At 30.8% G+C, this 119,511-nt stretch overlaps 9 protein-coding genes and 1 long non-coding RNA gene across 17 annotated transcripts; 6 read left to right on the plus strand and 4 right to left on the minus strand.

Annotated features, from left to right (window-relative positions):
- The first annotated feature begins 12,136 nt into the window (after positions 1-12,136).
- On the plus strand, positions 12,137-15,763 carry LOC114377498. Its single transcript, XR_003659088.1, has 4 exons — positions 12,137-13,130; positions 13,470-13,566; positions 14,112-14,904; positions 15,027-15,763. It is a non-coding gene; the product is annotated as an uncharacterized LOC114377498 (long non-coding RNA).
- Positions 15,764-17,182: 1,419 nt separating this feature from the next.
- LOC114377503 (60S ribosomal protein L7a-1-like) lies at positions 17,183-19,645 on the plus strand. The gene is made up of 6 exons (XM_028336048.1): positions 17,183-17,328; positions 17,418-17,673; positions 17,811-17,980; positions 18,857-18,985; positions 19,079-19,171; positions 19,268-19,645. Exons 1-6 carry the CDS (start codon positions 17,326-17,328, stop codon positions 19,397-19,399), a joined length of 783 nt encoding a protein of 260 aa, XP_028191849.1. The 5' UTR covers positions 17,183-17,325; the 3' UTR covers positions 19,400-19,645.
- A 1,365-nt stretch (positions 19,646-21,010) lies between these two features.
- On the minus strand, positions 21,011-27,411 carry LOC114377512 (probable methyltransferase PMT3). Of its 2 annotated transcripts, none has more exons than XM_028336055.1 (8): positions 27,248-27,411; positions 25,788-26,323; positions 25,008-25,172; positions 24,714-24,896; positions 23,870-24,464; positions 22,911-23,023; positions 22,555-22,775; positions 21,011-21,741 (listed from the first exon to the last, which is right to left on the minus strand). In XM_028336055.1, the coding sequence occupies exons 2-8, from the start codon at positions 26,064-26,066 to the stop codon at positions 21,420-21,422; spliced, it is 1,878 nt and encodes a 625-aa protein (XP_028191856.1). In that variant the 5' UTR covers positions 26,067-26,323; positions 27,248-27,411; the 3' UTR covers positions 21,011-21,419. The 2 variants fall into 2 exon arrangements, with proteins under 2 accessions (XP_028191856.1, XP_028191864.1); XM_028336063.1 differs by having other exon boundaries at positions 27,199-27,411.
- Positions 27,412-32,712: 5,301 nt separating this feature from the next.
- LOC114377524 lies at positions 32,713-36,370 on the plus strand. 2 transcript variants are annotated; one of them, XM_028336083.1, is made up of 5 exons: positions 32,713-32,939; positions 33,338-33,415; positions 33,968-34,021; positions 35,646-36,113; positions 36,173-36,370. In XM_028336083.1, exons 1-4 carry the CDS (start codon positions 32,920-32,922, stop codon positions 36,109-36,111), a joined length of 618 nt encoding a protein of 205 aa, XP_028191884.1. In that variant the 5' UTR covers positions 32,713-32,919; the 3' UTR covers positions 36,112-36,113; positions 36,173-36,370. The 2 variants fall into 2 exon arrangements, with proteins under 2 accessions (XP_028191884.1, XP_028191877.1); XM_028336076.1 differs by having other exon boundaries at positions 32,714-32,939; positions 35,646-36,370.
- A 925-nt stretch (positions 36,371-37,295) lies between these two features.
- Positions 37,296-45,515, minus strand: LOC114377539 (nucleolar protein 14-like). Its single transcript, XM_028336095.1, has 13 exons — positions 45,040-45,515; positions 44,179-44,317; positions 43,836-43,906; positions 43,542-43,601; positions 43,243-43,455; positions 43,026-43,154; positions 41,977-42,663; positions 40,296-40,488; positions 39,990-40,183; positions 39,584-39,688; positions 38,743-38,882; positions 38,134-38,412; positions 37,296-38,024 (listed from the first exon to the last, which is right to left on the minus strand). The coding sequence occupies exons 1-13, from the start codon at positions 45,406-45,408 to the stop codon at positions 37,760-37,762; spliced, it is 2,844 nt and encodes a 947-aa protein (XP_028191896.1). The 5' UTR covers positions 45,409-45,515; the 3' UTR covers positions 37,296-37,759.
- A 1,774-nt stretch (positions 45,516-47,289) lies between these two features.
- Positions 47,290-63,230, plus strand: LOC114377546 (serine/threonine-protein kinase tricorner-like). Of its 3 annotated transcripts, XM_028336107.1 has the most exons (14): positions 47,292-47,489; positions 49,176-49,553; positions 49,866-50,040; positions 52,579-52,662; positions 52,733-52,974; positions 53,117-53,336; positions 54,914-54,993; positions 55,132-55,216; positions 56,120-56,251; positions 56,344-56,457; positions 56,556-56,603; positions 59,819-59,903; positions 60,544-60,600; positions 62,688-63,230. In XM_028336107.1, exons 2-14 carry the CDS (start codon positions 49,333-49,335, stop codon positions 62,786-62,788), a joined length of 1,644 nt encoding a protein of 547 aa, XP_028191908.1. In that variant the 5' UTR covers positions 47,292-47,489; positions 49,176-49,332; the 3' UTR covers positions 62,789-63,230. The 3 variants fall into 3 exon arrangements, 2 of the variants coding, with proteins under 2 accessions (XP_028191917.1, XP_028191908.1); XR_003659105.1 differs by lacking the exons at positions 60,544-60,600; positions 62,688-63,230 and having other exon boundaries at positions 47,290-47,489; positions 56,120-56,259; XM_028336116.1 differs by lacking the exons at positions 59,819-59,903; positions 60,544-60,600; positions 62,688-63,230 and adding an exon at positions 57,875-58,447 and having other exon boundaries at positions 47,290-47,489.
- A 5,504-nt stretch (positions 63,231-68,734) lies between these two features.
- LOC114377560 (NADH dehydrogenase [ubiquinone] flavoprotein 1, mitochondrial-like) lies at positions 68,735-73,876 on the plus strand. Its single transcript, XM_028336132.1, has 3 exons — positions 68,735-68,889; positions 69,585-71,056; positions 73,337-73,876. The coding sequence occupies exon 2, from the start codon at positions 69,596-69,598 to the stop codon at positions 71,042-71,044; it is 1,449 nt and encodes a 482-aa protein (XP_028191933.1). The 5' UTR covers positions 68,735-68,889; positions 69,585-69,595; the 3' UTR covers positions 71,045-71,056; positions 73,337-73,876.
- A 5,385-nt stretch (positions 73,877-79,261) lies between these two features.
- LOC114377569 (protein NRT1/ PTR FAMILY 5.2-like) lies at positions 79,262-86,898 on the minus strand. Its single transcript, XM_028336144.1, has 4 exons — positions 86,673-86,898; positions 82,560-82,777; positions 81,160-81,725; positions 79,262-80,485 (listed from the first exon to the last, which is right to left on the minus strand). Exons 1-4 carry the CDS (start codon positions 86,785-86,787, stop codon positions 79,612-79,614), a joined length of 1,773 nt encoding a protein of 590 aa, XP_028191945.1. The 5' UTR covers positions 86,788-86,898; the 3' UTR covers positions 79,262-79,611.
- A 1,427-nt stretch (positions 86,899-88,325) lies between these two features.
- LOC114377576 (uncharacterized CRM domain-containing protein At3g25440, chloroplastic-like) lies at positions 88,326-92,662 on the minus strand. Of its 2 annotated transcripts, none has more exons than XM_028336166.1 (4): positions 92,412-92,662; positions 91,735-92,025; positions 89,345-89,752; positions 88,326-89,015 (listed from the first exon to the last, which is right to left on the minus strand). In XM_028336166.1, the coding sequence occupies exons 2-4, from the start codon at positions 91,996-91,998 to the stop codon at positions 88,476-88,478; spliced, it is 1,212 nt and encodes a 403-aa protein (XP_028191967.1). In that variant the 5' UTR covers positions 91,999-92,025; positions 92,412-92,662; the 3' UTR covers positions 88,326-88,475. The 2 variants fall into 2 exon arrangements, with proteins under 2 accessions (XP_028191967.1, XP_028191958.1); XM_028336157.1 differs by having other exon boundaries at positions 91,735-92,041.
- A 3,352-nt stretch (positions 92,663-96,014) lies between these two features.
- On the plus strand, positions 96,015-99,800 carry LOC114377588 (splicing factor U2AF 65 kDa subunit-like). Of its 3 annotated transcripts, none has more exons than XM_028336178.1 (4): positions 96,015-96,155; positions 97,227-97,334; positions 97,447-97,539; positions 98,411-98,509. In XM_028336178.1, the coding sequence occupies exons 1-4, from the start codon at positions 96,072-96,074 to the stop codon at positions 98,492-98,494; spliced, it is 369 nt and encodes a 122-aa protein (XP_028191979.1). In that variant the 5' UTR covers positions 96,015-96,071; the 3' UTR covers positions 98,495-98,509. The 3 variants fall into 3 exon arrangements, with proteins under 3 accessions (XP_028191979.1, XP_028191988.1, XP_028191995.1); XM_028336187.1 differs by lacking the exon at positions 98,411-98,509 and adding an exon at positions 97,710-98,337 and having other exon boundaries at positions 96,017-96,155; XM_028336194.1 differs by lacking the exon at positions 98,411-98,509 and adding an exon at positions 98,592-99,800 and having other exon boundaries at positions 96,025-96,155.
- Positions 99,801-119,511: the final 19,711 nt, after the last annotated feature.

Below are 119,511 nucleotides of genomic sequence, written 5' to 3' on the forward strand. Positions count from 1 at the left end.
AAGCACAATGGATCTTGAAATAATGAATGAATTACATTGAGTCTCGGAATCCTTAACAATGCCTAAGGCCTATCCACTTTAACATTACAGAAGAAAAAACAAGCATAAAAAACATACAAATCCATGTTAGTTAAATTAATCAAAGGAAATAAACATATAATGGGCACCTTGACATAGCTATATGCAAACTTAGATTTACAGAAATTAAACAAAGGAGATAAGAATTACTCATTAATTAGCTAGATCACTTTGTGGGGATTATACAAACAAGCAAACAAAATCCTAGTGACTAAAAAATAAGCAAAAACGTCAACAAAGAGTGATATAATTAGTAGACATATGGGTCTCTTAAGCATATTAATCAAGATTTGGTTCTTGATCATATGTACAAAAATCTGTGGGAGAGGTAAAGCCCACGATATTTGTCTTTATATTGTGAAAGGAATTTGTTTTTAACTGTCAACAGAAAATATCTTGATACATATATAAAAAAATACGCATAAATACATAAACACTACCAGAGTTTAATAAAAAGGATTAAGATTTTTCTTTTTTCATGCAGCCAACAACTAGGTGAAGGCTACCACATGATCTGATCTTTTCCTAATAAAAGAGAAAAGTTAAGATCAGGCTGGCAGCTTCAACCAGTAGTGGTCCATGATAACCAAAGAGTAAGAACTAGAAGTGCAAACATTATTATGGGCATAGAGAAGTGGAAGAAGTTTAATTGCTATAGTTTGGGTGGATGAAAAGAGACTAGTAGTGACCACTATTATATATAGCAACTCTTTGAAAATTGGAGGTGCTTTTCTCCCTTTTCCTTTAGTATATATGTTACTTTAGAATATTAGGAGACTTCACTCTCTTTGGTACATAGAAATATTAGGGGACTAGAGAAGCAATTGGAGAAATTACTGAAACGAAAACAAACTTGAAGAGCTAGCTAGGTAAAAGTGGTCCCATGTGATGCAAATTGAATATTGTCACCCCAACAATACACCATGCATTTCGTGGACAGGATACAGTGAGTGTTTTCTGTGTACATATATTGCAAAGAGCATTAATAGCTTTTGGGTTGGGGTGCTACGAAGGTGGGGGGACCCTTAATTTACATTCTCTTTCTTCCTGTGTTGAAGGAAAGCAATGAGCATGAACAACAAGAAGAGAGGAACATATATGCATGGGGGGGACCATTTTGCATGGCTTGGCTGCATAGGCATATATGCATTACTAGACACGCGCAGTACTCTCCATCTATGTATATAACTATCTGCTAGACATGTAGCATCATACACATCCCATAAGTTAAGGATCTTCTTGTGTACATTTATACATGGCCGTTCATGTAAAAATTCCATTTGTTAGGATGTGTTTGGGTGAGTTTTTATAAAGTTGATTTTGAATGAAATTGATTTTTGATTAAAATTGTTTTTAATGTGATATGATTTATGTTCAAATGTTTTTAATTCTAAAAGTAAGTTAATAATAAAACTTAAAATAATTTTTTTATCCAACACAAAAATTATTCAAACTAAAATCAACGGTGTACCCATCAAAATCAATTTTTTTAATGTAAAATCAAACAAATATAAAATCAAATTAACAATTAATGTATCAACTTGATGAAGGATAATCCAAATTGAATATAGTGCATGTTTGGATTCATGTTAAATTTTTTTAGAATGACATTGAAATACTAGTTAACGTGATTTCAAAAAGATTTTCAAGTAGTTTCATATTGATAAATTGATTTGAGTTGAAATACATGACATGACATAATTGGTAAGCAATAGATAATCTTGTCTCTTAAGTATGTGTTGGAAGGAGTTTGATTCTTATTAATACGTATGAAAAAAATATTTGTTTAAAAAGATTAATCTCTTAAGATATATCTCAGTACTTTATGAGATTAGTCATTCACTCTTAATTGAGGAATACACATGTTCACAAAAAATTCCCTTCAAAATCAATTTGGCTAAAATATGATAATGATCTCTAATAAATACTTGAATTTTGTGTTTGTTTTTTAATAAATTTTTTCTTCGTAAAACAAAATTGGTGTTTTATTAAAGAATAGATGTAAATTATTTTTATCAACAAACAAATACAAAATTTAAATATTTATTAAGGATCGAAAATATTTTTTAATCAAATAATTATTCAAATTAAATTAATTTTATTTAAAATCAATTTGACCAAAGTTCATCAAAATATACACTTTGGATCGCTTTTGTGTTATATAAAAAAATTATACAGAGTTCTACTTTTATAATAAAACATTCAAATATAAAATAAATTACTTTAAAATCAATTTTAACCAAAATTATTTTTACTGATGCTTATTTAAACATAAACTAAACACATGCTTATTTGGGACAGTGTGATTGGCTGAAGAACACAGGCTGGCTGAAACCCAGAGGTATTCAGCTAAGCTAGTGGTGAAAGTTTGGTTAAGTTGGTTCAGTGTCTTTTTGATGACAATGTTAGAAAAACTACCAAGCGCGGCAGAGGGTAGAAGAATGGGAAAAGGAATCTCTGCTGCATCTAAAGCTAAATAACACATTTCCATTCTTCATTGGATCCTTCAGTCACATGTGCAAGTCTTTAAGACCCCCTGCCACTCTACATGTAAGCAGCAAGTACAAGTCATTTTTCATTAGTAGCTAGCTGTCACGTGATTTTTTAGGAGTTACACATATTTTATATTTAAGTTCTATTTCAATTTAATATATTAAATTTTTATAATCAAGTAATTTCGACCTCTTATTTCTCGTAATTCATTTAATTATTCAAATTAAATATGAAAAAATATTTATTTTGAATAACTTCTTTAAGTCTTATTAACAATATTTTATAAAAGAGCTAATTTTTTTAATATAGTTAAATATTTTAATAGGATATTAATTTTTTTGTTAGTATTTCTTATAATTGATTCCATTTTAAAAAAAAGTTAAAGTTATATTAAATTAATGCTCACTAAAAACTTAAATTTTTTAAGACAAATTACCATTTTTTTCAATTCATTTTCTTTTAAAAAATTTAAATATCAGAATTCGAATAAACATTTAAAATTGATTTCAAATTTTAAAATTCATTCAAATAAGCTATGAATAAAAGAAATAAATTAATTTGAGATATATACAAAATAATCAAAACCTAAAGACTTTTTTTAGAAGAAACAAAAGAATGAATCTTTAATCTAAATGGATGTGTAATCTCATTACTATCATTTTCATCAAAAAGTTGTTTTTTATGATCATACTTCTATGATGAAATTTAATCTCTATATTCATTTTAATGCATTATTTTCGTTTGAGTTCAAGGTAAATGTAAATTATTTTTTCCTATAACATTTTAAATAAGAAATAAAACTCCTTAAAATAATCTAAATAATATCTCTCTATGCATACATATTTTAAATTGCATAATTTTAATAAATAATTAATTATAAATAATAGTATAATATGATTTATTAAATAATTAATAATTTAAATGAAAATTCTCTTTAAGAATATAAAAAAGTTAGAAACTTGAATGAAGCCTAAGGTAGCTTACTTTTTTTTTTTTGAAAAAATGTAAATTATATTAAACCCAAAAGATTACAGTGTAAATGTGGCATACCCCACAGTAAACAAAACAATAGGCACCCTAACACATGAAGGGCATATGCCTAAAACCCCATGAGCATGATCCTAATAAAGATGCAATAGGTGTGCATGTCTATGAACAAGGAATTTGATCTTGTTAATTACATCAATTACAGAAAAAGGTGAATTCTTAAAAAGCAAAAGGTTTCGAGACATCCAGGTGCAGTGTCTGTAATAGCCAAAGCCAAGTACCGAAATTTGCCCCAACTACCAAAGGTGGCTCTACCCCGAATGAGGGAATTGATAGTGCGCTGTAATGAAATCATTTGTCTGTACTTATTGGTGACAACTAAGGGTGTTGTATGAGTCACTCACGAGTCTAGACTGACACAAACCAATCTAAACATGTTTGGGTGGATATTTTTTTTGTATTTGGGTTAAAGTCGATCCAACTCATTCAAGTGCATTGAATTTTGGATTGAATCACGAATTTTAATATCTGAATCTTTGATTCAGTGATCTGACCCGTTAACCCGTTAAGTTGTATTAAATTATTATTATTTTACATATAACATATATAATATATATTTTTAAAAAATCAATTATTATTATGCTTTAAATTTTGTGCTTCAAATATTAGTTGTAGAACATCTATTTTGTTTTTTTAATTTGTTTCAAATTATTTTAGATTTAGTTAAAGTTTCAATTTTACACCACTCGTTCGATTATTTGAGAATATTGAAATTTTCAAACTATATTGTAATAGTCTTAATTTTTGAGTTTTTTTTTTTGCTTTGTGTGTGTGACGCTTATTTATTATATTTTAATTTTTAAGTCATGTTTAATACAATATGTTGACATATGTGATGATGATGATAATAATGTGATTCATTCCCTAAATTTTTTTTCATTATTTGATTACACGAAACAATTATAAATAATGTATTCGATATTTTATTTAATACATACTTTAACTTATAAAAAAGATGAGGGATTGACTTATTTCAAAAAAAGTTACTCTTCATCTTAACCGTTCATTTTCTTAGAATACAATGAATAATATTATTTATTTATTAATCATTAGATTTCAAGATTTTGAATAGTGAGAATAAAGAATAATTTAAAAAAAAATAGTTTTGAAATAAATTGATTCTCCCTCTCCTCTGTAATAAACCGTTGTGCGTGCCCATGATCACGTGAATCTCCTTGCCTCCTATAAGGGGAGTGTGAGTTCATTGGATCGAGCTGCATCAAAATCAATCAAAGGATGTTTACGAAAAAGGAACATGGTAGTGGGATTGCATAAACCCGCTTGTTGTTGCGTAAAGTGAACCCCAAGAAAAAGAGTTGAACTTGAACAACTCAGGAAGAGACTCCCCTAGAATGACACTACTTTTCTAAAATTAACATAGCATTTTCTGGGTCATATATAATTATTTCAAAATATTCATTATTTTATAAAATTCAAAAATATTAATTTTTTTTAGTAATGTTCTTATTTATTGATAATTTACATGAATATTTAAATAAATTTACAATTACATGTGTATTGCTTATTTAAATATAAAAATATAATATGAATATATAAAAATATATTTAATTTTTTTTTACCAAATTATAACTTATTATAAATAATTCATTGTAAATAGAATTTTTAGATATTATGTGTATTTTTTATATTAGAATTAACTATGTTAACTGTCAGTTTTTGTTTATGAGGTTATGATTAAAAGATAGAGTATATAAATGTTTTCATTAAAGTAATTTATTAACACGTCCTTATGTACTATAAATCTCATATTTGTCAACATTAAAAAGAAGACAAAAAAAGATTAACCTATGTCTATAATTATTGAAGTTACGAGCCTAGCTTTAATTTCATTTACGCGAGTGATTTCATATTCATATGATCAATATTATGAAAAAAAATGCATGGTGAAACATTTATTTTCTATTTTTTGTTCATGGGTATTTTAATAAAAATAATAAACTAAAATATATACTCAATAAACAAATAATATGTTTTTTTGAATAATTACATGCTGACTAGTTTAAAATTAAAGTTATGTTACTTAGATTATACACCATAATTCAATTTAATTAATTTTATATGAAATTGAGAATAAAAAATATTAAAAAAATAAAGAAAATGCATTATAGAATATATCTCATATATACTAACATTTTAAAAAGAGAACAAACTAATTAACCCGTGCATCTCTATAAGTATTGAACTTATACATGAGTCTAGTTGTATAATATATAATCATAATAATGTTGATGTTGTGAGTGATTTGACATTCACATAATCAATATGAAAAAAAAAATACATTACCTAACATTTCTATTTTATTTTTGTTGTCTATGAGTGTTTTAATATGAAAAAATGTAATAAATAAAATTATATACTCAATAATAAATAATAATTAGAAATGTTCACCGGTTTAAAATTTAAGTTATTTTACTTTGTTTATATATCATAATTAAATTTTAATTAATTTTATATAAAGTTGAGATGAAAGAATATTAAATAATTTTACTTTTTAACAATATTTTTATTTTTATCAATTGTGATAATTTAGATTCGAGATATGATCAATTTTAGTGGAGGCGGAAGGTTATTGTATTACCACTTTATAGGGTAAAGCAAAATTGAAAGCATTTGTTTGTTTTAAAATCCTACACATTGCAAGTGCTATATATATACCAAATGTAAGACACACTTGGTCACTCTTATAGAATCATGGCATAGATGAGAGAAGCAGTACCCATAAGTTTTTGAGATGTATACATGTAGAGGGCCCTTTAGGTTAATGAATGTCTAACCTAATATACATATAAGATTGGTAAAATGATTGTGATACAGAACAAAAGTCTCAAATTTTGTTACTTGCTGAATTCTCCTTATTATTTTTCATACGTCTACCACTCTTTATCGTTTTAACACTCCCGCCTTTTCCTCACTGTATCTGTGCTTACCTCTCACAAAGGTATGTAAACTTCTTAATCAACCCCTCTTGCGTTAACCTCGATATTCTGTTAATCTTCAATTTTATTTGTGTATACTATCAGGTTATCTACGTAAAATCTCGAAATTGACGCGGTATAATTGATATCTAATTAACGTGCTATGTAACATAGGCAGGGAAAGATGTTAATTGGTAATTTAAGCAGTGTTTTGGTTGGGCCACTAATTACGTAAAACCTTGCATTTTTTTTTTTATTATTGATTTGATGTAATTTCTTTTTGCAATGTTGGCACATGTTGTGTTATGATTGATTCTTTGTAAAATTGTCTTTACCTATGTTAAATAATTGCTAATGTGCTCTATACTTTGCTATAATAGATAATGTACTCATATTTTATTATCTTCTTGCAAAGGAGGATGTATGTTGCTGTTTTTTTTTCTTCTTCAATTTCATCTCGAGGAACAATTATGAAAGAAGAGCTTTGAATGGAAGAACTTTAGCTAGGTATAAGAAGCAAGTTGATGATGAGGGTTGACTACAACATGATAATCCACCTCCATCTAGCGAAAATACTTCTGCAAGGGCCACCACCTAAACGCCAACGCATTGCTCAATTAGCTACCCGGTTTATTGAAAGTTTCAACGACAAAATGGATGCGCTGATGACCCATTTTGGAAAGATTGCTGACAAATGCCAGATTATTCACAGTTGGATCCTTCAAAAAGGGATTTGGTTGGAGAGGTTAACAAATTAGGATTAACTGAAGAACAGGAAATTGAATTGGCTTTAAAGTTTTCTGAAAACCCAGAATATGTAAGTATTTTTGGGAGTTCCAGGGTCGGCAAAGAATGACTTATGTGAAGAAGTTAATAGGAATGCGACAATGAAGGAGAGAACTTGAGGATGTTATTTAGAAAGGTTGTATGACGATAAAAAGTTATAATTTGTGTTCATTGTTAGGTTTTATAGTTTGGATATTAACATTAAACTCCTTCTTTGTTTTTAGTTCATTCTTCAATTTCTTTTTGTAGTCTGAGTTCTCAGTTTGCTTCCCCTGAGTGCTGACTATCATGAAGTCTGCAAAGTATTTCACATTATATAAAACATTAATTAGTTCTTTAATTTTTGAGTTTTTCTCTGCCAAGGTTATGTATATTTGAATGTAGCAGATTTTAGGGTCCTTGTGTGAGTATCTGCATCCCATTTTTGGTTACTGAGAGTCTCAATGAGTGGATCTGTCAGCTGGGCAAAAGACTAGTTGAAAGTCTACACACAACCTTATATGAGGCTTATATGTCATTATAAACAAAACAACATACTGTGTTAGCAATAAATTCTCTTTTCATCATTATAGCTAGCTTGGGAGATTGATGCAGCAACATGATGCGCTAAAAGTCTTTGAATATATCGTGCAATTATAGGACACTTGTGCTACACTCACTGTCAATCTATTCATTAATATAATTTAGTTTTTCCTTTTCTTAAAAAAGTGCAGTCTTTTTTTAATTGTTCACTAATAGAAATAACCTTTTATGAATTGTGAGGAGTAAAATACTTGGAATAGACATTCATGAGCTCACTAAAATACTAAAGGCTCCTTAGTTTATTTGATATTCAGGCAGAACTGATGTGATTTCACTCTTTGTATAAGGTAAAGAAAACTTGGAAGAAAGCACACAAAAAAGAGAAAGAAATTAAATAGATAGAAACATGATATTTTATTGCATAAAACATGTGTTTGGATCACAGTACACTGAAAACTAGTCTTTTGATTCCCCCTTTCCCAAATTTATATGACACCATAATATCCAATTACACAATTAAAAATATCCTATTTGTAAATCTATATCGGTTCCACCAAAACTGTTGAAGATGTTCCTCTTCACATGGCTTTCCTCTCCTGCTACCTGTGTAGCTTCTTCCCTTTTATATAATATTCCAGAGATGCTACAATTAACTGACGAGGTATTGCCTCTCAAGATACTTGGGCGCTTAACTCCAAGAGATATTGCATCAGTTGGTTTTGTTTGTAGACACTGTGCATGGTACAAGGACACTTGGATAAGACTATTGAAGCAGTAGCACGGAGGAAATTGGCTGTTGAAGGTGTTTTGAACCTTCACACTTTAATTTTTGTGCTTCTGCACTTGGTAATGATGAATGACTCAACAATAGCCAGTATGTGTAACCTGTCATTCATATAACAATATTAATAAGTAATTTGTATATAGAAAAGCTAACTAGCTAAGTTTGATAATCAGAATGTCCTTTTTTTTAAAGCCAAAGAATGAATTTTATTGATAAGACCATTGGCTAGGCATAGTTAGTGTCAGTTTGGCCTCGTTCATTGAATATAGAACCCTGATGCAATAAAGGAACGATAAAAATATAAAGACTTGCCAAAACAGCAACATATATAATTCTGAGATTTTCACAATTGTGGCATGTTCCAACCAAGTTTCATTTGGTGTTAATAGAACAAGTCAGCTAGAGTGACAGTAGACTGATTTACAGAACATGTCACAATCTAGAACTAGAATGTATGGAGAATTACTCATCACGGAAGAGACACGAAGCTGCAAGATTATTATGTAAGATGGGAAAGCATTACATTTGTTGTGTTGGTAAAGCAAATTTTGTATATACAGTTTGGCAGATAAAAGAAAAGTTTAGTCATACAAGAGGACATTCAATGCTCCAGCCTTGAAATAGTGGGGATGAGAAGGCTTTTCCTCACGAGAAACATAAACAAAGAGAGGGATTTTGACATTATCTGCATCATCAATGATAGTTTCTTGCATCACCTGCAAAAATAAGATTAATTAATCAAATTGCTTAAATGAATTGTTTCTCATGGCAGTGAATTAGCACCTAAGTCTTCTTTGAGCTACTACTAGTGTTCTCGACAAATAATGAATTTTCTGAGAAAATTTGTTTCTATTGTCAATCTCACGTAGGAAAAGCAGAAGTTGTCCTTATTTATTTGAAAAGCAATTGATATTTTACATGAAAAGCAATCTCATGTAGGAAAAGCAGATATAAGGTTGATTTGGTGATAAAGGGTGAAGAGAGGGAGTGATAGGATGAGGGTTTGAATCCCACCACTAACAAAAAAAATAACAAATTAACAACTAATATTTACCTATAAAAAAAATGTAAGAAAAGCAGAACTTGTCTTTGACTGAGCTCAATGTTTCCAGACTGGATGCCATTGTTAAAATTCTGAAAGATACTTCACATTATCATTATGGTAAATTTGCAGACTCTGATGTAACCTTGTTACTGAATCTACTTCGATCATGGCCTATCGCAATGGCAAAGATTGAAGTGTACAGAAGAAAGAGAAATTTAACAGCTCTATTATCTTAATCAAATAAAACTTAAAATTTGCTAAACTAAATTCTGAGATTTTGGACTGTTAAATTAGCTAAAGACTCAGATTGTTTATCCATTCAAACAGAGAATAATTGAAACCAATTTATGTTGGCCTTGATCCACAGCCATGATTTGAAATTGAGTATCCAATAAGCCTTCAAATGACAGGTCTCCATTGTTGAACAAGCCAGCCAGACCTAAGAAAGAGCATAGACAAAACAAATTTGTGATCATGTCTGCTTCAGTTGATTATTGGATGCTTGCACCTAGAAGGAACATGTACAATATAAGTGACACGTAGCCCATATCAACAGAATGTTAATTATAGCGGTAAAATTAATCTCTCGCTAGCAACAATTGCTAATTGACGTCCAATTGTTTATTCATATTTATTTGACACCACACAGGTAAGTAAAGCAGTGTCAGTTAGTATATTTAATTATGTGTGAAACATTAAGAAATCCTTAGCTAGAAAATATGAGACACTACTCAAGTCTAGAAGTTTTTTTTATCCCTCTTTGAAAAGATATCAGAAAAGTGAAGTACTTAATTATAGATACAAGTCTCATTATTAATTCAATAATAAATCATACACATGATTTTATAAATTTTAATCAATAAAAAAATACATAAAAAGAAATATGCTGGTAAATTGTGTTTTATTTTATTTTATTTTTAAATACTATATTATATTTATAATATTTGATTTCCACTTTTTATTTTATATTTTCAAAATATGATGAAAAGACAAACAAGTTGTTGATTGAAGCGGTCTTAGCTCTATCTTCATAAGTAAAATTTCAAATTGTAAATAAAATTGCACTAAAAAAATCATTGTCATGGTGGTGGAAAGTGATGCTGTGTTGGCCACACCACCCCACTGTTTCAACAAACAAACAAGTCACGCGCCGCTCATTCATTCTCTCTTATCACTTGTGCACATTTTTATTGTTATGTTCGCTCAATTTGCTTCAATTCGTACATTACATGTATATAATCAAACACTCCCTCTTTATCGTCAAAATGTTTCTGGGTGTTTATGCTTCTCTATATTGTTTCGTTTTCTCATACTTATTATCTTTTTCAAAAATAATTGGCAAAATACCCATTGCTTGTGTTAAGAGTTAACTTAATTTTTTTAGTGTTATAATGCAGAAGAAAGAATTTATTAAAAAAAGAGCGGTTTTCATTCTCCCTTGTAATTCTACTGCTTTGTTGTTCATAAACCTTGTGGAAGGACACAGAAATTTAGAGTAAGCGTATTGTGTTGTGTTAGGAGTAGAGCACATATGGTATACAACAAGTTATGCAATTCCTGAAACTTGCTCGCCTTCTTATGCCATACGTGAGGAGGCTACATCTTCATTCGGAGCCATTGCCATCACAAAGCACCTGCAAATTTAACAGTATTGATGATGCTGTGGCTTTGTTTCACCACATGGTCGGTATTCATCCCCTGCCATCAATTGTAGAATTCACCAAAATCTTGGGAACCATTGGGAAGATGAGATACTATGCCACAGCTATTGATCTTTATACCCTAATGGAATATAAGGGTGTTGTGCCGTTTATAGTTACTTTTAACATCGTGATCAACTGTTTCTGCCACGTGGGTCGGATGGATTTTGCTTTCTCTGTAATGAGTATGATTCTTAAGTGGGGTTGTCGACCAAATGTTGTGACTTTTACTACGCTGGTGAAGGGGTTCTGTGTGATAAAATGCTGGATGCACTATACATTTACGATGAAATGGTTGCACGAAGGATTCGGTTTGATGATGTTCTGTATGGAACCTTAATCAATGGGCTGTGTAAGAGTAAGAAGGGGAAAACAAGAGCTGTCGTTCAACTGCTTCAAAAAATGCAGGAGGGACAGTTGGTTAAGCCCAATCTTGTAATATACAATACAGTTGTCCATGGTTTGTGCAAAGTGGACATGTAAATGAGACACGTGTTTTGTGTTCTAAAATATTGTTCAGGGAATTTTCCCTGACATTTTCACTTATAGTTCATTAATCTATGGTTTGTGTCATGTAGGCCAACAAAAAGAAGTTACATCATTGCTGAATGGTTTTTTTTTTAAACAATAAAGTGGGTGAGGCAAGAGAATTATTTAATGTGATGATTGAGAGAGGTGAACAGCATGACATTATTAATTACAATATTTTGATGAATGGGTATTGTTTAAACAATAAAGTGGGTGAGGCAAGAACATTATTTCATATGATGATTGAAAGAGGTGAACAACCTTGACACTATTACTTACACTATTTTGATGCATGAATATTGTTTAATTGGTAAAGTGAATGAGGCAAGAAATTTATTTCATGGGATGATTGAAAGGGGTTTGGTGCCTGATGTTTGGAGCTATAACATCTTGATTAAAGGTTATTGCAAGTTTGAAAGAGTGGGTGAAGCTATGTATTTACTTGAAGATATTTTTCTTATGAATTTAGTTCCAAACATTATAACTTACAATTCTGTAGTTGACGGCTTATGCAAATCTGTCGGAATTTTGGATGCATGGAAGCTTGTTGATGAAATGCATTATTGTGGTCAACCACCTCCAGATGTAACCTCTTACAATAACTTGTTAGAGTCTTCATGTAGAATTGAGCGTGTTGAAAAGACAATTGCATTTTTTAAACACCTCATCTTTGAAAGAAGTTTTGCACCTAATGTTTGGAGTTACAACATCTTGATTAGTGGTTGTTGCAAGAATAGAAGATTGGATGAAGCCATTAATCTTTTTAATCATATGTGTTTCAAGATTTTGGTTCCAGATATTGTAACATACAATATGTTCTTAGATGCTTTATTCAACGGGCAGCAACTTGACAAGGCAATTGCATTATTAGTCCAAATTGTTGATCAAGGTATTAGCCCAAATTTGCAAACATACAATTTACTTCTTAATGGGTTGCACAAAGGTGGGAAGTCAAAGACTGCACAAAAGATTTCCTTGTATCTTTCCATGAGAGGTTACCATCCGGATGTCCAAACATATATAATCAATGAGCTTTGTAAAGGTGGATTGTGAGGATAAAGAAGGACCATGCTGTTAAAATAAATGGAAGGCATTTATTGCCTCCCTTCCATAAATTTTGAGTCAGTTATTCATCTCTGGAGAAACAAAGTTAGAATGGTGAAGCTGAGAAGCTTTTTTAAGAAATGTTCACCAGATGTGCAGAAAACAAGGTCAGAAGTTTTAGTTTCAATTTAATTAACTTTTATGGTTCTCAAAGGCTTGTTATGTTTGGGTCACATATGTTGGACTAGATAATGTTCTGTATTCTATTATCTCAAATCCCAATTCTATTTTCCTTTTCAAATACATAATAACTGTGCTCTTTTACTAAATTCATTGAAAGAACAACTTTTGGGGAACATGGAAAAGGAAAAAGATTCTTTGATGTATACTTCTTTGACTATTGCTAGACCTTCCTCCTTTGCAATATACATCTCCTTGCATTCACTGATTCTGATTTGTAAAAGTTTACTGAATGGAATCCCTTCTTGCATTTTTGCAAACACCAGAATTTACCTCAGCCAGTCACTAGGCACCCTTGTCCAGAGTCTCATCCATTTTCTCCTGCTCCCCTTTTTTTCCCACTATCTTCAATTTCAACTCCAGGTAATATTTAATTATTTATTGCTGATTTGGAGCTTTAAGTATATATGAATGTTATTTATAAATTTCACATGTTTTCTAAGTCAAATCTGAAATTGCTCTTTGTTGTCAATATTATTTTTCTGAGCCTGGATTTCAACCTAAAGCTCATTTTATACCTATGGTAGTGGCCTTTCAATTTTTTGAATAATAATGGATGTGGCTTATAATGGCTGGCATCATAATTTCCCTTTATTATTATAATTATTGTTAATTGGCTTTAGTTATGGGTCTGGCCTGAATATGGTGTTTTTCACTCAAAATTTTGGGTTAGGTGTATGAATTTTTGCTACAGTTGATTGTTTTGTTAAGCTTTAAAGATTAAATTCTTCATTGACCCTTTCAGAATTGGAACGTGAAGTCATTTGTTTATTACATATTATAATAGGTTCAAGAATCTGTTTGTTATACATGTTTTATATTTGTATTTTATGTATATGTATATTCCAGTTAACATGAATATAAAAGACTAATTTCTATTTCAACCTTCATTTTATATTTAATTGCAGGCAATAATAGTGTCATTGAGGTAACAGCTAGAGAAGTTGTTGTTGGTGCTGCTTTATTATTCACTGGTCCTGCAAGCCTTTTCATGGTGGTGCCGAAGAAAAGCCACAAGAATTTTTCTTTGATGTGCATGGTCAGTAGTCATAGTTTTTCAGCCTACGAAAAATGGTAAAGGCAGACCAAAAAATACATTGGAGGAAATTATTAAAAGGGTCATTGTGAATAATATCCCTAAGAATTTGGCTTTTTTATCAAGCCCAGTAGCTTCTTGTAATCTATGTAGCTGACCTTAAGGGTATGAGGCTATTGTTGTTGTGCATGGTGAGCTGTCATAGCTAAACGGTTAAATGCTACATTGTTTTAAGTCATTAATTGGGTGAAATTTGTTTTTTTACATCTATTTGCAGATGAAGAGGATCCTAAAGTACATCTTGGGCAGCTTGATGTTGATCATAGGTTCCTGCCAAATCTCTTTATTTCCTCTTTCCTCCTTATTCATGGTCTTTGTTTAAGAGAATTCTGATTAAAAAAAAAGGACCAAAGTTCTTCCTAATGGCATACACTCATTTTTTCATTTATCATTTTCTGGAAAATTTAACTTAGAATCTATGTCAAAGTATTTCCAAGAAGCAGAGAGGGTGCTTATGTTATTGCATCCAGATATTGATGCCACTTTTTCCTGATTTAGCTTATAATGAACTTCTTAGTAAGCTATTTGAGGAACTTGGTGTGGCTGTTGATGATGTGACAGAATTAATTGAGAGTTGGCACCAATTTTCTAGCAAATTTTACTATGTAAGTTCCATTATAATATGTCTTAATTAGTAGTTTGTAGATATAGAAAGAAACTAATGCATGGTAACATCTCTTTCTGGGTATAATATCAAATGTTATTGATTTGATTTGTTATCAAGCAGGGAGTAGATAGAGACAGGGAAAGAAAGACATTGTGCCTACTGGGAATTGGTTCTGAATGACATACAGGATACTTTTGAACTCCTGACCAATTTACAATGAAAAAGATGGGTAGATGATTATCTTCAGTAGTTTCCCCAAGCTTGCAAAAGATATGAAAGGGACAATTAAGGCAGTAAAATGGTTGGATGTCTAAATGTTTAGATTAATATTCCTATGATTAATGAATCCATCCCTTCTATAATGGAGGTAATTTATCTAGGGATAAGTGTAAATGTTTCTGTAAGTTTGTTAGGGGCATTCAAATGTCACAAAATTTCATCCCTGCAAGCTGCTACCGCAATATGCTCATTGTGTATTTGAATAGCTCATATGCTTCCTCCCTACTGGATGTGAAACAGATATTAATGTTTACTTGGATGGCCTTGAAGCTTATGGCATGTGCAGCAACTTTCTACATCATTAAAGTGTATACTGTACTTGACAAGAAACTTGAGCAAGTTGATTCTACTGTGGCTTTTTGGTCTCGGGAAAGATTTGAAGCTTTTTCATCTATTTTTATTTTGTAAGGGAGTGGAAAGAGCAGATTCATTCTTTTGTGCCTCTATTGATTTCAACCATACTAGACCTTTCAAAAATTCATGGACCATGTTTTCTTTCGAGAACAATTGATATTAAAGAAAGTATCAATATGCTGAGCTTCATTATAATGTCCTAATTTTAACATTATTGAGTTGAACTTGTATTGTGCAATGGTTGTCTTTGTTGTTGACTAAGTAAAGATAAGTATTTCATTCTCTATGGATCTGTTTTTTTATGAGCTGAGCTTACATTTTTCTGTTTTCTGGAACTGAGCAAATAGGAGTTGCTCTATATTAAAGTGCAAAGGTTACAATACTCAAATACCAAACAGTAGTGGCTCTATTTTGAATTACATATGCTATTTTGGACTTAATCTTGTGCTGCAGGATAGTGTAATGCTTAAACGATGTAGCTGGAGATGTAGACAATTGTGCAATTCATGATTGGACTGGAAAATGCAACTTGATAACTTATGAATCTAAACTGTTGCAAGACAATAAGTCCTCTATCCATCTATAGTTAAAATTCCCCCGAAGATGATTCTAATATTTTCGTTTGTTGCTGGAACGGGTGCAATAGCTTATTTTTACTACCACGTATGCATAAAATATTTAATATCTTATATTAGGTTAAGCTGCTTTAAGTGAAATCTGAAATAACTATCTGCTTTTTAATTTGCATTACAATTTAATGCTATTTTGTTGTATTTAGAGTTTTTTATGAATTAATTATACGTAATCTCTCTAGTCAGCTGCATAAAATCTCTAGTTTCTATATTTCAAAATAATTTTTGACTAGATTTTATTTATCTTTCCATCAAACTCAAGAAGACAAGTCAGGTCTCTTTTCTCGGATAAATTAGATGATTAAGACAATTATTTTTTACTTAACACCAATACATGAGTAATGAGTCTTTCTTAGCATAATAGTATCTTGTAGTGAAGACTTGGCTTGATGGGGCTGAAAGATGTTGTTTTTGATGGAAAATATTTATTGATTGAAATAAACACAGCTTTTCTGAACGCAAGGTGGAGGGAGAACCTAAATAGTTTAATAAAGAGGTAACATCATTATTTTTTGGATTTAAAAACCTTTTGGAAGAATTACAAGGTTGAAGAAATATGTAGAAGGCAACAAATATTGCTTATGGTGTTAGGTTTAAGATTTTTTATATTCCTCTTAAAATTATTTTAAAAGTCAAAACTTGTCAAACAAAACTCATTCAAAAAATTGTTCTAAAAAAATATTTTTAAAAACTTATTTGATTTAATTTTTATTTTTAACTTTTTAAGTTAATTTATTTTTAAATTTAAAAATACATATAAAAACTTACTATGCTAGATAGTAGATAGAACTGGTTAGATTTTATCAATGAAATACCTAAAGCAGCAAATTGAGCGAGGTTTGAATTGAATTTCCTCTAATGGCATCCCTTCAAAAAATGCAGCAGCAACAGTAATAATAATAATTCTTTAATCAAAATATTCTTCTGCTAAATTTCTTTCAGCTTCAGCTCCAGAAATTAGTTCCCCTAATTGTGATAATTTCCGTGAATTGGGCCAAATCATTACCCCGTAACATAGATGGGCCCGGCCCAAACCTGACCCGGCAACCCAATCTTTTAAATCGAGTTCCGAAGCCATATTCTCAGTCTCTAGGGTTTTTGATCGTTGTTGTTCTAAAGCACTCATCCACACATTCTCCGTCGCCACGACAACAATGGTGATTACCATTTCACAGCTTCTTCTTCTTCATTCGTCATATTTTTCACAGCTTCTTCGTTTTGATATTGATTTAACGTAACGTAACAGGCTCCAAAGAAAGGTGCGAAAGGTGGAGTTGTAGCAGCAAAGAAGAAGGTTCAGGAGAAGGTAACGAACCCTTTGTTCGAGAAGCGTCCGAAGCAGTTCGGGATCGGAGGCGCGCTGCCGCCGAAGCGGGACCTGACGCGCTTCGTGAAGTGGCCGAAGAACGTCCAAATCCAACGCAAGAAGCGCATCCTCAAGCAGAGGCTCAAGGTCCCTCCGGCTCTCAACCAGTTCACCAAAACCCTCGACAAAAATCTCGGTAAAATATGCTCCTTTTCCGTCAACATCTAAAAATATAATTTAAATATATAAAAATGTCTTCAGGAATACAAGAAAAATTGTGAAATTTACATTTAATTGTTGATTAATTAAGTTGTGTTTTCGTGAAACTCTCAGCAACAAATCTTTTTAAAATGCTGCTGAAGTACAGGCCGGAGGACAAGGCGGAGAAGAAGGAGAGGCTGTTGAAGAGGGCTCAGGCTGAGGCTGATGGGAAACCTGTTGAGGCCAAGAAGCCTATTGTTGTCAAATATGGTCTCAACCACGTTACCTACCTTATTGAGCAGGTCTTTTTTAATTGTTGTTGACGTGGTTTTTGTTGTCTTATTATTGTTAATTGTTAATAGTACTGCCAAGGTTTTAAATTGCGGTTGTGGCTGCCGTTATCCCTCATCATTGTGAGAGATTGTGGATGTTTTAAGTGTAATTCTGGCTGTAGAGAACTAAAAAATGTGACTGAATTTGTAGTTGTAGACTTTTTTTTTAAACATTGAGTATTGCTGTAAATATGCAATTTGCCTGTGAAATATATTAGTTGTGTTGTTTTTGTCGTTTGGAATTGTTGAGTTCCTAGCCTTTAGTGAATAATAATATAGGAGAATTTGGGTTTTTAATCGAGTTTATTCTGATGAGGATATTGATGTTTTTTGAATTGTGAAGCTTCCTGTGTTTGGATATTTGATAAAGAATGAAGTAAGAATATAATGGAGTGGAATGAATTTATCATTCTATTGCTGAGATTAGATATTCGTATGATGTAATGGAAAAACAGAGTGTTTGTCTTGAGCCCTTTGGAGGGAAGGAAAGAAAAAGAGGGTCATTGGTGGAAACAAAATGCATTTCCTCTCTTTTTGCCCCATTTTGTTCCAACTTACTTTAAACAATTCAAGCGATGGAGTCTGATGTCATTATTCTGTTCTGTTCCATTGCATCTCTTTTCATCAATCCAAAAAGTCTAACAAGTTCATCTTATTAGAAATCTGTCTGTGAGGAATTTCTTTCAGAGCAAAACAAAACAAGTTAAATTTTTTGAAAACTAAATAATATATTTTCTCTTATTATTGTTGTTATTTGATGCTTGGAAGGGAATGAATGAATATGCATAGACAAGTTAAGATTTTCTTGTGGTATTTGAGTAACATTTCTTTTATTTGTTTTGTCAGAACAAGGCACAACTGGTTGTGATTGCTCATGACGTGGACCCAATTGAGCTGGTAGTCTGGCTTCCAGCATTGTGCAGGAAGATGGAAATTCCATACTGCATTGTCAAGGGCAAAGCACGCTTGGGAACAGTAATTATATTGATTGACCAAAACAATGTTTTCAAAACTACTGATTTATGGTTAATTTGGTTATTCAGTTGATTCATATGCCGCTTTTGACAGATTGTCCACAAGAAAACTGCTTCAGTTTTGTGCTTGACAACTGTCAAGAATGAAGACAAGATGGAGTTCAGTAGAATCCTAGAAGCTATTAAGGTAGCTTAGATTGTATTTTGTTTGTTTGGTACCCCTCTAATGGATGAAATTAACTGAATCTGTTTGGTTTCTGACGTATACTTGTTTTCTTTTCAGGCCAACTTCAATGACAAGTACGATGAATACAGAAAGAAGTGGGGTGGTGGAATCATGGGTTCGAAGTCCCAAGCCAAGACCAGGGCCAAGGAGAAGCTCCTTGCCAAGGAAGCAGCCCAAAGAATGAACTAGATTAAGTTGCTTTTACATTATTAAGGTTGTCATTTTTCTATATCTTATATGGGAGCATATACAAGTTAAAATGTGAGGTTTTACTTCATTTTGGTAGCTGGTAATCCACAAGGACCGATTTTGATCGTTGATTTTTCGAAGTTATTTTAAACTTAGCATTGGAATGTTTTCCTTTTTCGGTTCAGGAGTTCCTATAATCAGTATTGAGATTTTGCAGCAATTCAGTAGTGTGGTGTTGCTTATTGATCGTGGACCCTTTTCAACATGTTGGGAGCGTATACGTCTAAAAATAAGGAAAAAGGGGGATTATAATTTCATAGTTTATGTGCTTCATGTGCTTAAACTTTATGATCGTATCAAGTCGTATTTGTGTTCTGCTTTTTCTTGTTGGAATATATTGTAGGCATATTTTAAAAAGAAAACGTGATACCTATTTTCACCAAGACATTAGAAATACAACATAACAAACTATCATTCAATTGTATTGGTGATTCTCATCTCATCCAATGATTCTTTAACTGTGTTTTGGGGTATTTTCACTGTCTATAAGTAAGAATACAATACTTTCTCCTTTCCATTTCTTTGATTCGATCATACTGTGGATGAATAATGATCATATTTAAACATGCATGCATAACATTAGATATTTTGTGCTAAGAAAATTGTATAACAATAACAGTATTATCAAATGAGGAATTTGACACAATTATTCGTAATAAATTTAAAAGTATATTTAAAAGGTACAATTTTGTCAATGATGTGTTTTTTTGTAACATTATTTTTTAATTTCGTAATTATTAGTTAAAAATATTATATGTATCCAAAAAAACAAAATATTATGAATAATTTAAAATTTAACCACATATTTGTAAAATTATTAGTTTTGAAATATATTTAACTTTTTATATTATTATTATAGTATTGTATGATATTTTAGTATTAATTTACATATCTATTTTTTTTATCATCTTTTAGTTTGAAATATATACTATATAATATCATCTTAAAACTATTATATAATAAATATTATTAATGTAATTAGTTAAATTTTTTATTAACTATACTCCTTCGGGTTTTAAATATAAAAAAAATTTAATTAATTTTATCTTATTTAATGTTATTAACTCTTAAATATTTTTCATTTAATTGAGGTACTAATTTTAATGATTATTTTTTATTTTGATATTTAGTTCCAATAAAGGATAAATTAAAAAAAATTAAGTGAAATTTATGTAATTAAATGTGACTAGTAACTTTCTTAATTAGTATGATATTTTTCTTCTTATATTTAGTAATTTGATACAATGTCTTCGATTACATTTATTAGACTTCCACATCATATGTAATATGTAAATATCTTATTATTATAAATTTTTCTCAAGGCTTATGATAACATATAATATTTTATTTTAATTAATAATTTGGTAGAATCTCTTCAATTATATTCATTAGACCTTACGTATCATATCTCATTCCAAAGATCAATTAAATATTTGAGTCTACTATTAGTGTTAATTTAATTTATTAATTCTTATAATCTTTGAATGGATGCATTGATTTTGGAAGTTACACTTTTCCCGATATAAATGATGACTTGGGCACTATAAACTGTAATATGAAAGCAAGAAACTTATAATATATTCCAAGCAGAAAAATGCCTGTATAAATATTACACTTTAGTGTGACAAGTCCTAGCCTTTAATCACGAAGACAAATCTACTATGTGTTGATTATTAAGTAGGTTACATTGTTACCCAAATGAAGGGCAAAATAATGAATAGCCCATAGAAGCATAATAATGCCTATGGCTTAGTAATAACTTGCATCATAATCACAAAAATTTAGAATGAAAATAATGGACTTTGATAAATATTATGTAATGTAATAATGCTACAGAAGGCAGTTGTTCACTGGGGGAGGGGGCATGCTTGGGATCCCTTGTAGCAGCAGAGAATAATATATAAGAAAGTGGAAACGAAAAAGCCATATAGTTGTTGTTGTCGTTATCGTCGTCTTTGTCCTATTCTGTATTCCTAAGGCTTTCAGTGGCGAGCCACAATTTCTTCTGGATGACAAAAATAACTTCATTGCCATCTTGGTCAGAGTCAGCACTAGCATCAGCAGTTGCAACTGCTTCCCAGTGCATTGCTGTTAGGTACTTCTTGACAAAATCAATCACATGCTGTTTATCTCTTATGATGATGAAACCTGTAGGCCTAAGCAAACGGTCCATCTCAATCAATAGATCCTCTTTACTGCACCCTCTTGTTTCAATGTCAGAAAACACAGTCCATGCATGGAGTAAATCGTAAGTCCGGGGGTATGTTGAATATGCTTCACACCTGTTAAAAGATATATTCCTTCAGTAAATATCACTTTTGTCAATCACATCCATCCATACCCAGATTTTGATTCTGAATAATACAAGGAGGAGCTACTAATAAATGGATTTGGTTCCTCTAAAGTGAGGAGAGGAAGTGCACTTTAGAGAATAAAATGTAGCTACAACCTGGAATGGTTGATTAATAAATCAACAATTGAGATTTGTGATAAAGTTAAGGGTAAGATGTGTTTAAGGTCTCTTAAGATCTGGTCAAACTTGATTTTAGTCAATATATTTTGAAAACAATAGTTTTGGTTCTCATATTTTCAAAATGGAGTGGATTTTGTCTCACTTCACCTATTCTTCATTGAGTTAGCTAGAGACAAAATTCCACCATTTTAAAAAATACAACGACCAAAACTACCATTTTTAAAATGTAGGGGCTAAAACCAAATTTGACCAAATCTTAAGGAACTTAAAACACATTTTACCCTAAAATTAAAAACATGTGTAACAAACTGTAAAATTAATTATAACTTCAACCACTGATTTTTTAATCAATAAATATCAGTGCACTTTAGAGGAACCAAATCCCTAATAAAAAATAACAAATTGAATCAAGGGTACACAACAAGTTCAAGCAATGAAGTAACAAATCTCAATGGCTTATTTAGTCAAATCACCAAGTTCTCTCACAAATCACCATCAGCCAAGTCATGGATCTTGAAATCAGATATCATCAAATGAGACTAAAAAGGTGAAGTGAGTCAAATGCATAGAAAGATATCAAAGATGCAATAAATTTATGCTTCAGGAAAACAGGTTTTAATACCAGTCATGGATAGACCCTATGAGGCCTCTGTCATATACAAGCTTAAGTGTGTTTGGCCCATCACGAGGTACTACATTCATCACCCAAACATCTTTTCCTTTAAGAGCAGCTGCAAATGAACCCATGTTTGCTTTCATGTCCATCACATTCCTCACTGTGTTCGACGAGATTTTTGGACCCAATAGATTCCAGTAATTCTCAACTCTTCCTTGCCATAGTTCCTGTACCACAGGACAAGAGTTAAGCCAATAGCCTATTTATCTAATGGTATCTTTGTTAGTTCAATAATTTATATACTCACAAGAACAAGAACCTAATTAAAACAAACCAGAGAATAAATTGCAAATTCCAATTACCGTATCCTTTTCAAACATTTCATTTGAATAGCCAAAGTCAGCTAATCTAGGAGGAGGAGTGGTCAATCTTGCAGGCCATGGAGCTAATCCACTACCCTTGGCTCTGTTGTCATCTGATAAGATCAACAAAAAAATTATCAGGTGGTGTCTTGGAATATAGGCTGCATGCACTCAAAGCAATTGCACAACTTCAATAAACAGTAGCCAAGAAGATGGAAAAAAAATTGAAGTATTTCAAATAATAGACATTAATTGTTTAGCTAGGAGCATTTAGTGTCAGCTCAGCACAGGTAATTCATGGATGATATAATACAAAATAACAGGATTGATTAATGAGTACTGTAAGTGCAATCAAGATGCATATGTTGGCCTAAGTAAATGTATTTCTCTTCAATAAAGGGGGGTACCACTGCTGGCTTACATGAACCTGTAATTTATTATTGTTCAGTAAATATTTATTACATTGCCATAATAGCATAGTGCCATAGTTTCTTCTTTGGTCATTCTCTAACAATAATCAGCCTTGTATTTCAATGTTTTCACTCTTTCCCTTCCTCTCTTTTCATAACAATCGTGTGCCAATCAAATAACCTTTTGGATTTTGAACATGGCATATTCCTCAACCTAATTAGAGGAGATGAAGATGGCAAAACTGACCTCAATGGCCATTCAGTGTTTATGACTAGTTATTAGTTCCCATAAATTATTATTACTCTACAAAGTGGCAGCTTATTGACAGAATCTGAGAAGGCTAGTAGCCCCTCACTTCTCAGGGACATTTCATTCATTTAGGAGATCAACTAATCCACAGAATAAATATACAATTGGCAGATACACACTAAAAAGAAGCAACAATATATTGCTAGTAAAAAAGAAATAACTAGAAATATACAAGGCATAGAAATAAAGTGCAAAAACCATCACATATTTTCAATACCACGTGAGAAAAAGGTACTCACGGTCAGAGTAAGGTGTTATGCAGGCTTCCATATTCACTCCAAAAACTGCATCTGGGTCATCATCAGACTGGCAAAGAGGAGGGCGAGTGCCGGGTTCTCTCTCCATATAGCATTCATTTGTCAGAGGTTTTTGCCAGATGACAGTTTGGTCCTTCTTTGCAGCAATTCTCCAACACATACGTCCCACAAGGGCACTCATTTCTCTCCAAATCCTTCGATCCTCTTCATCCTGAGCATATGCTTCTGGAGATGAGTATGCAAAGTAACCCCCTGGCCTAAGCAACCGGTCTAGCTCAAGGAGTAGTATTCCATCCCTTTGAAGCCAATCAATCCGGCAACGAGAACAGTGCGCAAGTTCAAAAGATCTGCTAGGGTAAGGGAGTCTCTTAGTTCCCAAGACACCAAGATATGCAGGAATTCCTCTTTCTAGAGCAAACTGAATTTGATTTTGATGCACATCATTGGGCGCCAAGGACATTGCGATGATATCAGATGAAAGAAGATAAGCTCCAAAACTCGCAACACCGCAGCCAACATCAAGAACCGTCCGCAGTCTTCCTTCATTATTGAGATTATGGTGTGAAAAATTGAGCATCTGCAATACAAACTCACTGTGAGGTCTATGAGATGAAAATGAATTTAAATAATCAGAATGCACCAAACAACCAACACTGTCAAACATGGTCTTGAAAAGACCTATTAACTGATAGTATACATCATATTTCCATCAATAAAATGAATGCATACTTCATAACACGGATAAAGTCCAATGATTCTATCAGTTGAAAAACAGAATGCATATAGCATTTCATTATGCTTTATAGAGATAACCAGTAAACCTTACATTTGCAATAGATGCAATGTACTTGTCAGCTCCGTAGTGAAAATGTGTCCCTCCTCCAGGAAACACTATCTTTTCACCTTTTACAATCATCCAGTTCTGGTCAGACTTCTCGTGTGCAAGGTGAGTGTGTGGAATATTTACTTTCCACACCTCATCTCTGCTCTGTGGCCACTTAATAGGGATCTGAAACACCATAGAAACAACAATTGTTTTAGCATTGACAAAATTATACAAATGTATTAATGAGGATATGTTGAAGTTGAAGATCACATCGAGTCTCGGCATATTCTTTACCTTGTATCCTGCCGGAGGAGGAATCAAACAATTAAATCTCCTTTCTGAAGGAGGACAATGTCTCTCATAGTGTTCCATCAAAGAAAGATCCAGCTTCAGTCTCATTTGATAGATAAGATGTCTGTCTAAGCAGGGAATCAACTCTGAATGACGATCATCACAAACCTTCAAAAACAGAAGCATTGCAAATTCCATTAGATTGATGATATTTCCAAAAGTAGAGCCTCATCTGTATGATATGCACCACCTTGAACTAGATAAGGGATCAAAAGATATTCACTCAGATATTTACACAGTACAGATGGTGAATCTATTTCAACCGAGCCTGAGGAGGAAGATAACCTGAATATGGTGATGAAAATAATGAAGAATTTAATTATCTTGCTTAGCTTTTCCTCCTTCACTATGGTGATGTTCTGGTCTCTTGTTTATTTATGAAACTTAAAATTATTTTATGCAATTAAGACTGTTGTTGCTTGACTTTGATATTAATTATGAATATGCTATTAGTTTTGTTCAAGTTTTCTATTATCAGATGGACATGCATTATTTATTAGTAACTTAATAAAGTGTGTAGTTACGTATATACTTATCAAAATATATAAATATTTTTTATAAACTGTATGCAATTAAATTAAAACAACTAATATATAGAACCAAAATAAATATTCATGAAATATAATAGCAGAGTCATAAAGTGCAAGCTTAGAACCAAAAAAAGAGTGTTCATGAAGAAATAGAGTGAAGTGTGTCTTGAGTTTTGCTTGCACATAAACTTACAGGGAAACTCTTTGGTACAATATCAGCCTCACCATCTCCCTGCATAATACTTGATGAAGATTCATCTTGCTTGCTATCAGCATCATCATCTGCACCCAAATATGATGCCCCAAGTCTTTTCAATGACTTGCTGCCATATTCAAGTGCAGACGAACCACTATTCTGAGAACCAATGATGGATCCATGGTACACATATAGAAAACCAAGAAAGATTGCCACACCACAAACGGAAGCAACTAAATGCTTCTTTTGCAATCCATCAGATCTTCCCCTCGTCATTTATCAGTTTAAAATAATGCAAATCCAAATATACCTTTCACTGCCTACTTATGGACTTTTCTTTTTTTGGTGAAAACCTACTTATGGACTAAAACTGATCACAACTCAGATCCTGTTTCACCAGACATGAAGCACCAAATTTACCATCCAAAAGAACACTTTAACTAGCAACCTCCAAATTTCAAACTAGATAGCATGATCCAGCTTCCTTATAAAGTTTGTAGAAATTGACACTGATAGGGGATTCAAAGAATGACCTGCAGGCAAGGAAGGGGACTGCAGTCAGTAAATAAATACAGATATTCATTACTAATTTGTCTTCTTGATTAAATCATAGAGCTAAACAGAACAAAAACAAAGAACAGATCCAAACACAGACACCAATTTAAAACTTGTTTCTTTTCAAGTCTGACCAGAGTTTGATGGGATGTAAGCAGGTATGAAGAAAGAAAATAGAAATAGAAGAAGATAACAATAATGGGTAACATAATCAAAAGCAATAGTGTACCCCCACCAATTAAAGCAATCCTAATAGAAGAAACAAATGGCCAAGGACAATTTACCACAATTGGAGAGTAACTCAAGCTAATTTAATTAAATCCAACTACTCCATCCACAAGATGCACTCGTAGTTTTCACTTTTCAGTCAAAATTGTGTGCACTAAACGGTCCACAGGGTGAAAACAATAAAGATTACGAAAAAATGAGGTGAAAGAAAGCAATGATGATCACAAATCCATTAACACCTAACCAATGAAAATGATGGATCCACAAAAACCACATGATTCTGATAATTGAATGCATGATATGCAATGGCAAATCTGATTCTGAAAAACATCATTGGATCGAAATCAAATGGTAATGAATGAAATTAATGATAAATATTAGCCAGGGAATTAAATGAAACTCCCAGATCTGGCACAATGCAAAACAGCATCAGCATCAAAAGGAGTAAGACTACTTCATAATTCAACCACCACTAGTGCAACAACACAACAACTAAATAAAAAAAAAAAAGTGGAATATGGGGTGCATTCAATATCAAAAGCAAACATTTCCATGAGCACTGAAAAGGCCAAACCAAACGAACCCAGATGGCAAAGTGATCCAGATCCAGCAAAAAAATGCAAACCTGATGCAAAATCAGCAGAGAATGTGAAGGGAGAGAAGAAAAAGCTTACTGGGATGGGATCAAATCTGAGGAAGTTAAGAACTCAGATTTAGAGAGAAGCTATATCATACGGAATGATTTCAGTGTTTGCTTTAGATTATCTAATTTGGGAAGTGCAACAGAGGAAAAAGGGAATATGTGTCACAGTGTCCCATAGTAGAGGTAGTTAATTTAAGGTACTTTCTCTCTGTCCCTACCATACTTGCATGAAACTACCCTTTTCATGATTCGGTTATAAATAGTTATAAAAAAATTTGTTAGTCAAATTTAATTTCTGTATAAAAAAATAGTTTAATGAATAACTATAGTCAGTTAAAATATTTTGTGCTAACTAATTAGAAATCAGACATTTTTTTACTGGAGAAATCAGACTTTTAGAGGATTATTATAAAAGTTTTTTTTTTAAGGAAGGATAATTATAAAAGATAAAGAAACTTATTATATATGATTTGTCATTGTTAATATATATATATGAGAGAAAGAAGAGGTTAAGTTACTTCCAAATGATTTTTTATTTTCATTATTCATTTTCTTAAAATTTATTAATTGTAATGAGTAGGAGACGAAAACAATATTAATCCAAATTCAAACACATATTTAAGTAAGAAAAATATTATTACTAGAATTTTTAAGATACTTATAATAAAAATTAACAATAAGATTAACAAACTTATTGTGCACAATAAATTATAATTAAATAAAAATTCTTTACATTCTCGAACCATTTATTCTAAAAACAAAACAATTTTCAGTTCAGTTGTTTCTTAAAAAAATAAAAAAACAACCCAGTTGTCAATTTTTTTTAACAATTCAAACTTCATTATAAGATAAAGTAATCACTTATTGTATTATGTGAATGGCCGACAAATCAAAGACCAACTAGATGGCTAAATATGTATCAACCTTTTTTCTCTTTTTTATTTGGATAGCACGCTTTTATTTGTCAAGTTACCATGTGATCTAACCCTAATGTAGATCAAGTTACAACATCATCAATTTGGAAATTTTGATAAAATTAAGAAAAAGAAAAATGATGAATTAAGATAAGAGGATGGGAAAATAATATCAAATTTGGAATGAATTGATGAGTTAACCTTGATCCATAAGAAAGAATGTAATTCTTTGATGGAAATCAAGGTTCCAAAGAAGAACTAAGTAAAAGTACTCTCAATTAGCAACAAGCTAAATTTTCATTTATTAAAAGGTGTCTCTTATACTAATATTAAATGAGAAGACTCATATAACTTATAAAAGACTCAACACATCATACTAGGTCTTAAGCAATTATTTAATGTACCTCACTTTTTAATATACCTTTTTTTATTCCTCTTCTTCCTCTCTCCCACCACCTTTTACCTGAACCTTAATTGTGTGTGACCACCACCACTCACCCCTTCTTCCCTCCTTCTCATGTCGCTACCTCTTTTTCTCATATTCGCTTGCGCCACTCAATCATGACACCATCAATCGCACTACCTAGATTTGTGCATACAACCGCCGCCACGTCCCTCCACTGTGCGTGCAAGCCCCATACATACCAAATTCACACTCAACTTCATCACATCACCTTTGATATATTTACAAATTGATCAATCTGCAATACATTTTTTTGTATTACAAATTGCTCAATCCGTAATACAAAAAAAATAAATTACAGATTAGTCAATCTGTAACATATTTGCAATAAGAATTAATCAATTCATAATGTATTTTTTTTTACAGCTGTAATACAAAAAAATGCATTATGGATTGACCAATCAATAATGAATTTGTATTACACATTGCATAGTTTGTCCATTTTCCAACACATTTTGGCATCATCTCTTTTTTGTTCTCGCCGCTGACACCCAAACTCATTTGCATCAAACCCACCAGACCCAAAAGCACCCCACAAGGCATCTAGGTTGCCCCTAAAAGAAAGAATCTTAACGTAAATTAGAACAAGCAGTAACTCTAAAGGAGAATCTGCGAAGGTTGTTGTGCAACATAGCGATTCGGCTATTGGGTGTCCAATCTGTGGTAACAAATCAAATGTCAAATGGTCTAACTTATTTTCATTCCTAACTATCACCATAAATCACCTATATGACAAAAGACAATACACCATTTAAGAGTTTATATTCTCAACATGTTAAATAATTCATATATTAAACTTTATAATACTTCAAGATGCAAGAGTAGAAGAAATAACCTATAAATTCAAGTTATTTTGACCATGAGCTACAGTACTTTCCTTCCATGTACTGTACAAGTACTAGACATGCAACTGAAAAATACAAGTTATAACATATTTATACAAATATTACTTTATATAAACACTTATGTATCGATTTGCATATATCTTGTGCATCTAAAATTAACTCGAAACACCCAAATAATTTCCTAGACTTATAATTTTTTTTTATCACAACTTTTTATCGAAAATTACTACCAAAAGATTTTAATTAGGAAATCTACTCATATATTAGACCTAATATTTAGAACCATACTTCATCTGTTCCGGATTATGTGAGAAGAAAAAAATTTGTTCTAAATTTTTTGTTGTTTTACAAAATTATAATACTGCATTAAATATATTTTTTCTAAGATTACCGTTAATTAATACTTAATAAGAATAATATATAAAAAGAATAAATGAGTCATTAATTGAATAAATAAATGATATATTAGAAACTTTCATGCATAATGTATTATTTGAAATTTAATAAATTAATTATATTTTTTATTATATTTATTACATATGTCAAAACTTTAAACTGTCACAAGTAATACATTTTTAAACTGGAGTGGTGCGAGACCCATGAAGCATGGGTCACAAGTAGTAGTACGTATAGGATACAATGTTCACTTAACAAGTATTTTTAAATCTTAAGGCAGGCATGGAACTTTATATCTTCCACAAACAATAACATTACCGTACTCAAGTCAAGTCCTTTTACACTGAGTCGTCAATCGTCATCTCAACACTTCACTTATTATTAGTATTATTTGTGTCTCACACCCTCTATCTCGACCAATCGTTAGTTTCTCTTTTGGGGTGCATTTAATCAAATAAAGAAACAAATTGTCATTCCAGAGAAGTTATGAGATTAATTTCTTGATGATTTTAATTTACGATAAATAGATATTTTTGTTCTTAAATGTGTAATTTTTTAACAAATTTGTTTCTAAAAGATTAAAATTTAAAATTTAATTCTTAAAAATGTAAAAAATGTGACAAATTTATCTGACCGTTAACTTTCATCCATTACTGTTAACAAAATAACCTACATGACATAGAGAGATGAATTTGTCACAAAATTAATTAGCAACATGGTCATGCTGAATAGATTGGACGAAAATGTTACTAAGTTACCATTATTAGACCTAAATATCAATAATATTTTATTGGACGAAAATGTTAATAATTTTTTTTAGGAAAATGCCATTCATTTCTTGTTGTATCAAAATATCATTAATATTTTTATTGAACGTAAATGTTAATAATTTTTTGTTGGACCTAAATATCAATATGTTTCTATTGGACTAAGTTGTTGTACCCCAAATTTTGTTTCATTTTTGGACAAATTTTTATTCTTTTTTATCATTACAAGCATAACATTACAATAATCACTTAAAAAATATTTTGGCAAGCATAATTTAAAAAAAAACATAATAATAACCACAATATTGATTAGTAATCATAATTTGTCTGTCACAATAAAAATTATTCAAAATAAACATTCTATCGATTTACCAAAATAAACATTGTAACAGTATATTAATCATTACAAATTTATCTAAATTATAATAATTAGTTACAATTTACTATAGTAAAGGGTGAAAATATATTTTTTTGAACTAGAGAGATCAAATTGAATAATTTAAATAAAAAATGAACTAAAAGAGTAATTTAACATCTTATTTATTAACTTTTCAACTAAGTAATGTATTATTTTTTACTATCTAGGTAAACTTAAATTTTCTTTTATACCTATTTAATATTTTATCTTATTAGATAACTCCTTCCTTTACGATCATTTTATTTTTATTTTTATATTTCAAGTATTCAATTTGTTGTCTGTCATGATTTTGTTAGGGTAATTAAAGTTTATTTTTATAATTAATTTTCAATTTTAATCATTATTTTAAAAATCATATTGGCCTAGTCAGTTCAACTAATTATACCAATAAAAGATGGTATGGTGATGGATTCATTAACTTTAAACATCTAAATCATCTCAGAACTCGTAAAAATTAGTCAGACCAACCCAAAACTAAAAAAGATAGGATATTTTTTAAAATAATATTGTTTTAATTTAATATAAAATGATTTTAAGATAAATAAAAAACACCTATTTAAATATCGTACAAGTATAAATTGTTTTGTCAATTATTATTCAACTTGTTCTCTCTATTTTTAAAATGTTTAACTTTGTCCTCTGATTTTAAAAAGGAAAAAAATGTGTTTTTTTATCCTTAAACTAATAAACTTGATTTTGGTCCCTGTAATTTATTGCCCACAGTAAGATATCCTCTATATTTTTAGAATGTTTAACTTTGTCCAATAATCTTGAAAAGGAAAAAATAAGGAAAAAAATGTATTTTTTATTCCTAAACTTTTAGTCAAACTTGGTTTTTGTCCTGTGACTTTTTGCTAAGGTGTATTATCTTTAAGAAAGTCAGAAGTTATAAGACTAATTCTTCAAAAAAGTAAAATATATATTATCTTTGTTTCTAAATATAAGATTCTTTTTTTTTATTTTTATTTTATCCTTTTTATAAGATTCTTTTCAAATTGTCTTTTGCATTGGTTATTATTTTTTATCCTAATACCTTTAGTTACTTTATAATAAATGTTGTGTATTAAAATATAAATGAATTATCTTTCTTACAAAGATTGGATAAAAAGACTAGCTAGCACACATTAATTAATTAAGTGGAAAAATAATGCAAATTAACAAATTTAATGTTATCCTAAGTTATTAACCAATTTTCTTAAAGAGTAAGAATTAGTTAAAAGAGTATTTTATATTTAGTGACAAAATTGGAAAAAAATTAATGTGCTTATGTTCAATTTTATTAATGTTAGTGTCAATTTGAATGATTTTTTTTCTTAATCCTTCAATTCATCGAAGGAAATGAATCCTGGTTAATTCAGAGTTCTGTTAAGAGTAAGTAAAATATGAGTAAAAATTATTTCAACAAAGATCAAATTCGAATACTATTTAAATGATTTAATCTTAACTTCAACATATTAATTATTTGTATTTCATCACTTGAATTGAATGAAATGATAACATTGGATATTTTCTTAAAATTAAAAGACTAAGTTAAACATTTTAAAAATAGAAAGATCAGATTAAGTAATTTAAATAATAAAAAACCAAAGGAATAATTTAACCATCTTTACTTAATTTACAATATAAAAACTCATGGGGTCGTCTACTACTAGTCGTCTAGTAGTACAGTGTTCACTTGACTAGTTTCCACCTTCCACGATGTTACTAACACTTCAGTCTTGCTCAAGTCGTCTTCACTTACTGTGTGCTGTGCTCGAGTATCTCTCACTTTATCTCAACCAATCAATCCTTTTGCCAATAAATTAAACAAAGAAATTGAGCCTTTACTTTCAACATTATCGAGATATTCTTCTTCTTCTTCTTCAGGGACTCACCATTTCTTCTCCTTCAATTCTTCACCATGGATCGTGTCAGCCATAGGTAACATTACTACGCTTCGTCATTGATTTTTCCAGTTAATGATTCATTCTTAAATTATTAATTTTTTTGTTGCTCTCCAGTAAATTTTCGATGCATTATAAAGATTTCTATACTTTGAATTAATCAAACACCATCCTAAACATTACTTTTAAGATATTTATTACAAAATCAACTAATTTATCATACATCAACATATATTAATATTATTAATTAGAGTGAAATTAAGTTTAAATATGTTAAGTAAAGTCTCAAATTCTAGTAAATATTTTACATCGATAATATAATGATCCAAAATACATCTCGTATGATATAAAGTGAGAGTATTTTTTGGGTCATTATAATATTTCTTTAGGAGTTTATTACTTTACTTAACACACCATGGAGATCTTCTTCTTCAGGGGTTCACGGTTTCTTCTCGATGCGTCTCCGCTGTTAGAGTTCGAGTTCCAACCTACCATGGATCCTGTCATCAATTGGTAAGATTATGTTCTTGTCCTTGATTTCAAAAAATAATTTTTAAATAATTATATTCTTGTTCTGCGATGTAATTTTTAATGCCGCATGAAGATTTTTATACTTTGAATCACAATCCAAACCCATCGCAAGTATCATTTTAAACATATTTATTATAAGTATTTACTTGTTCCATGATTTTAAAAGATATTTTTTATTGGGTAAATTCTGCAAAAAAATAAAATATTATTTCGTAAATCTTGAATATTTTAAAAATGGCAGAAGCATATCGTTTTTTCTTTCTTTCTCTGAAAGAATTATATAAATAGAAGGTTAATTCTTGCAAATACACATTTGATCAAAATAGTTTTACTAATTTCAAGAATGTTTTTAACCTTGCTCAGATTAGATCCTTTCAAATTTTCTATTAAAAATATACTTAAGAAAAAGTTTTTCTAACGTATGAAAGTCTAAAAAATAATATTTCTTTAGGGCTCTCTTTACTTAACAATAACACTTGCCTACCAAAAAAAAAAACTTAACACTAACACTATTGAGAGCTTCTTCTTCTTCAGGGTTTCAAACTTTCTTCACAGTCTTCAGCATTGCATGGATCCTGTCATCAACTGGTAAGTTTATGCCCTTCTCGTTGATTTGAGTAAATGTTTTTTTTTTAAATCATTTTCTTGTAGCTCGAGTTAATTTGTCATGGAAGTTTTTGATACTTTGAATCAATCAAATATCATAGGAAATATCATCCATTTATTCTAAAAAGTAACAAACTTATCATACCATGTAAATGAGTGAGAGTGTAAAATCTTTATATAATTGTATTTTGATTAAGGTAATTATTATAAAAATTAACAAAATATTTATTGTTTGAATAAAAAATTGAATAAATAATTCATACATTATGTCTAACTACATAAAAGTTTTTTTATATTATTATTTAATCACAAACTATTATATTAGTAATAATTATAAGTTTGTTGATTTTTTTATGGTCAAGCTAGTTTAAAGAAGTTTTTTCATAAATACATATAGGAAAATGAAATAAGAAAACAAAACTAGTTTTTCTCATAAATTAAAATTAACTTATGCAGACGTTAAAATTATTTTTTAGAGAAATTAAATGAGTTTAACTTTTCCAAAAAAGATGATTTTAACTTATATGTATAAATTAATTTTAGTTTATGAATAAATATAATTGTTTTTTTATTTTTTTTCTTATAAGTATATATGAAGAGGTTTATCCAAAATAAAAATCTTTAAAAGTCATATAAAAAATTTTTTAACTGACTAACTAGTGTAAAACTTTTATAATCATACATTCTTATTAAATTCTATTTTTAAATTTACTATGACTATGTTTAACAAAAATTACTTGAAAAACTAACTGAAAATTGGAAAGTTAGTCAAAAGCTCAAAAATTAATCGAAAGTTAAAAATTTAGTTTATTAAATTATAAGTATTTAATAAAATTAGATATTGAAGTAACATATAAGTGTAAAATAACAGAAAAATAATAAGATTATAATTTATTTAAAAAAATAACTACGAAATTGAATAAATATATTCAAGATAAAAATCAAAAAAATATAAAAAGTTGAAAGTTAGCATTTTAAAAAATATTATTTCCAATAGCATTTCAAAAAATGCTTTTCCCCAACATAGTCTATGTGTTGTGCTTTAAGTAACATTTGAATGGGGAAGTTCACAGCAAAGGTTTAACTTGAGGAATCAAGCCATAGCCATACACAATTATAGTAGCTGCATACGGTTTTGAACAGAGATAGTAATTAGTTATAGATTTTTTTTGCAAATGTCAATGGTTTTGTCAATACACATTTTCTGCCGAAATTTTATATATATATTTATATAGACAACCACTATTATGCATAAAGATGTTTTTCTTCTTTCTTTGTTGTTTGCTGATGTTGTTGTACTAAAATAGTGCAATGATACAGGTCAAAGGAGGACCCTATTTGAGATCTTTGAACAAAACACTCAGTAATACCAACAAGGTTCAGTACAGCTAGTACTAGCAAATAGCTGAGTTTTTTAAGCATGTTGTCAAGGGTCAATTCTTGATCATGTGTACAATTAGTCTCCGACTGTGGGTTGAAAAATATCTTTAGGAACAAACAAAAACATAGAACAAAACATAGTACTATGTCAATAATATATTGTGGGTTAATCCATTAATCCAATTTTATATGATTCACTCAAACCAACTTGAATTCCATGTTTCAGGTTCATGTCCCTGATAAGTTGCTTAGCGGCAAAGATTAATCAAATACTTGAAAAATTCACTGGGCATCAATTTAACGTTAAGACTGACGCTTGTGATGAAATTTCATTGGGTGGAGAATGGTTGTTGTATGTTGCTATTGCTGTTGTTGTAGCACTGGCAGCTATTCCTGTTGTCTGGTTGCTTTGGAAGGTGGTTTTTGGTGTTGTTTGGTTGCTTTGGAAGCTGATTTCTGGTGTTGTTTTGTTGCTATGGAACGTGATTTCTACTTTTGTATTGGGTCTTTGGAACGTGATGAGGAAGATTTTCTGTTGTTGTTGTGAAAGAGGGAAGACAATGAAGGCTCCAGGGAGGAAAATTCGCATTTATAGAGATGACTTTGAACGTAGTCCTAAGAACTACTTCCGTAACTTGCGCAGAGACCAACGTAACTGGCGCAATAATCAACGTCATACGATTTTGGTTTGAAATCTCAAACGTGTAAATACACGTCAAACTAGAAGCACCTTTCAGTTGCTTCTGGTGAAATTCTCATGAAAAAATGAACGTCGTGCTGTTTTATTATATTAAAGCTTGCTTGTGTTTGTATATATGGTGCATGTTTGACGTGATTTCGGTAGATATGGTTTGAACAAATGGTTCCCAAGATTCTGTTATTTGTGTTGCACTACATGGATGAGATTGAAGTGTAGTTTGATTATGAATACAACAGTCTGTTATTTGATGAGATTGAAGTGTAGTTCGGTTATATACAAAAAAAAAAAAAAAACAATTTTTCAACCACTATATAAGAATCATTGGATAAAGTAGTGCTATGAAAACTAATTCGATCATTCATATGATCGAGAATGATCGAGACACTCGGTCAATGGAAATAGATCAAAGGTTCAACCAATGAATCACTTATTGACTTGATATATATATATATTTAATTTTTTTAAAAATATATATAATATACCTAACGTAATAATCAATTCATATTATTATCATTAAATTACTAAGGAAATTCTTATTTTTTAAGATTAAATACAAAATTTATTAAATGATCATAAACAAATACGTTGAAAATATATAAAACACATAAATATGGAATCAATATCATGATTAATACATGATTAATACGATGTTAATTAATTATTATATATTTTTATTAAGATAAAAAATACAAGACATATATGTCATTCAATAATTAATTATTAACACTTGAATATAGTATAAAAATTGGAAAAAAAAAAAAACTCAACCAAGGCCAACTCTGTCTAGGTCATCGGGTTTGACCAAGTCTAACCAAGTTAATCTGGGCCAAAGTGAATCGAATGTATTTCTAATCCTTTACCTTAACCAAACCATTCAAGATATCGAATCACAATCCAACTAATCATGTTAGTCCAATTTTTATAACTATGGGATAAACATATACATGTCTATTAGGTAGAATTAATAAAAACTTCAAATAAAATCAAAATAATTTCAACAAAAGTTGTTGTCTTTTTCTTATTATTTGTTTATATTCAAAAGTTTAGAGTTTAGATTAGTTAGATGCTAAGAATTTAGCATGATGAAGTTAGTAAAAGTTTGGAGTTATATATGCCTCAAAACTCAGTGCTTGTAGAGGTCATTACAAATTGCTTACTAACAAAATCCTTAGATCATCGGTGGAATTTGAATCCATATCATTGTCGAAGGGGAATTGAGTACAAATTAGATTGAAAATTCATTTGCAAAAATTTTATCTTGGTTCAACCAAGGTGGCTATGAATGTTTACAGAGAGAGAACTTAGATGAAGTTGCATACCCTTACAATTCTCCCAATCCTCATACGTGAATACAAGAGCAACGCATTCCTTTCCTTCCCAGAAGATTAAGTTGGGAAGGCAAGGACATTGTCAAAATAGATATCTTTATACATATCACACCACCATTTGCTTCAACTTTTAATAGTGAGTGGGGAAAGGAAGGCCTAGCTAATAGTGAACCACCATAAATATTCCAAGCATGTTCTTGATTTATCCACTCTTTAGGCTAGGCTGCGCAAAAATGACTCCTTGAGCTGATTAATATGAAGGTAAAGCCCTATGTGTTTCATCACAATGCAAGGGTAAAAATACACAAGTTTTTATCTCCTCCTTTTCCTCCCTTTTCCTAATTGTCCTGATTTAAAGGCATGTTCTTGCTCTTGAAGGAAAGCTTTAGCTCTTCCATACTTCTCTGCTCTATCTTTTTCCTGTAAAGACCTCTCTTTTTCCTTCACCTCCAGCAAGAAGTAGTTGTCTTTACGCAATTCTCGTGCAGCCCCTTTAGCTTCACGCTTCAACTGTTTCTTCAATTTTCTCAGTTCAGCTTGTTCACGATCAGGATCATAGTCTCTACCCTTGACATAGCTGCAGAACAAATATAACATATTAAGTGCTTAATTTGAATTCTTTTTCGGATTCACATGTCTAAGGAAACATATTATCAAATGTAAGCAAGGGAAACGGAGAGACTTACTTCTCCTCAAACTTGGGATTCAGTAATTTGATTGGTACAGGCTTTTGTTTCCGCATTTGAAGTGGTCGCCTCAAAGTGTGATGCTCATCCACTTTCAACTTAATGAGCTCAGCCACATCTTTAATTTTATCTCGTAATGCATTTGGCATATTTTTTTGTTCTGCTATCTCATTTAATAATTTAAAAATTGGTAGGAACATTTCAGGAAATGAACTTAAACCTTCATAGACGTTGATATATCCTTGTAAAGTTTCAAAAACTGCAACTAATACACTAGCCCTGTGATCAAAGAATCATAATTAGCCAAGATAAATGAAAACCATAAACCTTCAAAAAGGAAACAACAATCAAGATCTGAACATATATAGAAGTCTTCAATATTAGGAGCATCAGTATTAATTAACAAGCCTACAGCTATAACACAAAATCTAAACGACCAGGTTATGATATTGCAACTCAAGTACACATATCCCTGCACCCCTCCCTAACATTTTTTTCTGTTTAAAAAACATAAAGACCCCATTCAAAACCAAGAGAGTCAACATAAGAACCACATGGAGGTAGCCCTTTTTCTTTTTAGATATATGGTTGTAATAAATTATTGGTTACCTGAAACTAACAGAAGTGAAGAAAGAAGAGTCTTCTGGCATGTCTATTATTTTGAAGAAATTCAGAGGACTAATCTCATTCACTGTCTCGTGAATGCATAGGAGAGGTTTGAGAGCTTTCAGTTCCATAAGATGATATAACTGGCATAAAACAATATAGCCATTTCAGTGTTCAAACATGAAACTGTAATACAACCATGAAGTACAGCACCACATTCTCAATATTGTACCCCAAATGCACGGTCTAACTAGGTTATGGATTAACTCAAGTGCTAGCATATCATAACAATCCTCCATTAAATGTTCTTCAACTATCTATTTATGTTAAAAGTATAGTATTGAACTAATAAAAGAAAAAGAAAAATGACCCTTTTCCATATTTATTATTTATGGTCAAGAGTAATACAGTCACATAATTTAGCCTTAGGATTGTAGACTGGAAAAAGATAAAATGTTATGGTATAGGGCATCAGTAGAAAAGTCCAAGAAAATGTACAGCAACTGCTTGAATGCACTTGTTTTCTCATGTGGATTTTGCAGTACCAAAGAAATTGTTTACAAGGAAAGGAGGGTACAGTCTAAATGGAAAGGGTACAGTCTAAATGGAAAGAGTAGACAACAATATTAGCAATACTTTTGAGGACGGTGGTTTTCTACCAAAGAACTAAAATATCTAAAATTGTTTTCTCATTCAAAGAAGAGTGGAAGATGCTAATAACATTACACATATGATGATGTTAGTAGCCCCCATACATAAATAAAAACATAAAGACATACAAGCACACATTCACCCACCACATAATATGATTAAAAATACAGAGGACCAATGAAAGTAGTCATACCTGGGAATCTTCATCTGAAACATGTTTACTTTCAGTAGCTGCCAACAGCGAAGTTCGAAGAAATATTATCGCTTCAGGACAGAATTTTCGAGACTGTCTAAATACCTGTATTTTATATATTAGATACATGAGCAAGCAGCAAATGTAATAAGTGAAAAAGAAGGAAAATTGAAGTTCAGTAATACAGTAAATATCTTAGTAAGTAAATAATCCAAAAGCAAAATTCATTTCTGGAAACAGATACCACTAATGGGTTTTTTCATAAAGACTAGGTAAGTTGCCACCATTCCATGATAAAATCCAAATATAGTCTCCTTCAGAATTCATCATGGACAATACCATATGAAAAGTGTACAAGTTAGACAGAACAAACTCATTAAAGAATCTAGACTCAGGATATACTTACTGAGAGAAGCATAGAGCATAAGAAAGAGCCAATGGCAATATCACGACCAGATACTATTGGGCAACGCATCAGATATTCACACATCAACAATATCACAGGAGTCATAACTGGATGCCTAAAGTCAGAGCATGGAAATATCATGGACCACAAACGCAAGAGGCACAACGTTTTTGAAGAAGGCCAACTGCTACTTTCTGTGACAACAAAATGATTACAGAAGGGTGTTACCAAAACATCTAAAAATTCATAGTTCTCCACAATAGTTAACATAGAGAATGCAGATATTAGACAACATTTCTTTTCAACCTGATTGTTTGATACTCTCAATGAATTGTTTTCTGGTAGCTTCTATTCTGCGACGAGCACATATTGCAGCAAAGTATGGGATTTCCTTACTCATCTCTATCAACGGTTTCACCAGCATATTGAGTAACTCAACATTAAGTGGTTCCTTATTTGCCAAAACAGCAAAATATTGCAACAATACTCCATAGAATACCTGAAAAGAGAAGATATAAATGCCTCCCATATGGTTAGCCATATAATAATCACAAACCACAATATCCTGATAAACTATTTAGGAATACAATGTAATAGTGTGTCAAATGTTACATCCAAAAATAGTGCTAGTGTGATCTGGACTAGACTAAAAAAGAACTAGAAGTGAAGAACCATCAGGCATATGCTTTACATATTCTCTTATGCATCATACATGTACAAACTAGAAGTGAAGAACCATCAGGCATATGCTTTACATATTCTCTTATGCATCATACATGTACAAACTAAACCATGCTATATATGCCAACATAAATTACCTTTATTAACTATCTTTGGTGCAGGAACACTTTATGGAAAAAAGAGAGGAGGGGGGGAAGAGGATTGAGTTACAGTTCAGTGTTCATGCCATTGTACTTTATTGTGTAATTTTTGTACTTACAATCCATTCTATTGTAACATTCTTATTTGATATTTTATTTCAACCTTCCACTTTCTTTTTATCCAAGTTAATAAAGAAAACTAGGATTAGAACAATTCAAAAGGTTAGGATTTGTTTTAAATTAGGTTTCAATCCTATAGAAAGGGAATTGCTCAGGTTCTTCATTACAGCCACTTCAATTTTACTGATTGTTAACCAGCAGACTAACCCTTTGTTGGCTTGTACCATATCACTAAGCCAATTCTTCTCTAAACTTCTATTAAGTCTTAATTGATACAGATTTAATCCTAGGCTCCTTACCATAAACAAATTTCAAAAATAGAATTGGCTATGCATATCACCTATCCATCTCATCCCCATGGATGGAATTTCAAAACTGGACCTTCATGTTGAACTACTCAATATTCAATCACGGGATGTTACCAAGGGGAATAAAAACAGAGTGTACATCTTTGTGAATGGCTTTCAAGAGCAAAATCTTTAAATTTAAATTTAAATGAATGAACAATTGAAAGTTATAACAGAAGACAGACACAGGCACTTGCATACAGACAAAATACATATCAAAATCCATCATATGGCTTGTATTTTTGAACCTTTAGTTTGACCTAACTGATGGTACAAGATTCCTTCAATAAAGCATGGCATCATCTGAAACAAATCAGTTCAGAAAATGATTTCAATAACTAGTAGTCTGTCCCTTCTAGGCAGTAACTACAACACCGGTGAGAGTCAAATAATATTTTAAAATACATATAAGCATAGGTTTCATTCAAATAATGAAGTATGAAACCAGCAAGAACCAATATTTACCCAGTTGAGGGAAGTAATTTTAGTAATTGATATTCATTTAGATTTTCATTAATTGTCAATACAATTACAACATCAAAGTTAATGCCAAAAACACTATATTCAAGTTGAAAATGTCAAAGAGATAACACTTTTGCTAATAAAGCAATCATGGGTTCAGTACACATATATACAAGAAGCATGAAGAGAAGATCCGAGTCTTAGCAAAAAGTAAATAGAAAGGAACAGGTTTCATACTTGCATTTTCTTTCGATTTTCTGCTGCGAGTGGGATTGGATTACTTTTCCGAATCCGATTGATAATCAAAATAACGTTGTCATTTGAATGTTTATCCACCAGTGAACATAATTCTTCAAAGGTCTTCGGAGCTTGAATTATATAAGGAATGTCCAACTCTTTTGACTGTTTTCCTACAACATCTATCTTGGCATCTGAAGAATCCTTATCTTTTTTTACACTTTCAACAGAAGCATTTCTTTTTGCTTTTATATGAACTGCAGCATCCAATCCTTTTACCTCATCAAGGTCTTCTGCAGCTGTTTCTATATTCTCATCACTATCATCTTCATCTTCTAAATCTGCACCAATATCATCATCATCACTTTGTTCCCAATCTTTTAAAGAAAGATCCTTCTTGTGTTCATCAAGATCTTCATTTGATCCTTCATCAGCATCTTCAGAGCTTCCCAAATTGTCAGGATCTTCACCATCATCATCTTCACTAGAAGAATCTTCCTCATCTCTTCTTTCAAGAATCTCATCAACCCAACCCTTCTTGGTCATAATTTGTTCATTAACAGAAAAGGAATCACCAAGATCATCACCAGATATAGATCTTGGTTTCTGTTCAGATGGCTTTTCTGAGTCTTCATTGTCTTCATCACTTGAATCTTCAGCAGCAACCATCCTCTTCTGCCGCTCTTCCTTAATTATTATGGATAAAAGGATTTATTAGTTGACTCTCTAAAAATAAAGATGTATACAACTTTACCTCATGCAGATAGTCCATGATTAGAACCCACAACCACTGGCTTACAAGGCAGCAACCTTACTAAAATACAAAAATAAATCATGAATTTAGTTTACCAGTCCTGAGTTCATTCCCATCCCTCGAGTTCAGCCATAACAGTCTAAACCATCTTAAAATGTAGCTCGGCTATACAGCTAAGAACATAGCACAACTAATGCTCAAAATTGCGGGAAAATGCTTCTTTATATGTAAGGGTAATAATTTATTTATTAATCGTATAATAACAAGCTTATGGTTAAAAGTCACGTAACCATACCTCCAATTGCTCTAAACGTTCTTTTTCCTCCTGAGCAATCTCCTCTGGTGTCTTTGTCCTATCTGAAGGGCGAGCACGCATTTCCAACCCCATTTGTTTGACAAGTTTGTCATAATCATCAGGTTTTTCCTGCCAAAAATCGAAAGTTAGATATAGGATGTTCTTATAATAAGATGAAGTTATCAGGCCAAGAAGAACCCCCATGGATAAATAGTACCTGCACAGAATTATCCATTGTCCGAGTAGCAGACATGTGGTCCTTATTACTTTGATCATTTGAAATACTTTTGTTCACCAGAGCCTTCAAAGCATTCATCTTGTTGGGTTCAGTCAAAGATAACAAGGCTTCAGAGTGAATCAAGGAAGTGAAATCCTTATCCAATTCTTCCACCAAGTTTTCATTTTCTTCTTTATCCTTTGCCTTTTGAGCCTGGAAAATATTGGAATGAAAAAAAAAGTGAGCAAATATAGAGAACAAATAACTACCATAGCCTTGATTAAAGAAATATCCCACACCTTGTAAAACTTGCTTTTTGAGATAATTTCCTCCATCACTTCCTTCTTGCTTTTATGTCTCTGCAGAAGAAGTCACAAACTCACAATTAAGAACCAACTTCAAAGTATTTCAAAATCCAGTAACAATTGTAAAAGTTTATCAAAAATAGGATATTAACATTTTAGATAATCACCACATGAATCACTCGCAGATTACACAACCCATACATGATACATAACATCATGTACGCATATTAAGATTATAATAGGAAACAAAAATAACGGTACCAACATGTATAGCATAACAGGCCTTACATTTTCCTCCCCATCATCCGCACTGGTTTCCCCCGGAATCTGCATGCTCCGTTGAACCAAATCTAATTTCTCTGCAAAATCCAGCACTAAACATAAACCCAAGATACAAAAATAACAAGCAGCATACTTTTTTTTTTTGCTCAGCAAAAATAGATATATATTATTGTGAAATAGTACCAGAGGTACTAGAGATACAACTATTGATAGAAAATATGCATGTGGATCCTGTGAATACACAGACCCAATTGAAGCAGAATGTTGACAAATAAGCCGTCAATTCAGCAGTCACAAAACAAAGTACAATACAAAAAAGTCATCTAAGTATCACACAACATTGACATACCATCAGTCTCAGCATCAATATCATCAGGAAGCATCTCATCCTCGAAATCATCTCTCCCAAGAGAATCAATTCCCTCAAAGTCATTTTCCTCTCCATCAGACAAATGATACTTGCTTTTCTTGCTCAACTTCATGTTCAGCTAAAAACACCCAAAGAAAGAGAATTTACATCATCACTACATAGTCAGCAAACTTACAACGTATGGCAGTTTGTAATCAGATATTCGGATGGCATTCTAATACATCATCACTACATAGTGCATATATTATTTATTCTAAAATAAATTTACAAAAAAATAATTTAAATATACTGAAAACTATAAAACCTTTTAGAAATGCTAGCACACACTCTCCAACATATTCTTTTGAACACATTCTTCTTTATTCTTTATTGACTGAGATTTATTGAAAATCACAAAATTTAGTGAGTTTCACTTATTCAATAAGCTCCACACATTATTTTGTAATATCCAGTAAACTTTAACTAACAGTAGAGAGTGTGTTGCTACTTGCTAGCAGTAGCATTCCTCAAAACTTGTTTACACTGTCATCCAGTCATATGTATGCTAAAGGCAAATGTTAACAACAAAATCTCTAGTGCACTCTTTTAAACACATTTTTCTGTTATTGGTTGAAAATTCATTGAAAATCACAAATTTTTGTGAGTCTCTCACTTCTTATTTAACGAAACTCACTCGTGTGTGTTGCTAGCATTCCTCCATTGCTAAACTTATCAACTTTTACCATTTAAAAGTCAGTGATTACTAATTGGTTGAGAGTTTATACTGCGCAAAAACTAAACTAAAACCAAAACAAAACATCATAAATTTACAAAATAACAATAATAATGATGATGATGGACCTGGCGTTCGCGTTGGGAACGCAAGATGGCTTTTCCGAACTCGTCGAGCGCCTCGTCTTTCTCTCCGATTCGCTTGTCGACGAAGAGGGAGGACTTGGCGCTCTGGTGGTACTCCTTGAGGAGCGTGTTGTTGCGCTTCTGGATCGCCAGGGAGCGCGCCAGCCCCATGCGCCGCGCCTCGCCCTTCCGCTTCTGCCCTAGCACCTCGAATTTCCTCCGCGACCAAATTGACTCGAAGGGGTTGGAGGCAGTGGCGTTGTTGTTGGCTTTCACTTTCATGGCCACGCCTTCTGGACCGAACTTCTTGCTCTTCTTCTTCTTCTTGTCGGTGGTGCTGGTTCCGACGCTACGTTTTGATGATTTCGCCATGATTTTGCACCGAGAAATGCAGCACCTTGTGGAGGGTTTAGGGTTTATGTTAGGATTGTTGTGTCGTTAGCGCGCTAACTTCTTCTGTGACACACTGTTTTAGTTTGTGCACTGCAAGAAAAAAAAAATAGTGTGTAGGTTTTTTTTATATTTAAAATGATCCATTTGATAAGAGATTATTCTGATTCGTGATACTTGATTGACTACTTATCATTTACTCAAAAGAATTTTATACACAATTATAGACACAACTAACTTTGAAATTCAATCACAAATAATTTATAATTTATGAAATGCACCTCTAGAAAAAGTAAATAAGTATTTTTGGTATATACTTATAATTATTATTTATAGTATTTTTAATTAGAAAATTTTGAATTGAAAAAGTGACTAAATTAGAATATTTTCCTATTCTAAAATTAATGAAGTCATATGCTTTGAAAAGACAATAATATACATCATTTGCATGTTGGTGTGTTCTTTATAGTTTTATTAAAATGGAAATGTAAGATAATCTTTTATATAATATATGGAAGAAAATATTGAAGTAGAAAAATAAATGAAAATAATATGAGGCAATTACATAGGCTACTATTAGTAACTATTACAAATATCGGTCAAATTATAAATTTTTGATATCTAATCAACAGTTACAAGATGTATCTAATGTAATTTTTTGATTGATAAAAACTAAATAAAAATGATAGAAATGTGTATTATATATATCGACATGTTATTACCAGTGTTGTGTTTGTGTCATTATTCTTTAATACTTTTTAATTATTTTAATTATGTTTAATTATTTTTAAAATATTTCTTTTATACTGCGAGAAATAATTTTTTAACTTTAAGATAAATAGAGTCTAAATTTAATTGACACAGATCATTGCCCATTCCATTTGCGAGCAATGCAGTAACAATTTAAAAGATTTCCAAAGTATACTCATTCTAATTTTTTATTAAATAACATAATAGATAAAAAAAATGTTTTTATCTTCTAAATACGAACTTAGTTTTAATTTCAACCTTTAGATAAATTATTCAAGTTACTTGTGCATTACTAGAACAGTTCTTTTTGAAAAATATATATTTAATAGTAATTAAATATATAACATAATGATAATAATACACTTATTAATTGCAATTCTTATTTCCCACGAGATAGACATTTTCAATCATGATTGTAATAAAAAATCTTAACTACCATTATTCATTTATTATGAGTTGGGTTGAATATTTAACTAAATCCTATAAATTAAAATAAGGATTGTTTAAGATTTATAAACATCACTTAAGCCATATATCAATCGAAGTGACACTATACCCACCCCTCTCACCTATCCCAATGAAAATACATTACAGATTAAGACTCACAAATAGTGTTCGCAGTTAAGGTCCACTTGCCAACATATTTCTTAACTCTCATTTTCTTTATTTTGATGTTTAAATGCTGATAAAACTATTCAAAAAAGTTTTAAAATATAAAAACACTAGAATTAATAATTTTTTAGAGACTCAAACTGAATAAAATTATAATTATAAGATTAAAAATATATTTGAATCTTGTTGGGTCAAAGGAGGTATAATTAAATTGATTCAATATGATGAGTTATTATAAGTAAATCATTAATATTATTTTTTATTTTGATGGATAAAAAAAAAAGTCTTGGTTCATGGATCTTTTGATTCTTTGACATTGACATAAATAAATAATAATTAATCCATGTGTATATCTGGTAATAATGATGGAGCAAGCAAGAACCAAAGAAACGTATTTGTGTTGCCCGCAAGTTGGGTAAGGTGGAATAGAAAGAAAGACAGAACTCCGCGTCCAATATCTATCCATTAATAATCCCACATATATAGATATAAATATTATTTTAACAGTGCCTTACAACTTTCAACTATGAACTTTCAAGTCACAGAACAAAACAACAAAAATCTTAAAACCAGCAAATTGAATCGCTGCATCGCATTCACATCACTGTCACCATCATCAACCACAACACCTCCACCAACAACAACGCTAACTGCTTCTCTACGCTCCTTCTCCCTTCTCTCTCTCAACTTCCAGATTCAAGGTACCCTTTTTCCTGTTCTTTCAATCCGAATTTCTACTTGTACTACTAGTGTTGCTGCTTGATCAGTTTTGACTTTGATTCATAATTTTCATTTATTTTTCTTATTTTTTTTGGAGGGGGTCTGATTTTTCTTACTGGGTCAGTGAGAACATGTGGGGAAAGAGAAAAAAATCGTTTTTTTTTTTTGTGATTGTCCAAAAAGATTTCATTTTGACCATTTTCCTTGCTGCCCAGATGAGTTATTTAATATGCACTGTCAGATGTTGAATTGCAATGCGCTGGATTGGTGTTCTGGCTTTTGATTTCGTTGTTTTTGTATACATTTGTGTATGCGGTTTTGAAGAAACCTAGAAATTCTGAAAGTGTTGTTAATGTGGAAAACCAAAAGGTTTTTAAGATCAAAATACTTGTACTAGTGTTGCTTGACCAGTCTTGACTTTGATTCATAATTTTTATTTGTTTATTTACCTTCTTTTTTTTTGGAGGGGGTCTTAATTTTGGTACTGGATCAGTGAGAAAATGTGGGGAAAGGAAAAAAAATCGTTTTTTTTTTTGGTGATTGTCCAAAAAGATTGCATTTTGACCATTTTCCTTGCTGCCCAGAAGAGTTATTTTAATATGCACTGTGAATTGTTGAACTGCAATGCGCTGGATATGTGTTCTGGCTTTTGATTTTGTTATTTTTGTATACATTTGTGTGTGTGCGCGCTTTTGAAGAAACCTAGAAATTCTGAAAGTGTTGTTAATGTGGAAAACCAAAAAGTTTTTAAGGTTTGTTGTAAATTGAGGATCTTTGGCAATGCTTCCTGTTTTCTGAAATTGGTGGCTGATGGTTCCACTTTTGAAACGTTTTAAGCATGGTTGTCAAATACTTGAGTTAATCCGTAGACTCTTACAGGTTTATGATTCTAGGTAGAGAAAACAAGTTAAGTCGCCATCAAACTATTTTCTTGATAAACCCTGGTAAATTCGTATAAATTTGCACAAACTCTTGAGTCAAGAAGCAAGTCAACAAGCTTGAAATCAAATGTAACTTTTGCCCCACAGTGACAGTGTTTTCCCAGGGCTCAAATGATTTGAAGAGTGCAACTTTTTTTGAAATGTTTTCACTTTAGGAACTTATGTTTTTGTGAATTTATATGTGATTTGGTCATTTATGTAGTTTGAACTTATTTAGTACTTATGTGCTATCTTACTTTATTATTGTGGTTTACTACTTTGCTTTATTATGAAATTGAAATGTTTAATTATTGTTGTGTTCAGAGTATTAAGATACACATATATGTCATTAATAGGTGGTTTTAATTTGAATTTTTATATTAGGTAAGTAGACTTTTCTGAGATTACGAGTCAATTCTATGGAAGCTCCATATGTTTACTTAGACTCATTAGTTTGACATCCTTGGTTTTAGGTTTAGTTTTTACTCTCAGTACTGCAGTTGCTCTGATAGTTCCTCTACTTGAAGTTGGATTAGTTATGATCAACCTTTTTTTTTTTGTTTTGTTCTTGATTCACATAACAAATGAGCCCTTGAATTATTTTGTTTTGTTTTCTTTTAGTAGTGGTTCCTATTTAATGATTGTAGAATGCTTCATCTATACTTGAATGTGTGTATTTTTAATTCTGATATATGGAGGATGCTAAAGTTAGCTGATTTTTTGTTGTTTATTTTCCTGTTTGAACAGAAGTAGCAGTTACTGTGCCTTTGGTTCTTCTGGTGAACAGAAGTGCCTTGATTTTCATGAATGGTAAAATGGGATCCTTGTTTGGCAAAACTTTTGGTCTTTAGTGTTTGGTGAAGTAGAAATATAAAAACGGCAGCTTAAGAGGTGAAGAAATAAAATGGAAACTACAAGGCGGTGGTTTAGTAAGTTCAAGTCAAATGATAAAATGAATTCTGCAAAGGACAAAGAAACTACAGGCATGACAAAAGAAGGGTCAAAACCCCCAACAAGTGAAGAAGCACCTTCAAATGTAACCAAACAGAGGGTTGAAGCTGCAAAGCAGTATATAGAAAATCATTATAAGAAGCAGATGCAAAGCCTGCAGGAGAGGAAGGAAAGGTATCTTTACTTCAATTTATGTATTTTGGGTCTTGATGACAATCTAATATAATGTTATTAAAGATTTTTGTACCATATAAAGTAGTTTGTTTTAGCATGCTTATTGTCATCTCTGAGCTGATTGAAATAAGTGATTTCCTTATTACCCTTGCTTTTTTGTTGCCAAACAAGTTTTCTTCCACACTAGAATATAGTTTTGTATGACATTGTCTTTCTGTTATCTCAGATGTGATATATTATGTGCAAATACCTAATGGAAACAGAAATTGCTTCAAGTCTTTAATAAGACCTAAAGTCATTTCTTTTTGGCAGACGTAATATGCTAGAGAAGAAGTTGGCTGATGCCGAAGTCTCTGAGGAAGAGCAACACAACTTGCTTCAGCATTTGGAGAAAAAGGAGAGGGAAATCATGCGCCTTCAGAGACATAAGATGGGGGCTGATGACTTTGAGCCCCTGACTATGATTGGGAAGGGTGCATTTGGAGAGGTATACTTTATTTTTGTATGCATCTAAGTTAAACCGTCTTTATGCTTCTAAGTAAAACCATCTTTATGCATCCAAGTAAAACCATCTTTATGTTTGACCTTAATGAGTTTTATATTAACAGATCTTCGCAATAATGTTACTGTCTGTTGTTAAAATTGCGAGTTACCTTGTTGACTTGTATGATCCTCCGAGTTTTGGCCCCTGGAGCGAGCTAACTCGCAGCCTGAATTGGAGCCTGGTCAGATAGCTTCTGGATCACAATCTTGGTTGTTGAATTGCAGCCTTTCTGGGCTGAGGTGGGTTTCTGGGTCAGCTTGGACTGACCCAGTTTTGAAAACACGAACTGCCCTTCTTTTAGGGTTACAAAAACACAACATTTGTTTCTCACCTTTTGTCTCTACCCTTCTATTCTGCAAGTGCAACAAAGCCATGTCTCTCCTCTTTAGTCTCTCACCTTTTGTTTTCCAAGGTGGAGTAACTTGACTTGCTCAGCTTGCTAGAGAGAGCTGCTAGCTTTTATCCTCAAGCGTCGGTGTTGGAACCCAGCTTTGGCAGCTGCCATGGCAAAGATTGTGCTCATTCTCTGCTGTGGTCATCACCGTTAAGGTTGTTGTTGCCATTGCTTTCGGCATCATGGCTGCCAGGCTGTTTGTTGGCTTTGTTGTACTCAGTAGATGCAAAAGGCTGATTGATTGAATGTTGTGGGAGTGATATATGGATAAATTCATTTTAGAATTTTATTCCTTTTTTTTCCTCTCTTTATAGTTTTATTAGAATTGGGGAGATGGAGAGATGATGGCTGACGGCTGTTTCCTTTAGTGTAAAAAATGTAATAAAAACCTGAAAATGGCAATAATTGACCAGAAATGGGTACATACAACAAATGTAGTGCCTCGTGAATGAATTGCTGTTTTCTGATTTATGTTTCATAATTTACATTCCTTACTTTTTCTTTTCTTCTTTGCAAATGTAAATGTGCTGTTTTTATCAATTGAAAGGAAAAGATGGTTGATTTTTTTCGCATTTATCAGCCACTACATATTAATATTTATGATTATGATTTTCCAATTTCAGTTAGTTAGTTTAATGTTGTGATTTAGAGGTTATTTTCTGTATCTATATTATTTTTTATGTATATACATGTGTATATAAGTATAATTTTGCATATTAGGTAGGATCTTACGATCCGTGTTATGATCTTTTACCCTTCTTCCTGATCCTAGGTAGAATATCGAGTTTGGCAACATTGGTTACTGTTTCCTCCAGTGACTAAAAGGACTTGACTGATATGTATGTGTGGAGACTGGAGATGTTGATTGTCTTTAGAATTTGGTTTAAGTTCAACTCAACACTAAAAGCTAACTCATAGTGTGACAGTTGCCCACCACTTATATACATTATTCACTATTTAGGCACTATCTCTAGTTAATATGGGACTTGGTTTTTTCCCAATACTTCCCTCATACCCAATACTATTGGTCTTGGTGCATGGATAATATGGTATGTGGCCCCAAAACGAATCTAGGATTGGCTTTGATACTATTTTAGAATTTGGGTTTGGGCCTTTAATTCAACCCTAAAAGTTAGCTCATCAGTTGCCACTTACATACATTATTCAGGCACTGTTTCTAGTCAATGTAGGACTTGTTTTTTTACCAATAGATTGAAATTTGAAGCCACTAATGCTTCATAGCTTTCTCTGACATTCATATAATTTTTGTTCTTTTCTATTTTTCATTGTTCCAGATATTTAGAGGTGGAATTGCTAATCCTATTGAGTAATGACACCCATATTAATTATTTAACTGTGGTGTGTATTCTACAGGTTTCTATACATACGGTAGAAAACTGTAGATTAAGGATATAACTTAGGGTATGCCAGGGAGTAGTCCTTTAAAATTGTTGAATGCAGATTTGCAGTGGATCTTTATATTTCAAAATTAGTAGTGGTAATGGAGTTTTACCATCGGTATTTTGAGTCTTTGACCTCTGCTAGTTTAAATTGTTTATTACAACAATGAATTTTGTGAATTATTTTAGTTGAAAAGAAAACTCCAGTTTGTGTCATGTACTTATGCATATAGCTGTTTCCACCATTCAGTAGCCTGTGGAGTTTTATCAAGAAGTTGGCTTGGAGACAGTGTATATATTGCATAGTGTTGGAGTATTGTAAGAGAGCTGCAGTTATTCAACTGCAGTCTCAGGTAGTTTAGCTTAGTTAACTCTTAGTGAGTTAGTTACAGTTGAGTTAGTTATTGACAGATAATGACAGCTGTCATAACTAACAGTTTTCCCTATATAAACAGATGTGTACTCTTGAGTTAGTTGGGTTAATGAAACTAAAGTTTCTTCCTCTTTCATTTTCTGTTATCAAAATATCTTCTCTCAAGTTTCTATTACATAGCCTCTTTGGCTAGTAATGAGTTTTTTTCTTCTTCTTTTTCCAATATATATATATGTCTTGCTGCATAACCAGATTTCTCATAAAGATATTTATCAGATGATTTGTTACAATTTTGCAATTCTTTCTTTTCATAGGTTAGAATCTGCCGGGAGAAGGCCACTGGTCATGTATATGCTATGAAGAAGCTTAAGAAATCAGAGATGCTACGTAGAGGCCAGGTGAAATTATCACATTGTTAGAGACTTAGTGTATATATTGTTTTCTTATACTTATTGGATACACTTTCAGGTTGAACATGTCAAAGCTGAGAGAAATCTACTTGCTGAAGTTGACAGCAATTGCATTGTAAAACTTTATTGTTCCTTTCAAGATGAGGAGTTTTTATATCTCATAATGGAGTATCTACCTGGTGGAGATATGATGACATTGCTGATGCGGAAGGATATACTAACAGAAGATGAGGCCAGGTTCTATGTTGGGGAGACTGTCCTAGCCATAGAGTCAATTCATAAACATAATTATATCCACAGGTAAGCTCAAAGCTGTAAAAAAATAACGTCAAATGATGGTAAATTTTGGTATGCTTTTATGACACGGATCAATGATACTTATGGCGGTCTTCGTCTGGATCAATAAATATTTTTAATAATCTGATTTTTAAATGCATTCCAGAGATATCAAGCCTGACAACTTGCTGCTAGATAGAAATGGCCACATGAAATTATCAGATTTTGGATTATGTAAACCGCTAGACTGCAGTAATCTTCAAGAAAAGGACTTCTCTGTTGGAATTAACAGAAGTGGAGCCCTCCAAAGTGATGGACGTCCTGCAGCTCCTAATCGAACCCAACAGGAACAACTGCAGCATTGGCAGAAAAATCGACGAATGCTTGTAAGCCTTTCAATATTAGTATCCATAAACATTTATGTTTATTTATTCCTTGTTAATTTTCAGGTTGTATTTTTAAGGATAAAATAAACAATTAGTCCTTAATTACTTATAGTTTCATCTGAGTTAGATTTTTTATCCTTATGTTATATTTTTTGGAATAAATATACCATTTAGACCTTGAAAGATATTTCTTTTGTTGCTATGGTCCCGTAAGTTTCTCTATATGCAAATTGATCCTTGAACTTTTAACTTGATAACAAGTTCACCCTACCGAAATTGTCAACTTCCTAACAAGTTCATCTATTTGGAAACCAATTTATAAACAGAAACTTTTGGGAATCAAAGAACACATAATATCTCAGGGACCTAAATGTATATATATCCTGTCTTTTCTTTTTTGGGATGTTGATATATTTATTTCTATAGGCAGTTTTTGGGGGATATTGATAGATCCTCTCATTTGAATTTGTTCCCATTACCTTAATAATATGAAACTATAAGGCCAATCTTTCACAGAAAATAAGGACTGATATCTTAATGACTAGATATCAATTTATAGGGACTAAATCCAATCGTATAAATAGGGACCACACTCCAAAAAGGTTAAAATATAGGCACAGATCCAAAAACAAACTATAAAGGGCGACCAAGTACATGGGGCTCCCACTAAGTGAGGTTTGGGGAAGGTAGATGTGCACAGCTTTACACCCACAAGTGGAAACTGGAGAGGCTGTTTCCTGGATTTAAACCTGTGACCTCTAGGCCACAAAGCAGTAACTTTACCATTGTTCCAAGGCTCTCCCTCATACAAAGCCAATAAACTATAGGGACCAAAATACAAATCTAGTAGACTACAAGGACTAACTGTTTGGTTTAACCTTGCTATACATGATTGCCTGCCAATAAATTTTTTACAGGCTAATGGTCATTCCAGCCATCATCTCAAGTTATCTCTTTGGAAATACTCACCACTCTAACATTACATCCTTGAGTTGTTTTCCAGCTATATGTTTTATGGAGGCCATTTATATTTTTTGTTAGGTTCTGTTTTAAAGAGTTAGGATATATAGGATTGATATATGCTTAAAGCTTAGTTAGCTTTGGCTTGATGGGGCTATCAGAATATTTATAAAATATGTCAGTGGGAGAGAATGATGCATGCTAGATTTGGATAATTTATGTTATTTTAGGGATAATAGTGTTACTTATTTTTATAGATCTTTTCTTAGCAACCTTATCTTATTTTTACAGATTTTATCTTACCCTTTAAGTCATTTTTACCCTTATTTGATTAGGATTAGAAGTCTAGCACTCCAAGTCCTAGTATAAATAGGGTTTAGTGACCTTTCCTTCAGAAAATATCATTCACAGCATATATCAATCTGCTTTTTTGTAATTTGTAGTCTCTTTTCTCTCTTTTCTTCCTTCCCTACCTTAAACATAATAATTGTAACATATAAATTTGGTGACCACTAGTTTTTGCCTCAGTTTTGACAAGTTTTCTTTCCCCTTCTCGCCATACGATAACTATATAGATTGATGGCATTTTAAGCTTTTCTTTCTTTGCAATAATGCAGGCCTATTCTACAGTTGGAACACCTGATTATATTGCTCCAGAAGTTCTTCTGAAGAAAGGATATGGCGTGGAATGTGATTGGTAATATAGAATATGTTTTCTACTTTTCTGTTTCAAAAGTCTCCCTAAGGGCCACCCCCCTTCCCCCTTTTAAACTTATTGTGTCAATGCATTCTGATGTTGTGTCAATGCATTCTAATGTTGTGTCAATGCTTCCAGGTGGTCTCTTGGAGCTATAATGTATGAAATGCTTGTGGGGTATCCACCCTTTTATTCAGATGAACCAATGTTGACTTGTAGAAAGGTAGCATATGGACCCCCTGTTAATGAATTCCTTTCCAATGCATCATGCATTTGTATGAGTTGAACTACAATGTGTGGGACTTTGAGTCCATTGAATTCTTGTCATATTGGACTTTAGAAATAGCTAGGTAGAAATTACTGGTATTTCTTGACCACCTTGCTATTGATATTTTCCTGGATTTATTAGACCATATAATCCTTACCCTTGTTTGGAGGGGGTCCTATATTTTGAGCTTTAGTGTTTCTAATTGAGATTCATGGATATGTGCCTAACCAGGAAAGCAGGTTTCACTGTTTATTATGGCAATACTTAAATATTATACTTGTCAATAGAACAGAGGTGTGTAGTGTGTACCTGTGCTTCATAAGTGCCCATAATTGTTTGAACCTTATAATGTAATTATCATTTAAAACATTATCTGGTTAATGTCTTACAGAAAATGTCAAGAGGCTTGAAAAGCATGACCATAACTGAGAATGCTGCTCTGGGTTAAATGGGAAACTGTGATTGCATCTTTTTTAGATAAAAATAATCTAACAGATGGCATAAAGTTCAGAAAGGCTTAGAAATGTTGAGTATTGATTTATGAGGAACAAGTTTCAGAAAGAAAAACTGAGATGGTTTCTTGATGTACAAATTTTTTTCTTTCTTTTCTTATGATGCTGTTTACTTTTTCCCCCTTCTTATAGTTATTTGTTGCATGTAAATTATTCTGTATCATGCTTCTGTTGCCAGTTTTAGGATTTTATATTTTATAGTAATAGCAATAGTAATAGATGACATTTCATAGTTATCCAATATTTATAATGTGTCCATGTTGATTGCTTCAATGGATTCCTTTTATTGTATGGATTTTTGTCTTCATCAATTATGATCTTATTTTACTTCACCTTCAATACGCAGATAGTAACTTGGAGAACTACTTTAAAATTTCCAGAAGAAGCTAAACTTTCAGCAGAGGCAAAGGATCTCATTTGTAGACTCCTATGTAATGTGGAGCAGAGACTTGGAACCAAAGGAGCTGATGAAATAAAGGTGTTGTGGTGTGTTCTTTTCTAAGTTCTACAGTTTATACATGAATGCGCTAGTATAGTAACCAATAAGTGGTTGGTCATCTTTGTGTCCAGGCTCACCCATGGTTCAAAGGTGTTGAATGGGACAAATTGTACCAAATGCAGGCTGCTTTCATACCTGAGGTCAATGATGAATTAGATACTCAAAATTTTGAGAAGTTTGAGGAGGTATATTATATATCTTTATGTTCATGGATATAGAAGAGCTAATCATTTTTTCATTGTGAACTAGTGTCATGATATTTTGTTTTACTAATGATGTGTAGGGGGACAAGCAAACTGTACCTTCCTCAAAGGCAGGGCCGTGGAGAAAGGTTTGTTCTTGTTATTTAAATTTTGTATGTAGTTGGTCTACAAGAATTGCTGTAACTGTACCATTTGTTAATATCACATATGTAGATTGGGCCGTTGTTTAAGGTTCTTAATTTCACAATTAGTGTCTTTCATCTGGGATTATTTATTGTTGTTTTTATTTAGGGATCTTATTAGGGTGTTTGGATTATCTTATTCCATCTTAGAATAGAAATAGCTTATTAGGGTGTTTGGATATTGGGTCAATAAATAGATCTTTGGGATTCTTAGAATGTAGGTTTGGGTCTAACTCAATCCCAAAAGTTAGCTCATAAGGTGAGTGTTACCCCCTTTATAAACTCTATCTTGGTCTTTTTTTCTAGCCCATGGGAGACTTGGGTTTCACCCAATACACCCCCTCATGCCCAACACTTTTTGGGCTTTGTGCGTGAATGATATGGTGGGTAGCCTATTTAATGGAAATCTAGGATAGACTTTGATACCATCTTAGAATGTAGGTTTTCTTTTGTTAGAGAAATGGATTGTTTAATAGGTTGTGCCATAGAATAATTGCACTACATTAATCAGTTGTAATTGTTGAAACCAACTAAAATCCACATTCATTTTATATTATTTATTTAAACTATCAGTAAAGTACTATGGACCTAAGATATTATCAAAGAAACTTTACAAGGTTTGGACATGATTTTGGACCTGAAGCACAGTCGATGTAATCATTGGGGATAGTTTTGTCCAAGCATGGTCATATTTTGGCTAAACCATCAAATATGCATGCAAGATCTAGTTCAGCAGCCACTGGGTAATTGGATCTTGTATGTATATTTGATGATTTAATTGAAATGCGACTATGCTTGGGAAAACTATCCCTAATAACTTCATCGACTGTGTTTTAGGTCCATGGTCGTGTCCAAATCCTGTAAACTTTCTGTGATAATATTTTAGGTCCACGATAATTTACTGATAGCTTAAATAAATAATATAAAATGATTGTGGACTTTAGTTGGTTTCAACAATTACAAATGATTAATGTATTGCAATTATTCTATGGCACACCTTATTAAAGAATCCCTTTCAAAAGAAAACCTACATTCTAAGATGGTATCAGAGTCTATCTTAGATCCATTAAACGAGTTACCCCATCATATTATCTATACACGCCAAGCCCAAAAAGTTTACAATTCATGGTATATGACCATCTACCAACCTCTGGCCACCGCCATTGGCCGCTTCATCAGCTGGATATTAAAATGCATTCTTGCATGGTGAGTTGCAGGAAGAGGTTTACATGGATCAGCCTCCTGGTTTTACTACTTCTGGTGGCTCTCACCTTGTTTGCCATCACTGGTAATGACTTTGCTGGTATACGTCGGCTCAAATCCCACCTTCAGAGTCACTTTCAGATGAAAGACATGGGTCCACTCAAATATTTTCTGGGCATTGAGGTTGGTTCAATCTGCCTCTAGCATTGCCATTTCCCAGAGGAAACATGCTATGATACCATTTTAGAATGTGGGTTTGAGTCTAACCCAGCCCCAAAAGTTAGCTCATAAAGTGAGGTTTACTCCCACTTATATACTCTTTCTTGGCCTTATCTCTAGCTGATGTGAGACTTGGCTTTTTTCTAATAGGGATAAACATTTGATTTTGGCTGCTTTTGATTAATATTTGATAATGAATTTTGGATTTTCCTTCATTCAATGTGTACATATTTGAGGCTAGGTTTATTGGGAGTGTACCCTGCCAAGACGGCTACTCTTTGGTTGTCCATCAATCATAGGCCTCAGCTCCTCCTTTGAAGTTTAAATTATACACTTGGATTATTTTGGGTTATTTATCACAAGTATTATACACTCAGTTTAAATTATATAGGAGTATTCAACTCCATTGTATTGTTTTTACTTTTTCCTTTTCTGCTTTCATTAGTTAACTAACCTTTTAGGTTAGTTATTAGTCTGTTACTTAACTACACAACAGCTGTCATAGCTGTTGTTGGTTAAGATAGTTAGGCAGTTAGTCTAACTATATATACCTGAACCTGTATTGAATCATTTGGGTTTTTCTTTTCAATAACAGAAGCTCTTAACAGAGTTTTATCTCAACCTCAATTCTCTCTCTCTCTCTCTCTCTTCTACTCTAAGATTCATTTATGGTATCCAGAGCAAGGTTCAATCCTTAGCTTTTGTTCATGGCTTCCGCAACCGACAACATTTATTCCCCAGCTCCTCCCCCACTGCCACCTATGTTGACAGCAGTGACAGCTTCCGCTCCAACTCCAACAGCATTTTCGCCCAAAATCCTACTCCTAACAACACTCCTAAGCCTCAAACTTAACCCCAAAAGCTAGCTCATAGGGTTAGGATTGTCCCCACTTATATACTCTATCTTGGCACTATCTTAGCCAATGTTGGACTTGGGTTTTTTCCAATACACTCCCTCACGCGCACTTTTGGGCTTGGTGCATGGATAACATGGTGGGTGGTCCTTTTAATGGATCTAGGATAAGTTCTAATACCATCTTAGAATGTGGTTTTGGCCTAAACCAATTCCAAAAGTTAGCTCATAGGGTGAGGGTTGCCTCCACTTATATACTCTATCTTGATATTATCTCTAGCCAATGTGAGACTTGGGTTTTTCTCAATACACCCCCTCACGCCCAACACTTTTGGGCTTGGTGCATGGATAACATGGTGGACAACCCTTTTGATGGATCTAGGATAGGCTCTAATACTATCTTAGAATGGGTTTCGGCCTAACTCAATTCCAAAAGTTAGCTCATAGGATGAGGGTTGCCTCCGCTTATATACTCTATCTTGGCACTATCTCTAGCCAATGTGAGACTTGGGTTTTTCCCAATAGGAAAGCTGCTTTCATTAGTTCCTCTCTATATTTTTGTGTTTTATATATCTACCTATCCAGTAATCTATCTACCATTAATCTCCCATTGGTTTCTCTTGTGATGAAACACTAATCTTGGCCATTTGTTATTTAATTGAGAAAATAGGCTGCTATGAAGTTCGAATTGGTTTGAGTAATTTCCAGTAATAAAACTATTTGGTTTGCAAATGAAATTTTCTTTGGATGACTCTGGAATTTGACAAAAATTGTGTTAATGGGAACCCTGAGTACAATCGCCTCTTGATTTGAAAATCATGGATCATCTGCATTTACACGGAACGTTGTTGAAGTCTGGGTTTCTTAGTTGTGTCATTTGGTGCAGATGCTGCCATCTAAAGATATTAACTTCGTCGGATACACATACAAGAATTTTGAAATCGTGAATGATCATGAAATACCTGGAATTGGTACTTACATCTCTCTCTGTATATATATCTATATATATTATAATTGTTATATAGAATGCTTTCATCTCTTTTTCATCATTTTCTTTCCAGAACAAAAATATTCCTGTTTAACATATATTTTTATTGTGTACTTAAAGATTCTTTTGATCATTGAATGTAACACAATGTTTTATTCTCTTGCCAATTTAATTTGATTCCAAAATTGTTTAATTGAGATTTTGTGTTGCATGGTGGAACATGTCAATGGATTAACTCTTTGTTGAGATGTTTATTGCCATGCAATTAAAATCTTTCAAGTTGCTTCTAATTTTACAGTTTCCTTAAACAGATGCCAGTTTCTTTGAGCCCATTTTTATTGTGCCCTTTAAATTAACATGTCTTGGAGAAAAATGATGGATATTTCTTTCAAAAGGTTGTTATATGCAGTTTTGCTTATATGAGAAACAAATATTAATAACTAATTTTGGGTGCTGATGAATTGAGTAATTTTAATTTCAATATACCATAATTTTGCCAAAGATCATGCTGGTGAACCCGGCTAGTCTGAAAGAGAGCATTTCCTTTTTTATTTTTCATTTTTTAACCATCTCATTGATTCATCATTGCACTTCTCACGAGTAATTTCTGTGTACATTATCAGCTGAATTGAAGAAGAAGAACACAAAACCTAAAAGACCATCTATTAAGGCCCTATTTGGTAAGAATATCTTATTGTGTTCCTATTCTGAGATATTTGTCTTTCTATATATCCTGTGAAAGTATTGATGATATGTTTTAGATGCAAATGCAATAGTTCACTTCACTAAAGAGTAGTGCGTAGTGATACTGAATGATTCCATTCTGGAACTGCACATACTTCTTCCTTCTACTTGTGTCTCAGGGTAGCTTTTTGACATATTAGAAGATTATATTTTATTCATCTTAAAATGAAATAGATAAAAAAACAAGAAAAAAGAGGGGGGGAACCAAGCCACATTAGTACTCCACTCAACATCTCATAGTAAGACTTAGGCACCCCGTTAATACCCATGTTCCTAGCATAGCAATTAGCACCATCCTTGAGAGTTATAGAATTTCATGAATTGTGTCTTGGATGACCACACTAAGCCTTTATTTATAATGAGAATAATGATACAATTAAGGTAAGTAACCCCTAGTGTAATTAAGGTAAGATTATGCTATTCCCTATTTCCATATTTACTTAAAGATCTAATCATATCTTTTAACACTCCCCCTCAAGCTGGAGCATATATGTCATATGCACCAAGCTTGTTAGAAATATGGTAAACCCAATAGAAACAAAAGGCAATTCTAGTTGTGTGGTCATGCCGGATAAATGATGGCTCGGCAACAGCCAAAGGAGGTCTGCAGTTGCGATGGGTACTGTTCACCTGTGAAAAGAGCACACACTAAGATTGTGAGATGCAAGTGTGTGTGGCAGTAGACGGAGACGCAATTGCGGCATCAGGGTTGCCAGAGACAGGTGATGGTGGTAGGAACCGACAAAAGGGCATCAAGAAGGCAGCCAAACTAGGGCAGAGCAGTGACATGGTACTTTTCACTGTAAAGAGGGGCTGCAAGGACTGGGCTTTGTGCGCCTCTGTCCGGCGAGCCTGGCTCTGCAAACAATAGTCGGATCGGTGGCCATATGTGTCAGGAACAGGAACTGTTTGGCACAGCAAAAGGACGCGTGTGAGATCACATTGGTGGTTGTTTCAAGACACGGTCAATGGTGCGACGTAGATCGGCAGAAGGTGGTTCAGATCCGCAGGTTGTTTGCCAGAAAGGTCATTGAAAAAGCTTAAACAAGTTGCTGGACAGAGATGACGAGCGAAGGGCCCACTGGGGATAGTGGGTCCCTGGTGAGACACGATTTTTTTGATACCTCAACCAAGAATAACCAGCTCTGATACCATATAGAATTTCATGAATTGTGTGTCTTGGATGACCTCAATACGCCTTTATTTATAATGAGAATAATGATACAATTAAGGTAAGTGATCCCTAGTGTAATTAAGGTAAGATTATGCTATTCCCTATTTCCATATTTACTTAAAGATCTAATCATATCTTTTAACAAGAGTCAGTGCCTGATGACCACACTGTATATGACACTTCAATCAACCTGTTTGGTCAGCCCCTTTGTAAGCAGTCCTTTCTGAGACTCTTAACAGCTAGCTCTGATTGCAATTGGTAAGCACCTAAGCACTTGAGGAACTCCCCACTTAAGTACTTCACTGAGCACCCCATACTGGTTGATATGGGACTTAGACACTCCCTAATGCCCAAGTCCCTATCAAACTATCTCCTAATTCATATGGTGCTTTCATGTCATGGCTTGGACTTTTCCTCAGTGAGATTAGTATTTTGGACTTTTCCTTTATTAGCATTTTGGATACTAAAGGTCTCATGTCCAATGCCTTGCCTGCTATAAAGAATGGTTGTCAAGTGTGTATGGCCCTGTACTTAGATAGGCTTCGGTGTTATCTAAACATCATGGTTTTATGCCTGTCTTATGGAGTAGCATATGAACAGTAACACTAATAGCCCTTCAAAATGAGTTTATAAAACAAATGCCTAATCTTGCACTAGTATCCTGCTTTTTAGAACTGCCATACCCTCACTATCATTATGAAATTGGCATCAGAAATTCATTACTCATGAGAATTTCCTCATATGTAGTTGCCCTTACTTTTTGGCACTGAACATTGAAGCATATGTTGGTATATCTTCTGGTTTGGGTTGTTCCAGTCTTTAATGAATTAATTTTATTGTATGACACAGATGATGAATCAGCTACGGCTGCCAATCAACCTGTCAGAGGGAGCTTCTTAAACCTCTTACCTCCTCAAATGGAAGTTCCTGAAAAAAGTGAATCACAATGATTTACACCAATATTTTGCAGGATTTCTATATGGCCATGGTCACAACCAAATGTTGATGACTACTGATTGTTATACATTTTCTCACATTCTTTTGTTAGATGGGAGTTGATGGATTTGGAAGCCAGGTCCCTGAAATTTCTGGTTTTGGATGGCTGAATTTTTTGGCTGACTGGGATATTTTCCGTGTAGAAAAATCAATTAAGGTGTATATTCTTCAATCCACCTTCTATCAAACTGCAATGTGTTAAATATCATAGTTTTCTCTCTCTCCTGTAATTAAGTTACTGTTGAAGTTGAAATGCTGATAAGGATGTGCAATTCACATTTTTGTACAATATATAGAGATTGATTGGTTTGTAGGTTTACATTTTCTGTTGTGACATTAGGGCCGAAACTTTACAACTGAAATCCTTGCCTTTAAGTTTCAGTCTTTTTTTCTTTATCTTTCTTTAGTGACATACAAAATTGTGCAATCGGTTCCAGAGGCTTTTGTGCCTTTTATTTATTTACAAAATCTCTAGATTTTTATGCTTAGTTCTACCTGTTCTTTTTTTATAACAAGTGTATTTTACACTATAATTTGTTTTTTATTTAAAAAAAGACCAGAGGTAGTACTAGTTATAGTTTTTCTAACTTCACTTTTTCTAAACTCGATCCAACTTGATTTGTGTAGACTCCTATTTAAAATCTTTGGTTTAAAAAATTCTGAAAAAAAATCAAGATTATTTCTTATGACCTAAGAATTAAATTTAAAATGTGAATTATGCAAAAATCAAGGTTTGTCATCTCATTCTATATGATTTTAAGACTTAAATGTATTTTTAGTCTCCTAAATTAGGATCTATTTTTTAAAGTCTTCCAAATTAAAATGTTTTTTTTTAGTCTCTCAAATTTGAGAAATATATTTTTTTAGTCATATTTTCCAACAAACTGAATTCAAATTTATTGTTTGATGCACAATAAAAACATATATGAAGGACTAAAAAAATATTTTATGAATTTGAAGAACTAAATATCTTTTAATTTGGAAGACTAAAGTAGAGAGACTATTATATTTTGAGGACTAAAGATATATTTAAGTCTGGTTATATAAATCTAATTGCATGAATCAATTTGATTCATTGAACTTATAATCGGCCAAGAGAAATTTTTTTTATGAATCTAAGGTATTTTTTGATTGAGAGTCAAGGATTAACTTCTCCTATTACTAAGATATATTCTAGAGTTAGACTTATTCTAACAAATATTTTTCATATATACAAGCCTAGAGATTGAATCTGTGGCTTCATCAACATATTAGGGTGGGATTATTTGTGAATTTTATGTTTATACCATGTTGGTAGGTTAAGAGACTATTACCAGTAAGTATAACTTTGAAAATTGGTTAGTTTGAGAATGGGTAAAAAATGATTTTTTCAATGGCGAGTTAAAAATTTGTTGCCTGGTCATGAATTAGTAGATTTAGTGAAAATTACTCCTTTGAGTTATACCTCATATATGCAGATGATTTGGATATCTTTGAACCTTTTGAGTCATAATCCCAAACTTAAAAATCCTAACTCAATCTCACTAATTTTAATAGGCTATCAACTAATGTGGCAAGCCCGATTGATTACCGTAATCGATTGATTTTGAATTGGTTATCAACTAAAATAGTTAGTTGACTTGATTGTCAATCTTGATCAATTAGTCCAGCTATCGACTAAAGTGACTTATTACTAATTCTTTTTGTAATATAATAATAATTTATGTATAACTTGATATTTAATATTATTTTTTTTAATTATTTTGATACAATATTTTCTTAATATATGAAAATAAAATATTTATCCTAATATAAAACAAGGAAATATAATATATTATTTAAAACTTATTATTAATTACTACAACAAAAATCACATCAGTATGTCACAAGCTTATTATACAAGGAAGTAACATTATAAATCATATACTATCACCATTAATTATTTTTTTTGTGCTACAAGAGGCTAAAAGCCCAAACTAAAAGCCATGAAAAGCTGGTGATGCTATTTGAATGAGGAGAATCAAACACTTGAACACCAAGTTGAAGACTAGCTACATAATGCTAAATATCCATACTAGTTACGTAAGGCTAAATATCCTTCCAATAAAATCAATATAATTATAATATACGGTTTGATTTGATTTTTATAACAAGATCTAAAAAAAAGCTAAATTGGAAAAATATGTGATTTTTTTATATTTTTGGATTTTGCAAATTTTGGTTTAAATGATTTTTTATTTTTTTTTATCAGTTTGATGATTTACAAACAATTTAGTTCAATTTTAAATACCTCTAAAAAAATATGATCCTACAACTATTAAACTCAAGATTTTAAAAGCATGTCCATGCCCAAAATAAATTAACCCTATTAACCATCTCACTCAAAATTCAAAAGATCCCAAGAATTTTGTACTAATAGTTTTAACCTTCATTGCTACTTGGACATGCCCAAAATAAACTAACCCTATTAACCATCTCACTCAAAATTCAAAAGATCCGAAGAATTTTTGTACTAATAGTTTTAACCTTCATTGATACTCTTAACATTTATTAACTTCTTTGCAATTGTGTGTCTTCTTCTCAACTAAGCAAGGTTTACCATTTAGCTTTTGTAAGGTCTTGTTTGGAGTAGTTGTGAGTTATTTATTTTTAATTTTCAAATACAATTTTTAAAATAAAATGTGTTTGACAAAAATGGAGTTAAAATGATTTTTAAATCAATTTGAAATACTTTTACATTTATTTTCAAAACTTTTTTTTTTGAATTTCGTTTTGTTTTAAAAACACTCTCTCACTACTACTACCACCACCACCACCATTCTATCATTGTTGTTGTCACACCATTATTATTGTCATTATTATCACTACCATTATTCTACCATTGTCGTTAGCATCACCACCACTACCACCACTACCACCACCGTCGTTGTCGTCCCTGTTATCATCACTACCATTTTGCAACCGCAATTCCCATTACCATCACCACTGGCACCATCATTATTGTTGTTGTCACGGTTATCATCACCAGTACCACCACCACCACCATTAGTGCTATATATCTTTATTATTTTTGTTGTTATGTTTGTGTTATTTTATTATTTTTTATTCTTAATTATTTTTATGTGTCAATTTTTTTATATTTCATCATTTAATAGTGAAGTGATATAAGATAGGACGATTATTCATTTTATCCATCTTTAATTTGTGACAACTTCTTAAAAATTAAAGTTGAAACTTTTTTTTGGGTGAATAATATCTATTTTTAATCCCTAAATTCGCACATTAATATTTGTGTCACATTAATATTGGTGAATAATATTTGTGTAACCAAACCGTTCCAAAACTTAAAATTCACAAAGGAACAATATCATCACCGGAAGCAATATATATAATAGACAATTTATTAATTTAGAGATTACATCAGTTTAGAAGAATGTTTAAGTGTAATCCAAATATAATATATAGAATATGACTAATTCCTAAATTATTTTTATCATGAACCTTTAACAAATTCTTCAAGAAATGTGTCATGAATGATTTAAAGAGTGTTTTACTCACTTTTTAATTGAAATCTTTTCTAAGTTTTGGGAAATTTCACAACTTATCTTATTATTACAACACATTCCCATGTATACATTCTTTTTCATTATTTTTGTCTCCCTTTTTTTCTTGATTTTTCATCTCTCTTCACCTTCTTCCCCTAATTTTTTTCATTTTATCAACCAAGAATCCATAAAAAATTTTAAATCCAAATTGACCAATTGTTCTCGGGTAGCAACCCCTCCACTTGAAATTTCTCAAATTCAGAATATATCAAAATCTTGGATAGTAAAATACAGTGGTATGGTGTGTTTTCAAGATTGAATTTCATATTCCAATGAACCTTATAATAGTAAGAAAGTGAATTTTTTAACTATGGGTCCATCAAATGAAAAATTGAGATTGGATCCAATTTAGTAAGATCTCATCCCTTGATTCTTTTAATATTTATTTATACTAATTTCTAGCGACTAAATTATCTAATTATTTGGTTGTATTTTATCTTATCTTATAAAAATATATGGTAACCTTATCTTATGTATAAATTTAAGATAAAATTAATATGTTTAAAAATAGAAAATAAAATAAATATCCTATCTAATTTTGTTTTATCTAAATTATATATATGTTTCTATTCTTGTTAGATATTTTTCTAAAATAATTTTTTGTTGGGGATGTAGCATGTCAACAACAGAAATAATAATAGGATCAAGCACAGAAGAATAAATTGACATTTGTTGCGTAGCAAATAATTTATTAGCACAACATACAATAACATGATTCGAAGGAACCAATGCATATCATGTATGACAACCAAAAAGGATATTGACAAGCATTTAACATCAACAACATGAGACTCATCTCAAAACACTACAAGACTATTCAACAATAATAGAAGTAACAAGTTAACAGATCGTTCATACAAAATTCGAATTACCCTTTGAACTAGGGGTTAAGAGTTGTCATTGCTGTGACGGCAACTCCACCTATATGACATATAACATTCGTCTTCTCTTGTATAACTTTGACTATCTGATACAAAGTTGTTGCAAGAGTTTTCCACTCGCTTATTAGTTCTCCTAAATTTGCACACCACCAATAAAATATTAGGTCAATGAAGTTCAATATTTATGAGATTAGTATGTAACACTTATAGTTCTAACAAGTAATCCTATGCATCCATATTTATTTTTTTTTAAACAAATCCACTACCACAATCTGACCAAGGATCAATTTGCTTAATAATAAAGAAAAAAATTCTGAAACTAACAACTCAAAACTAAAACTAGTTTTTTTTTAAATAAAATTTTTAAAACTTAAAACAAAAAATCACCCAAATGAAACCTAAACTATATTTTTTTTAATTTTATTTCAAGCTTAATTTTTATTTAAGTTTCATTGTTCTTGCATTCCAAGATTTTCGAGCTTCTTCTTCTTAATGTTCATCTATCTTCTTATAGCATTTTTGAAATTGACTTTGGAGCAAAGTGATTTATATTTAATATTTTTATTATAAAAGCAAGTTAACAATGAAACTCAATATAAAAGATTTTATCTATTACAAAAAAATTATTCTAAATCAAGATTAATTCTATACTCAAAATCAATTTCCTAATATAGAATCAAATATGTGAATATTTATCTAAAATTATACTAGTAACTAGTTGCTACTTTAATGTGATTTTGTATAACCAAATGTGAATCCAAACATACAATTCGAAGTTCATTTATTTTTACATTTTAGTATCCCTTCTTCTCAGCATTCCTCGTATGATTTGAAGTTGAAGGTATTTCTAGAACCTGTTTTTGGAGTTTTTTTAAAACCGTTGTGTTGATCATTAAAAACTGATCACCGCATAACAATAATCATTAAATAATATCAAGAAAAAAATAATAAATATTAATTATTAAAATATATTCAACTGTAAAAATAAGATAAAATAGAGTTTAATGATTACGGACTAATAATTTAAAATTATTTTATATCATTATTCAATTATAAATTATCATTAATATGATTTTTAAAATGATTATAAACATAAACTATAATTAAATGATAATATAACCTTAGATAGCCTATTTTCTTAAAAAAGAAAAAAATTAGTACGAGAATCCACTTTAAAACATAAAACTCCTTTATAATTGTTTATTAAAATTTAAATAATTTTAGAGTTTATATATATAATAAACTATTATAAATAAAATTCATTTTTAAAATTCACCTCCATAGAAATCATAATTGTATCTTCATAACGAAAAAAATAAAATAAAAGCAAAGAGTTTGGTAGAATTTCGTTTTCGTCATAAAACTCATGCCTCTTTCTAGTTTGTACCATCATCAACCCTCTTTTTCAAAAAATGCAACGTGGCTAAACAAAAGCCCAAAATCTAACCCAACACCAAAAATAAAAATTAAAAACAAAAAACCAGAACAAGAGATAACCGAATAAACCCACAAAACAACACAAAGCAGCACAAGAAGGTGTTCCATTTTCAACACTCATCAGATCCCAGTCATCAATTGCGTTAACAACTCGTACGTTCTCTTACATTTTTTTTTTTCTCTCATTCATTTTCTTCCAAAACCCAACAATATCGTAGCTTTTCAAATCTGTGCCCTAGTTTTGTTTCTATCCGATTTCAGCTCCGAACACACTCGCGGTTTCGATTCGCGTGCAATGCAATCTGATTCTTGTTTCACTCTTCCCAGATTTTACTGATGCATGAGATCCATCTAGTTTATTAGTCTTTCTAGGGTTTCATCAATTTTCCCAAACGCCAATTTTTTTTTTATAATTTTTTTATGAAATTATTGTGCAGATATTATGATGAGCACAAAATTGAATTTTTCTTTGTGGGTTTCTTTTCTGATCAGAATTAGAGTTTTATCTTGACAATTGAGTAATAAAAGTTTGTATTAAAGGTCAACGTAGATTACCGAGGTAAAACTGCAATTCAGATTGGAGAACAACACTAAAAGTACAAAAGTACCTATGAAACTGTATCTAAGTTTTGTCCTTGTTTATATTTGATTTTATTGTGCTGAATAGGGTTTGATTATGACTTATTGTAATTGGTAACTTGAAATCATTCTCTCGAGTTCTGATTCATATGTTTTCATGTTATTGGCTAGCTCCAAAGTTAATAGCCAATTTTATTTGATGATGTATTGTTGTGGACAGTTTTGATTAACCCGAAATCATTTGTTCTAAAACTTGGAATTACTGTCAGGTAAGGCAACCATGAGGGGCATTCTTTCTGTAAGGACAGCCTTGGTTCAACATCGTAGTGAGAAATTGGGCCTTGGTTTCAGGCTATTTAGCACTCAGGGTGCTTCCACTGCTAGTACCCCACAGCCGCCGCCACCACCTCCACCACCAGAGAAAACCCATTTTGGTGGCCTTAAGGATGAGGACAGGATATTTACTAACTTATATGGGCTGCATGATCCTTTTCTCAAAGGTGCCATGAAACGAGGGGATTGGCATCGAACGAAAGATTTGGTACTTAAGGGTACTGATTGGATTGTGAGTGAAATGAAGAAGTCTGGCCTCCGTGGGCGTGGCGGTGCTGGTTTCCCTTCGGGCCTCAAATGGTCATTCATGCCAAAAGTATCCGATGGCCGCCCTTCATATCTTGTTGTTAATGCTGATGAAAGTGAACCTGGAACTTGCAAAGACAGGGAAATTATGCGGCATGACCCACATAAATTGTTAGAAGGTTGCTTGATTGCTGGAGTAGGAATGAGGGCTAGTGCTGCTTACATCTACATCAGGGGTGAATATGTGAACGAACGTAAGAATCTCGAAAAGGCTAGGCAAGAGGCTTATGCAGCTGGTTTGTTGGGTAAGAATGCTTGTGGATCAGGCTATGATTTTGATGTTCATATCCACTACGGTGCTGGAGCTTATATTTGTGGTGAGGAAACAGCCCTCTTGGAGAGTCTTGAAGGGAAACAAGGTAAACCAAGATTGAAGCCGCCCTTCCCAGCCAATGCTGGGTTGTATGGATGTCCTACCACTGTCACAAATGTGGAAACTGTTGCTGTTTCTCCAACCATTCTAAGGCGTGGGCCTGAATGGTTTGCCAGTTTTGGTAGGAAGAACAATGCTGGGACAAAGTTGTTTTGTGTGTCGGGGCATGTGAACAAGCCTTGCACTGTTGAGGAGGAAATGAGTATTCCACTGAAGGAGTTGATAGAGAGGCACTGTGGAGGTATTCGAGGAGGATGGGATAATTTACTTGCAGTGATTCCGGGAGGATCATCTGTTCCTCTGATTCCAAAGCATGTATGTGATGATATCTTTATGGATTATGATGCATTAAAGGCTGTTGGGACAGGGTTGGGGACTGCAGCTGTAATTGTAATGGATAAATCTACGGATGTTGTGGATGCTATTGCAAGGCTTTCCTACTTCTACAAGCACGAAAGTTGTGGGCAGTGCACACCATGCAGGGAGGGAACTGGTTGGCTTTGGACAATCATGGAAAGAATGAAAGTTGGGAATGCCAAGCTAGAAGAAATTGATATGCTTCAGGAGTTGACTAAACAAATTGAAGGGCATACAATTTGTGCCTTGGGTGATGCTGCTGCATGGCCAGTGCAGGGTCTTATCAAGCATTTCAGGCCTGAGCTTGAGAGAAGGATTAGAGAACATGCAGAAAGGGAGCTGCTGCAGGCCACTGGTTAGGCTTTCACTAAGGTTGTTTCTTAACAGAGTTACCCTTATTTTACCATTTCAATCATTTTACAAAAGTTTACATTTAAAAAAAGTTTATTTATTGGACTTTTCCTTATTTTTTGTTTAATCAAGCTTGAAAATGGTAGATAAACATAAGGGTTAGTAGATGAAAAAATATTTTTACTCTCAAATTGATATAGTGGACACCAATGTATTAGATTATTAGAGAGGTATGAGAGAGACATGATTAGACACAAGAGAATTGCGCATGCAAACTAGATTGTTTTGTTTATATGTTTTTATTTTCTGAATTAAACCTGAAAAAAAGGTTAGAACAGAGACCAGACAACAAAGGAAGAACACAGGACAAAGCCCCTCACAGAGAATAACCTCTCTCAATACACAATACACAGGCTTTTTCTGTGTCAAACACACTCCATACCAATTACCTACTGAATACTAAAACTGCCATGCCATGTACATATACTGCCACACAATTGCTAACTGCCTGAAGACACAAATACTATACAAACATAAATAATTCAGATACATAATATCCTAAACAACTGCCTAAAGACGCTTCACATAACTATTCAGAGCTAGTATGAACTAAAATGCATAACCAGGTGTCTGAAAGCTAAACTTTAGTAGTATGTTATTCCAACGAAATGGTGGATGCTGAATATTTAGGTATTGTTGAAACTGCTTTTAAGGATGTAGCTTATTAAATTAACTAGCTTAGAGAATGTTTAAGTGTCTCGCTAATGAATGCAGACTTTTTTGGTTAAAATAATATGATAAAAGCAAAAATTTGTCAAAAGGAGTGGAAAGTTGTGCCTGGAACTTTTTATTCCGAGTAACTTGCACTCCCATCCCTTGAGAGATAAATTTGTGCTATACTTTAGTTCATTTTAATTTAAGCAGGCTTATGGAATTTTTTTCTCTTTCTGTGGATATTGACATTATTGGGACTTTAGAAAATTTTAATGTAAGTAGGCTTATGGAAGATTTTGATGAATCTTTGGGACTTAAGAAGATGAAATGAAAATTCTGGGTAAAGTTTTAAAGCTGATAATGTAGGGATTTTCTAAAATGTCATCTCATTTATAAAGTCCTTAAATCAATAAAAGGATGTTCAACATTAGTTGACGATGACATTGAAAGTTGTAAAGAATGGAGAACTGTTTCTAGGAGGCCCATTTACTGTTGCTTTTCATTAAGTAGCCTGTTTACATTAAAATGGACTTAAATTCATCTCTTAGATTAGGGGAGTGTAATTAACCTTTTAAATTTTTTGCTTTGTTTATGGTTACCGCATATTATAACATGAAATTTCAATGAACCCATTTTTGATTCAGTGACACATTTCCTTTATTTAGAGGCTTGGATTTCTTATGACTTGCATGTGTAATCAAAGTATTTAAAGTAAAAAATATAAGCATTTGTGGATTGAATGCAAAAATTGTTATGGATTAAATTATAAAAAATAAATAAATAAAAAATGAATGTCATTTGAAAATGGGCAGTTCAAATAGAATCGAACTTTCGATTGATTCGGGTACTTGGAATCCTATGGATATGGATGAAGACATGGTTTCTCTGGATCCCATTGGATTTCATTCCGAAGAGGAACCTTATAAAGATCGTATTGATTTTTATCAATGATTTTGTTTTTCTTAGCTTTGATTTGCTAAAAGAATTATGTTAGTGTGGTATGCTTTAGTAGCAATATGAATTCTAATATTCATAGTTATTTGAGGATAGCATGTGTAGTACATTATGATGGATTTGCCTCATAATGTAAGAAAATATATAAAGTGAGAAATTAAAGTTTTATCTACCCTTAATTTGTATCAAAACACTTGTAAACTTAACCCACTTGGTATCAAGAGGGAACACTGAACACATACCTTTACTTTCTCACTTTGCACTTTTTGTCATAGAGACCAGCCTAATTCCATTACGATTTCTATTTTTTTTCTGTGCTAGAGTTCAATATAGGTGCTTTTTTTATGCTACTGTTTAAATTGTATAGTTTTTTACATGTGAGATTGAGCAACTTGTTGATATGCAAGGTTAACCTGAAAATAATGCTAGGTTCATATCTTCAAATGTTGACAAGCATCTTTGCCGTTGACTTTGCTTTAGATTGATTCCATCTAAATATATAAATATGAAAGAAAACTTATACTTATTCATTAACTATGCTGAAAATTTTCATCTTTACATATGAACTGTACTGGTTTTACTAACATGAAAATGTACAAATTTTCATCTACATTTTCATGTCTGATTGTGTAGGGGTGTGATTGTACTGCTGGATAGCAAGAGTGAGAATAAGACAGTGCCAGTCATTTTGGAAAGATAGGTGGCTCAGGTTACTGTAGCTTTATTGCTACTTCTATTTTCTTTTATGCTGTAGCAATTATGGCTGGATCATACCTGGGAAACCATTTGGGCGAGTTTAAACTGTACCTGCTTGTCATTTGGCACATTTTCATGTAATTTGTTAATAATATCTGTATACTGTTATTAGTTTTGAAACACAATTCATGATTATGCATGTTATCAGTGAATATGATGAGGGATGATGTCCACTGGATAACCTAACTTATTTGTGATTGAGTTATTCATTTGGAATAACTTTTTAGAAGAACATGTTATTGTTCAACAACGTCCTCAACTTGCTTGTATGAAGTCTGTTGATCCATGCATGGACTAAAACATGTCCATACATGATTTTCAGCTAGTTATAATCCTGGTACCAAGGTCGTTTGCATATTTCTTTTGCCATGCAAGAGACATATTTGCCTTTCAAGGAATTTTCTTGAGTGTTTCCAATTCCACTAGTATTTTCTCAGCCCTTCTCTGAATACTTAATCCAATTTGCTGTGTTGTGATTTTGCTACACTTTATTCTAATAGCAGTTAAAGTTCTACCTATCTTCAGGTGTTCTTGTTCTCATAGCATACACCTGGGCTAATACATGGTGTTAAACCAAAACAAGCGCAATGTTCACTTTAAACGTTTAGATTTTGTAGCAAACACAACTTTTGGAAAGCTATAATGTGAACTTTGTGTATTGATTTGTTTTAAGATTTGATACCCGAACTTGAAAATTTATCATCGAATTTCACTTACGCCAAACATATTTATAACTGAACTGATGGGCTATATACTAATTCAGAGGTTGATGAGAATGGAAATTTGAGAGAAATATTATGTATTGGTTTAGTTTACATTGAGAATAAATACAAGTTATTTTTACAAGGATACTAAAAATACTTCTATTATAGTATGTTTGTTACAGTTTAATGTCCAAGACGACTTTACAATTTCGTAAGATTACGAGTCAGAATAATTTTTCCATAATTTGCCAGTATAATTATTCCTTGTTATTTTCGAGTTCCAAAAATACTGTTGTTATATTTGTGCCTGAAATTTAAAACTAAAATTAGGTTAAGCTTGAACTTACCGCCATTTACGTAAGAGTTTAGACATAAAAATATGTAGTATTTATGGGTGAAAAGGTTCATAGGCAAAATAATTTTTCTTTCGCTTAATTAAGTTATCAGTCGAGAAAAGTTTTTATATTATAATTTTTAGTCTTTCAAATTTTTTGATAACTTTTAGTCCTTCATTAAATTTTCAGTAGCATTTTTAGTCACTCATTTATTTTTATTATTCAAAATTAGTCTCATAAAATAAATAAGGGACTAAAAATTGGTAAAAAAAGAATTAATTTTGAGCAATAAAAATATAAAAAAATGAAAATTTTTTAAATAGACTAACTGACTGAAAATTAATGGAGAACTAAAAATTGTAAAAAAAAAAATTGAGGAAGTAAAAATTGGAGTCTAGAAAAGTTAGGGACTAAACTTAATTAACTTTTTTTCTTCTGTCACTCTTACCATTCTCGCATTCTATTCATAGTGATAAATTGATTTGAATGATGTTTGACTGAATTCCTTAAGGCGGTGCTTCTTTTCCGGAATCATCTTGCATCCTTAGGAATATAAAGATGAGAATGCTTATTTTCATGTTTATTAACATGTTATCAGAAAATATTTTTGGGTATCTTTTATTCTGAGAAAAAGTTACATTCTCATGTTTATAGAGTTTTTATTCTCATCCTAATGAGGTGAGAAAGTTGCATGTGACAGCAACGTCCATTTTTACTTTTATTTTATATTTCTAGTGATGGTAAAAGTTAACCAAACATATTTTTATATATATGCCAAGAAATAATATTTTTAGCTACAATATTCTAGAGATGTGATTTCTGAGAATGCAAGATGATTTCTTGAAACAAACAGTCCCTTTAGTGATAGGAGATTAGGTATAGACATAGATGGAGCTACGCTGAATGGGTAGCCAATTCCAGTGTTACAGATAAGAGTAGTGAAATGTAGGCTTCTTCAGAAACTCTAGTTATATTGTGCTGCTACGTCCTGTTTACTGAGTAGTGAGTATACTCATACTTTTTAGCTTTTAGTTCTTTTTTTTGTATTTTTTAGCTTTTTATTCTCTAATATACTTTTTTTTATAGCTTTAATGTATGCACAAACAGATAACTTTTTCCATTCTCAGAACCTATAAAAGCCAGATTTGATACCAATTTAGTCCCAAAGCAAGTAGCATAACTGATTTAATTGTTTTTCTTACATGGAGCAGATGGAGAATACTAAACTTCTACACAGTAGTTGAAGATAAAAAGTTTCATGGACATATTCATTAAGCTATATTCCTTTCTCCAATTTTGTTTTTCTGTCAAATGTTCAATGTAGCATCTCTCCAATTGTGAACAATGTAAAGCAAAATGATCACAGTCTAAACAACTTAATGAGCTTAACCAAATCATCCCTGAGTTCTATATCAATTCTGACACTTAGAACAGTTACTATGTCCTCTTCCACATTACAATTTCTAATCAACTAGGGAAATATTTTGTGGACACTCCAAATCTCATCTACATCCAGAGAGAGATAGACATAGAAGAGCGAAAAGCGATAAATGTAATAGCTAGGGCTTTACAATATTAAGATGTCCATATATCAATGTTCAATCAACTAATCTCTTGAAACCGCTTAGTTTGACACATTAGCTGTCTTCTCCTTCAGTTCTTGTGCAAGTACATCAAAATGCGTAGTAGTAGTAGTAATCAAGATGAGAAGCATTCAGGTTGTTCAAAATCCATCCTTTGAGTGATGTGTGAAACTGTGGAGAGGAGAAAAGTGCTAATGAAACTCCCAATGCCACCTGTAGTAATGGAAGGCTATTCATGCTTTCTAGGGCTTGGTCTTAGTAGAACTCAATTATGAAAACCTCTAAGAAGGCTTAACCCAATCTCATAAGTATGAATTGAGTATGCTCAAAGGAATTGAACTTGTCCTCCATTTTCAACTAGCTCATGTTCTTTGGCCACTTTAAGTCTATATCTTTCGGTCAAAGATGCAATTGTCATAGTCATTCCTATGCCCATTCTTTGAAGAAGTGTGATCCCTCGGGGTTCTTAGTCAATCTCTGCATAACACAGACGAGCATGGGTGAAAGATGTAAAAGCAATCAAACTTGCAGGGGGAATGTTTTATTGGCCCAAACGTACTCTACTCTTTCATATTTTATTTTTTGTCTCACAATTGATTAGTAGTATATACTATATATCGTCAAGAGTTACATCATAAAAATGTCATAATTTTTATTAGAATAAATGATCACATTTGTCTAAAAATATAAAGCCATGAAAGTTTAATTCTTAAAAGAATAAAGATTCTAATTTAAATTAAAAATATGATAATTATGTGCTATTGTTAAGTTTTATAAAATCATTTTATCATTAAAGTGTAATGATCAATGACTAAGTTAACATTAAATAATAATTTTTAAAAACTATTTAATTAAGTTATTACATAACATAAATATTATACTTTTTACACAAAGATAAAATTAGAATTTTCTTTTTTTCAAAAAATTAAATTATTAGGACTTTACACCTTCAGAGATGAAAGTGAGTCATTTATCCTTTTGATTATTATAAAAAACAAAAAATATAAAAAATTATATTAAAATATACTAGTTTGTAATAAAATTATTTAATTTACTTTAATTAATTATAATATTTGATATATTTTATTTTTGTGCATAAACTCATTAAAAAAAATTGACAATATTGTTAATCTTTAGAAAAAAAATACACAATTGAAGTTGCAAAGACTTTTTTAAGAAAAAAAACATGAAAAAATCCTTTAAAAAAATTCTGAAACTATATTTTAGGTTTGAGAGTCGATTACATGTAGCAAATATATTGATACTTGTTGACTTTGTTATAAAAATGATTATTGTAATAAATGTTTTTTTTCTATTTTGTGATTAATAAACTATTTAAAAATAATTATGAGAGACAATTAAATTTAATTTCATGAAAAATTAATTAATAAATATGTATGATTTTTTAGTGAAGTTTTAGTACAAAATTTTACTTAAACTATGACTACGTTGTACGTTGACAAGGTATACATCGTAAAAATGAGAAAAAAATTAATTATAATTAGTCTCTACTAATTATATTTAGGTCTCCATTAAAACTTTTATTTTATTTTATTTTGACACTGTTGATTAAAATAATAATATTTTAATATGGTTCAAATGAATGCAAATTTGAGAGCTTTCAATAGTCAAAAAATACAATGTGACCCTCGAAATTATCCTTAGAAGTTTTAAATTAATATTAATGGACAATTGGTCATTAACTTTGATTTTGGTAGATGAAGGGAGAAGGGATCGACGAAAAAGGAATTGTGAGTTTAAATTTCTTTCACTAATAAAAACTAATAAATTAACGATTAATATTTGTTGATAAAAAAAATTTAGAATAACATTCATAATTTTGGCGAGTCAAAGAAAAATAAGATTTATTGTGAGGAGAAAATGTTTGTAATTTATTGAAACTTTTGAGTGTGAGAGTGAGTTCAAAGGGCAATATAATATTTCAGAAGAGTTTATGAAGTTTGTCAAGGAAACTTGTAATCTTACTAAAGAAGATGAGTATTTGTTAAAATGTTTTTGTGCACGTACCAGGTAAAAAATGTCAAACAATGTTAAATTTGCATCCTGTAATTTTTATGAGTAAAATACATTTTTACTCTTTTATGGTCTTAATTATATTCAATTTGATCCTTCAATTTATTCTTTTATGTTTCTATAAATTTGCATCCTGTAATTTTTATGAGTAAAATACATTTTTACTCTTTTATGGTCTTAATTATATTCAATTTGATCCTTCAATTTATTCTTTTATGTTTCTATAGTGAGTCAAAATGATTTTTCGAAATAATGATTAATTGTTTTTTATTTTAGGATACCATTTTGAATCATTTTTTACTAATTTGAAACATGAAACTTGTATCATTAAATTAACTTAGATAAAAACTATGGAATCAAACAAATATTCTGACCAAAAAGTGTCATAAACATAATGAAAATTGAGTAAAAAATAAGTCTCATAAGCAACAATTTGATATTAGAGTTTTCATTTTTTCGATTGGTTGTTAAATTTACTTTTCAAGTGATTTTCCTCATATTATAACGATTTTTATTTAAAAATTTGTATAATTTTCACAATAAAAGGTTTAAAATAAGTCTTTAAAAAATCATTATTTTAAAAGGATGATTTTGATTTACTTTAGAAACATAATAAAGAACTAAATTGACATAGGCTACTCGTGGAGAATGATGCTACTAGCTTTTTATGGAGGATCACAACTTAGGAATTAATTCCATACAATTTTAACGATCAAGGCACCTGGCCTGTTGCTTGCGGAGGGTTTGTGTGTATGATCATAGAGTGAGATGATTGATGATGAGGATGATGAATGAGTTAGAGCGTAGAGATCAGTGAAAAGTGATCTTTGAAGTTCGATATGTGCGTGTGGTGAGAGAAGAAAAATGGGAGTGTGGTGCTCAGGAGGAAGATGAGAGTATTAGTTAAAGGAAGAGAAACTGAGAGATATGATATTATATTTTCTCAAACTTGTTTTTAGTCTTGGACTTTTTTTCAATACAACTAGGTGAGATTATGTTGTACAACTATAGTTTAATATACGTGAGATTATAATAATAGTGTATAAAAAGAATAATAATAATTGTGTACAAAAAATATATAACAAAGAGAAAAAAAATATCTTTCAACAGTTTCCTAATAAAGTTTTCGAAAGAAAAAATTATTCATTTCTTAAAAGACACTAAAACAAATATCCACCAATAGGTATTACATAGGTATTTAAGCCTACAGGTTTACACATTGATTAAAAAATAATCAAATATTCACTTCTACTTTGTTCTTAATTTCCACAATGAACGTAACGTTTCTTGAAGAGTGAAGTCCAAATTATATCAGACATTAAAGACCATATCGCCCATGACATATGCTCCATTTAAATTTCTTCTAAATTGATTTTTTTTTTCGTGAATTCTTCTAAATTGGCTTGCAATTATCTAAACTATCCCAAACATCATGCATGTTCTGAAATTTTGGCTGATATAGATCATCTTCTACTTTCCAATATCCATTCATCTAACTAATCTCTTGGAATCACTTGGTTTGAGGTCTTTTCCTTCAGCTCTTCCTCAAGCACTTTTATGGAATCTGAAATTTCAGCTCTATACACATAGAACTTTGTCACAACCATGAAAAATATGAAGTTCAAAAAGTTTAGTATGGCCAAAAGGGCATAGTAGTAGTCAAGATGAGAAGCATTCAAGTTGTTCAAAACCCATCCTCGGTGGCCATGTTTCTTGGTGACATGTGAAATAGTTGTGAGAAGAAAAGTGCTTAGGAAATTCCCAATGCCTAAGGTTGTCATTGAATAGGAAGTGCCAAGGCTCTTCATGCTTTCTGGGGCTTGGTCATAAAAAAACTCGATTTTGGCAACCTCGACAAATGCATCAGCTGCTCCCATAAGAACATATTGAGGAAGCAAGATGAAAATGCTCAAAGGAACTTGCCCTCCATTTTCTACTAACCCATGTTCTTTGGCCACTCTAAGTCTATACCTTTCAGTAAGAGATGCAACTACCATAATCACTATGTGGATTATGAGGCCAATTCCAATCCTTTGGAGAAGGGTTATCCCTCTAGGGTTCTTGGTAAACCTTTGCATGATCTTGACAAAGAAACGGTCATAGAGCACCACACATACAAGCATGGATAGAGTCACAAATGTGGCTAAACTTGCTGGGGGGATATTGAAGCTGCCAATGCCTCTATCAAGTGTAATCCCTTGCTTCACAAAAAGGGTGCCTATCTGTGCAACCATTGCACTAGGAATCAATGTAGCAGCCAAGATGGGGATCATTCTTAGCATTTGTTTGGTCTCCTCTACATGGGTAACAGGGCTTAGCATCCATCCACTAGTAGTTGAATCGGTGTTGACACATGCCTTGTTGAGGAGCCTACAATATATGGAAGTAGAGCCAGAAAATATATATTAGGATTGCCAAAAATGCAAGTTCAATAAGCATTCAAAAGAATAATCACATAATAATATTAAAAAAATGGTCCTAATCTGTTAGTGTTTCACATTCATAATAATTTTAATGTAGACGGAAATCTTTTCTGAGGTAATCAATCGTATTTATCTTTTTGTCTATACCAAAAGTTTTTTAAAAATCGTAATTTTAGACTGATATTTTGCCTACAATATCATGCAGATATAAATTGAGCATATTGAGTATTTAGGTAAGCATAATATATGTTTAGGGGTAAATAGCGTAATTAAGGACAATTAAGCCATTTACACCTAAACATAAGCTATACTTTCCTAAATATGGGATATATATGGACTGCTTGTATGATTTATGGATATCACAATATCTTTGTAATATTGTAGGCAAGAGATCAGTCTAAAACTTGACTACTCCAGGCTATAATGTATGAATAATATTATTTGTACTATAAATTTTACAATAATGACAGAGAAAGAGATAAAAAAGGGAAAAAAATGAGATGTAATGAGTGATATGATAGAGAGACATAGAGATAAAAAGTTTTGTCGAATAAATTGTTGTGAGAATAATATAATTCACACATCAAGTTGATGATAAATTAAGGTATATAGAATTTAGACCTCAAGGTTGGAGTGGAATCAATTCTGACTCTCCCTTTCTTGGCATACTCTTCCAAATCAAGCTCATAAAGTTCTTTAGTGTCACTAGGAATATGCACTTTCCATTTCCTTATAGCAGCCACTATGACCTTGGCCATCTTAGTAAATGGACTCCCCGTGGGTAATTTGTGTCTATAAAAGGGTGTACCAGCCAAAAATATGATGATTGATATTGCAAGTCCAAGAGTTGGAAGAGCATACCCAAGAGTCCACCCCACATTGTCTTGTATATAGACCAGAACAGAATTTGCAAAGAGGGTCCCAATGAAGATGCTGAACATCCACCAATTGAAGAAGGAGAGCTTGAGCTTCTTCTCCTTGGAGTCAAAGTCATCAAATTGGTCAGCACCAATGGTGGAAATGTTGGGCTTGGTTCCACCGGTTCCTAGTGCTAAAGTGTAGAGTGCACCATAGAACACAGCTAGATGTAGTATGGAGGCTTTTTCACATTTTGTCACATCCAATTCATGGCACTCTGGTGGCTTTAGGCTTGGAAGGGACACTGATAGTGTAAGTAGAGACATACCCTGCCATTCCAAAATGCACATGAATCATTCAACGACACTAATGAAAGTTTAACAAGATAACTCATCCTAAACATTAATTAGCTAATATTATCACTTAAGTCACATGAGATTTTTAAAATTTAGACTAAAATGATCGACAGGTTACAATTTAAAGCACTTTTTTTTTAATTTTTTATCCTTTCAGAGACACTAATGTGATGGTGCTATATACTTTCATGGAACCGAATGGCATTATGCACTAAAGCCCCATTATTGTAGAAAGACTTCATCTAATTATCACCAAGCCAGACAGATACGTGAGCAAGGATACCGGTCAAACACTCAAACCAAAAAAAACTATGAAATATGAAATTTAGTATTGAAGAGTGCTAGTAAAACACTTTCTCTCTAATACTCTAATATATTTTTTCTAATTTTTTTATTGGTTAAAATTTATAAAATTGTGACTTCTAATTAATTTTAGATAATACTAATAGAGAGTACAATATATTTAGAAGAGATGTCTTAAAGTGTGTGTTAGTAATATTTTTCTTTAATAATTTATTAAACTACACTACAATGCACAGATATATTGATGAAATTGTGGAATTTGGGAGTTGTTAGTTGAACAGTGAATGCGTTATGGGCTGGGGAGTCCAGCTTAGATTGTCTGTCTCATTTGGCGGTTGAAGAATACAATGAAAATTTATTAGGGTTTTAATACATTAAAATTGTAAAATAAGAATAACATTCTTATATAACATGCTGATGATCTAGCTGTGTATCACAATATGATTCATATCATATAATTTTTTGTAAAGAATGTGAGAATTCAAAAGTGACAGAAAGTGGTACCATTAAATAGATGACTGAGGCGATGACAAAAGTCCAATAGCGACCAAGATGAGCATCGGCAACGTAGGCTCCTAAGATAGGAGTTATCCAAATGGTGCCAACCCAATTGGTGACGTTGTTGGAAGAGGTCACAGTGCCTTGGTGAAGCTTCCTTGTCAGATATAGTATCAAATTTGATGATATTCCATAATAAGCCATTCTTTCAAATATCTCGTACACTACATTACATATCAAATTAGTTTAATCAACAAAGCCAACACAAGTTAAATGGGTAGTAATATACTGTTTTACATGTTAGAGAAACATTAATAATGTTTTCTTTTTTCACTTTCTTTTTTTATTAAGTAAAATTTACATAAGTCTCATTTAATATGTAGGTCACATTCTCTTATTTAATATGTCTAATTTCCAAAATAATAGAACTCGTAAATTAAATTTTAATTAATAAAAAAATGTGCTAAAAATAAAAGTTTAATATTAATATATTGACAACATAAAATAATTTTATATCATCAACAAATCAAAATTATTATTTATATAAATTTTAAGATAATTATTATAAAAATCATTAAATTTATCATAGAAGATTTTGACATTGTACATAATATTTGTTTTAGGAGTGACAAAACAAGTTGGATTACCTCGTCCAACCTCTTTTGGCCCATTTTTTTGTGTGGACCTATTGAGGTTTTCAACTCACTTTGGCCTATTTCACTTTGACATGCTAAGAAAAGAATTAAAGGCAAGTTGAGGCAAGTCATCATTTTTTCATAAAATAATAATAATTAGTATTTATTTTTATATTTTGTACATATATTATATAATATTTATTTTATTTATTTATTCCTTAGTATATTATTATTCAAAATATAAGGTAATACATTTAATTTTTAATATTATTATTTTTATTTTTGACACGTCAATCTACCAACTTGATGATAAACGAGACAAGGTTAAATTTTCAATCCACTTTTCTTATGCCATACAGGTGAGACAACCTATGTGTTTGGCAGGTCAATAGGAGGTTGGGGTGGGTTGGCTGATTTTGCGACCTCTCCTACTTCTAAAAGAGCTTTAACCAATTATTAGCCAGGATGAAAGGTAAGTCTTTTAAGTTATGGGTTAGGATGATACCCAACGTAAAATGAAGATATCATATTAATTATAGAAATATTTAAATGTGTTTTTATCCTTATAAATTGTTTGGTCTTCTTAGAATGTGAGTTTAGACTTAACTCAATCCCGAAAGCTAACTCATGGGATAAAAGTTGTCCTCCACTTATATATTCATCTTTGCCTTGTCTCTAGCTAATGTAAGACTTTTGTTTTACCCAATACATTCCCTCACACCCAACACTTTCGAGCTTGGTGTATGGATAATATGGTGAGTGACCCGTTAATGGATTTAGGATAGACCCTGCTACCATCTTAAAATGTAGGTTTTGGTCTAACTCAACTCTAAAAGCTAGCTTGTAAGATGAGAGTTGTTACGTGTATAATATAAGGGATGTATTGAGAAAAATTCAAGTTACACATTAGTTAAAGATAATGCCAAGATAAAGTACAAAAGTAGGGGATAATCATCATCCTATGAGCTAGCTTTTAGGGTTAAGTTAGACTCAAACTAACATTCTAAGAGGTTCCTATAAAATTTCTTTTATTAGTTTTGATTTTTGTTATTTTGTTTTAGTCTTTCTAATATACTATTCCTATTTTAGTTACTCTTATTAAGGAAATTAGTTAACTTTATTAAATTATGTCAATTCCAATTTAAAAAAGAATTTTTTTCCTAGACTATTCTTCATTGAAACTTGATTTTTTCAAGTACAATTCTCTATTAAATGAAAGATATTTTAAAAATAGTCTTATTAAATAAGATAAAATTAGTTGAAATTTGCTTATCTTTCAAATCAAAATATACACATTTTTTTTGCATATATTAATTAAGACTAGAGAGTATCTATTTTTTTTTTCATTTTAGTCCCTATAATATGTTGATCATTTACCTTTAGTCTCTATCAAATATTTTTCTAATGAACTAATTCAAAATGAAAAAGAATATTGTGGAGATTAAAACAAAAAAAAAGAATAAAACAAAAAAAATCAAAACCAAAAAAGGGAATTTTGAAACAAAAGTCAAGCAAAAACTTTTAAGAGACCAAAAGCAAAGTAAAACTATATATTAAGGACAGAAACATATATATTTAAGTTTTATAAAACAAATATTAGGTGTAAACTCTTTTAGATAAAAATAAATAAATTATTAGTTAAAATTTATTAAAAATCATGAAATTCTGTGAGTTTTACATTTTATGTAATAAAACTCTCATCATTTTATAGTTATCATCAATAAATTCTACACAATAGTAAAAAAAAATATATATATTAAAAAGTGTGTTGTCCATAGTCGTATCCCTCTTAATTATATTCATACAATATGTATGTTAAAGAACATACCACATCCAAGGACATATATGCATGTCTTTATACGGTAGGCTACCACCTCCAACTACCTCTGCGACAATGAATTCACTCCTACATTTACTAGCTAGCTGGACGGAGGTCGTCATAAAGTAGATTATGAAATGAAACCTACTTCTCAACAACATGTTGAATATGCTCAACGGCTCAAGTAAAAACCTTCCAAAACTAAGAGAAGTATAGTTTTGAAAATATGTGCTATATAAGTTAATTTATTACAAATTGTGTGAGAACCGTAAATCTGGAATATATAAGTATATATAAATTATCTAAGATTTAAAAGATAAAAGATATAATATTTTGAGATATAATATGTTGAATATGATACACATACAATAATTTATACAATATTATTTTAAAATATAATATTTCTATAACAATTCATACTAACAATTTGTAGAACATTAGTTTTTGTGCTTATCTCTTCATTATTATTCCATGTAGTAAATGTTGTTAAGGAGAGAGAGAGAAAAAAAATATTGTTGTGCATATTGCTGCAGTATAAATTATTATTCCATATAAATTATTGTACAAATAACATTTTTTATTTTTTCTGTCTATTTATCTTTCTTTTCTTTTTTTAGGATAGTGCCTATTTTTCTCTTCACCATATTATTTTTACAGATTCAATTTTCTCTCTCTTTCTTTCTCTTGGTTATACACATTATTGTACAAGCATCATTTCTCTAAAAAAAAAAAACAATTAAGTGAGTATCTAACAATTAACTACTAGTAACTTTAAATTTCTAGTGTCCATGAGTATGGTTCATATTTATAGTGTGACGGCTTTATTTTTAAAATTATGTTTAATTCAATTTAGTGATTCAAACATTTTGGATTTGTACAGTCAAGCTTCCATACATATTGGATAAAATTATAAATCTTTTGCATTTTTTATACCAAGTAAAATAAGAGAACCTAATGTGTATAACAAAGCTAACAACACATGTTAAGAGAAAGGACATGTGATCAATTTTTACATAATAAAAAAATGACAAGAAATTCTAAGTGTGACTAAACTCTGAACTTAAAATTAATTATATAGTTTATCTAAAAGATCAAAACTTATAAAAATATCCCTAGATAAGAAACCAAAAATTTTAATTATAATGGTTAAAAATTCATGTAAATTAAAAATCAGTCACCTCATGTATCAAAACCTTGTCAATATTTTTTCTAACAAATGCTCGTGATACCATTAAGTTTTCATATTTTACGAAATATAAAGGACCACTTACTGCTTATTCATGAATACAAGTAAAAATAAAGTAACAAAAAATATTAAAAATACTCATTATAATAAAATGTACAAGTTTACAATATTTGTTACTTTTTAAAAACATTTAGAGTATATTTAACAGTTTCATGATAAAGGAAGCACACACATACTGACATACATATAAACATTACAAGAAGTGTATATAAGCATTACAAGAAGCAAACAAGACCAAGATTGAGGTCTCCCATGTTCTAGGAGACAAATACAACACAAAGAACAATGTCTCTCGGAGGAAAGGTTTTTGTTAGCAAAACATGATGAATTAGCTTCCAATGTTTTGGGAAATTGCTTTTGAAATTAATGTTTAAAACAATATGAAAATGACCATATATATAAAATGGAGAGAGAGATACCAACAACAAAGGAGCAAGCATTCCAACCACCACTTTTGGATTTGAGAATGGGTTTCCCTTTAAGATCCACAGTTCCATCTTGTGTGTACTCATTCACAACCCTGCCCTCTTCCATGGGTAAGTTTACTATTGAAGAGTAGCAACCTCACTCAATTGTTTCCCTTTTATTCTTTTTGAGGAAAAAGAAAAGAGAGGGAGAACCAACCGTGTGTGTTTTTCTCCACTTTGAAGTGACCATTTAGGCCAAACTACGTTGCATTTATTTAGAGTGCCTCACCTTCTCAATGCTCTAGCTGGGCCCATCATTATGACCACATGCTTAGCCGCCATTTTTGGAGAAAATAATTTATTTATGAGCGGAGAAAAGCATAAAAATAGTATAATTTCTAGAATAAATTAACTTGAGGTTTTTTTTTTTAGATTATACTACATAACTTTCTGTTTCTTTTAACGTATATAACAATTTTTCTTATATAAGTATTCGTGGTATTATTTTTTAAACAATTAAAAAAGTTAATATAATGCATAAGGAATGTCACTATAGTATTTTTCAAATACTTAAAGGGAGTTAGTATTATTATTTTACACTATGCATGTATTATATTTTCATAAAAAAGTTTTTTATCTTTAAATATGATTTATTATGAATTATTTATAAAATGATGAAGAGTGTACGGCGTTAAAGTGTTATATCAGATACTGTCATTTAATTCTGCCATTCAATTGGGATAAGGCCCCTTTACATATTGTTTGAGCTTTTGACATTAAATTCTGCCAAGCTAACCGCTTTGCATTTTTTATGTTTAGTTTTCGCCATGGCATATTTTTTTTCTGCTGCCTCCCTTCTTTTTTTATAGGTTACAAAAATTAATTTCATACTTATTAAGAAAATTAATTAATTTCATTAAATTATGTTTTTTTTAATTAAAAATAAATATTTTTTTAAAATTACTTTTCATTGGAATTTGATATTAACTATACATTTTTTATTAAATGAAGTGTATTTTGAATAATTTCAATAAAATAAAAATAGTCAAAATTTACTTATAAAAGAGAAAAAAAAATTGTGTATTTTTACTTATAAAAAAGAACGGATGGAGTACTAATCAGTAGTAGTAATTTACAAGGCCAGCATTAGGATTAAAATAATTTACTTTAGATCTTAAAAATATTATTAATTATTTTTCTCACAAAAACTAAAAGGAAATTATTATTTAGATAAATGATAATATTAAGTCTGTTGGTTCTAATTTCACGGCATCGTTGCTAGTAATTCATTGTCTGGGTTTGCAAGCATAAATAAAGTTTCTGATAATTCCTTCAAGACGAAGATTCAAGACTTGATGTAGGTAGAAATGTTATGACTTGTAATTCAATTAAAAAAAATAAAAATTATAACGAATGTTACCACTTTTTTTAACTTAGAAGTGATAATATGACTTGTCTGGATAATGATTCAAAAATGACACCCAATTAGTAATTAAAAAAAATAAAAATTACCCGCATCTATTTGTTTCCATCACAACATTAAATTTGTTGTGCAAATAATCTTTTCTTAAAAAAAAAAAATAATAGATGCCGGGAGAACTTTATTTCCCACCTCATTCATCTCAAATTAGTTATGATCTAATATAACTTTCAAATACCGAGGTATAAAAAAAAATAGTGTTACAATTAAATTTTTATCTATTGTGTTAAAAATGAGTCAAACACAATGTTACTTCATTGTTGTACATTGTAATTTCTCCCAAGCTACACTGTTTATATCCAATACAATGATTACACTTGTCTTTTGCAGATTTCTCATTTTATCTTTTTCTTTAAAAAGGAAGTAGCTTGCAGAAAAATCTTGTCAACTTCGTCCAACTTAGGTAAGTTATCGTCCTTTTCCATGTTTTTTGATTTCAGAGACATTTGTCGCAGATGCTCCTCAAAATCATTCATTTCTCCATCGCTTTGCTCTGGAAAATTATCAAACTCATCCAAGTAAAGAGGTTTCTCCTCCTTTATGAAATTCTCAGTATCTGAATCAGTCTCAAATATATCTGATAACTTATCCGAATCAGAATCCAATTCAGAGTTCATATCTGTCTCATCCTCTGTGCACCCAATGTTATCATTCATCCTTTCACGGTCTTTATATGAATTCTGTAGCTGGAAATTTGAGATACTCCCAGACTCAATACTCTCTATGCCACTGTTCTGGATTGCCTCAGCAGCATCTGTATTACTTTCAGCTGAACTTTTAAATTGAGCACGAAGAATTTCAAGCTCTTGTTCAAGCCTTGGAATATGTCTCCTCACAGCTCGGAGGGCATCCCTGTATTTGGATTTATCCAATGCCTGCAAAGATGAGAACACCCGCAGGAGGAACAGTGAGAACCAACCAGCACCAACAAGGCACTTACAAGTTTTGAAATAAAATTATGTAGTGTCAACTTTGAAAAAGAAAAAATAATTTATTGTGAAACAGACAAGTAGCGTGAACATGAAAGATTGCATACACACATTCAAGGACTACAAATGCAAAATTTCAGACACAACAGTGGTTTTGCAAGTGAAGCATTAGTAGGAGAAATTTTCCCAAAAAGATTATGGACAATTAAGGCCTAGAACTGTAGGAGAAATTTTAGAACACCACAACTAGTTAAATTGAATACACAATACAGTACCTTCTTTCTTGAAAGAGAGACTCGTGGAGACATGATCTCTGTTGGTGGTTGAGAGTAGTTTTTCCCTCTGTACATTATTATTGTGTTATCTTCATGAATGTCAAGCACTATACCTCCGCTCAATCTTGCCAGTTCAGCAGCAATCTCCTTAACCTCCTCTGCTGAAAATGTCTTCACCACCACTTTCAAAGTTTGATGTTTTTTCCAATGCAGATGCATGTTCAAAATTACACCTTGGTAAATTCCTCGTCTTCCAACTGGCACGTAATTTTTGCTTTTGAGACCCATCTTTAAGAAGAAAAAGTGCTCTTCTGGGGTTAATATCTCAGGATCATGGGTTGTTTCTGAAGATTCTGCGGGCTCAATCTTTTTCAGAGCTTCACAAAGTCTCTCTTCTTTTTTTCGAGCCTAGAATGATGGAGAAAGTATTGTATGTTCAATAATTGACACAACAGACATAAAGTGCAAACCAGTAAACCATCTTTAGTTCAAAACAGTGATTTATAAAATAAATGAGAATGCAAGAGCTTTCTCACTCTTGAGGAAAGCAAAAAAAGGGAAACAAAATAATTTGTTTCATGCTATGTCATCAGAGAACATAAAAATGCCACTTAGCACAGATAAAAACAGAAAAATGATGGATCTTGGAGTGATGTAGCTGAATTTAGTAAAGGCCAACTTTGATTCAATAATATCAAGGGCAAAAGTGATATCATGCCAAATTCTCAGACCAGGTTTATATGAGCACTTGTTATGACATATTAGCCAAGCAACAATTAACAAGTGAGTGCAGCTGATCTGCATAAACTACCAAGACTGTAGAATTCTAAAACTTTTAGGTCTCTTCATTTAAGATCAGATAACCATATTAGAGGTCCACTGGAGTTTTGACTTTTGACATACAGAATCAAATTGAGTTCTTCCATAACACTTTTAAGTTTTAACTGTAATAATGTCATCAATTACAGAATGCACAATTTGTAGACAGATATACTTGGATCAACCTTCATTAAAGGACAAGAAACGCTTTACTCTGTTAAACAAATAACGTTCTAACAAGATGAGAAATTTCATGGGATTTACTAGGCAGACTGGGAGAGGTCAGGGTCTTTTGAATACGTTGAAGAGAGGTTTGCCTTTTGTATATTTTATCTCTGGATCACAGCAATGACAAAAATAGCTTCTTGGTCAAAATTTTGGTTCAATGCCAATTATAGCTGTTCTATCAAGCTTACCCCTTTTAAGACAACCTATGGTAGGATCCACCTTCTATATGATTGCAAATAGTTAAGTAGGAGTAAGAATTAGCAACTATGAATACTACTACTATTACTACTACTACTGCCACTACTACCTGTATTCATTAGGGGATTAGAACTCAGTTCTGTTAATAACAGAATAACTTCTTGTATTCAGTAAAGAAAGGGGATAAAGGGGGAGTTAGCTTGAGTCAGTTGAAAACTGAGAAGGAAGTTGGGAGGAAAGGTTTCTCAAATACCTTGGTGAGGGAGAGAATTCTCTGTACAACATATCTGTCTGTGTCACATAGATACCAGGGCAGAGATTGAGTTTTTAGAAATAAAGATTGCACTTTTATCTCATTTTCTTGTCCAGTACGTAACAATGTCACTCTCAAAAAGCTAGATATCTTCAAACACAGTCATTTACCAAATAGATTTTGACAATTTATTTTGCAAATTATTAAGAACAGAAAGATAAACTTGAGGAATTAGATAGCAATTTGTTATGCATATTATAAAAATGAATTCACTAAAATAATTCTGTAATTGACTGTTCAAAACTGTAAGATTTAATGCATTTTTATATAACTAAAATTGTGTTTGAATAGGTATATTGCATGCCAGATTCTAACATTGAATACAAAGAACCAGGAATTTATTTTTCTTTACTGACACGAACAATTGTTCAAGAAATTTAAGCAGTTCTATCACCAAAACCTTAGCACAAAATATTGCTTGAAAAGCTTCTAGTATTCTAGTAGATTTCTTAAGTCACAACCCACATGCTTTGGCATACATAATGAAGAAGAAAACACTATTGCATGACTAAGTTTTTAACAACAATAGATTTATTCTTATCAAGAGCTTCACTATTTTAAGAAATTCATAACTCATAAGACTTTAAACATTAGTCTACAACTCTACATATCACTATTATGAAGTGAGAGAATCCTAGTTCTTCGTGCTAAAATTTTGAACACAAGCCATGTGTAGTATGAAAATACTAATAAGAAAAACAAACATATATCTAGATATAGCAAACACATGGTGGTGAAGAGACAAAGCAAAAGAATCAGCAGAAGCAAGTTGTTTCAAAATAATAGAAAGGGTCGATATATGTAAATTAAAATTTTTAAAAATAGAACTTACCTTTAACAATTTGTATAAAATTTTTTCCTCTGCTGTCATCCTTTCATACTCTTTCTTCTTCTTAAATCTAAAGAACTTGAGCCATCTTACAACAGCTCTTTTCCCCTTTAATTTGTTCCTCTTTACTTTGGCATTACCATCACCATCAACATTAGCACTTGAGGCCTTTTGAGAATCCTGTTGTTGCTCTACAACCTTATCGTTAAACTTTAGAAATGGACATGAATGAAAGCTTGCGTTCCCCAAGAAAGGAGATGGTTTCATGTAACAGAGGTGCCCAAAAATAGGTTCCTGGCCACGAACCAAGCTACAGCAGTGTAAGTCAATAATATTGAAGCAAGCTAATATTTTTTGCTACACATACAAAATCACAAGCTAGCTAAACCAAAGAATAAGAAAACTTCAAAATGATTGGTAGTTCACTGGAGTCCATTCGTTTGAGTTGAAAGAGAACACAAATGAACAGGAAAATGAGGTGACATCCACACTTTTACACTTTACTTGAATTCCACTTCTTTCTACTCTACCGAACGAATATCACATTCCAATTTTTTTCTTTGACTACAAATCCAAGGTTTGTCTTTCTAGCATTCCAAATTTAGTTAAGTAGACAATTAAATGCAGTAGTAAAGAAAAACAAGACACCAAAAATGCAAAACATACTGAGACAGAGGTACCTTATTTTGCTGCGAAATAAGAGGGGTGTGAGAAGCAAAGAAGAAGAATATGAGGAGAGAAGGCGTGCTCCCAAAAGCTTCCACACCATACTTCTCAATCAAACTCTCTGATTTGCTTCCTACCAATGCGATATAGATAAAATTGAAGCCGCAATGCTTAAACCCTACCAAATCTCCTTTTTAAAAACAAATCAACGGCTGGGATTTAAATCTAGTCTTTTTAACTTAATAATGTCAAATTCCACCAATTTGTTTATACATTGTAATATAAAGATCTTGATTAGTATCAAACATAACATAGAAATAAGAATCATAAGGTGCAGGTTTCTCACTACCATTTTCAAATGAACTAAATAAGAACTACAAAAGTGAAAACAAATTAAAAACAAAAACATAATAAGCTTTTCTTTCTGAAATATAATCACCAGTTGATGACAGACTGAACTAGAAAAAGTTCTATTGACATAATTCGTTCATTAAATTTGATTAGCAAGGGAACACTCATTTATACATGATTGACAAGTTGACATTGCTAATTCAAGTGACAAAGTACGGAAAACAATAACTGAGTTGTAAAATATGATGAGCATAACAACTTGGAGCTGTTTCTACTCAAATTTTGTCAAATCTCAAATGCAATAAACCATTTCAATTTAACTGCTACATATATTCTTGCTGTTCAGAATCTTAAAGAAAGTGAATGGATTTAGAGAGACAATGAATTGAGAAAATATTAGCTTAGCTGAAGTAAATTAAAAGTCTAAACCAGGCTTAGACTGCATTTGGATAAGCTTGGAAAACAAAAGTTATTTTAAGACTACACAAAAGGTGGTTTTTTCACAACACAACTCTAAAAAAGACATTTCTAGCAAATTAAGCACAAACAAATGCACACTTGCAATCAACACATCTAGAGAAATACAATGTGATAACTCTACCTGAACTGCAATATGACAACTCTACCAGAACTACAATGTTCATACACTATGATTGAAAGCTTTTTTTAGAATCACATAGTCAAGAGGTCCAATAATTTGTCTTTGTCATTCATGAAAAAGTTGCATACATTTATTTCAGATTACAATCTTAACATTCTTTTGCTGATAAATTTTCCTAGTACTGAAACTGTAAAACAACAACACTATTATAGAAGCTATGTGGAACATTTCCCAAAAAGTAGAAGAAAACACATCAAGCATATATCCTTTAAACAGTTGAAAGAATGTCAATATCAATATTGCAGACAAGACGAGAACCAACCACAATGTATCTGCCTGGCACGGCAAGATAGGAAAAAGAAATCCAAATAGAATAAACCGCCTCAGTACCTTACACATAAGGCAAGGGAGTGCCTTGCGTAGTGCTTGTTTCCCTGAGGCCTATTAGAAGTAGAGTATCAACTAATGGTTCAAGTGGTCACCATCATCGACATGGAGGCTCTACAAGTGGACTTGGTGGGTATTCTCCGAGGAAGAGGAAAAGTGAAGCTGCTGTTAAGACTCCTTCCCCATCTAAGCATTCTGTTGAGAAGAAACGTGCTGGATTGGATCTTCCCCCTGCAGGGACAAATAATCCTTCTGCTGTTGTTTCTTCAAGTTTTCTAGTATCAAATTGTGCTGTGTTGTCCAACAATCATGATGTGATTTTGACTAGTTCTCTTGATCTAGCCCTTGCGAAGCCTCTGCCTGTGTCTTTTCTAAGTGATTTATCAACAGGGAAGAATACCAACATTGATTCTGTCCTATTAGAAGGCTTTATCTTGAGAATTTACCTGCTTCTGCTTCTGAGAAAGCTGTCATGGATTGTTTCAATAAACTCTTGCTCTCTGCCCGTGTAAATCATATCCAGCAAGCTCAACCATGCATCAGCTGCATTGTGAGTTTATAGTGCAAAATATCAACCATGCATCAGCACCATTGGGTTTGAATTTGTTGTATATATTTGCTGAAGTTACAAAAAGATAAGGGGCAAGCACTTGTAGAGTTCCTTACAGTTTATGATGCATCAGCTGCTCTTTCTTTTGAAGGCAGTACGCTAGTCCTTTGTTTTTTTACATTTTAGTTTACGTTACTTATGTTGTCCGCTTTATTTATCTTAAAAGTACGGTTAATGTCAACTGATCTTAGTTTTTTATTTCTGACTCAATATTACAAACTAATGCCTTTTTGCAAGCTTTACAATTCTAAGGTATATTGTGGTTATCATCCATGTAGCAGGTTTTCAGACAATTGCTATTTTCATGCAGACTGGTGAACCAGCTAGATCAGTGGTGCTGTCACAATAAATGATGTCGTAATTGATTCACCTCATAAGGTATGCCTGCAAAACAATAATTTTACTTTTATGTGTAAGTGTCAATCTGAATGCTTAGCATATGCACTTTTCTCTTACATGCATGGTTGAATCGCACAAACTCTTTTCACTGCATGGCTTCATCCTTTTGTTGCACAGTGGAATACGACGTTTCACTGTGGTAAATGAGTACCTTTCGGTTGTGCTTTTATTTATACACGTCCAACGGTTGACATAGACATAGAAATTAGGATTTTTTTAGCTGATGAAGATGTTTCCTTGAAACAATGAACCCAACATCTTGTTAGTGCAGTAATATAGGCTTTGGCACTGGAAACAACAACATTCATTCCCGCTCCAGTCCCACTATCGAAAAAGTGGAATACTATGTCCTTGGATCATTAGAAAGATTAAGATACACCCAAGTAATCCACTTTTATCTAAATGTTTGAAGAACAATTTCTCCTGTTAAAACATCTTCAGTTTTTTTTATTATTTTTATCATTATTAAATTATCATTTTTATTATCTGCAAATTATCATTAAATACAAATTTATTAGCCAAAATAACTTTATGTAAATTAAAGTAAACTTATGTTAATTAAATTAATTTTATACAACATTTTTTTTATTTTATACATTTTTCATTAAAAGAGATAGTTAGTTTTAAATATAATTGTTTTAATTTTTTTTACATAACATTTAATTTAAAAAGAGTTTTTAAGTTAAAAAAAAAATGAAAGCTGATAAAAACTTCTACCTTTCTTTAAGTTCTTATTTTTAGTTTTAATTTAAAAGTAGCTTTTAAGCAGAAAAAAGTTGGGTCAAACATATCCTAAAGTATCCTGCGTTTTGACCTTTGTAAGATTTTTCCGACTATAATACTATGTGATTCAACTATCTTCGCTAATTATTATTTGTTAGATTTCATCGTCGCAGCGGAAGTGAATGCGAGGTTCCAAGGTCAGGGTCTGACCTGATACCATATTAAATTTTATCTTAAAATCAATTGACATTAAGTGAAGTTGCTCACTAGATATATAAGTTACATTCTAAGGATTGAGATAGCCGACGTAGGACTTGCGTATTTCCAAATATTATCATGAGTGCTTTGCTTGATTTTTTAGCTCAATTAATTGTTTTTCTAATGATTGTATCTTTTATGCTGTGGCAGATCTTCATTGGTGGAATTTCAAATCATCTTTCTTCAGAGATGGTAATTATTAAGAAATGAAAATCTCTTCTTTTTCAAAATCTAACTTTTTGTGACCTTTTAGTTTTTTGGTACTCCGTCTAGTAACTAAATGCTCTTAATTAAGCTTTCATGTGACTAAGACCTATTTATTTTTCATATTTTCTTCTCTAGCTTATGGAGATTGCTGGTTCGTTTGGATCTTTGAAGGCTTACCACTTTGAAACCAAGGTCAGCAATGGATCATGTGCTTTTCTTGAGGTAAGACTGCATTTCTTTCTTATTTATCTTTTAATAGTTTTCTTATCTTTTGTACAATAGAAATATTTATGATTTTTTACCTGCCTGTGTACCAACCTGAGCAAATCCCAAGTGGCTCAAGGGTCCATTTGTAAATACTTCTTTTTGTGTTTTTCATTTGTAAATATTTCTTGCCCCCCCTCAACTTTGTCCATTTATATTTTCTAAAATCCTCCATCTGTGTACTTTTCATCAATGTTTTTACAAATTCAGTCTCTGTTCAGCTCCAAGTGCAAAGAAAAGAAGAAATATTTTTTTCTCCTGCTAGGGTGTGGGGATGGAATGTTGCCTGGGAGTAAGAAAATCTTCTTCAACAGCTAAGACTGTCATTTGTGTGCCTTTTGAAGCTTCTTTTGTTTTCTTTAGTTAAGTGACACTGTCATTTTAAGATGATGATTCAAGCATCCTTTTTCTGACTTCTGAGCCAATTGAATGGTCTTAGAAAACTCAAATAAGTAATTGGACCATTCCTTGTAATTCCAGCAGACAAACAAAATCATCAAAATTAACCTAATTAAACTGCTGCCTTGGGGTTGGTTTATCATAGGTGCACACAATTTTATACGTACAACTTTGTCACATCCTGGAAAAAGTACTTACTGAGCCATTCTCTTTAGGGCTTTTGGCAGGATAAACCCATTATGTGCTAGCGATTTGACTCCTTTAAAGTGGGGTGCGCTATGAAGGGAAACATGCTGAGTTATATCCTTCGATCCAAAAATCAAGTTATTAGAGTTTAATAATAACTCAACACCTTTTCGTTTAAAGTGCATCCTTAGTTTAGAAGAGTCAAATTCAAGTTAATATGATGGGTTGGTTGTTGGATTTAGTATTTATGAATTTTGGCATATTATGGTTTCCTCTTATCTATATGAGCTCTTGCAAAAGCTGTTATTTTTTCTTTAGTATCTTTTTCTATTCTAAGATGGAAAAAAAATCTAAAAGCATGTGTACTATTATTTGCTTTTGTTATCTCTCCTGTTGTAATCTCTTTTTTGTTTTATTGAACACTGATTTGAGCCATCTGTTAAGTATGTGGACCACTCTGTTACCATCAAAGCTTGTGCGGGTTTGAATGGTATGAAGCTGGGAGGGGAAGTACTAACAGTTCTTCAGGCTATGCCTGATGCATCACCCTCGGTAACTTCACCATCCACTCATCCCTTTAGTCTTATTCTAATCCTTGGATATGATTCCTTGATTGTCTTTGAATTATATCCATATTTTTTTACATTAAATAAATATATTCCAGGAAAATGCTGGTGAACCACCGTCATATGGGATTCCAGAGCATGCAGAACCACTGCTCAGAAAGCCAACGCAAGTACTAGAGATTAATAATGTGGTATGCAATTTTTTATTTAGCTTTTGAGGTTATTATATTTTCATTCACTTTCAGTGGTCTTTTTTTTCCCTTTCTATTTGAAGTGTCTGTTAGCTGTAAGTGAAAAGGGATTGTTTTGTATGACATGAATTCAATTTTTAATGCTTTTAGTGTTAAAATGAAATTTGCAGTATGTTTTTGTTTGGTCTCCTATCAAGAAGGTCTATTAGAAGGAATGGAGGGGTTGTAAGGGATTAGACCAGAGAACAGCTGTTACTGTTGACCGCAGTACTAACAGACTTGACTGTTGGACATTTGAGAGCATAATCAGTGAATAGGAGGGAAATAAATAACGGAGAAGTGGAGAAGGGTTTGTTTTGGAATTGTGTTAGAAGATTGGGTAGGAGATGGAAGACTCTTCAATTTCCTGGATTAATACAACTAGAGTTCTTGCCTCTCATACTTGAATCTGAATTGCCTTGATTCAGAGCCAAGTTGTGAGAGCAATTCACTTTAAAGATTCCTAATTTATTCCAGATTGTAATCTTTGTCTGATTCAATTTCTATCAGTCTTAGTTTCAAGTAGACTAGTTGCCTGTACTTAATCCACATTTTGATCCTGGCTGTCTTTCATATGAAAAGGAGCTCTAGACTTGTACAAATCTTTGTTGGGCTCTTGCTTCACACGTGCTTTGTGTCAATTATATGTTTTTCTTTTTAATATTATTGTTAGACATTACATATTTTGATGATTTCTGTTTGTGTAAAATATGAATAGTTTGCAAACTCTATTTGGTCTTTATCTGACGTGGCAATTGAAGAAATTTTGGATGATGTCCAATTGAAGACATTACATATTTTGATGATTTCTGTTTGTGTAAAATATGAATAGTTTGCAGACTCTATTTGGTCTTTATCTGATGTGACAATTGAAGAAATTTTGGATGATGTCCGATTGGAATGTGCAAGATCATAAGTCAAGCTAATATTTGTTTTTCCTTTGGAATTATTCATAATTTTAAACTTCATAAATTATAAACATTTATTGTATGTAGTCTTTTTTGATCTTGCAGATTTGGGACTATTAAATCAATTAATGTAGTCAAGCATAGCAGTGACGAGAATTTAGCAACCAAATTAGAAGAATGTGAAGTCATAAACAAAGTGGATGCTAAAGATGTTTCTCAAGAGTCAAGACACAAACTGTATTACTAATAATACAGAATATAGTTTTTCTGACAAGGCTAATTACTCCAAATTTAAAGGAACAAATGGGATGGAAATCCATGATAACAAAGAAATGGAAGAAGATAAAGTTGATGAGGGTAGCAGTGTTAATGTTGATAAAAGTGCTGAAGTTTTTGATGATAAATCATGTAGAGAACACCTTGTAGATGATACAGCAGTTGAAGATGCAGAGGATAAGAACATACCTTGTAGTATCATTCAAGAATGTCTGGGTCAACAGGATACTCTCGATGATGGGCCAGAATTTCTTGATATGATGGTTGCTAACTGATATTGATGTGGATATTGAAAATAATATGGAATCTAAAGACACAGTTTCTGCATTTCAGGAAGGCTTTTCTGAATGGGATACCAGTGCAGAATTGGTTGGTCCCCAAAAGAGCATTGACACGGAAGATGATATTTATGGTCATGTATTTACACCTGGTTCTGTCCTTGTTGAGTATGGAAGAGCTGAAGCATGTTGTTCGGCAGCACATTGTTTGCATGGACGATTCTTTGATGGCAGAATGGTGACGGTGGAATATGTTGCTCTCAGTCTATACAGAACAAGATTTACAACATGACCATTTCAATGTAAGTAGCAACTCTTGATGAAGCATCAAATTGTATTTTTGCATGATTGTGGAAGAATCGATTAATCAATCTGATTGGTTATGCCAGCCTGCTTCCTGGACAGTTTTTTAACTTTCAGATTTACATGTTTAGTATTTTAACATTTGGAGTGGGTAAAAGCTTAACCGAGCAATGTCGATTTGAGGAAAATGCAGTATAGCATACATCAAGTTTGTAACTGCAGACTATCTGATGATTTGTTTTGCAAATCGGGCATATGATGGAAATTTATTATTTCGTACGCTTAAATGTGGTTAGATTTCGAGCTGGTGGTCTCATGCTATTTGGCAATATTCTGTGTACATGGTTATGTTGCAATGTAAACTGATTCTTGTATCGTAGTTATTTTTAGATGTTGGTTACAGGGCCATACTTTTCCTAGTAGTATTTTTTTTAACATATATTAATCATGAATCACCGTAAGTCCGTAACCTTTTACAACTTTTTTTAAACTATTTACTTGACAATTATGTTACTCAGAATGATGCACACACTATTGTAAGTTAGTATCTTTGGAATAACTTTGATAGAAGGAAACAATCGCTTTTATTTTAAAAGGGTTTTTAAGTTGATAAGAATAAGTCATTATTTCTTTGAAATAAGTCGAATCAGACATTCGCTACGGAGTTTGTTAGTTCAGTTAATTTTATCATTAGAATGATCAATGACGCTGGTCAGCAATATGAACATTTGCCAGAAACCTAATATTCAACTTAATGATGCCTAATGTAGTACATGTTCTTGATGCATTTGGTTATAAATATAACTACATGAAGTTGGAGTTCAATCTCCAAAATTTCTAAAACATTCAAGGTACTGAAGGTTGTACTTGTTAGTTGTTACCAATTCATGATCATTTATAATTTGGAACCGGGCATTTTTATAATTTTAATAGATACATAAAATTGTCCCATGTGTGCTTATTGTTACCAACTATCTAGTGTTTGGGAGATTATTAGCGTGGTTTATTCAATTAAGAGTATAATTTCCAAAGAATTAAGATGGTTTGGCTTGATAATGCTAATGTTTGTTCCTCTCGTGGTTTAAGTAATTATGTTTCGGCCATTAGTACAAGTATTGTATATCTTGTTGCTTGGGTTCATATGCCTGCAATAGAAAGCTAGATAATGAGTTAAAAGAACAAAAACTCCCAATTTTGCACTGGAGGATACTATTTTAAATGCTGCAATACTTATTGGTATAAGGTTAACCATTAATCACAAGTTCCCAACGTTGGAATAAAAGTAATGATTCTGGTCGAATTCCATATGTTTTAAACATTGGAATTTACATATATGCGTCGTAGACTCGTAGTCATGATTGCTCCATTATGAGTACAAAAAGAAAGTTGAGTGTATCTGTTGGATTTTCATGTTTCCAACATTAAGGGAGTTCAAAAAAGAAAAACCAAATCTTATACAACTGTATATAAATGCTCCAAATGAGTCAGAGGCATGTTAGAACTTAGAAACATGATGGATTAATCAGTTCCAATTATACAAATCTTGAAAAAAAGAATAAGAAAGGAAGCAACTAATATTTGAGGTAAATAATTCTAAAAATGTTTCTCTTAGATATCACGTCATATGAGATTTGAACTTAAACAATAGTTCAAATGTTAGAAGTTTAAATATTAAAAAGATTATAAAAATAATAAGATCTGAATAAATTATGTCTCGATTTATAAGAAATAGATAGAATCAAAAGGAAAAAGGTTAGCAATAATATATTTGAACATAATGGGAATTAATCTTGAAAATAAAATCATTCAATAATATTGGCAATGAAACAATTGACCAAAATTGAAAACTGACGATTTCGAACATGGGTTCAAACCCCAAAAATTGTTTTAGTGGAGCTGAAGTCTAAATCCCAGAAAATGGAAAATCTCTTTAATATGAATGGATGTTTGTAAATACTAGTACAAATACGTGGTATGCAGTGTAACCCAAAAAAGAGAACAAAAGAATTGCTTTGTGGTAACAAGATACAATAATAAGTTTGAAAGTCATTGTATTTTGGTCATTAGTTGAAATATTTTCGAGTTAACAAAACAAATACAAAAAAGAAGAAAAGAGATAATTTATTTTACCTACTAAATATGGTAATGCAAATTTGGAATCACAGAATGCTTATCTTGAATCACTCTGTGGATGTAATCTCATGCATAAATCAAATGACTATCTTTTTCCTTCCAAATTTTATCTAGTCTTATCTCTCAACGCTTTTATGTTTGATGTAATTTTATATTCCGACCTTACTCCTTGCTTAATCATAGTCATTAGATAAATAATTGCCGCATAATCATTTGTACATAATTAGCTAGAGGACGAGTTTTTTTTTTTTTAAAAAAAGACTTATTCAATGTTAAAAGAATTGTAAGGAATGATGAATTTATTTACGTATAAGGAGATTTTTTTTTTTGGTATTGTAAGGGCATAAGGGGAAAATTTAGATATAATATTATATGTATTTTTATTATTTTTTTCAATTAGAATTAGAATTTCACTTTGTTAGTATGGTCAAGTTCTATTTTTTATTAAGAAATACAATATGAAATTCTGTATCTTAATTTGGTCTTATATATAATAGCATCGTACTAAATACTAATGATTTTGGGCCAATATTAAGTTGATTTAGCTTATAAACTGATAAATAAATCTTAGAACAATTAATTTCAAAGGGTTGATCAAGTTAAGGAAGACAAATTTAAATTCTTCTATAAGCGCTATTTAAGCCTAGAATTTTTTTCATGTAAAATTAAACCAAAATTCCATGATAAAAACCAAGGACTAGGGCGTGTTTAATTTTTTAATTGAGTTACATGTATTTATTAATAATTATAAAAAATTATTTTATTTCCCACTTACTATTTTTTTAGATTATTCCTTGCTCTAAGGAAATCGTAGAATCAAGACTATGTTGTTTTTATCCTTTTCATGATGCTAACAAAAACACACCAACTACAAATAAAAACATAAAGTAAGCCCCACCTTAATTGATACTAGCCTTAACAAAAATTTTGATGTTACAAATATATAATGTATGGTTACGGTAGTGTATCAATGTCTCATGATGAAATTCATGTCATGATGGCGTCAATATCCAATCCATGATGACTTTGTAGCCAACACCATAATGAAGCTCCCACATAAAAAAGCCACTAAATATCAACTAGGAAGAACCAGACCGTAGAACAAGTCTGTAGTTGGATAATCTACAGAAGAAGAACTGTTAATATTCTTTGAAAGCTCTAGACATGGTTTTATATATATATATATATATATATATATATAGTGTCCCATTATATCTATCAATCGTTGACCTTTCCATACAGATTAATTCATATTGGAGTAATTCAAGTGTCATAACTTTATCTGATGTCATAATTTGAATGCTTCTCACTGTAAACTCTTCAGTGGGGTTTAGTGTATCACATGCTCTACATCAGTGTACTGACAAATTATAAGGTACTACTAGTTGATAATTTTCATGACATCAGCCAATTTCACATCACATTATTGGAGGAACTTTCCAATTCTTAGAATGTCTTAGATCACATATATTATATAGCTAAGAAATTATTTACTTTTTCTGGTAAATGCCTGGAGCTGGGAGCATGCATGAATCAGAAGTTGGAGTTAGGTTCAGAAAAAAGTTAGACTCTAATAATTCCACAAAAATAAGAATAGGCCGAAGATCTCTATAATGCATTGCTTTCTATTTTTTAGCCCCTTTTTTATTTTATTTTATTACTTTCTATGGCGTGGTTTTGCCTTTTTGTTTGGCCTAGTGGTGATGTCTCTGTCACTATTTTATACAAATTCCACTCAAAAGATTGAATAGGCCTGGCATTTTCTTATTAGTGTACAACATTAAGTGATTTTCAAAGTTCCCCCACTAAAATGAGATCCCTTCAATAAATCATGCATTCTTCAACTTGATTGATTCCACCTCGAATCCAGAAAATGAACTTTCTCAATGATGATACCTTTAGTAACAACATATATATTTAGGGTTCTATAGCCAAAGAAAAAGAAAACATCTGGCCCTCATTTCACTCTGCACCAGATTTTTGTCCCTGTTTGAAGTTCTTTTAACAGAAAATAAATTAATAATTGCGCATTTGCTGATATGCATAGAAAGGCCAGAACTTGATACAAGATGCATGGAGTTAGCAATATGTTTTAGAAGAATATATATATATATATATATATATATATATATATATATATATATATATATATATATATATATATATATATTAAAAATTAATATATTTATGCCAAAAAATAATATATTGAATTTAATTATTAAGTGAATTATTTATAGTAATTAATATTTATGTAAAATATAAATTAAAAACAAAAGAGAGTATTTCTGGGGTAGTGTAAAAAAACACAATGAAATAACACTCTGACATCTCTTTTAAAAAGATTAGTTCTTATAACATCCTTTTAAATCAAACAATATTTTTTTCTTAAATAATGAGGAGATCATCAAATAAAATTAAATATACTTTTATAGTTAATTTTATTAATTTTATTTTCTCTTTTTCGGCTAGTCAAGGCCACCCATTGTGTACATATATTAATTATGGATTTAACAAAGAATTAAGCCGATACATAAGTATTTTATAAAAAGAATTATTATAAATATTAATATATATTTATAATTTATGGTATATCATTATTTTATTAATAAAATTTTACTTTTATACATATCTATGTGATTTTGAGGTCAGTGACCATATGTATGAGGTATTCGTAGTTGGAATCAAATTGTAGAGGAAATGTTATTGGATATTATAGAGAGTAATGATGTGAAAGCCTCATTGTGTCAATCCTGAATTCACGTATTGAGACAATATATGATGAAGGACTATACACTGATGGCATGTGCTGTAGTGATATGAAGAGTTAGACTTTGGTACACTACAAGATGAAATGCACCTATATATGGTCAGGGTAGTAGTGCATTCGATGACTTGATAACCCTAACACCTATGGCCCTTCAAGGGTGGATGGATGCTCTTTAGGCTGTGCACTTGAGCCCTTAATTCACATGAAGGTGACGAGATTCAAACCTTCATAGAGCTACCTCTCTCGAGAATCATTTGGGTCTTTTTGCCCCTCAGTTCTACTCGGTCTTTTTAGGATTCTCACCATTAGCTATACTTTTACCTTACTCGTCTTTCTAGTTCTCGTTCGTTTTCAGCTGTCTATTAGGTAATCATGGCTAATGGATGGTTGTTCCTCACCTCTTCTTCCAGTAGTTTTAGGCAACCTTAGCATGGGGGATAGTTTTCAAATAAACATACATATGGTGTTGATTCTAATGTATGGAGGATTCTCAAGCAACAAAAGACAGACCATGGAGAGGACTCTTTCTTTACCTTTTTTAAGGGAAAATAATTTTTACTTTAAAATGATATAATATAAATTTAAATAATTTAATCAGTAAATATTCTGTTGAATAATTTTTATATTATAAGATAGAGATTTTTATACTAAAATATAATTTATATCTGACTAGTTAATATGTATAATGTGTTTATATATATATTACAAAATAATATTTTGACTATATATATATATATATATTTCTTATAAAATAATTTAAATTACTTTATAAACAATATCATAAATTAAATTAGTTTTAATTTTTTTAATGGTACAAATCATAAATATATATTATCTACAAGAGACAATCATGCTCAAAATTAATATAGATGATCAAATTTTCTTTTTGAGTATTTCACACAAATGTTGACCTAAGTATTTGATAATATCATAAATTAAAATAATTTTCTATGGTATTAACTACAACTATCATTCACCACACAATAATCATGCTCAACAAAGTTTTTTTTTAGTATTTAACATAATTACATATAAAATGTTCAACAATATTTTTTATTTACTTTGAAATCCTATAAAATTATTTTTAGTTAGTATTTGTATAAATAATTTTAAACAACTTCATAAATAAATATTTAGTTGAATAATATTCATTTTATGAGGTTGAAATTTTTATACTAAAAAAGAATTTAAATCTAATTAATTAATTTATTACATAATAATATTTTGGATCTATGTTTAATGACTTCATATATGAAAATTTAGTTGATTAATGATTATATAATAAAGTTAATTTTTTACATAAATATATAATTTATTAAATATATTTCTATTATAAAATATATAGTTTTAAATTACTTGCTCAGTAATACTATAAATCAAATTAATTTTAATTTTTTTATTATAAAAATTGCAAGTATCACAAAAAATAATCATGTTCAACATCATTATGGGAGAACCATTATGAGTGAATATTTTTTCTACAAGTATTTAATACAACTATAGATCAAAGACTTACAATATTTATTTTTATTTTTTTATCTTATAAAATTATGTTCAGTTACAAATCATAAAATAGTTTTTTTTTTTATAAAGACCAAAAACATCATTTAAAGGACTTGCTTGAATTATACACTGATTGACTTAAATCTAAATATAACTATCCATAACTAAAACTGAAATATTTTTTTATTATATAATTTTTTCTTTAAAAATATATAATTATATCCTAAATTAAAATATCTATTTTAAATTAAATTCATTTTATAATATTATTTTTAATATACTTATAATATATAATATCATTATAATTTTTTTTTGGAAATTTGATCGAAATACTTGAATAAAAATATTAGTCCTTTAAGTATTTGTTACAACTAATGGACTTTGCTATAATTAGTTAATATTGCTAGACTATTTCAATTAAGGAGAAAAAAATACCTACTTTAGAGAATTTGAGAGTTATTAATTAATTTAGTATTGTTTCTTCTTATGGGACAAAGATAACACCAAACACTTATAACAACGTATCAAATAAGTGCTAATAAAATATAAATTATCCATTAGAGTTTAAAACAATAATTTATTTTAAGTGATATTGATCTAAATAGTTTGCATCTAATTTAACTCATTTTTGTATTTTAAATTATTCAAAATATTATTTATAAAATAAATATTTTTTTATTTACATAACTCTTTCTTTCTCTCCTTTCTAGAACTTAATTAGTTAATTATATTTTCTCAATAAAACCATTTAATTTTATAAACAAAATTATTTTTTAGCATGCATCAAAATAAGAATAACCCATGCGAATGCATGGATACATATTTTTAATAAATTTTAATTAATGAAAAAATATGTTTGAAGTAGGGTTTTAAATAATGTGTTCTTAACGTTCCTCTTATAATATTATCCTGACTTTTAACTAAATTTAAATTAAATTTTATACTTATAAATTTATATGTCATCATTAATAACACAAAATAACTCATAATCAACTCACCTAATCAAAGTAAAAAAAAAAAGAGTCAAATCTGACTCAACAGCAACAGTAATCCAATTAAACAAAAAAAAGTGAACAGGAGAGGCATTGCACGACACCAACAAAACAGAGAAACAACAACAGAATAGAACCCGAGGATGAAATATACATCGTGAACAAAATGCAACAATTTAGTGAACCCAAAGCTGAGATGAACCACAATGGTTTAGATGAAACACATGCAAGCGATGAAGAGACTCTCTTCTTTGCAGTGAGCGTAAGGAACAAGGTGTGCAAAGATGAAGAGATCGTCACAAAGCAGATAATGCATTATTGAACGAAGTAGATTGCTATTCATAATGATCTTTACAAAACATGATCCTTTTGGCTCGACGACCTTGCACGGGTTTGGGAGAAAAATCATAAAATGTGCGATTTTTCACAACTTTGGTGGTGAGAGTTTGAGTAACATGTACGAGATCTTAGGTTTCAATCCTAACTCATTGTCGTCATTGAAGAAAAAAAGAAGAAGAAAAACATGGATTTAATAAAATGAAATTAAGTCCTTTAAAAAATATGAAATAAATTCCATCAAGTTGCATTATATTACGTTAATTTATTTTAAACAATTTAAACCATTTAAATAACGACAGCTAATTAATTAATATCATTGCATTAATTCCATTCTCTTTTGTTTTATCTCTTTCTAGTTTCTATCAATTTAAAAATAGAAAATTTCTATCCACGTTTTTGAGATTTACCGTTTCTTGACTAATTAACAAACAAAAAACCCAATAGAAGGATCTGAACCTTAGACATTTTTGTTGTCAACACCTTTTAATCTTGCCAATTGAGCTAACTTTCGCCTACCTTATGGAATAAACAATTTTAAGATTAGTTTTGGATTGTATAAATCATCGAATATAGGTTTCTTCATTTTGAGATCATCATGTTGACAACTTCAACTATAGGGAAGAAGAAAGCAAATAGGAATTTAATTCAGATAAATTGTATTTATATAATCCTTTCATCTAATTTTTTATATAACAAAGAGAAAGATCAGAATAAAGAGAAAAAAAGTTTGAGATAAGAAATTAATTTAATGAAAAGAGATAGGGAAATAATGTAGTTAGATTTTCATATCAAACACCATTGATTTTAATTGTAATTTAATTTTCTAGTTAGAAAAAGGGGTTCATACTCAGATTACACTAACAAGAACGTGATATTCTGTCATTTACATATAGCACACTCTAATGTAGGAGAAGAATTTGGGAAGAATAAGCAGCCGCTCATTTTGACAGCTAAGTCACCTTTGTGCATGACACTAGGGAAAGAAAATTCAGAGATGGTTCAATTTTCACGCATGCAAATGATGCAGGTCAAACTTCAGTCTAAGCCTCATGATCATGATCCTAGCTGCTATATGTATGTATTGCGTGTCTAAATTGAAGCAACATTCAAATATTAGCAGTAACGTTTTATACCAATTTACGTCAACATCATTAATATATTGCATGCGTGCAAGTTTACAGAATACGTGATTTATCATCTTTAGTATACAATAAACGGAAATGAGAAAAAAGTAAAGGCCTAAAGGTTATATATATTATTATATAGTCAAATGGCATTTTATCTTACCCACTTCATGATGCCTAATTTGCTGTTACGTGAAATCGGATATATTATGCTATTGCTTGCCACCATTTTGATATGCTAGCCAATGACAATTCAGATAATGGATTAATTAAACACGTTCAAGTGACTTCTTTTCTTCTATCAAATCATGTATATTACACAGTTTAATACTAAATAAGTCGTAAAAGTATACAAGATAAAAGAGAATTAAAAAGACTAACAAACGATTAGAAATGTTATTTTATTTGAGAGAAAAGAAAGAGGAAGAGGGAACGGAATGAATTGCTTAGTGGATATTGCATTATATTTGTTTTGATTATTAAGTAATAAAGTACATTTGATTGAATATACGACCTATAGCTAGAGAGGACCTGTAATTGGTATACATATATTGACAAACGATCTGCTCCACTGTTGAAAGTGAGCACTAAGAAGGGTTATATATGTTACTTATTAAGGATACCTTAGTTTAAAGTAAACTTGATCTTATCTTAAAATTAGTAAACTAAGCAAGACAGCATGCATGAGAGTCGTACCATGACTCTTGTGAAAGGATAGAACCGTCTTATCATGGATGAGGCGATAAAACAAGGCCAAAGGGTCGTCCTTTTGTGGTAACTATATAGGCAATTATTTCGCTCTAAAGTAGATACATATTGAAGAATTGTGTAAGAGTTAATTACAACATATTTAACTTAAGATCTTTCATTAAAAAATTTAATATCTAATTACAAATGTTGGCAACAAGTATCATCACAATGGTAGACAAGAGAAAAATGATAGTATCGTGAGTTATTGTAAATTTTTTATATTATTTTATTCTTAAGTACGGATAAAAAAACAAAGTAAATAAATGACATAATATAAATTTCTATTTTATAATTTTTTTTAATAACAACTTGTTTTAGTAAATATAAAAGTCTATTTTTAGGGGTGTTGACAGGGTATTGCTTTGGATTTTTCCTCTTAATTCACAAAAAAGGAAAATAGTGTTTTGTTTTAGCTGTTGTTTTTATTTTATATTTTGTTTGTTTGTTTTCACATGTTAATATAATATTTTATTATTATCTAAAATAAAAATATTGTATTAATATTAAAATTATTATTTTATTAATATCACAATTTGATATCTAGGACATTAATTAATTTAGTCATTATATATAAAACTTGAGACAGAAAAATGTTGTTCTATTTTTTTAAAATTTTTACATATATGATTTGGTTGGTTTGGATTAGATTTGTCAATAAAATATCACAAACCCAATCCAATTGGTCGAATTTTGTTTGAATTTAGTCAAATTTGATCTGGAAGCACCCCTGTTTATTTTAGTAAATAGTAACATCTTATAAATTATAACGTCTATTTTAGTATATAACATTTTGTTTTAGTTCTCGTTTATTTATTTGATTTCTTCCCATACTGAACTTTGAAGACGGTTACTGAGATCAAAACACCCTTATCAAATCAGATTTTCAAAAAATACTGTACCAAAAGATTCTCAACTTTCTACTATCCAAATCACAGTGTGACTAGTGTACACATAGCACATTAATTGACTTATGGTTATATGCTAAGAATATTTTTAATAAGTATAATTTACGCAATTCATTTTAAGGTTTTTTATCTCTTATTAATTGATGTTTATAATGTCACATCATAATTAAATAAATTATATATTTTATTTCAATAATATAGTTTTAAATAAGTATTAAATGATAAGAAAATATTTTTTTAATCATAAAAATTATTCATTTTTACTTAGAATAAGTTGGACAATCCCATTTTAAAGGGCTTGGAACACTCCAAGTAACAGCTTGGGCTCGATGGGCTAAGTAGCTCAATTTACTAGACTGTCCTGCCTAACTTCCCAAGGTTGGTTTGTTGAGCCGCTTTGTATGTTTTTTTCTTAAAAAAAAAAGAAAATGTTATTAGGTGGTTAGGATTAACTTAGGTTTCAATTATTCAAAAATCAAATTACACATTTATTATTGTTGTTAATTTATTTTATAAACTTGATTCATTTGATGCTAATAGAAAATTTAATTATATTCAAATCAAATTTAGGCTAAATTAGTAAGAGTTTAATACACTGATATTATAAAATAATATTATATTTTCATTTAATCATAAATGATTGTTGATATGATTTTTAGGATAATTATTATAAAAATAATAAATTTATTATATATAATAAATTATGATTTGATGAGGACGTAAACTTATTTTATTTTGTCAATATATAATATATTTTCTCAATTGTTAATATCTTTAAGTCTTTTTTCATCTTTTTTAGGTTAGTTTAATGAAATAAGAAACTTGAACTTTTTCATCTTTTTTCTTTCTATTTCAATTTTTGACGAGCTAGCCTGCTAACCTCCTCTCCTAAGTCAGTCTCAACTCATTTCTTGGGTGCCGGGGATAATGGTGGTGCGGGCCAAAACAACAATATTGTTGATATTTTTTTAATATATATATTAGAGGATTTTGTGTTCACTCTAATAAAAAAATTATTTATTATTAATCTTTTTCAAATAGACTAATAACAAATAAAAAATTATAAAAAATAAACACAAAATTTACTTTATTAGGGACTGAAAAAAGGAATACCAAGGGAAAAACAAAATTTTTGTTTTATAAGTGAGAAAAATAAAGAAAAAATTTATTAGAAAGTAAATCTAAAATTCTGATATTTATTAAAGATGAGAAACATATATATTTTATCTTTTTTTATATAAATAACAGTAGCTTATTTCTTTTATTTCTAGGTAAGGCAGCTATGAAAAGAAAATTATAAATATTGTTCAAGAACCTCATCCTAGTGCCTCTTACTGAGATCAAAAGACCCTTAACAAATAAGATATTTTTGCTCAACTACAGCACCAAAATATTCTCTACTTTCTGCTTTCCAAATCCCGGTGTGTCCATAAACATAGAGACATTATTTCCAAATTCCAAAAGGCCGACCGTATCTGCCTTTAAGTTATCTATATATATCAAGGTCAGCCTTAAGAAAGACCCATTAATGTCCTTAAACTGAAACGGTTAGCAGCAGGTATACCCACTAATTAAGCATTTTTATTAGGGCATGCAATTTTTTTCTTCTATAAATCAATTAATCTGTTCTTGGCATTCACCAAAGGTCATTCCTGTGCAATCCCATTAACTTAAAAGAAATGTATATTTTATAAGGGATATCGTGTATTAGTGGGAGCAACATAATTTTGGGGCACCCATGTCATCATCCACACTAAAAATCAGAATTATTATTGAATACAATGGCTCCACTAAGACAACGTTCTTTGTCACCTGCACTGTACAGAACAACTCCGCAATAGTCCAAGATCCTTCCTCTCTGGACTCTAGATTCGCCAAGTTCCTATTTATTTGCACTTACAAACTAGCTAGGTCGTGAAAGGAGATTCTGGTGGTGGGAAGAATCTGAACACATGGTTTTTGGGTATTGAATTATAGCAAGCCATTACCATTTCCATTACTCTGGTGGCTTGCCATGTCTTGAGACAATGATTTGTTAAATAATAATTATTTAATCGTCACTTTGATATGGAAACGTATAAACTATGGAAAATAATTAATTAGTAATTATCTCTACTCGAGATGACACCTATATCATAGATGTAATAGAAAAAAAAAATAGAGAAAACAATAAGTGTTCATGAAGTGTTTGATTAAGTGCTAAAATGTTTACCAATCATTACTCTTAAATTATAAGTATTACATTCTCTTTCAATTTTAAACGTAGAAGTGTATTATTTTGAAATAAGTATAGATATAATTCATTATTTTAAGATTAACTAAGGAATTTAACTCGTTTGACTAAATAATAGTATGTTACTTGTTATAAATCTTTTTGATGCTTAATTTTTTTTTTTGTATAATATATAATATATATTATAATTAATTTTTTTTATTCAAACGCTTGAGATATTTTAAAAAGTTGAGATCTGTGAAATATCACACTCGATATAATGATGATTAAAAGAGAGATAACATTAAAATAAAAAATCATGGTAATAAATTACATATAAAACTAACATCACAAAAAAGTTTATTGACCTAATAAATAAGAAGGAGAAATTCTTGTATAGAGGAAGAAGTTCTTCTTTTTCCAACCATTCATAGGATGCCCAGTCAGTTTTAATAGGCTTCTATTTTTTTATTATTTACGAAAGCCAATTCGCTTCAGATTTCACACTTCACAGATTCACATATATTATACATTTATCTTTTTCGTTGGTATTATTATATATAGATATGGATTGTGCTTAATTGCTCACCCGCCAATATGCGAAGAAATAAGTGTTATTCTTATTCAATGCCATCATTGGGAGGCCAATATTTTGAAAGCACTCTTGAAGAAGCTTTGAATAAATTAGTTGAGAGATGATGGAATGCTTACCTATACAGTTTCAAAAGAATAATTTATGCAATCGAACTTTGGCAGCTTCATCGTTTAAACATCAACACATCAAGATATGAAATGGACACTTTAATTTATTTATTTTGGTACATAATGGACACTTTAATCGTGACTGTGTGAATTGAAGCCTTGAAGCCTGAAGGGTGACTTGATTTTGCAGATCGAGTATTCTGAAAATGTTCTATTTTGATACTTTAAGGCATTTTATGAATTGTGAAAATTAATATTTTCGGTGTCAATGTGAACTATTGTGAAATAATTTGTTAAACGTTGTCTTTTTCTAATGTTAATTAAAAACAAATACCTTTGAAAAATATAATTAAATTTATCACTATAGCAGTCTAATAAAAGAGGAGAAATCATTTTCCAAAAAATGATGAAATATTCTAGAAAACATGAACAAAAAATAGTTATTATATATCTGACTCAAGTAAAATTAGTTGCTTCTTATAAAAAAAAAAATACTTACACGATCTTTGAAAAGAAAAATAGTTATCATATTTTATTTAACTCAAAGTAAAATTTAATCCATATACAATCCTAATTTTTTTTCTTAATTATTTGTTGAATGTTTCAAAAACTAGTTAATTTTTAGTGTAATTTAATTACTTAAAAATTAAATTAATATGCAATGTCAAAATGCATATATAATATCATAATCATGCATTGATGTAGTATATATGCATATATACATGCATGCGAGTGAGCAATTATGTGTTTGCGTACGTATCAGTAGCCAATTCCTACCAGATTACGATGATTATAGTAGTAAGGATATGGTTGAAGCTGGCGACCAAACTTTAAAATTCTCTAGAAATTATTTGGCTGTGTTCAAATTAAACACATAATAACTTTAAAGCTAAAAAGGAATTCCAAAACCTGCCTGTGAGATAATCGTTACAGGTTAGCACTTTGCACTGTTCTAAATCGTTACTCATATATATATATATATATATATAATATATTTTTACCACAAAATAATTTTGAATTATTTCATTAATAATATTATAAAGGATTAATTAAATTTTTAGTCCTTAAACTTTTTTGAAATTCGATTTTTAGTCTCTAAGCAAAAGTTTGACGGATTAAGATTTTCTAACTTCTTCTTTTCGTTTAAGGTTTTTAATTTCTAAATTTTTTGTTTGATCAATAAACTTTTAAAAATTTTAATTTTTAGTCTTTAAATAAAAGTTTAAACTTATTATTTTTATTTATATAATGAGATTTAGGGATTAAAAATCAAATTTTAAAAAAGTTTAAGATTAAAAATGTTAATGGAAAAAAATTGAGAAACCTTGATCAATCAAAATTTATTTTATGAACAAAAAATCAAATTTTAAAAAAAAATTTAGGAATCTTGACTAATCAAACTTTTGTTTAAAATCTAAAAATCAAATATAAAAAAATTAGGGATTAAAAATTTAATTATCCCATTTTAGTATTAACTAAAAGATTCAAAAGATTTTCTGTAAAAAAAATTCAAATGATCTTGGGAACAAAAAGTGTATAAGCCTTAAATTGTATATAGTCTACTTGATGATGTTTGAGAAATGTAGTAAGATGAAATGTCGTAGAACAAATTTTATACAATACATATTTATCTATAAAAAAAACTATAGCAGGAAGCTAAAAATTTGTTGTTAAAAGTATAAGCAACAATATTTCAACTATGTTAATTCTAAATGTCCATTGTCATTTCTTACAAGCAACTGTAATTTCACTTATGGGCCTGTTGTAATAAAAATCACTGTCAAATTAAAGTATAATAACGGCTTTCGCGACCACATACAATCATAATAGTTTGAATGTTTAGGTCATATTTTTGTATATCATCAAAAGATATAGCCTGCAACACTTTTTCAAGTGTTGAGGTAAGTTTACAAAATAATCTTTTTATCAGTCTAGTCAAATGAATTACTTGTCAACTAACCTAGCTAGAGTCATGAGGAAAACATATATTGTTAACCATTAAATTATATTCATCTTCTGGTTATAATTCTTATATTCTTATATTATTACTTTCTTACAAGGTAATTAATAATTATACAGACGTTTTTTCATTATATTACTTTATTATTATTATTAGTCAATTCTTTGGGAGTAGTTTTCATTCATAATTTATAATAAATAAGTAAATATATTTAGTCATTAAAGTAAAGAAAAAAAATATGAATGAAAAATCATTACCTACTAGTTTTCGACAATGATTTCTAATCATTATATACTAAAAATATATTTTTTATTATGTCTTATGAATGATTTACAGCCATTGAAAAAAAAAACATTTTTTACGTTTTAAAAATGTTGTCACACTATATTTCCTAAGCAGATTTATAGCCATCGACAAGGGAATTAGCATAGTTAATTAACAAAATTATTGTTTAGTCTAATTTTAAGAACAACTTTACAATTATTAACAAAGAAATTATCACCAATTAAACAAATTTTTGTGTATTCCATTTTATAACTATTGATAAGGAACTTATTAACAATTAAAAAATTATTGTCTATTTTATATTTGAGAAATAATTTTATAATTATTGACAGTCAAAATATTCATGGTATAAAAATGATTGCCTATTAGATGTTAAGAAATATTAGCCATACTATTTGATATATTCTTTTGAAAACAATTTTTTTATTGGTTGAAATTTATTAAAAAATACAATAAATTATGGGTCTCACATCTTATTTAATTACTCTCTTTCATGATTTTATAATTTTCAATAAATTTTAATCAATAATAAATTATGTTAGGAGGAATGTATTGCTAGCCCATTTTATATGTTTTGAGAATTTTTTAACAAGAGCATTCATGTTGGAACAATATTTGGTACATAATAATAAAATAATAGTAAAATAGAATATAAACTTAAAACGATAAATTTTATTCCAACAAAAAAACGTGTCAACAAATTACACCTAATTTTCTACATCTTCTATACATATACAGGGTGTGTACCTCACTAGGTAGGGACCTTTAATTTTAATATCATTTATTATCTATCTTATTCGAAATGTTTGACTATATTGAATCAAGTGAGTTATATTAGAATAATGTGTTATGTGAAGCATGCAATTTATAGTATCTCATACTTTTATGATCAATTGTGTATTCTTTTAAATTTGATTTCAAAAGGAAAAATACAAAAAAAAAAAAAGAATAAAACGTTTAAAGTGCTAATGTGTTTTACTTCCTTTAAATACATTAGCATTTAGTTTAATTGCTCTTTTTATTTCATGCACTTTATTCCTTTTATTCGTTAAAAAAAATCCTGTAACCTTTTTACTGCATCAGCCATGCAATTTGTCATTTAATGCTTACGTGTTGCTTTTTAAGATTAGAGCTTGATGCAATATTTGAAATGCCATTTTTCTTTTGTCACTTTTTAAGTAGGTACTTAGAATTTCCCTCTATACACTTACTCTATGGTTTTTCCCTCTCTCTTTTTGTGAATTAATAAGTGGTCAGGTAAGGTGCTACACGGTTATCTCAACATTGTTACCATAAAAATCTGATTTTGTAAGACAATCAGAAAGCAAACGTACGTGCATTTTTATTCCGTCGCTTGTTAGTTGGTTTGCAGACTGGGTAACTATAACTTTCTGAAAATCATTTTAAAAAATAAAATAAAATAAAAGAACTGCATATAAATACCTTTTAAATTTTAATTTACCACATCTTGAAGCAAAGTTACTGGCTTGGGTATTATCATTTTCTGAATTTTAAGAAGTCTAATGTGTTATTTCTCTTTTTTTGAATTAGTGGTTTGTTGTGTTTAGAATTGGGGAATGGGTTCTGTCCATTAAAATTTAATACGAGAAGGTAAAGTGAATTCATCTCATCCATCCACGAATTTGAAATACACGTACAGCTAAGTTCATTCCAAGGGAAACTAATTAAGCCTTTGTAACCGTTTAAAACGAACAAACAAAAATTAAAGTTTAATTTAGTTGAAAGACACTATAATGTTAACTTATTAAACAATATAATCTCAAAGCATTGTTTCTCACTTAATCATGAAAAGAAGAATTTATGACTTCTATTACAGCCTCCAAACTGATTAACCGTAAAACTAAAACTAATAATTTAATTCAATCAAAATACATAAGACATAGATCATGAAAAATATAACAAATAAAATAAAATTCAAGGCTACTTGCATTTCTTCGCGTACAACTTGTAGGGTACGCCTTACTTTATTCATATTTTACCCTTCAATTGGCATCTTATAACATTTTCAACAAAAAAATTATATTCCACAAAAATTACCAATAACTTTTTATTGAAAACAGTAAAGGCTTAAGTGAAAAAAATTGATTAGTTATATATATCTGACACACACATATATAGACAAACGTAAAATAAATTATTAAATTAAAATTAATATACACATCAATTTTAGCACCATAGAAATAAGAACACACAAGCATGTTTGTGTTTCTGCTAGTAAATAGAAGGAGGCAACAATTTTATCTATTATCTTTTTAATCTTTTATCTTTAGTCTTATTTTAGATCTTATTTTTCTTTAAGGAGACGTTTGATAGGGGAAAAAATCCATGCCTAATTAAGAATCATGATTTGTAAGAATCATGAATCATAGGTATCATGCTTTCTGGGCAGTGAAGAAAATTTATTTTATTAGTTATTGAGAATTTTTAGATAAATTTTTTCGGAATTAAAGAATTACATGATATTTTTATCAATAACTTTAATTATTTATCATTAAATAATTTAATAAGAGTAGCATAATATTTTTATTATAATAAAAAAAAATTATACTTGAGAAAGTAGGATTCTCACATCTCTCCACGGGAATATTTTGGTGATAATGGGAGTTAAAAATAATTCCTAGTAATCACAATTTCTCAAAGAATATGTTTCTTGAAAATATATATCAAACATAAAAAATAAAAAAAACTTTCCCAAATTAGAATTTCAGGTAAAGTAAAAAATTTCTCTCCTATAAAATGCCCCATAAGTGAGTGAGAATCCTTGCAAAAGCTACAGATTTGAGAATATACAACGACGTACTATTGAATTAAATGAAATCAATTAAAATATATCAAATATAAAATGGAAGCAATTAAAGTAAATGGAAATATACTGAGGAAAATATAAATGGGCAAGAAAATAATTTGTAAGAACTGTAAAAAGATATATACCATACACATACAATAAAGTATATATATATATATATATAACATTAGTTTTTATGTCTATCTTTCTTCATCATTATAACAAGCAATAGATGATATGAGGAGAGAGATAGACAAAAAAAAAAAAATATTGATGTAAAAATTGTTGTAGTAATAGCATTTCTCATGTGAATGGCAAATGAATTTAAGAGGCTTGAAAATGTAAGTGTTGGAAAATTAAAGTGCAGAAAATTTAAATAATTATAAGTCTAAATGTTTAAATTCCAACCCATTATTACATTTTATATATATATATATATATATATATATATATATATATATATATATATATATATATATATTAATATATTATAGACATCAATTTCTTACTATATATTAATGACTTCTACAAATTTCTCTTAATAATTAACTTCCAACAATTATACCTGCTAATAGGTTTTATCTTCGATCTTCATTGTTTATGACTTGTATTATCTTGGTTATTCAAATCTTCAAATTTTTCATAATAAACTTGTCAAAGTGAATTATATTTTGAAATTTAATAAAAATATAAATTAAATTTATTTTTAGTTCTTATAATTTAGTGTTTTTTTACTTTTGATTTTTGTAAAATTATTTTTTTGTTTTTAATGCTTACAAGTATATTTGTTTTTTTTCATCTTCATGACACTTTAGATACATTTTTCTCACTATTCAAAACACAATTTAATGTCTTATAAGGACCAAAAATAAAAACAAACATAATTTATAAAAACTAAAACAACAACAAAATAATTTTACAAAGACAAATAAAAAAACGTTAAATTAAAAAACTAAAAATATATTTAAACCTTAAAATAATATATTCAAATATCATTTTCCAACACCTAGTAGAAATGTTCTTGGAAGATCATTTTTAGATACTCAATTAAAAATGGTGACATTAACAATAAAAGGATGAGAGGAGTAAATTTAAACCATACAATCATGAATAGTTATGATTACTTAAAAGTTATTTGGTAATTATATAATCATTTAAAAAATCACATAACTTAAATTTATCTTTTATTTTAATCTTTTGTGATTTGATCCAAATGTCATAATTCACTTTTTTCACTCTCTTGTGATGAAAGCAACCTCACTGAATATGCTTCCCTTAATTCCACTGTATGTTCAATGAGTTTGGTATCGCGGAAATATTGAAAAAATAGGATGAATAGAGAAAAAAATAGGTAAAAAAAATATGTTTGATAAAAAAGAAATATAAAATGAGAGAAATAAAAAGGTGAGTCCCGCACCTTTTTATTAATTTCTCCTTTGCAAAGAAATAAACAGTAAATGAAAATATGCAATGGTGATAATTAATTGTCTACAAGTTGCTATGCAAAATATATGGTACAAGGGAAACATAGTCAATTACAAGGAAAATATAATTCAATTATGTACCTAACATAATCCATTATTTATTAATTAAAAAGCTTCAAGTATTTTTTTATACTTTTATTTTTACTCTATTTCTTTCTTCTATATTTCATACATCATATTTTTCAATCAAGGATGTCTAATTCACA

Source organism: Glycine soja, chromosome 2 (genome assembly GCF_004193775.1).
Source record: "Glycine soja cultivar W05 chromosome 2, ASM419377v2, whole genome shotgun sequence".
In the NCBI taxonomy this organism is placed as follows: Eukaryota; Viridiplantae; Streptophyta; class Magnoliopsida; order Fabales; family Fabaceae; genus Glycine; species Glycine soja.

What these genes read in the sequence shown, in the direction of transcription:
- LOC114377524 (XM_028336083.1), top strand. Translation starts at nt 32,920, where the DNA reads ATGGATCGTGTCAGCCATAG. An exon ending in ATGGATCGTGTCAGCCATAG is followed by an intron (nt 32,940 to 33,337) that starts GTAACATTACTA and finishes CTTCTTCTTCAG; the next exon opens with GGGTTCACGGTTTCTTCTCG. An exon ending in ATGGATCCTGTCATCAATTG is followed by an intron (nt 33,416 to 33,967) that starts GTAAGATTATGT and finishes CTTCTTCTTCAG; the next exon opens with GGTTTCAAACTTTCTTCACA.
- LOC114377576 (XM_028336157.1), bottom strand. Translation starts at nt 92,500, where the DNA reads ATGGTGTGGAAGCTTTTGGGAGCACGCCTTCTCTCCTCATATTCTTCT. An exon ending in TTATTTCGCAGCAAAATAAG is followed by an intron (nt 92,042 to 92,411) that starts GTACCTCTGTCT and finishes ACACTGCTGTAG; the next exon opens with CTTGGTTCGTGGCCAGGAAC. An exon ending in TTTTATACAAATTGTTAAAG is followed by an intron (nt 89,753 to 91,734) that starts GTAAGTTCTATT and finishes CCATCATTCTAG; the next exon opens with GCTCGAAAAAAAGAAGAGAG.
- LOC114377560 (XM_028336132.1), top strand. Translation starts at nt 69,596, where the DNA reads ATGAGGGGCATTCTTTCTGTAAGGACAGCCTTGGTTCAACATCGTAGT.
- LOC114377512 (XM_028336055.1), bottom strand. Translation starts at nt 26,066, where the DNA reads ATGACGAGGGGAAGATCTGATGGATTGCAAAAGAAGCATTTAGTTGCT. An exon ending in CTCCTCCGGCAGGATACAAG is followed by an intron (nt 24,897 to 25,007) that starts GTAAAGAATATG and finishes ATGGTGTTTCAG; the next exon opens with ATCCCTATTAAGTGGCCACA. An exon ending in ACATTGCATCTATTGCAAAT is followed by an intron (nt 24,465 to 24,713) that starts GTAAGGTTTACT and finishes TTTGTATTGCAG; the next exon opens with ATGCTCAATTTTTCACACCA.
- LOC114377588 (XM_028336178.1), top strand. Translation starts at nt 96,072, where the DNA reads ATGGAGATTGCTGGTTCGTTTGGATCTTTGAAGGCTTACCACTTTGAA. An exon ending in TGCCTGATGCATCACCCTCG is followed by an intron (nt 97,335 to 97,446) that starts GTAACTTCACCA and finishes AATATATTCCAG; the next exon opens with GAAAATGCTGGTGAACCACC. An exon ending in TACTAGAGATTAATAATGTG is followed by an intron (nt 97,540 to 98,410) that starts GTATGCAATTTT and finishes AAATATGAATAG; the next exon opens with TTTGCAGACTCTATTTGGTC.
- LOC114377503 (XM_028336048.1), top strand. An exon ending in AACCCTCGACAAAAATCTCG is followed by an intron (nt 17,674 to 17,810) that starts GTAAAATATGCT and finishes TGAAACTCTCAG; the next exon opens with CAACAAATCTTTTTAAAATG. An exon ending in TTACCTACCTTATTGAGCAG is followed by an intron (nt 17,981 to 18,856) that starts GTCTTTTTTAAT and finishes TTGTTTTGTCAG; the next exon opens with AACAAGGCACAACTGGTTGT.
- LOC114377569 (XM_028336144.1), bottom strand. Translation starts at nt 86,787, where the DNA reads ATGGAAGAGGGCAGGGTTGTGAATGAGTACACACAAGATGGAACTGTG. An exon ending in CCTCAGTCATCTATTTAATG is followed by an intron (nt 81,726 to 82,559) that starts GTACCACTTTCT and finishes TTGGAATGGCAG; the next exon opens with GGTATGTCTCTACTTACACT. An exon ending in GATTCCACTCCAACCTTGAG is followed by an intron (nt 80,486 to 81,159) that starts GTCTAAATTCTA and finishes CATATATTGTAG; the next exon opens with GCTCCTCAACAAGGCATGTG.
- LOC114377539 (XM_028336095.1), bottom strand. Translation starts at nt 45,408, where the DNA reads ATGGCGAAATCATCAAAACGTAGCGTCGGAACCAGCACCACCGACAAG. An exon ending in TATTGATGCTGAGACTGATG is followed by an intron (nt 43,907 to 44,178) that starts GTATGTCAATGT and finishes TGGATTTTGCAG; the next exon opens with AGAAATTAGATTTGGTTCAA. An exon ending in CGGATGATGGGGAGGAAAAT is followed by an intron (nt 43,602 to 43,835) that starts GTAAGGCCTGTT and finishes CTTCTTCTGCAG; the next exon opens with AGACATAAAAGCAAGAAGGA.
- LOC114377546 (XM_028336107.1), top strand. Translation starts at nt 49,333, where the DNA reads ATGGAAACTACAAGGCGGTGGTTTAGTAAGTTCAAGTCAAATGATAAA. An exon ending in CAATGTTGACTTGTAGAAAG is followed by an intron (nt 55,217 to 56,119) that starts GTAGCATATGGA and finishes TTCAATACGCAG; the next exon opens with ATAGTAACTTGGAGAACTAC. An exon ending in TCATGAAATACCTGGAATTG is followed by an intron (nt 59,904 to 60,543) that starts GTACTTACATCT and finishes GTACATTATCAG; the next exon opens with CTGAATTGAAGAAGAAGAAC.